This window comes from Mytilus edulis, chromosome 10, assembly GCF_963676685.1.
Source record: "Mytilus edulis chromosome 10, xbMytEdul2.2, whole genome shotgun sequence".
Taxonomy (NCBI): Eukaryota; Metazoa; Mollusca; class Bivalvia; order Mytilida; family Mytilidae; genus Mytilus; species Mytilus edulis.
In genome coordinates this window covers 57872961-58017139 of record NC_092353.1, presented here as the reverse complement: position 1 = coordinate 58017139, position 144179 = coordinate 57872961, and the positions used below count along the sequence as shown (strand labels likewise).

Below are 144179 nucleotides of genomic sequence, written 5' to 3'. Positions count from 1 at the left end.
CTTATTTTTGGAAGCAAGTTGGAAGCCAAATTTGAGTAAACATGTCCATATTTGTCCAGCATAATTGGCAAGTTGTGTGTAAAGACGTTCTCAAAAGTCTCGAAATCAATCAATGCCGAAATATATGTATCGATACATGTTTAGTTTAATATTACTGCAATGTAAGAATGAAATCTATGTCAACTGATAAAGACAAAAATCAAAGACTACAACATGGAAGATTATTTACTATTGCCTGTATCTAAATTTACAGGACCTATAATACAATTTGAATATGATATCCCTTTTGCTACAATACTATCTATTTAAAACTATGAAATTATAAAGTTTTAAGTAGTTTGTGGTAAAAGAGAGGTGACATTACCAGAAGGATAGATAAACTCAGCAATTGAATACAAGAAAAAAATGTCATGGAAAAAACGAAACACAATGAAAAGAAAATCAACAGTACACAAAACACAACAAAGGAAACTAATCACTGAGCAACACAAACCCCACTTTAATCCGGGATCGACCTCCGGTGAATTGAATTGATAAGCAGATCATGTTCCACATGTGTCAACCGCAATGTTCCTCATATACGTACACATACGGTGAAACTTGTTTATTGGTGTAATACGGTAGGTTACATTCGAATATTGTGTTGCAAATTTGGTGCTAACAACATAATGTTTCTTTTTAACAAAGAGGCTGAATATATCAAGTGGTAATTCAAAAACTCGTATGTCGAAGAAAAATTGACAATGTCTTGGCAAACAAAGAAAACAATGACGAACATGCGATAAAACTAAGGATTTAGTGACATGAAACGGAAATATTTAACTTCATCAAAAGGGTAGTTAAGAGATTGATATATTGCACATGTGTAAGCATATGTGTTTAGCTAAAAACTGTGTTTGATAAAAAATGTCGTTGGATTATATAAAAAAAGATGTGGTATGATTGCCAATGAGACAACTATCCACAAAAGACCAAAATGACACAGACATTAACAACTATAGGTCACCGTACGGCCTTCAACAATGAGCAAAGCCCATACCGCATAGTTAGCTATAATAGGTCCCGATAAGGCAATGTAAAGCAATTCAAACGAGAAAACTAACGGCCTTATTTATGTAAAAAATATGAACGAAAAACAAATATGTAACACATAAACAAACGACAACCACTGAATTACAGGCTCCTGACTTGGGACAGGCACAAACATAAATAATGTGGCGGGGTTAAACATGTTAGCGGGATCCCAACCCTCCCCATAACCTTGAACAGTGGTATAACAGTACAACATAAGAACGAACTATAAAAATCAGTTGAAAAAGGCTTATCTCATCAAATGGACAAAATTACAAGTAGACGCAAAAAGACGTAATGAACAGATCTGAGAGTACTCGCAGTTATCTGACAGCTAGTTCAAAGCCACTAACAACTAATAAAAAAATCATGCATCTAAGGCTAAACTATCAATCCGTACACATCCAACATCCAATGGATTTAGTGTAAAGACGTCATAAGCAGCCAGAGAAAAACATGACCTTGTGCAATTAGACTGTTTTTGTGTTAAGTGTCTGTCTTATTTTTGTGTACATCACATGCTTTATTCATCTGAATGTAAGGACCATCCATTTCACATGGTATCATTTTTTATACTACCTACAACGTTAAACATTTGCAATCGCTGATTCCAGTGTATGTTTACTTTCAGTGTATGTTTACTTGTTTTTGTTAAGATGTCTTTTGAATTAAACCATTTCAATTGATATATTATAGCGTTTCTTTCTATGTTGTGATGTTCTACTGTTGGTTTATATTAGGGTGTAGATTGGCATCTGTTAAAACCTTTAAACCCGTTGAATTTTATTTGCACCTTTCTTAAATCAGGAACCTGTTGTTCAGTGGTTGTCGTTTGTTGATGTGATTCATAAGTGTTTCTCGTTTTTCGGTATTTTATATAGATAAGACCGTTGGTACTTTATAGCTTACTGTTCGTTATGAACCAACGTTCCGTGTTGAATGCCGTACTTTTTTTCTATAATGGTTTACTTTTACAAAATGTGACTTTGGCGATGGAGAGTTGTCTCATGGGCATTCATACCACATCTTCTTATATCTATAGTATGGACACTTGATTGCTTTTCCTCATGTTGTTCCATTAAGTAATTTGAAAAATTCATTATAAAAGTGCCTTAATTGTTTATTCACTGTAAAATGTGACCTTTAACATTAAAATGACATTATATAATAATAAGTAACCCTGTCCGACGTTTCAAGTTTATTTACGAACTAATTTGTCTTTGTCCTTTTGATTACAATTATATTTATCATTATTTCTAGATAAACGTTTACATTTCAAATGAATTGGTTTGTTTGTTTAATTAAACAAGGGGCTGGTTTTCGAAAGTATCTTATGACTAAGACATGTCTTATGATGGTCTTATGGCATGTCATAGTCGTAAGATATGTTTTCGAAAGTGTCCCAAGTTACGATTTGTCATAACTTTTGCCGTAAAATTAAGACCCCTCGCGACATGACTTATGATGGTCTTATGATTGTCAACTAAAATTTTAATCACTTTTCATGTATAATTTCATGTTAATTGCAATACAAATATTTGTTGTGTTTCTCAGTATGCTAAATAGTAAAGATTTTATTTTCTCCAACTACTTGAATTAAAATTTGACTCTCCTGCGACATTAAATTTGGAATTCTTTTTTAACTCCTGGTTTTGTATAATGAATATACATATTATTTCGTTCCTAGTATATTTGACAGTTACTGTACTTTATTAACGGTGCACGGGCATTTCGTTAAGCGGGAACTCAATGTACATGTACCTAATCTAAAAATATTCACAGTTAAATAACAATGCATGTATGATAATACACGAAAGCGAAGTTCAAGATTTATTATATATTACAAACTAAATTTAAACAAATTGTCAACTCATATTTCAATTCCTTTTTGTATAAAATTTCATGTTCATTATAATGAAAAAAAAAAATAATTCGTAAATATTTAGAATTGTAATAATTGATATGCTCATCCTTTTCATTTTCATTTTTAATCATTATTTAAAATAATAGAAAATAATATTCCCTTATGACAGTCATAAGAGCATCATAGCTATGACTCTCTTAAGACAGCTTTGATTTACATCCTATGACATATCATATGATAGTCATAAGATCATCATAAAATATGTCCTAAGATATATCTTATGGCATATCTTATGATACTTTCGAAAACCAGGCCCCTGTAGTATACGTCTGTTCAAAAGTCATAAATCGATTGAGAGAAAACAAGTCCGGGTTACAAACTAAAACCTAGGAAACACATCAACTTTAAGTGGAAACAATAAAACAGAAACACTGAAGTGCAACGTAAACAAACGACAATACAACACACATAGATACGTACTATAAGATCAGAACTGCAATATTCCTGACTTGCTACAGGGCATTTTAAGAAAAAATAACTTGATCAGATAAAATATGAAGCAATATTGTTTCAAATGATGTAATTTGTCTTCAATTACCAAACCTATATTTTTCTATTTGTACATAATTTTGCATGATTGTTTTGTATGAATATCTGAATATCTCCGATGTATATTTAAATGGTCACGGGAATGTTGTCTCATATCAATCCTTTCATTTTATCGTTCCGAGAAAAACAAGAAAAACAAATCGCATCTAGTTTTATTAATTCATTTACAGAATGTCTTTTAGTTGATTTTTCTGATCTTCATTACAGCTTTGATGAATTTTGAATCTTTCCATCTCATTTTATATTTTTGTAAGTCATTATTCAGGTAAACATAACTGCAGTAGTTGTGCCACCAGGGTCCATTTTGTTTATAAGAAGCACAATTATAACCACTGGAATCATTGTCTCTGTCCTTGGTGGTGAAGGATCTACCATTGTTGTAGTCCATTCTATCTCCTACAAATTTGTTAAACGACTACTGAGCAACCAATCATATAATAATTTAAAACACACACACACATGTTCGTGAAATAATTGTATGTTTTTTTTGGGAAAATTTGATAATTAGGGCATAGCTTTTTCTCGTGAGTATTGACGACGTTTTCCTAAGATTTATTTTCGTTCAACATAGTGTTTGCTGCTAGTCAAGACTTTTTAACAAAAATGAATTGAATAATGAAATGAAAAATATACATAATTGTTCGACCAATAGCAAAAACGAAACACGCAATAAAAACACATAAACATACTGAAAATGAGCTTAAGTCATGACGAAGAAAAGCTTAAAACCCGTATAAATGTGACAATGTTGATATATATAAGAAACTTAATAAATTCTGCATATATTAAAAACTCCTTTCCTGATTGTGATATTTCGATTAAGTGTGAATTCGAATGGGGGGGGGGGGGGGGGGGGGAGGCATCCAGAACAGGAGTGCATACGATTCCCTCAGTTTTGATTTTGTTACTTTGATTTGTCTATTGTTCATTGATTAACGAGATTTCAACATCGGTAAACTTTATTTAATTTAAACAATTTTCAGATTTTTTTAGACATTGTTCAGGAAAAACTCTTATTGATGTTTAACTTCGTTTCCTTAAATTTGTTCGCTCATGTCAGATCTGAAAACAAGCAATAACAAACAAATCATGACTAAAACAATTTGGAGGAATCTTTACAATCCATTCGTTGCATAGACACAACCAATTTCCTTATCATATTCGGAAAATTTTCCAGTTTGTCCGATAATGTTTTTGATAATTCATAATAAACTATAGGTGGCACGGTAGTATTTCCTGGCCCATAAGGGATAATGATAGCCTTTTATGAATTTTCACCACTTTCTTACACTGCAAAAAATTCTACATTCACAGTTAACTGAAGTACTTTCATTTTACTATTCAGAAATGAATTTGAATGTGTATCATGACCGTTTACTTTTTTTTGCTATTTTTAAAAACCTAAGGCCACTAGTGCTTTTCGGTCTTTTATCATGCAGTGAATACACAATTTAAGGTGGTACCCAACACTTTCATTAACATAAATTTGGCTCGTTTAATTTTCATAAAATTGTGACACAGTATTTACTTTGATCCTTTGACAAAAACATAAAAATTTCAAAAATTTGAACCAACCAATTTATCAGAAAAATGACACTCAGACTGGTTATGTAGTAGTGTAACAAACACTAATTTTGATCATTGAGAAGCTTAATATTCCCTTAACAACGCAACGTAATTAAATCGTTTTGATAATTTTACAGAGTTAGTGTTAGGTACCACATTAAAAAAATTCTCAAATATTCATTTTCATCTGTTTGTAAAATTATTTCATATTTTTCTACACCTGATTCGTCCCTCAGTTTGAGAAAGTGTGTTCAGTTGATACTGTATTTTTTGTCCAATCGCACTATTCAGATACATTGACAAGAGCAACCTAAACATGCTAAATTCTGGAATGCAAATGATACCGTGCCACCTATAGTGTAATGTTATGAATCACAGCTTATGACTAAACTCAGTAAAGACCCGTCGAAAACTCCATTTAATCGATAAATTAAACAACACTTATCGTTATCTTGATAGCATTTTTTCGTTAAGCAATCAAGAATTTTCTCAATATACTGCTGACATTTACCCCAAGGGTCTTACTTTAAATAAATCAAATTAAAACGGTAATACCTGTCCTTTCCTAGATTGAGAAAATTCGGGTTTATAAACGGGAAACTCCACACTAAAATTTACGACAAAAGGGACGATTATCGTTCCCTAATGTTAATTTTTCATTTTTAGATGGTGATTTTCCTTTGGCACCATCTTCGGTGTTTATATTTCACAGCTCGTTCGCTATGACCGTGTTTGTTGTGACGTTTTTGATTCATCGAAAGTAATCTATGTATTACTGGTAAATTATTAAACCAGGGATTTCGTTACCAGAAATTACTTAAAACCTTTACTAAATTTTTCCATAGTTTTGAAGTTTGGTTGTACCTGAAGAAAAACTTATTTTAAACGGGATAGCACATCCTCATTTTTACGGAAATGTTGTTCACCGTGCCCGGAAATTTAGGAATTATCCTGGTAAACTTATCGTTCCTTTAAATAAACATAAAACATAAAGGTTACCAATTCAACTCTGTAATTAGATCATTGAATATTGTTTTTATTGGAATAAATATTGATTTTATTATTAGGTAATTAAAAGAAAACTAAATATTACTAGTATGTTATATACATATACACATTCTTAGTTCTACAATCTGTCGATACCTGTATTTGCATTGCACAATCTCATGTTTTTCTCTGACTGTTTATGACGTCCTCAACTTAGATGCATGATTTTTTTATCAGTTGTTAGTGGCTTTTAACTAGCTGTCAGTCAACTGCGAGTAGTCTCAGATCTGTACCTAGTGTTTTTGGTTCTTGGGATGTACAAGTACCTGGCCACGTCCACTTGTATTTTTGTCCATCTGATGAGTTAAGCCTTTTTTAACTGATTTTTTATAGTTTGTTCTTATGTTGTACTGTTGTATCACTGTCCCGGGTTAAGGGAGGGTTGGAATCCCGCTAACATGTTTAAACCTGCCACATTTGGTATGTATGTGCCTGTCCCAAGTCAGGCGCCTTTATTTAGTGGTTGTCGTTTGTTTATGTTTTTACATATTTGTTTTTCGTTTATTTTTTGTACATAAATAAGGCCGTACGTTTTCTCGTTTGAATTGTTTTACATTGTCATTTCGGGGACTTTTAAAACTGACTATGCGGTATGGGCTTTGCTCATTATTGAAGGCCGTACGTTGGTCTATAGTTGTTTATTTCAATGTCATTTTGGTCACTTGTAGAGAATTATTTTATTGGCAGTCATACCACATCTTATTATATATACGAAACCTTTTTTGACAAAGTTTTCAATTGGATGCTAAGGGATCACAGAAAGATGATAATGAATTGTTTGGATGACAACTGAGCTTTTATTTCACTCTTCTGTGAAACAGTAAAATGGTGCTTTTCAGGTTACAACATCTTTTGACATTTACATATATGTGTCTTTTGCATATCCATGTATATGTACCAATCTCTTATGCGATCTATAAAAACTAAAAATACAGGATTCCTAAGAAAAAAAACGAAAACAGATTTTGTATCATTGACTGAAATTTCAATAAACATTATAAATATGTGTTAAAAAAGAAAATAAACAGATTAAAAAAAAATTGAAAAAATCAATTTTGTCTTGGTTATTATTTTTTTTTTCAAACAAAGGTAAAGATTTCTATTCCCAGGATTAACATTTATTTGAGCACTCATGGCAACATACATAGAAAAAGAGATCGTTCGGAAAGAGTTGGATTAAAAACAGTCTGAATGTTTATCTGAAATGGTTCTTAAGCAGCACAAAGTATGAGATATAAGATGTGGTATGATTGCCAATGAAAACATTCTCAATAAGAGACAAAATGACAAAGAAATCAACAGATAGAGGTCACCGAACTATCGTTAAGAATGAGCAAAACACATACCGCATAATCAACTATAAATAGCCTCGAAATCACAAATGTAAACAAAAATTCAAACGAGAAAACTAACGGCCTAAATAATGTACAAAAATAAATAGACGAAAAAAAACCCAAATATATTACACAACAACATCGACAACTAAATAAATTACGTTAATTTGAACTTGAATAAAATTGAGCGGTCACACTTAGCGCAATTTAGAAATGGATTTTACCATTAAGAGTGGAAAATGGAAGATACTCGAACGAAAGTGTAAAAGAAAGACGATGTATATTTTGTAAAAATCAAGAAACTGAAACTGAGTTCCATTTTATGTTTGATTGCCCATTGTATATTGTCGATTTAACTTTTTTGGTAAACTTTTAATTGAAGAAAACTTCACAGATTTGAATCATGCTGACAAATAGAACTTTTTAATGTCTTTCCACATAAGAAAATTAGCAAAATATATGGTTCGTGCATTTCATATATTACGTCGGTTGCTGTATAACACTTAAATTTTTTGCATATTTAAAGCTTAAATTTTTGTTTACAAATATTTGTATGTCTATATATTTTTGAAATTTACTTACGTCAACAAAAGATTAGAACGTGATATAATTGTTTTATAATTAATTTATTTTATTTGAGGTGACTTATAGGTCCATTGGGCCGGATGTATTAATATTTATCATATATTATATGTTTATAATCTGTACATAATTTACACATGTCACTGTAATAAACAATTTTCCTACTTACTTACTTTACAACCACTAACGTGACATGCTCATGACCTGGGACAGGTATATGCATACATGATTTGACTGGGTTAAGCATGTAGGCGGGATCCCAACGTACCCCTAACCTGTGACAGTTATGTAAATGTACAACATAAGAACGATCTATAAAAATTCAATTGAAAGAGCCTTTACTCATCAGATGGATACACAAATACATATAAAAACATAGAGAGTGGAAGTGGTCGAGTACTTGTACATCATAACAACAACAAGACGAGTAAATTTATGAGAGTACTCACACATTGTCACAGTTACTGACAGTTAAAAGCCAATAACAACTAATACAAAATATGCATCTAAGACTAGATTATCAATCAGTGCACATTCAACATCCGATAGATTTAGTGTAAAGATGCTAACACAGTCAGAGAAAACACATGACCTTGTGCCATGTCAAGATACGGGAATCGAAAGATTATAGATCCATGAACGGGCATATAATTAGCTTTTTCATAAACGTAAAGAGAGAGCCGTGGTGTAGTGGTTATTGCATCGAACTGCTTGCACAAAGGTACCCGGTTCGATTTCTGTTCCGGGATGAAAATTTCAGTGACTGAATTTTCTCCTCTTCCTCTACACCATTTGCGAGGAAATGTTAATAGTCCGTCGGAAGGGGACGAACATGGCTGACCCGTATTAAGAGAGAGAGACATATATCTTGCGTATGAAAGACATTCTTGTAGATTTCGAAAAAGAGCAGGCCAATGCCGCAACAAGGCAGCACTCGCAAAGTGGAAAGGGATTAATATAAGTTGCAATAACTTCTTTCCAAATCCACTATTAATATAATTGTGTAAACTAAACTAACGAGTCTGTATCTACATACCTGCAGTTCCTGTGTAATCACCAATAGTTAACTTGTACTTTGAATTTTCATCACCAACAGCAAACGTCTTATAAACTGCATAAGTCTTTTTGTTATTGGAATCAACCAAGTCAACTCTTAGTTCGTATTTACCGCTGGATGTCAGAATGTTAAGATATTTGTTACCTATTTTGAAAAATTCTTGAAGTTAATATTTTTATATTTACACTTATTTACATGAATCTTGCTAATTGGATTGTTTTAGTCAATGCATCAACTGCTGTCTAAAATGGCGTAAAAGAACTGTACAAAAGTTATGTACAATTAATTGTTTCCAACAAAAAGAACGTAATCTCTTTAAGTTGTACTTAGCTTCCTTTGTTATTGTTTTTCTTTTATAGCTGACTTTATAGTATACAATTTGCTCATTGTTAAAAGCCATTAGATGACCTAAAATTGCCTTCATCACCTTCTTGAACTCAGTTACTGTTGTCCCTATGTCAATCATTCTATATATCTATATTTTCATGATGATTTATATGATGTACTATTATTTTTATTTTGACCTCGAATATGTTTGTGTCTGACTGAGTATGTCGAAGTAAAATTTTATGATTAATTTGATATAGTATTTCAATTGCGATGCCAACGACTACTCGAGTATCGTTATGTAGTACCTATCGAAAACTAACAGGTTACTCAATTATTCGGTTTCCATTCCTTCCCATGATTTTTTTTCCTGGAGAACATCCGAGAATTCATAAAAAAATCACAGAAGAATCATAATCAAAACCTTTAATCTGTTTAAAAAATCATTTAAATTGTTTCCGAAAATACTTTGCAAAGCATGTAGCACCATATCACAGCGAACTTTCGTCTGATAAACGGATTAATGTTAAAATGGACTATCTGGCATCACATCGGTCACTTCTTATCATATTACACTTTTATTAATATATTTGCTTGATGATTATTGTGAGTGGTGAATATTCAATTAGTAAATAGTAAACATTTTAACATCCCTAGTTATAAAGGTTTAATTGATATAATCGTGGTTTTCTGTTAAACTATTTTCCTTTTACAAATTGTATCACGTAAAATAGATTTGACATAGAACAATACTCGATTATTCCAAATGTGATTTAATGGGCATATTGTGTGTATGTCGGATCATTTAGTTTTTTTTTCAATTTATCACGACCAACGGAGATACTTCTAGTTACATTGTAATCGAATGTTAATCTAAATTTTCAAGTTTTGCAATAGATTATTTGGGTATACAAAAAATTATATTTGATTATAAGGTGACAAGAACATGTATTATTTTTTTCAGGTTCGAATAGCGATTTTGACTTTTAATTACAATACGTTCTTCACATATTGTTGGTAAAAAGGAGATTATTGAAAACGTGGTTTATGATAGAAAATATTTACAGCATACGTTAATAAATATTTCATCACATTGGCGTGAAACGCAGTCTTTACTAATCTCTTGAGGGCTGTCAGTATTTTTGGAGATCTGAATAATCGAAACAACGTATGAAGTTTTAAATCAAAACTTGTCAGAGGAATTTAGCCATTGAATGACTTCTGAAATGTCTATTTGATATAAAAATGAACCAACAGGCATGGACTTACCAAACCAGTATTCTTTTCTCACATCACCAAATCCTTCCTTATACTCGTTCCAAGTTCTGGCAAAGTCCGTTGAACCATCGATTCTTCTTTGAATTACCTATTACATGTATAAATATCATTTTCTTTGAAGGAGCTACTCTATTAAATTAAACAATTCTTCTGTTCAATGTCATGGGTAATTATATTTCCAGAAATTTCGCTTTTAATGAAAAGGATTGTAAATGAGACCAATGTTAAAAGAACAATCTTCGTAAACGAATTGTAAACCGATGCAAGCATTTCGAGTTTCTTCAAAGATAACGCAAAACAAATTCAAGAACGCTGAAGTCGAAGCAGATTGATTAACAAAGGTTTTACTATTGTGGCTTATTTAGGGAAATGTATATTTTTAGGTAAGCGTGGTGTGAAAGCAGACACGAAGCCATGATTTTTCAAGGGTGGCAGGTGTTGATATCGACTTGCGACAAACAAAATCTTAACTTTAACATTCACTAATCAAACAGAACTTCGACTTTAATAATGTGTATTAGTATTTGTTTTCAAATGGGTTTAGTACCAACCCCTCGAACCCTCTGGATACGGACCAATAAAATCTTTACAAAATATATTTTGGCAAAAGATCAAAGTAAAGCATCACTTCGTTCTCCGATTTTATGGACTTATCGCTACCTAAACTCAGATCCTGGATTCGCTTAATATATTATTTTATATAAAAAAAGACTGCAATCCGATTATTAATTTCACAGAACAAGTGTATAAAAACACATTTCTAATACAAAAAATCAATGCATCTTAATAATTATAGATTATAGGAACTTACAGTCCAACCTTTGCCATCAGTCATGTCACAGTAAACCTTAATTCCTTTTGATTTCTCTGGATATATTGTATATATTCCACTTTCTTGTCTTTTACTTTTCATTTCACTACAGTCCTTGTACTTCTTAGAAATACATACATCTGTTTAAAAAAATCCCATCATTTTGTAACTACATATATTGATTGTTTAAGAGAATTTGAATTTTTAATGTTTTAATAAATGTTAAAGTCAATGGCATATAAGAAATCATCAACACGTAGTATCAAACGAATTCATGATGAACGCGTTCACTTACCTCTAACACCTTTTTTGATCAGATCAACAATTCTGGAAGTTTCTCTTTGGCCTTTTGATTCTAAAAATAAAGGATTCGAAGACATTCAATATGTACTCACAGTTAGTGTGAATCTTTTAAAACGGACAAAAGCATGACGATTCCTTACAACAGTTGTCTGTTTATTAATTAAGAAATTATAAAGAAACTGATTTTCCAAATCTCCAAGGCAAAGTTAACCTTGGATGAATTTGATTTACTATTTGTAGGTCCTTTTTGAGTAGAGATTTCCTGGTGAAGGCTAGTCTAGAAAAGACGAATGAAATTCATCATGTGTTGTTTTTATGTTTTACATACCTGAGTCGATATCACTGCTGGTAGACTATCAATTGTCCTGTGTATCATTAGCTAAGTAGTCTGTTCTTTTCGTATTGACATGATTTATAACAATCCTATCTTATTTTTGCGTTATAGATTTATAAATTATAGAGAAATATAAGGTTCTAACTCCCCAGTCAAAGTTAACCAAATACGGGGTAGGCTATCACATAGATATAGTATATCCCCCTTTTTGTTATTGCATGAAAATCATTTTACAGCTAAAAGCGTTTTGTGTAAACTGTGTAAATATATATTTGTATTACTTCAGAACCTTTCTATAATAATTGTGTCGTACTAATTTACATTTATTGTCCAAAATACCTTCAATAATCCACTTCAGTTCCTTTCTTATCATCTTGTTCTTCTTCACGACATCTTTATACACATTTATATCTACAAGTTAAAATAAAATTCAAATGCCAATCAAAGTAAAATAAAAGGCAATCATAAAACATTCCAAAAACAATAACATTTGGTTAACATGCATCTATCCTGGGATTCTGCTTCATCAATTTGGCTTACACTAAAGGGTCCCTTGTTCATTAATTACCTCATTAAATAAGAACTAGATATAATTTAAAGAAAAGTAAACTAGTATTCAATTGCTTTCAATAAGCGTTCAGGGATTTTCAGCTCATATTGCACGGTGAATTATGCCTATTTGTGAAATTTTGGCTGTGTTAAAAATTGCTTGCTGGATAATGTACACATAATGAAGAAAAGTTTAAACATTTCACGGCTGAAGTCACACTGCTTTTGAAGTTTATTCAATTCTTTTTTTTGCTTGAATTTTTTCTTATAAATCGATCTAAGAACTTTGAATGAAGAATTTTTTAACTGAAGTTATATTTATATAAAAAACATTACTGAACATTAGTTCATTCGAAATAAAGCAGGAGAGAAAATCTATGAGATATGTACATACTTTTAAGAATGGTGTCGGTATCCTTCAACAGTTGTTCAACAGTCTTATCGGGATTTTCATGTACACATATACCTGAAATTTCAACAAACATTCCTAGCATTAAAGACATCTTAAATTATATGAAATTCATTCATACCCAATAATTGATTCAATTTATGATATCGTATATAACAACGTGCTGTATTGTTTTGGCACTTTTTTAAATTGAAATTCTGCTATGCCGCTGACTTTTACCATCCTTTATATTCAAAGTTTCCCCAAGACTCCACCTCAAAACACTTCTAGTGAATTATGCTTTGAATTTCTTTTATTTCCTACAATGATTTTTTTTAAACAGCTTAACACATACCAGTACAGTTTCCTAATAAAAAGTAATCAAACACACGTCACGTAGTGACAAAAATAAATACATCTGTGAGAAATGATAAGCATTACTTTATTTGCTTTAATTTGTTCCACAAAGGTTTCATCTATTTTAACGACATACTTTTTTTTCGCGCTTTACATGCTTGAAAAGAAGAAAAAGCAAAGTAAAAAATTGAATATATTTCTTAGCTAAATCTAGTAATATCATTTTTCCATGTCTCTCCATCCAGATTGAATCAATAAACTCATTTTACTACGAATAAAATTTAAATGAACTCCGTTTAACTGTACGGTTTAATATTAAGTCGTACGAAACATTTTATGGGATGACAGCAATTTACTGTAATATGCACACTTTTTTTATGTTAACTTTACAATCTTGGAGAGAAAGACATGCACTATATTAGAATACAAATTATTCCAATAAGAATTAAATTAGTAACGATAGAATTTAGTTTTGATTTTTTCAACGATTGTTTATCTACTTTCTCGAATTTCGTCTTTAAAAGACATGACAAGAAAGATAAGAAATCAAATGAAGATTAAACAATTATATTATTTGGATTTAATGTTGTTTATGTCATTTCAAGAGGTCTCTCTAAAATAGACTTTGGAAGTAAAACCTTTTACATAAGCAAGATTTGTCTTTACCGAGAGCTGCTTTAATAAACTGACCTTGCAATGTGCCCATCAATTCATCTATCCTGCTGTCTTCTGCAGACAATTCATCTTTATTCCTTTTTCCTACAATGAATGCAATATTTTGAAAATGTTTTCTGTTTAATTATCTCTTCAAAGAATAACTGTTTAATTATAAAATAGTTATTCAATATATTAATCAGCCTCACATTATGTATCTATGTGTCTGTCCCAAGTCAGGAGCCAAAAATTCAGTGGTTGTTGTTTGTTTATGTGTTACATATTTGTTTTCGTTCATTTTATTTCACATAAATAAGGCCGTTAGTTTTCTCGTTTGAATTGTTATACATTTTCATATCGGGGCCTTTTGTAGTTGACTATGCGGTATGGGCTTTACTTATAGTTGAAGGCCGTACGATTACATATAGTTGTTAATTTCTGTGTCATTCTGGTCTCTTGTTGATAGTGGTGCCTTTGGCAATCATACCACATCTTCTTTTTTTAATATTGGAAATAATTAGGAATAATGAGTCTTGAACAGTCTTAGATATGTTAACCATAAGGTTTACCTTAAAGATAATTTTAACTGAAAATGATAGGAGCGTAAGACATGCATAATATAGATATTATATTATCTAAACATTTAATAAATATCAAATTTACAAAATTAATAAACATCATCATATTTAAATACTGATTTTATTTTCTTCAAAAATATTTTAATTTGAATATCTTTTATGTCCAACTCAAGAATAGTGTAAAATATAAACAATTCATGTCATTGTTTGACTATATCTTTAACTGTTTAATGACTTCAAAATGATATGAGAGAAAGCCATGTATTATATCTAATAGGTATTAAAAAGACGGAATTCGTTAATTTTTTATTTATTACATAGCTTTTATATAGCGCCTATCTAATAAATATAATACTCTAAGCGCTTAACATATAAAATTGAAGGAAAATATATATCACAATGAATACAATAATAGCAATTATATATATATATGTGAACAGAAGAATAAAACAAAAATTAAATAGAATAATGATGTAAATTAAGAGCATTGAGAGGGGAAATATATATCACCATGAATACCATAAAAACATACTAAATATAACAGTCAATCAAAAAATCAAAAAAATAATAATGATGAACATTATAAGTATTTACATTCCCTGCGGTATATACACAAGTAAAATCTATAAAAATTTCCATAAAAGGATTAATTCATTTAGCTAAGAGAAAATATAACGTAGAAATTTAACAGTAAAACACAGAGAAAAAATAAATAAGACTGTCTCTTAAATAAAATCTTTAAAACTAAAAATTTAAATAAAGTAAAAATAAAAAGGCCCTATTACTTAAACTTTTAGAATAATAAATAAATATCACAGTTCTTATCTTCTCATATTGTTTGTTAAATTATACAAACAATCGTAGAACACATTAAAACAATTCCAACCTTACTAATATATTTGAATAGTATTTGTTATAATATAATACATGTCTTTTTCTCTTACTATTTTGAAGTCATTATAAAATAAAAGATACACTCACTTAATGATATGAATTGTTTAAATTTTACACTGTTCTTGAGATTGACATCAAAGATATTAGAGAAAAAGAAATCAATATTTAAATAATATGACAATGTTTATTAATTTTGTATCTCTCTGATGACCAAATTGGAGTTCTTTTGTAAATAGAAGACAATGCATAATTTTACTCTTTAGTTTTTAATTGTCATTCCTATCTAAAAGATATCCATTGAAAGACGAGTTAAAAAGTTTACCGATATATTTGTTGGCAGAAACCTCATTGTCCATTTGTTTTTTATGTGTTTTATCATTTGATTTTGCTATGTGATTAGGGACTTTCTGATTTGATTTTCCTCTGGGTTCAATATTTTTGTGATTTTTTTTATTTTTTTTATAAAAGGTCACAATTTACTATTAACATGTATTAAGGGTCTATGTGACTGTGCAATCTATATTTATAAAAATAACTCAAACGTTGAACTTTTTTGTTTCAAAATGATGGTTTAAAAAAAAAATTATGTTTTACCCCTTTTATTAACAATCAATATTATTATGACCCATGACCATAACCATTGATAATCTGGACCAAGACCACAATTAATGACCCTTCTTTTCGTTGTTCACGAATATAGTTCCCTTTAGTTATAGTGTATTTCTTCTTTATTTTTTTCTTTCCCTTTCTCATTCATTTCTTAGCTTTTCTGGGGTGGAAATGAAAGAAGAGAGCTGAAATAAACTTTTGGATGTTTTATTTTAACTGATTTCAATAAGGAAAGAGTGATTAGGCCAGGTGCAAAAAGGTTATATTTACACTTTTCGGAACATCTCTTGACTTGCCTATAGGGGTAGGGATGTGTATTGGCCAAATTTGTATGATGTAATGATGCAATTTTTCTGAAAATTGCATATATCTTTGGACTTGTACTGTACATTACACACACAAAAAATTAGACAAAAACAACAGTTAAATTTTTTTAAATGCGACAAAACGTTATAAAGAAATGATAGAGAAATTAATTGTGGTCTCGGGCCATCTGGTTAATAGATAATAAAAAATGGGGAGATTTTGTATGATTGCTGTTGAGATATTTATAACTAAACTAAATTAATGACTTAGATGTAAGAAAATTAAAAGTCCAAGGTTCTGAAACTTATTTTGTTTGGTCAGAATATAAATAAACACACACTTAAAGCAGTAACCTTAGTGCGAATTCAAGGATTTGAGAAAATAGGGCGTACATTTAAAATGAAAAAAAAAAAACAAGAATGGAAATTTGTTCTACTCGAGCTTTAACATGTAGTTTCTGACGGACTAATTTCATAAAAAAATAAATCACAAAAATTAGTTCCTTACAAAGAACATGCAACTCTAAAAAAAGTTTATAAAAAGCCAAATGTCTAATTCATAAACAATGCAAGGGAAACGTAAATGATGAATGAAACTGAAAATCAATACATGCGAAATGAGAAAATGCAACGGCAATATTTATATATTAGGGTAATGTAATTCTTTTTAGTAATTGCAAAATAAAAACAGGAGCACATTTAATCTAAAATGACGCATTTTTAAAAGAAATCGTACATAGTACCCTGAAAGTTACTTATAATGGATAATCTGATGGTCACGAATAAACATTTTTGTATTTGCCTTTTTGTTGAATATAAGCTTTTGGAAATTATGCACAATCTTTTTCGAGTTGAAAGCTGTAAAATGATTTTGTTTAAATATGAACTGATATAAGAAATAGTTTTTTTTTATTTGAGCGTCACACATGAGTCTTTTGTAGACGATACGTGGGTCATAACAACTAATATTTTATATATCTCTTAATTTGTAAAATGTTTGACAGTTGTCAATACTTGCTTATAGTTATTTTGTTCTCATTCCATTTTCACTCATATTACCTATAATAACTAAAATAGGGGGTTGACCGTTTGATGTTTGTAAGGTGTGAAAAATTAAATGATCTTACATAACACCCGACGCCAAGAATTGAAATTGAATAAATGATTGAGCGCAACCAAACCCCAACCCCAACCCGAATATCTAATAGTCGCTACCTAATCATGTGTAGCCTTTGACATGGTAAATCACGCATCTTAATTGTGCACGATTGTTCCTTGACTACTCAGAAACTGTGTCATGTGACATGATGAACAAAGTATGTGTTTCATTAAGTTTCTGCTGTCTCGTTACATCAATATGCGTAGCGTCCCGGGCGTGACAGATTCTGATAACTGTTAAACTTTAATTACTTTTCCAACCAATGCAATCTATAGGTTGCACTTTGTAAATACAGCTGTTTCTCAAAACACGCCTCTTTTGGGGAGTAATTGAATATTCATAGAAAATTCACTTTGTTTACATACTGGTTCCCAGTTATGCTTTCTGTGTTCCATATCGCAGAGACAGAACTTGGGAATGTTACCAGTAAATAAACACGTGCATATTGTTTACATTGAAATCTGTGGTAACCTTTCATTCGAGGTAGGGGTAGTTAAGAAAATTAGTGCACGTTTAAACTCTGAGAAGTTCAGGGCATATAAACGTTGAAAATATGCCGCACAGCCCTATATTTTGACCTTTGAAAAAAATTGTGGTGCATATGAACTTTCAATTCTAGGATAAGATTTTTTTCAAAACTTCATAGTAAAAGTGGTACAGTTTTAGCCGTAAAAGGAGTTCCTATGGGAAATTGCATTGTCAATATTTACAGAAATGCAACCTATATAGGGTGAAAAAGGGGAACATTCAGAATTTAACCAAATTTGCTTTATTTCACAGATTTTAAAGAAATTAACTCAAATAAGAAGTTTTATAAATATTTAATGAAGATTGATAGAATCCTGGGCCTTAAATATGATGACTCAGCATAAATTCACAGTTAACAGTATGCATAGTTTACTTAAAGTCCTGGATACAAAATTAAATCATATTATTTGCATATTTGTAAGTTAAATTGTTAAGAAGTCCTTATATTTACTCTTCGCAGTCATTGAAACTCATAGATCCTTCCTGAATATTATTTATGGGGTATTTGTGTCCTTTCGATAACCCAAAAGTAAGCCGCAACACCTAAATCTGCTTTTTTGTCACCACGGCATAATAAATACAAGCTAGAAAAACAAAAAATATCTCAAGAAAACTTACAATAGTGTGTTCTATCCTGAATATGTACTAAATATTCCAAATTGCTAGAAACAGCAGAATTATTTAGGAAATTTGAGGCCCCAGGGGCAAGAAACATAGAAAATTGCCTACCCCCTGGGTCATAATACAAATAATTTAACTTGTAAATGCTATGATTTTATGATTTTAAAGTTCTTGATATAGAAACAATAACTATGCTTGGAAGTTATGCAAAAATCAAATGTTAGCAGTCATCTCTACAACATTTTAAGTGAATTTATATCTCAGACTGGTATCTGCATACATACAACTATTGCAAATATGGCTTTGTTTGAACACCTCTAGTATATATAGTAGCTAAATTGTGTCAGATATATGGTTAAAGATGATACTGTTGTGACAAGAATTCTAAATTGACCATTTGAGGCAGAAAATGTGTTCTTTAATTGACAAATAGGCATACAGTAAGATGTGGACTGGAAATAGAGGCTGGATTGGATACTTTATATAATCTTGAATGTTGTAATGATTGACTGCTAAACATAACATTTATGATATTCTGATATGCTTTCAATATGTTATCAAAACAGTTTTTAACAGGTTCTAGGCATTTTTTATCAGAAAATATGCAAATAGGGTAAGCTGGCAATAATTAAAGTCTTGTTTTCAAATTCTTTAAAAAATTGAAACAGTGGAGGGGGTATAAAATGTATAGTAAAGAAAAACTTAGAGTATACACAGTGATTTCTTTAAGACTTTAATTCTGATAAATGAGTATTAATGTGAGAAAAACTGATTTTAGAGAGTTTTCTATTTGAATAAATGTCTGTATAGGTTGCACTTTGTAAATACAGCTGTTTCTCAAAACACGCCTCTTTTGGGGAGTAATTGAATATTCATAGAAAATTCACTTTGTTTACATACTGGTTCCCAGTTATGCTTTCTGTGTTCCATATCGCAGAGACAGAACTTGGGAATGTTACCAGTAAATAAACACGTGCATATTGTTTACATTGAAATCCGTGGTAACCTTTCATTCGAGGTAGGGGTAGTTAAGAAAATTAGTGCACGTTTAAACTCTGAGAAGTTCAGGGCATATAAACGTTGAAAATATGCCGCACAGCCCTATATTTTGACCTTTGAAAAAAATTGTGGTGCATATGAACTTTCAATTCTAGGATAAGATTTTTTTCAAAACTTCATAGTAAAAGTGGTACAGTTTTAGCCGTAAAAGGAGTTCCTATGGGAAATTGCATTGTCAATATTTACAGAAATGCAACCTTCAATTACCAATTGAAATGGGAAGACATTTTGTTTTCCGTGTGTCATTGGATTAGCCGTCTTGTATTTTACAGTAGTTTATCAACAGAAAAATTAATATGATTAGACCAATAAAAACATTTTTTTTCTTTATGTAAGTATGTTAGTAAGGAAAAGGTGCAAGTACGGCAAAAATTATAGGATGATTGAGATTGAAAGACGACTATAATGAACAAATAATACCACAGAAACAAGGTCTTTTAATTCATATGCAATGTAAAGGTATGAAATTCCTGCTCTGCAAGTTGCATTTGTCAAGTAATTTGAGAATAGGAATATGTGGAATGATTGCAAATGAAACAGCTTACCAACAGAGTTAAAACATAATGTGATAGAAACTCTCTTTTAAACCAGAACACTGTGACCACGACAAATTGTTAATATCTATTTATGCTCAATACTGGATATGTAAGTCGTGATGATGGCGACTACATATCTTCCTTATATATTACAAATGGCTACCAATAACATGCGCGCTATTGGTATGCAGCGGCAGCTATTGAATAAAAATGCCAAAATGTGTTTTGTGCTGTCTTCTCTCTTTTTGTAATTTCGATTAAGGGGGAACCACAAATCTCTCGTAAATTATAATCTATTAAACAAATATCCATGTACACACATAGAGAGGTTCTTTATCTCATAAAGTATGTCAAACAAGACATTCGATTTTTTTAGCACAAATAAAAGCAAGGATGAGTTTAACTCCTGGTATCAGAAGTATGAGTGACGCATTTATCTACTACGGAATAATCTGCCATTAAAATGTCGACCTTGCACCTATTCTACATAAAAATCTTTTTACATTAAAACATTCATAGGATATTTTTTCCATGTAAGAGGACCAAACCCGCTTCTGTAATAAGGATAAACCTTATCAGTTTTTTAAAAAGCACTACTGGTATGTGATCATAGATGACATGTAACACAAATGGGGATACACAATAATGAATAATACTAAAAACAATTCAAAATTGCTTACCTCTTACATTAACCTCGTTGTAACAGCATACAGTTACAGCGGTAATGAATATTACCAACAAAGAATAACAAATCGACATGCTGAATTAACGTGTTGATCCAAATGTTTGTCCGTCGATTCGTACGAAAAAAACACCACAATATTAAAATAATGCTTGCGTGCAACTGAAATGTTGATATCAGCGTTCTGAATATATTGCTACACCTGTCGCAGTTAAATGCAATATGATATTGAAAATAACTTTTCAAATTCTCAAATAAAATCTAATACGCTCGATAGCATACCACTTCTTTTTTTATTAACAAACGACACGCTGTGATTGAGGAAACTGTCTAATATTCGTCGCTAGATTTTTCTTGAACACTTGTTACGGACTTCTTGGTCATTGTCTTTTAAAGTAACTTATAACAAGGGTGTCATCCCATTCTTTTCTTTTTTTATATAAATAAATCGAAATTAACTAATTCAGTTATTTTATACATGTTATGTGGGTTACATGTACATGATGTTTATACAATAATATATGTTTCCTTACTGAGGGAGCATTAAACAAATGTAGAACTGCTTGGCATAGATAAATACCTTCGATATATAAAAAAATAAACAGATGGTAAAGGTTTTATTTTCTTGAAGAATAAAAACAAATCGTCTTATAAAAATCAAATATAATTATCTGCCCTTGATTTCAAAAGGATTTTCTTTTCTGAAGAGTCTAAATATACTTAAAAGACACAAACAAATTATACGTTTATCTAATATTTCACGTTGAAAGAAAACTATGATACATTATGTTTAACCAATGTTAAATATGTCAACATAGTATGGTTAAGAAAAAGGACAACCAATATAGATTAAGCAGAAATTGCAAGCCTCATTAATAAAAAAAATCAAAAGATATTACCTGTATAAATGTATCAAATTTTATACCATCTTCGGATTTCACGGAATTATCATGCAGTATGGATGTTCGACAAATCTAGGATTTGGCAATTGCCACATTTTGAACATTCCAACACCAGCAGCAGGTTTGTCCTAACGCGATCTATTTTCTTGCAATGTTTTATAAGAAGATGATAATGTGAGCTTTTTTCAGTACGGCGATTGCTTAAATTTGATACTTTATTGAATATTGTGTCCTAAAATCAAACATGTTAAATTATGAATGTCTTATTGCAACACTGTGGGAAATCTATAGAAAAATAAAGCGTTGAGGATCATGATGATAGATCATGATAGGCCCTGAGCATATTGTGTAGACACTTATCTATACCTTAAAACTTGGCGTTGTCTTTTTAGAATGATTAGATGCACATATTTTGCTGTTGCTGAGTTGCTGTCAAATTGACATAGATCCAAAATCTCCTTTTAATAATTTCACATTTCTGAGTTATTGGCTCTTTATGTTGTTTTCAACGTATATATTCATTTAAGTACACATCTCTAGTTTATAGTTTTAATATATAATTAAGATTAGAGAAGGGTTGGATATGGTAAAAAGAACAGAGACAATTGGATAAAACTATCAAGAATAGGAAAGAATAGGAAAATAGGAAAACTCATAAAAAGAGCGGCTAAAGAAACCAAAGTGTTTTACCATTTGATAAGGATCTTTCCGTTTTGAATTTTCCTCGGAATTCTTTATTTTTATATTTTACTTTTTACCACCAATCTATAGATTACCAATAGCAAAGCCACGGTACAGGCATAGATTACCTTAGCCGTATTTGGCACAACTTTTTGGAATTTTGGATCCTCAATGCTCTTCAACTTTGTACCTGTTTGGCTTTATAAAAATTTTGATATGAGCGTCACTGATGAGTCTTATGCAAACGAAATGCGCGTCTGGCATACTAAATTATAATCCTGGTACCTTTGATAACTATTACCACTAATGTCAAACTTGGTTTATAGTCCGGATTCGTGTGATTAACGAAATGTTGACATTTGATCGTCTTTGTCATGGTATTGTCTATTTTTCTTCTATTTACGGCTTTGATATAACATCCTTCTCATTTTAATGTGTATCTTGAGATAACTTTGAATAACAAAAAGAAGATCTGGTGTGAATGCAATTGAGACAACTCTTCACAAGAGATTAATGACACAGAAATTAACAAATATAGGTCACCGTACGACCTTCACCAATGCGCAAAACCAATTCTGCATTGTAAGCTATACGAAAATTTGTATTGTCCATGTTTATATAACTAGTTTTACATCATTGATTGTTTTTTTTTAATTCTGCAATGAAAACAGAACCCGCATAAAAGAACAGTATTGATAACAATAAATAGATAACAAGAGGAGGAAGATACCAAAGGAACAAATGAGTCAAAAATAAATGGATTTCATAAGAACAAAGTATAACAACAGAAAACGGAAGTATCAGCAACACGAACACCAGCAAAAAAGGGGTGACCAAAAGTACACCCAGAAAAGTAAGCAGATCTTGTTCAGATTTGGACCCAATCGTGTAAATTCAATAGCATTGTGTTGTTTAATAGGACTTTCACGATGTTTTGCCTCACACGGTTAACATATTACTTCATCATTGGATCCAAAGTGCATAACAGATCTCTTTGTGTTAAGTTTATTTAGCTGCTTGTGCTTAATCCGAGACATTATAATTTTTATAAGGATAATTTGTTCACAGCTCTATTCATTTTCAGAAATAAATATAGGAAGTACACTTCTAATAGAATATTAAGACATTGTTGTTATGTTACAAACTTATTGATGTGGCTTAGTAGTCGTTCACCTACATTGAAATATGTGGGTTAGTACCCTTTTTGTGAAGATTGCGTTCGACTACGATTGATGACGAGGATTGCCATTTTTGTTGCCGAATGTGGATAGATCGTTCGTATAATATTCAAAACTGGTCAGCATGAAATACGCGAATGAATCATAAATGATTCCTTTTGTAAACGTTATAGGACTGTATAAACAGCTTATGTATGTCATCATTTACAATTGGTATTTTAAAAAGTCAATTTGAATGTAGCATACGATGAAAAGATACACGTTTGTGTGTAACTCTCCTTACCCGAAGGTAAACTGTGAGAATGTCATAGAAATAAATAACATTCAAATGTATATAGAAAAATTTGAATTTAATTAAATCAAGTAAATCTAATGAAAGAAAAACATCTTGGTACACAGAAAAGTAATACAATGTTTTATACAATAATGCTGATATTCTTGCAAAATAAAAGTTAGATAACAAAAATACCGAATCAGCAGGAAAATTCAAAACAGAAAGTCCTTTTAAAGAAGACAAATTCAAAATCCTAAACACTTCAACATGTTAAAACGAATCGAAAAAACTTGTAATATTCCTGTCTTTGGTACAGACATTTCCCTGTGCATGAATGGTGGATTAAAACCTGATTATATAGCTAGCTACATTCTCACCTGTATGACACATGTGAGAATCGCATATAATTTCATTATTGTGTAAAAAAGGTCAATCATTAGGATACAGTAGAAAAAGAGTTCTGACTTTAATGACTAAAATACAGCAGATGATGAACTGAACCTCAAACGGGAAAAGAAGATGAGTTTCTTATCATGAATAAATATTTGGTATCCTTATAATTTCATACAGTATTTTTATATAAGAAAGAAAGTGTCAGACTTAAAAAGAAACAAATTTCAAACCAATTTACGCTACCAATATGAACAAAACACAAATATCCATGACAACCAATGATTACTGCTGAATTTAAGAATCCTGATTATAACGACAGTCATTTACAGACATAGTATAACACAAGAACAAACAATCAAAAACAGAATGAAATGTCATTATCAATTTCGGTTCGTGGCTTAGATTTGTTTCAGTTATGTCCAGTGAACAGCGGTATTATAATATTGACTTTATCGTCACTCATCTGAAAGGTGTTTGGCCCGAGGAAAAGAAACCGCAATGACGATTGTTTTTTTTTTTTTTTTTAAAGAAGTCACTAAGACAAGCTATTGTAAAGTCAGTGCAATGTGATATCCAGTTTGTTAGAAACTGTAACACGTGCTATATGTACAACTGAATTCCAAATCAAATCTTTGTATCTTAGACATTATTTTGTAAAGGATTTAAGTAATTTAGAGGAACAAAATCGCCGATCTAATAATTAAGCACTAATTTCACGTATCAGGTATACTTACGGAAGACCTTAGGTCATCCCTGTTTTTTGGTTGTTTTTCGTATAGCTCAATCTTCAATTTTCTGTGTAATGTTTTGTTATAATTGTATTGTTCAGGCGTTTCTATTTGAGCTGTTACCTGTTTTATTTGAGTTATTATTTTGTTTCTTGCCCTTTTGATATTTGTTTTCCGACATTCCGATATACATCACGTAAATTGATATATCAAACTTTACTACAAACACAGAAATGGCAAACGAGTCATTAAGTCTACAGAACGTAAGAAAAGATCATGCACTAAGATTGTGAATGGAAACAGAAAATGTGTCAAATAAACAATAATCCGTTTGAAGAGAAGAAACTGCCATACTCTATATGGAGAGACCAAAGTACTGGATATTCGCATACATCACAATGTAAAACATATTGTAAGAACTTATCAATGATATTGTGACCTGTTCTTAAAGAGTCATCTTAGTTTTAAATGCAAATACCAAAGAAGGTACATACAATAACATACGAGAAAATAATAGCAAGAAAGGGAGCTTTCAATAAGGTAACGATGTAATCTATCACCACTAAACAAATATAAAAAAAATGTATTCATGAATGTAATTGTTTGTTATAACTCAGAGTGCACTTTAAAATATTCATTCATTCATTTATAACTTAGAAAACTAAAGACTAAACAACACAAACCCATCCAAAGCTGGGGGTGATTACAGGTGTCCCGGAAGGGTAAGCAGATCCAGCTCCACATGTGGCATCTGTCGTGTTGTGCCTTTGCTGTTTTGATATTTGATTTAGAATTTTTTTTTTTCTTGTTATGCCACGGTATTCACTTTTTAACACAATTTATGTTGATTGTTCTGATAATTTGTTCACTACTGACGAAATCTGTCTTATCTGTATGTCTGTCTGTTTGTCTGTCCATCCATCAGTCCGGCAAATTAGTTTTCAACACTTTTTTCTTATTACTTTGATATATTGATCTGATATTTAGCGTATTGTTTTATCATGACAAGTTACAGGTCAAGATCGAATTTTGTTCCGGTCTAATGATTTTGTGCAGAGTTATGGTCTTTTGACTTCGAAAATTCATTAGTTTTTCGCACTTGTATTGTCATTCTTGAAGATATTGATTTAATAATTGGTGTATAGTTTTATCATAACAAGTTGCAGTTCAACACTTTTATTTCGATATGCTTGCAGATATTGAATTGTTATTTTTTATTACATAGTTTACACCATTGACAAGCTATAAATTAAGTTAGTTGCCATGTAATATTCATAGAACGTTTGTTATTTTCACATTTTGTAAACATGGCGTTGTCAGTTTGTTTTAGATTTATGAGTTTTACTGTCCCTTTGGTATCTTTCGTCCCTCTTTTAAGAGTGCATGCTTGAAAGGTAGACCTATATAGGTTATATTGTTCAAAAATAGCTGAAACGTTTTGTTCCTTTATAATTTCATCGGTTTTTGTTAGTATCGATGGATTGCTGTCATTTTCACCTTTAACATGTTTAACTGACATCTCTATTTTTCCATAATATATATAAAAGGAGTACAACTGTATTTTGTTTTAAATAAAATGCTTCAAATGGGTTGAAATTCTCTAAAGCCGCGTTCAGAAAAATGCGAATTGACACACTGATATATACCGAAAGCAAAAATTCCATTTTGAAAGGGGAACAAATATAACAGCCCTTTTAAGAATCAAAATAGCAGGATCAGACATAGAATGCCATGTAGAAGAATTCAAGCGAGTAATTCATCTCCAAGGAGTTTCAAAAGGTCAAAATGACGCTGACATCATCGTTGATGACGCTAGCCGACAAATGTGAGACCAAGGTTTTTTTTTTGCTATGTAATAATAAGTCAAGTGTGGACAAACAAGCCAATGACTTAAAATCTGTTTAGTGCTGATTGAGGCTCACAGACAGAGCTGCATAAAGAGATATGACCAATGTCGAAGAACATAACTGAAATTTCTTTCTGATATAACACGAATAAAGGCAACAGTAGTATACAGGTGTTCAAAAGTCATAAATATTTTGAGAGAAAAAACAAATACGGGTCACAAACTGAAACAAAAGGAAAGACTTCAAGCACAAGAGGACAACAAATAGACAACAGGAACACTGAATTACATCTAAAAAAAACAACGAGTTTTCAGTTATTATATAGAATTAAGCATTTTTACCTTTTTTTTTCTAATCGATGATATATATAATTTGTGAATTGAATAGATATAGAATATTATCGAATTAATAAATAACGATTCTTTATAAATTTGTTTGATGAATTAACATTGATGGTCGTAAAGGGGTTCGTAAGAAGATATATTTGATATTATATTGATTTAGCACTATGCATGGCAGAATGCATGCGCACCCTGTTTCGAGAAATGGTTTGGCCTGGCGTAAGAAGATGTCAGTACCTCATCTACACTGTTGTGTAAATTCCATCTGTAACTTGACTTTATGCAATAAATAATAATAATAAAAAAAGAACAAATGAATCATCAAATATATGATGCAATACAAAACTTGAGAACCGGAAGTTGTAGAGACATGGGACTACCATCATTCAAATCAGCACCACTTGACCTTTCAAATGTCAAAAGTTCAAGGTCATAGTACACTTTCAAGGTCAAGGTTAAATTTCACCATGACCTGACATTGACCTCAAATTGAAGGTCTTCAAGTACTGATCACTTTTGTTATATATAGTAGGTTGACATCTGTTACATTTTCAAAAATATACACACAATACTATACTTTTAAGAATTATCTCGTTTTAACTTTTGAACAGACGGTCGGACATTTTTGGGCTTAATGTATAAAATGTAGAGGTCGTCGAGAGGAACAATCTATACACAGTATGTATGCAGCAAACTCTTATCGTTTTCTTAATATGTAAGCTTGAAATTGCAGCGTCAATTTTTGTTGCACTCGGTGACCTTTGACCCTGGTGCAAATTAAAGGTCACATGAACCAAAGCTTATTGATGAAGGTCTTAAGTCTCTACGACTTCCAGTTTTCAAAATACAAATTTTCAAAAATTGTGTATAATTTTTCAAGGGAAATTATTCCTTATCAGGGTTGATAAAAAAATAATTGTTTATGTAATCAACATTGTCATCTGTTCCTGTACATGTTTCAGTTTTCAAATTGATTCTATCTCTAATATTTTTTGAGAAAAATGCAAATAAAAGAAATTGCTTTAAGGGGATATAACTCTAAAAGGGGACAATGAAATCCTATTCAGCCTCGTATGGTAATACATCATGATGAGATCTACCTATGGTTTTAATAAAGTTATAATATCTTTAAAAACAACGAGGGGGCTATGTTGGAAAAAAAATAATAAAAGAGAGATAATTTCTTAAGGGGATGATGAAATTCTTAACAATGTCATCTGGTAATACTTCATGATAAGGTCTATCGATGATCCATATTTGGTCTTCATACTTCAAAAGAAACAAGAGTCGGGCATGTAAAAAAATGTTGGAAGAAAAAAAAAAAAAAAAAAAAAAAAACATTTATTTAGGAAAACAATAAGGTCTTTCCTCGCCTAAAGGAAAGACCTTAAAATCAAGAGGTTATATTTTGTGAAGTGACCTATACATATAATTGAAACATCATACGATAAGAATGCATCATTTTATGTTTTCTTTTTGTTAACAAAATTATTTATGAATTTTATACAACATTTTACGATTTTGGTTAGGGGTATATGGTATATGACAATGCATACCCAACGTACTGAAACGTGACCTTGGTGATTTAAAAGACAAATGTCGTTTTCTATAAGTTGCTTTTATAAAAAAAAAATCCTAGTAACTTTTTAAATGGATCTTCGTCGCTTTTAAGACAATGATATCCTCTGCTCAGTTTTCCTAAATCCTATTCAGGTGAAGTTATTGCCATGTCTCATAATTGTTTAAACGGTATAAAGTAAAGTCTTTGAAATAGGGAGTGCAAATCAATGTCTTGTCAAACAACAACGCCGATGAAAAGCCGTAGATTAAGGGTTCCTGGTTATGCGCATCCATATAACATAATCTGACAGTGGGTGTAAGAGAACAACTTAAGAACAAACTGTAAAAAATCTAACTAAAATGTGTTCATTGATCAGACACGTACTAAACACCGAAACAAGAACTAAAAAGGCAAACGACACAAAGAATAAATCTAAGACACCCTTAATCATTGAAAGCTAGTCCAAACAACATGAAAAAGCCATGAAAAAAAAACTAAACACGGAGAAACATAATAAACAAAATAGAAAACACAACATAGAAAACTTATCACTGATCATCAGGAACCCCATGTAAACTTTGGGTTGACCACATGTGAATTGGATTGGAAAGCAGAGTATTTCCATCAATGTCAACCGTCATGTTGCCTATTTAAAAGTATAAACCCAGTACTATATTTAAAAAGATTAATACGGTAGGTTAATATTCGAATTTTCTATTGATAATATGGTGCTAACAACAAACAGGTACTTTGTAATAAAGAGGCCGAATACACCAAGGCTTTATTAAAAAATCAGTCGAGAAAATTGGCAACGTCATTGCAAAAATGAAAAACAACCAATAGATAAAAACCTAAAGATATACATTTAAAATGTCTTGCGTATGTTGTATTAATCAATCTTTCTATTTAATCTTTCGGAGAAAAAAAATATCAAAACTCGCATTTAGTGTTCATTGATTTTGTTACATAATTTCTCCTAATTGATTTTTCTGATCTTCATTACAGCTTTGATGAACTTTGTATCATTCCATCTCATTTTTGATTTTTTTAAGTCAACATTAAGGTAAACATAACTGCAGCTGCCGTGCCACCAGGGTCCATGGGTATAAGAAGAAGCACAATTTCCACTATTTGAATCATTGTCTCTGTCCTTTGTGGTGAATGATAGACCACTGTTGTAGTTCATGACATCTCCTAAAATTTAATATATGACTATTACATGTACTAATTAACGAATTATTTAATAATTTTAATCACACATGTTCGTGAAATAATGGTATGGTTGTGTTTGCAAATCTGATTATTAGGTCATAGGCTTTGCTCGTGAGTATTGACGATGTTTTCTGAAAGTCATCTGTCAGTTTAATGCTAACTAGTTGTTTAATGTCTATGAGGGTAGTTTATGAAAGATTTATTTTCGTGCAATATGTTTGCTGCTACCAACTAAAGACTTATTAACACAAATATATTGAAAATGAAATGAAACATTTACATAGTTGTGAGACCAATAGCAAAAAACAAAACACGCAATAAATACACATAAACATACAGAAAATGAGCCTTTAAATGGACTTTAAAACCCAAATAAATGGGACAATTTTTATATCGATTTCTTTTCTTGCTTCAAAATTCAGGAAACTTAATAAATTCTGCAAATCTTTAAAACCCTTTTACCGATTGTAATATTTCGACTAAGTGTGAATTCGAATGGCGGGTAATGCACCCATAACAGGAGAATCTAATCAAATCGACACAACCGGTCGTGTTACTTGTTAAGTGCATGTGATTCCCTCAGTTTTTATTTGATACTTTGATATGTCTGTTGTTCATTGATTTCAATATCGGTGAACTTTTATTGCCTTAATTCAGGCAAATATTCTGATTGATGTTTAACTTTGCTCCCTGATTTTTTCTTCTTCTCTCATATCAGATATGAAAACAAGCAACAACAAACAAATCCTGGTAAAATAATTTGGAGGATCCGGCATCTTTAAAATCCATTCGTTGCATAGACACAGCAAATTGACTAATCATATTCGGAAAATTTTCCAGTTTCCCCGACAATAATTTTGATAGCCCATAGTGAACTACAATATATACCAAACTTTTGTTAGCAATGTTTTGTAGTTGGATGCTAAAAGATCACAGAGCAAACCATCAAATGACCTTGTGCAATGTGATATGGGAATCGAAAGATGTTAGATCCATGAACGTGCATAAAATTAGCTTATTCATAAACATAAAGAGAGAGCCGTGGTGTAGTGGGTACTACTAACTAGCGGACTACTAACACAAAGTTCCTGACTCGATTCCCGTTGCGGGATAAAAATGCCAGTGACTGAATTTTCGGCTTTCCCTTGACACCATTTGCGAATTCGAAAAAGAGCAGGCTTATGACCCTACAAGGCAGCACTCGCGAGGTGAAAAGGGAATAATATAAGTTGCAATAACTTCTTTCCCAATCCACTATTAATATAATTGTGTTTACTAAACTAACATGAGTCTGTATCTACATACTTGCAGTTCCTGTGTAATCACCAATAGTTAACTTGAACTTTGAATTTTCATCACCAACAACAAACGTCTTATAAACTGCATACGTCTTTTTGATATTGGTATCTACCAAGTCAACTCTTAGTTCGTATTTACCACTGGATGTCAGGATGTTAAGATATTTGTTACCTATTTCGTAAAATTCTTGAAGTTAAGATTTTGGTATTTACATATATTTACATGATTCTTACTAAAAAAAAAGGAAAACAGCACTTTATATAATTTCATGTGTCCGAAGTGCTTATCGCGATTTACCTTCATCAGGAACGCTCAAAGCTTAAGGGCATACGATACAGTTACAGGGGAGGTAATGACGTTGCTAACGTAAAATGTTATTTTCGCGACGTCAAACTATGACATATCGGGAAAAGATGCATTTTTCGACTGATTTTTATCATTCAAACTGATTTAATTTGAAAACGAGTGCATGGACCCCTATTTTTTAAAACGGCAATTTGTTTCATTTTGCAAGGAGATGATGTGACCCAAATTTTATAAAACTGTAAATAGCGCAATTTTTTTAATTTTGATAAACATGCAGCAAAAAATGACGTTTTTTCCTCTATTCATGAACATTTGATAAATATGAGTTGTTTCTGAATAAAAATCTCATATTTTTTAATGATACTTATAAAATACAGAAATTACCGATTATTTAACAAAAAACAATTTGTGTTTATCTTTTAAAACAAAAAAGTTATGTCTTTCTTTCGAAAAAGAAAATACTGACACAAATCTGAATTTTGAGCAAATATACAAAATTTCTACCTCATTTTACTCAAAAAGTAGCACATGAAGGAATATTTTTTATTACATATTTGATTTAATCAGGTAAAAAATAGCCTATATGCAAATTTTCATCAACATGTAAATACAGGTTCAAAACTGTATTGTATGCCCTTAACATTTGAAATCCTGGAATGAATAAGTACCGAAACTGTTGAAGAGCTATATGACAAAAATACCTAAAATAAATAACCAAATTCATCTTAAATCAACTTTACCTGAGGGAGTTGAAACCTTAGTTTCTTAAAAATTTATAAATTAACGGAATTTACTAACTGGATTGTTTTAGTCCATGCATCAACTGCTTTTTAAAAGGGCATAAAAGAGTTGTGCACAATGTATGTACAATTTATTATTTTCAACAAAAGAACGTAATCTCTTAAAGTAGTACATAGCTTCCTTTTTTATATATTTTTCTTTTGTAGCTGACTTTATAGTATACAATTTTCTCATTGTTGAAAGCCAGATGACATATAGCTGTCTTCATAACCTTCCTGAACTCAGTTTATGTCCAAATGGCAATCATGTCATATATGTTTATGTTCATGTTGATTTATATGATGTAATATAATTTTGTTTTTGGCCTCGAATACGTTTGTGTCTGACTGAGTATGTCGAAGTGAAATTTTGATTAATCTTATACAATATTTCAAATAGAGATGCCAACGAATACTCGAGTTTCGCTCTGTAGTACTGACTGACGAATACAAACCTATTACTCAATTATTCGGCTTCAAGTTAGGACAATGTACTCTCCTTTTCATTAATTGATTTCCCGAAGAACATCAGAGAATTCAAAAGAAATCACTGAACTATCATCATTAAAACCTTTCATATGTTTTCGGAAAAAAAGTTTCCGACAATACTTTACGAAACATGTAGTATCATGTTAGAGCGAAATAGTATCTGATAAACAAAGTAACGTTCAAATGGACTATCTGTTATCATATCGGTCACTTCTTATCATATAACACCTTTGTAAATATATTTGCTTGATGATTATTAAATGTGACTGTTGAATATTCGATGAGTAAATAGTAAACATTTTAACATCCCTAGTTATAAAGGTTTAATTGATATCGTGGTTTTTCTGTTAAACTATTTTCCTTTTACAAATTGTATCACGTAAAATAGATTTGACATAGAACAGTACTCGATTATTCCAAATGTTATTCAATGGGCATATTGTGTGTATGTCAGATCATTTAGTTTACATAGATTTTTTTAACGATTTATTCAGACCCTCGGAGATACCTACAGATACATTTTAATCGAATGTTCATCTAAATTTTCTAGTTTCGCAATAGTTGATTTGGGTATGACATATATATATGTTCACCTTGAACTCACTACAAAGGAAACAAATGCAACTTGCAGTGTTGTGAAACCACATACAAAGAAATTACACGAGTGTAATAAAACCAATACCCAGTCAAATGGAATTCGTACTGATTCGTTTAAACATTATCCCCGTTTACATGGGCAACCGAAAACGAAATCAGCGACTTCGATTGTCAGATTTGCGGAAGCCGAAAATTTCATTTCGGAAGCAACACCACCAAAAGTGAATGCCGACAAAGAAAAGTACATCCGAAAACATTCAATTCACAAGGAAAGCTTCAATTCGCCTTTGGATACACAAGGACAAGAGGAAAGTAGAATAGACAATTCCGACTTAAGTCACCGAGAAAAGGAACATGGCACCGACTGGTCTACTGTATGAAGAAATATTCATTGGTAAATAATAAAATATAAGGTAAGCATAGTTTATACAAATTTGATTTAAGCATAGTTTATACAAATTCGATTTAAGCATAGTTTATACAAATTCGATTTAAGCACAGTTTATACAAATTCGATTGAAGCATAAAAAAGGATTTAAACTAAGGTACGAGATTGCCCTATTTGCACGATTAAAACAAACCAAAATTTATAAAAGGCGTTATTTTTAAAGAAACTAAAAGTCCTGCTTTATATTTCATTTTTAAGAGAAACAAAACAATAGCCAATGACAATTAGTATGGCAATACATCCATAGTCTATTCAATGCAGTACAAGTAATTAAAGTATTTCAGCAATTGACAACCAACTAGAGTTAAGCAGAACTGTTCATATCGAATACATCATCTAAATATATGTTATTTGGTCACGTAAGTCTATCGGGATCTTTTGTGGAAAGACACAAAATGCCAAAAAAAACCACCCGAATTTATATGTATCAAACATTTCTCTATATCAGTAGACAAGATAAAAACAGATAGATTGAAAAAAATTCAAGTTCAAAATAAAATTCTCTGACAAGAATGTCCACTAGAAATTATACTTAAATTCATGAGTGCAATAATTTCACCACTTATAATAATATTAATGTAAATTGTAACTTTATATTGTCATATATGTATATGCACTATGCCCCTTGAGGGTACGTCTTATGAAAATAAAAGATACTCTATTCTATTCTATTCTGAATATGTTTTAGATTAAATGATACGAGTACAAGTATTAAATGTTTATTTGTGAATGGACAATTCAGCGTAACATAATACATCTTGACGCTTTTCAAATAGATGTAGAAATAGACTAATGGATTTCCATAACCTTTATTCGTTAACACATGAGTTTGGTGAACATTTGTGTGAAAAAAGTTTCACCTTCTCTTCTAAATTATTGTGACGATAATTGATATGTTTAATCCGCCATTTTCAGCTGTCAGGAATATGATATTTGTTTTCCATTCGTTTAATTTGTTTGAGCCTTTCAAACTGCCATTTGATAAAGAACTGTCTTGTTGAGTTTTCTTGGAGTTCTGTATTTATGTTAATTTACTTTTTGTCATAAATCAATTTTAAAACATTCATGTTTTGAAAAAAGTAAAATCACAAAATAACTTAACTCCGAGGAAAATTCAAAAAGGAAAGTCCCTTATCAAATGGCAAAATCAAAAGCTCAAACACATCAAACGAATGGAAAACTTTTAATTATCTGTTAGATTCTTTTTACGTGTCTTGAAATAATTCCATTACTACAGTGAAGGCAGTTTCAAAATTATTTGAATTCCATGTATGTTTGTATATGCCGTTTTGTTACTACGTGGGGTTACGTATAAAATAATTTTCTCTTGAAAAGGATTTAGTTCTGTGAATGTTTGTACATTTAGCAATGAAATGTTCAAATGTAAGACAAATATAAGGTCCGAGATAATGGTAATTTCCAGTTTTGTAGTCTAAGCAGAATATTTATCACAATGAACGAATGATATCAAATGTTTCTCGATTCTTTCCGATTAAAAACAAAATAATGAGTTGCTTAATTTCGATGATTTCTTCACATGCAACGTTTATTTTGGCAATAAGTTTTTACAATTGATTTATGAAAAACAGTCCTTCACATCGTACCATTATACAAACAAGATCGGAAATTACAATAAATGACACAAGGCATGGGGTTGTTAACAATATGAAACTGCAAAGAATTTCGAAACATTGACATAGTAGGGAAATGAGCATGATTGAAAATAATTCTCCTTATTTAATAAAACTGGAGTATAATCTTTACAGAAATTTTACTGTAATTTTTTTTATTTGATATCAATTTTAATTAAAAGACGTCATTTGATCTGACAGGTAATATTCACATGACGTCTACATATAGAAAATAAATGTGTATGATATATACCACTGAAACGATTACTTACCAAGCCAGTATTCGTTTTCCACATCACCAAACCCTTCCTTATATTCATTCCAGGTTCTATCAAAGTTTGTAGTCCCATCAATTCTTCTTTGAATTACCTACACACATATAGTATATATATGTTTCATATTTAACTCAGATGTTTAGAATTATGTACTACATAAAACAAGAATCAAATATTGCTTATGATTCCTTATTTGATTCAATTGGATTATATCAGCTTTTGGTCGTTTGTATTAAGTTCAAATATTTTGATACCCCAAGGGTGACTGGGGTATAGAAATATGGTCACTTGGTCTTCTCCCGACCGGCAGTAAAACGCTTCCTGAAGTGGGGCGTCCGTTTGGCTGTGCGGGATGTATCAAGTTCGCAGTCACGTCCGTCAGAAAGGGACGTTAAATCCGATACCTCGTGTAAAGAGAGTGCCACGCTCTTTGCACGTTAAGAACCCTTGCAACAACTCTTTGAGGGGTCCGTAGGTGGCCTGTTGCAAGGCCAAATTTCTGTCCCTATCCAATATACCCTCATTTTCCAGTGGCAGTCTAAATTTCCCCGACCATCATCCCAGATGGCCTCTATTGAATCAACCTACCTATTGTATTTATTGTGAAATTGTTCTCGTCCTGAATATGCATGAAACATTTGCCACTGGACGTTAAGCAACCAACAATCAATCAATCAATCAAATATTTTGACCTGTACCAATCGAAGAAAAATTGTTAGTCAAAATGTGAATTTCTTGCATTAAGATTTTTTCGTTTAATGTTATAAATCATAATATGTTCTGCATGACCACCTTTAGTAACACTAGCCCGATCAGAAAACCAGGGATGCTTGCAGGTGGTCATGCAGAACATATTATGGTAGTTATAACATGGAACAGATTTGGACAGTTAGGTCCCTTTTTGATCAAATAGATGATATTGTTACAATGTCTTTATACAGTTGGCTTTTGAATGTTTAAGTTTTAGCGTTCCTAATAGTGCTTTGGATGCCCGAAATATATATAAGGGTGTTGTTTTTATCTAACCCAGAACTGATCATGAAAGTTGTACGGTAGAACAAATCACAGTTAAACTGTTTTTAACAGTTTGTTGACAGCTCATTCTTATATATCCGAAAAAAGATCAAAACCTAACCAAACTGTTAATATTATCATGGCAAGTGTTAATATTATTTATTATCATCAACTATTAATCAAATTACAATTGAATTTGCAATGGATTAACTTACAAGCATAATATTCACGACTTCTAAATAAATGTTTTGGCTTATCAATAAGATATAGCATATATAAGATCAACAACTACAACAATAACATGCATTCACAATCACACGTTTTAAAATTACAGTGCTATTGGTACCGTTATTGTAATGAATTGTAAATAAATGGGGGAGAAATTCATATAAACTTGCAACAATTACAATTAATAGTGCGATGTTTACATACATGACTTTAAAGATATGACATGGTATAATATATACGCGGTCTCAAGTTAAATTATGTGTTTGTATGGCTTTTGGCTCAATACCATTTTAAAAATAGCCTGAAAGACTTATGAATAATTCAAGATTGTCGGATACAGTTTTTTCATCCAAAGTTACAATGTATGTTACTTGGGTCACTTTCTGCAACCATAAAGTCATAATAGGAACGTCCCAAATACATGTGATATAAGCTAATACTCATACATGACTAGTTCATGTAGTTATCTCTGGAAAAGTCATAATAAGTTTAACACGAGATTAGATCTGATTAATCTGATCTGAAAAAAGTCAATATATAAAAGAAGACGTGGTATGATTGCCAATGATACAACTTTCCACCAAAGTTCAAATGACATAGATTTTAGAAAATATAGGCAACTGCATGATCTTCAACAATGGTACATGTTACAACAAATACCTTATAGTCAGCTATAAAATGACCTCCGAAAAATATGCAAAAATTGGGAAAACTATAATGTCCTAATTTATAACAAAATTACTTCTTAAATTTAAGCTTTTTTCAATGTCTTTGTCGTTATTCTATGCTGTTGAGACATTCTTTTGCAAAAAAAAAGTTTCATAAATTTGCATGTACATAAACTTGACTTCTTCAAATGGGACATTACATATCTGAATTATCTATACAGAAATAACAATAAAACATACGGTCCATCCTCTGCCATCAGTGGTCATATCACAGTAAGTCATGGTTCCCTTGACCTTATCCGGGTATATGGTATAAACTCCACTTCTCGATTTTAATTGATTCTCTCTGACATAGCTACAGTCTTTGTGATGGTGGGGAGTTAATGTATCTGGAAAAAAAAATTAATCAGTGTCTTATTTTAGCATTGGTTGTATATATTGTTGTCTCTGAAATATGGAGAACATAAAAATGTATCATTTACTAATGAATAAGCTTCCTGCTAGATCTGTTTGGGTGGTATATTTGATATACTATCATAACCAAAGTATATAAATATTTAAATAGTTTATACTAACAGGGATTCTATTTACAAACGGAACCTATAAAAAGTATAAGAATTAATTTATTAACCTCAACGAGATTTACGAAATAAAATGTAATTCATCATTTACAAATTTCGAATATAAGTTTTTCATCTAGCATATTTTTTTTAATGTAACTGTATCAAACCAATAACATGAATTAGAGCAATTATATTAAGTAACATGGTTCTCTATCTAGGAAGTCGTTCAATTTACAGTTGACAGATGAATATGGTAGAATATTCACCATTGCAATATGTCCAATATGTGTGATTGCCTTTTGAACTCTTTTGCCTATGGATTTCTATAGACTAAGAAAGAAATTCATCAAATGCACACGGAAGTTACTGTCATGTTCATTCTAGTTAGTCATTAAAATTTCTAACACAGTAGTTGCAATAACATAAAGGTTTTAAATTTTGCTGAAAAAATAAGGTTTGCAAGTCTGGTAAATACGAGCAAATTCTTAACAATTCATAATAGCAAGTGCATACACATGTAGTTGTTTACTTCTATGTCAGTTAGCCGATCTCTGGTTGAGAATTGTCTCATTGAGACATATTTTTATCTTTATATGTATACGCATCAACATCTTATTCATTATTCAAAACTTGAGGCTCTAAAGAGCCTGTGTCGCTCACCTTGGTCTTGTGCATATTAAACAATGGACACGGATAAATTCATGACATAATTGTGTTTTGGTGATAGTGATGTGTTTGTAGATCTTACTTTACTGAACATTCTTGTTGCTACAATTATCTCTATCTCTAATGAACTTGGCCCAGTAATTACAGTGGACAATATTTTCTAAAAATTAACTATAAAGGGCAATAACTCCTTATGGGGTCATTTGTCTATTTTGGTCATGGAAACTTATTTGTAGATCTTATTTTGCTGAACGTTATTGCTGTATACAGTTTATCTCTATCTATAATAATATTCAAAATAATAACAAAAAACGGCAAAATTTCCTTAAAATTACCAATTCAGGACAGTAACCTAACAACGGGTTGTCCGATCCATGTGAAAACATCAGGGCAGATAGATCTTGACCTGATAAACAATTAAACCCTGTCAGATTTTCTCTTAATGCTTCGGTTTTTGAGTTATAAGCCAAAAACTGCATTTTACCCCTATGTTCTATTATTAGCCGTGGCAGCCATTTTGATTGATTGGCCAGGTCACGCCACACATTTTTTAAACAAGTTACCCAAATGATGATTGTGGTCAAGTTTGGTTTAATTTGACCCAGTAGTTTCAGAGAAGAAGATTTTTGTAAAACATTACTAAGATTTACGAAAAAATGGTTAAAAATTGACTATAAAGGGTAATAACTCCTTCAGGGGTCAACTGACCATTTTGGTCATGCCGACTTATTTGTAAATCCTACTTTGCTGAACATTATTGCTGTTTACAGTTTATCGCTATCTATAATAATATTCAAGATAATAACCAAAAACAGCAAAATTTCCTTAAAATTACCAATTCAGGGGCAGCAACCCAACAACAGGTTGTCCGATTCATCTGAAAAGATAGATCTTGACCTGATAAACACTTTTACCGCTGTCAGATTTGCTCTAAATGCTTTGGTTTTTGAGTTATAAGCCAAAAACTGCATTTTACCCCTATGTTCTATTTTTAGCCATGGCGGCCATCTTGGTTGGTTGGCCGGGCCACGCCACACATTTTTTAAACTAGATACCCCAATGATGATTGTGGCCAAGTTTGGTTTAATTTGGCCCAGTAGTTTTAGAGGAGAAGATTTTTGTAAAAGATTACTAAGATTTACGAAAAATGGTTAAAAATTGACTATAAAGGGCAATAACTCCTAAAAGGGTCAACTGACCATTTTGGTCATGTTGACTTATTTGCAAATCTTACTTTGCTGAACATTATTGCTATTTACAGTTTATCTCTATCTATAATAATATTCAAGATAATAACCAAAAACAGCAAAATTTCCTTTAAATTACCAATTCAGGGGCAGCAACCTAACAACGAGTTGTCCGATTCATCTGAAAATTTCAAGGCAGATAGATCTTGACCTGATAAACAATTCTACCCCCATGTCAGATTTGCTCTAAATGCTTTGGTTTTTGAGTTATAAGCCAAAAACTGCATTTTACCCCTATGTTCTATTTTTAGCCATGGCGGCCATCTTGGTTGGTTGGCCGGGTCACGCCACACATTTTTTAAACTAGATACCCCAATGATGATTGTGGCCAAGTTTGGTTTAATTTGGCCCAGTAGTTTCAGAGGAGAAGATTTTTGTAAAAGTTAATGACGACGGACGACGGACGCCGGACGCCAAGTGATGGGAAAAGCTCACTTGGCCCTTCGGGCCAGGTGAGCTAAAAAGGAATTGCCTACATACGAATATCTCTTTTACCAGCAAAATGTTCAAAAGATCTGTCTCTATCGACACGCTTTATATTTTATTGAAAAAACTTTGTCAGCAGACATTTATAGTCTAGTAGGTAGGAGATTTGTGCTTTGATTCGCATCGGCTGTTTCATTGCCAGTAAAGTAATCCAAATGGTTACCGATATGAGGTCGATGCTCCTGTTTGGTAACAACCAGCCTTTCTTTGTTTTCAAAAATTATATTAGAATAATTAGGCTCGCTTTTGCCTGCTCTGTAACTATTACTAATTCATTTGTTCAAATTGTCCCAGCTCTGTCTATGCTTCGAATGTTTGCATTAGACGTTGATCAAACTAAAATCACTGTTCAATGAAAAGATTTTTTTTTAATTTCAGTTCAGATTACTAGTTGACTTATATTACGTATATGCATGCTTTCAAACGTTTACATCGAACTGCGTTTATGATACAGAAAAAGAGTACCGTTTACATTATTATACCTACACTTTCACTTCAAAAGACATTGTCACGTAAAACCTCTGTCAAGTCAGATATACCTGTATTTGCATGTACCAAGTAAGATCTTTTTTGACTGTGAGTCATCCGTTTTCATTTTTTTGTGTTTTTGTTGTTGTATGAGTCGATTAGTGATCGTTTGTATTGTCTAGTGTACTGTAAAATATATTTGCTATTTGCTATTATCCTGTGTATGTTATTTAGATAAATAATATTTCAAATGAACTTACCGTTTAGTGTTTCCATCAAATTGGTTTTCCAAATTTCCAAATCCTTTTTTTGAGTTTGCAATTCATCTTTAATATTTCGTGATAAATCAGCAAATTGAGTTTTCAAATCATTCGCCAGATCAATTATTTGTTGGTTGTTGGTGTCATGTGATACTTGAAGCTTGGCAGAATACTCTGATAACATTTCTAATTTTAAGCTTTCCTGTTTTTGTTTAAATCCGCTCAACAAATCTGTCATTTTCTCATTAAAGTTTGCTTCAGATGCATTTAGATCTTTATAAACTTCAGACATTTTTTCTTGTACCTTTCCTTCTTTGGATTGAAGATTTTGAATAATATCTGATATTTTCATGTCATACCCTTCCTTCGTCTCCTTTATTTTAGACGAGTAATCCTCTAACATTGTAGTCTTTAAATTATTTTGTTCACTTTTTACCATGTTTTCAATATCCTTGGAAAATGTTGATTGAATGTCATCTTTTATGTAAGATTTTAATTGTTTATTCATTGCAGAAATATCCAATTCAGCCACGAGTGGGGCCTTAAGTTCGTTTGACACTAGTGGCATTCGTATTTCCTGGCATTCTGAACTGGAATTCAAACAGGGGTTACCAGCAACATTAGCAATCATGAATACAATAATTTGTAATCCAATTATTTTTTCCATACTCTAAATTTTTTAAGTCCGTTATTTCCGATTATATTACAAAAACAAAATACCTGTAGTTTCGGTTATAATACTGCCCTTCTTCAAAATATGAATAACAACGCAATTTATATGGATTAGCGAGTTATGATTATAAACACTATAGTCTTTTCGTATACACAGAATTTGAACGACCACGTCAATTTTCTTATTCCAACTTAAATATTGCTGTGAACAACCTGGAAAAATGATATAGTGCCAGTCTGCGATCGTCATCAGTCATAATAACATACTGCCAAAATGACTAATAAACTCTGGTAAGTTTTCTTTGATACAGAAAAGTGACAATCATAATTTACGTAATATAAGATATTATTCATTCCATTCTCAATTTATGCATCTGTAGATCTTTCATGTATGTTACGTTTGTTTTTTAGCGTATTATTACTATCAACTGCAGTTGAGACCAGTTCTAACCTCTTTCATTTTTGTCTTTTCAGAACTTTCAGAATATTCTCTCATAGAATTGTTCAAAACAGTTGTAGACAAGTTTTAGATAAACTTATTATAAATATCAGGATTAACATTATGTACACCATACGCGCGTTTCGTCTACAAAAAACTCATCAGTAATGCTTGAATCGGAAAAGTTGAGGTTCTAGGTAAGAACTATCCGAAATAATTTCGAAAAACATGTACATTTTTACTTTGGAATAATTGACCGGATATGTTCCAGGGTAGAATTGCCTAAATCTGTTATAATATATCATAAGATATAACCACCATTATCTATTCTAGGGTATAGCAGTCTGTTAATGACGTAAATGTAAAGCAGTTCTCTGATCGTGATTTATAACATAGGCAGTTAACTAGCCTTTCATCTTGTAAGTCATATTTTAAATACATGTACAAGGATTTAATAGTAAAAACATTTAGTCTTGAGTATATTAGTTCTTGTATATCTCTAAGTTTATAATCATTTGAGGATCGAACATATGTTTATTGGTATACCGTTATGCTAATGTACTGTCTCGGGGTAATGTAAGTCGCATATTTCCGTACTTATTATTCAAATCACAGGTAATACTGTTTCCTTAGAAAAACAACTTTACTGGTCTGTGACGTCTTTATGGAATACTTATTGCAGGTGAAGTATTTGGATAACATTTTATTGGTATTGTTTTTGTATCCAACTTAAATTAACATATTAAATCAAATGGTATGATACCTTATGAGGTGTATAGTAGTATCAGTATTTTTTCATTTGCTAATATTTACAAAAAATATCCGAAAAATTATAATAATAAAAATCTGAATATGAAATGAACTGTTCTAATGTGAAAAATAACAACGAGATCATAGAATAGGATAAAAAGAAAAATTAAATAAGATTAAAAAAAAAATTAAATGAGATACTTAAACAAAGTAGTATTAATGTTTTTATTAATATATGGGATTCAAGCTTCCCTTGTGGTCAGACAAAGGCTTGAACACACCTTCGCAAATATTTATAGGTCAACAATAAAATTTGAAAAAAAGAAGATTGCTTTTGGGCTGCATGGAATCCACTTAAACCAATGGCAATTTTAACAACCTAACTGAAGTGGAAGCAGTTCATGCTCCGGTGGTTGCATCCGTTGTTATCACTCACTCTTTTAAATGAGAGTGGGAAAATAAACATAAAAATAAGAAGCTAAGGTATGAATGCCAGTGAGATAACTCTCCATACAAGTCACAATGTATAAAAAGTAAACAATTCTCGGTTAAAGTACGGCTTTTGAACATTTGACATTTGCTCAAATCGAACAGCATGATATAAAGGGCCGCCAAGTTACTAGTGTAAAACAATTCAAACGGGAAAATGATAATCTATTAAAAAAAAAGAAAAAAAAACGAGTAAAAGAGGGACGAAAGATACCAAAGGGACAATCACACTCATAAATCGAAAATAAACTGACAACGCCATGGCTAAAAATGAAAAAGACAAACAGACAAACAGTAGTACACATGACACAACATAGAAAACTAAAGAATAAACAACACGAACATCACCAAAAACTAGGGGTGATCGCAGGTGCTCCGGAATGGTAAGCAGATCCTGCTCCACATGTGGCACCTGTCATGTTTCTTATGTGATAACAAATCCGGTAAATAGTCTAATTCGGTAGGTAACATTCATGAAAGGGAAGGGGATTGTAGTTACGACGTAAGGAACATGTCCGATATCATTTATGAAACAGTTATTCCATAACGGTCAACCAACTCGTGATGGCGTCCGTAAAATTTACGAAGGGATAATTTCAACTTCACCATGTAACTCTTGGTTTAATAGCTTCCATATGAGCAGCAACCCTCTATCAAGAAAATCATGATGGGAAATGGAAGCACGGGAATATCGTATCAATTGGGAGATATATACCTTGTATGTAGGTGCTGCTGAAATGTTAATGTTTCTAATTTGCTACTTAGAAATGGAAAGTTTACAATTGGAAAACTGAAATCATCTCTTTTGTCGTAAAGTTTTGTTTTCAAACGACCCTCATTGTCAATTTCTAGATGTAAGTCAAGATATGAGGCCGACTTAACTGTTTCTGTAGTATCCTTTATCTCTAGTTCGATGGGATATATGCGTTCCCCATAGTCAACAAATTTTGAATCATTTGGTGAAAGAACATCATCTATATAGCGGAAAGTAGAGTTACAGGATATCGCTAACTTCTTACCTTTCTTCCTACGAAGTTCCTGTATGAAGTCAGCCTCATGGTAACACGTTGCAAAATCAAGAGCTCAATCACATTAAACGAATGGATAACATTGTCATATTCCTGATTTTGTACAGGCATTTTTATATGTAGAAAATGGTTGATAAACCTGGTTTTAGCGCTAGCTGAACCTCTCATGTGTATGACAGTCGCATCAAATTTCATCATATTGACAACTTTGTGTGAACAAAACAAACAGACATAATATGTAAAAATGTCAAAAATATGGGTACAGCAGTCAACATTTTGTTATAATCTTAATCACTATAAAAAAAATGTAACAAATCACAAAATAGCATGTAGACCCTGCATATTAGCAAACACTGAAGACAAGAATACACAAATTAACCAAAGTACAGTGACACTATAACGGGAAGTACAGAGCCAAGTCATATATGTATCAAAGTAACACAAAAATAATATATATACAAAGCACATAAGCAAAATAATGAGACAAGAATAATATATATCAAAGAAACACAAAAATGCATATAAATGAAGCTAATTTAATTTAGTAAAATAAAAGACCACATTAAACCATGACATTAACAAACAACAACTACTGAATTACAGGTTCCAGACTTATATTAGGACAGGTGTAAAACAATATAGCATTTAAACCAAATACGATATTTGACAAAATGTCTCATAACGGTGAAACATTTCTTATTGACTTTAAAAAAAACTTTCCTTTTTTTTAATCATTGGTTCCATAAATAGAATCCTCGTTGTCCCTGTTCTTGCACTTTTGCCTGTTATGTCTGTTTGTTTTGTTTACACATTTCAAATATATTAATAAATTTATTTGACTGACTCATACAAGTGAGGATTTTGAGTAGCTATAGAACCTGGTTCAATCCACAATTATTTACATAAGAAAATGTATGTACCAAGTCAGAAACATGGTAGTTGTTATCCATTCGTTTGATGTGTTTGGGCTTTTGATTTTGCCGTTTGATTAGGGACTTTTCATTTTGCAGTTTGATTAGGGACTTTCTATTTTGAATTTAAGGGGAAATGTTCTCGACTTTAAACGTATTTTACCTGAAAAGTTCATCAAATGTGTTATAGGATATCAATATCTAGTATTAGTGGGAGAAATAAAGGGCCTGTATATTTTTGCCTTGTCGAGTTCAACTTATCAGCGGGTATTTGCTTGCACAAAAAGACAGGTACAAAAATGTAGCTGTACACAGTAACTGTATACTGTCATGGGATATCCGAATTATTTCCCACTGGTTGTCAGGGTTCGTATCTTGGATGAGTTTATTTACTACCACTGGGTCGATGCTGGTGGAGTTTTAATTCCCCGAGGGTATCACCAGCCCAGTAGTCAGCACAGAAGTGCTGACATGAATTATCATCTATATGATAATATCTATAAATTAGAATTGAGAATGAAAATTGGGAATGTGTCAAAGAGACAACAACCCGACCATAGAATAGACAACAGCAGAAGGTCACCAATAGGTCTTTAACCTTTTACAAAATTTTGTAAAACTTTGAAAAACTAAGGCTGTTCTACCTCAGAAATAGATTACCTTATCTGTATTTGGTAAAACTTTTAGGAATTTTGGTCATCAATGCTCTTCAACTTCGTATTTTATTTGGCCTTTTTAACTTTTTGAATTCGAACGTCACTGATGAGTTTTTCGTAGACGAAACGCGCCTCTGGCGTAAATGCAAAAGTATCTTTAATGAGTTTACTTGCTTAGTCTTCTTTTTTGTATTCTGAACAGCGTTTCGTCTGTATAATTTTCCATAATGTTGTCGTTTCGTAAGGCCAGACGATACCTTAAGGTATCCCCCTTCGACACAAAAGGTGACGTCATTCAAAAATATACACTTATAAGTGAAACAGTTTAATATCAACATTAATGAAAGAACAGAGTGCAATGTCCACTGCGTTGCACATATTTATCTGTACAAGGGCAATATTTGTTTTTGTCTTTATTTAAAACTATTAAAAATTATCTTGTTGCATTGAAGTCTTGAGAGCGGTTCACGATAAATTTGATATCAAATATTTCCAAGGGAAAGCAGGCCTATACATCAACACACAGAAAACAAATTCAATAAGGCTAAATACAAACCAGAAAGATGGTCTTAAGATCGACGACTCTACTGTTGAAGATGAACATCAATTCACTTACATTGGAAGTATTGTCAGTTTATCTTACCTCCTATACATTTCTAGGAATATGATTGGTTAAAAGCGTCCTCGTGGAGACCGTGTATATTTGATATTAGGTTAGTAGGGAGGCGGGGCTTATTTTATACACGGTTAGTAGTGGTGTTACGTCCCTTTATATTCCATATTAGGTAAAAGGGAAGCGGGGCTTATTTCATACACGGTTAGTAGTTGTGTTACTTCCCTTTATAAAAACAAAACGGTACCGAGAAAAAAATCTTAAAGGTTTCAACAGACGAAAAAATTGATGATTAAGATGAAAATATATGCATAAGACGCATTTAAAACTAAGATGTTGTTATTGTTGGCATCTGTTTTTGTAGGATCAATGGAAGTAGCTAGTTTCTTAATGCTAACAGTATCGAAGACTTGCTAATTTTGATAGGTCACTAGTCTAAATATGATAAGATAGTCGGTAATATAAATTCGTTACATAGTGTGCTAGTGACGTAATACGGTATATATGGGTCAGTAAATTCCATATTGGGATTCGAGCTTCGCTCTCACCCCATATGGAATTTACTGACCCCATATATACCGTATTAGGTCACTAGCACACTAAGCAACTAATAATATCTGGAGGCACAGACGAAGACATATCGGCGAGAAAAAAGAAAGCACAACATGTATTTCCCTTGCTTAAACCTGTTTGGAGGAGTAATGCTTTAAGAACTAGCACAAAGTTAAGGATATTTACCATCAATGTCAAATCTGTACTCTTATACGGATCAGAAACCTGGAGAGAAACAGCTGCATCCATCAAATCTATCCAAACTTTTGTCAATAAATGTTTGAGATACATCCTCAACATCACATGGCCAAACACAATATATAACAATGAGTTATGAAACCCCAAGGACACATAAAAAACCTAGCGCAGGGGACTAACAACTGAGCTGAGAAAAACTTGGACCTGGAAAGAGACAAAACGAACAGCGTTGGACAGGGAGAAATGGAAAAAAACTGTGGTCGCCCTATGTCCCCATTGGGACGAAGTCGATTAAGCCAAGTAAGTCATTTCCAAGGGACATAACTCATTAAAAAATGTTGACCGGCACTTATATAATTTACGAAATTAGCAGATACATTGCTCATAGACCAATTACACATATATATAAGTTTCATAAAAAAAACCTTGCAATAATAGTACACACGAGAACGCTGACGATGCAGTTTTTCATACAATGAATGTTTCGAGGGGGAACAATTCTTTAAAAAATAGTTTAGTGGCACTGATTTTCGAACTGTGTGTAACATTGCTATAAAAATGTAGCTAGAATTATATATGTAAGAGATATTACAAGACCGGACGGAATGATGGGCGAGCTGTATTTGTATACCCTCACAACGCGTCGAGCTGGGGACGATAAAAACTTACTGTGAGTTAATTAAAAGTACACAGTATTATCGAACTAACTAAGAAGTGAACAATAATGCATGATTCAAAGATCCGTGTATAAAATGAACTTTATTCGCCGAACTTTGACCTATAATAATTTTCTTTTTACAAATTGTGACTTCGGTGGAGTTCTCTCATAGGCACTTATATACAACATCTACTCGTATCCATGAAGAATATGTAGCCAATCACTTAGCTTGATTGATTACAACTAATAATACGGTTAGTTACAAAATAGTTGTTTATATCACATAACTTTCGTAGTTATACATTTATTACAGCAGACGCGGCATACGCACGTACATGCTAAAATAGATTTCATAATAATTGTAGAAGACATATAGATCACATAACTTTCGTAGTTATACATTTATTACAGCAGACGCGGCATACGCACGTACATGCTAAAACAGATTTCATAATAATTGTAGACGACATATAGAAAGCATTACTTTCGTCTTATTTTCAGTGAGATAAGTTATGCAATATCGTGGTATGTTCGAGACATTGCTGGTATAAACCTGAAGTATAAGTTTCAGTAAAGAATCTGGCAAGAATATATAGTACACAATGGAGCGCTAACGATGCATTTTCCCATATAATTCATGTTTCCAAGGGCTATAACTATTTTGAAAATATTCATTTCATCTTATTTTGGTGTGATGAGTTATGATATATATATCGTAGTATGTGATTGCGTCACATATTTTTAGACGTAATTTAAAAAAGACATTTCATATATGCATTTGTTTTTAAAACACTCAGTCTAGTAGTTTTTAGGGGCCCTATAGGTTGCACTTTGTAAATATAGCTGTTTCTCAAAACACGCCTCTTTTGGGGAGATCATGAATATTCATAGAAAATTAATTTTGTTTACATACTGGTTCCCAGTTATGCTCTCTGTGTTTCATCTCACAGAGACATAACTTGGCAATGTTACCAGTAAATATACATGTGCATATTGTTTACATTGAAATCTGTGGTCACCTTTCATTCAAGGTAGGGGTAGTTAAGAAACTTAGTGTTAGTTTAAACTCTGAGAGGTTCAGGGCATATAAACGTTGAAAATATGCCCTATATATTGACCTTTGAAAAATATTGTGGTGCATATGAACTTTCAATTCTAGGATAGGATTTTTTTCAAAACTTCATAGTAAAAGTGATACAGTTTAAGCCGTAAAAGGAGTTCCTATGGGAAATTGCATTGTCAATATTTACAGAAATGCAACCTTTATAGCTTTCTGTTCGGTGTGAGACAAGGCTCCATGTTGAAGACTGTACATTGACCTATAATGGTTTACTTTTATTAATTGTGACTTGGATGGAGAGCTGTCTCATTTGCACTCATACCACATAAGCTTATATTTGATACGGTGCATTACTCAAATTATGCAATTTTGATGGTTATAAATATGAAAACGCTATAGCTCTTAATGTTTTGAATTGGAAACATATTTAAAATTTATTTATATATGCGGAATAAAGTAATTTCAATTTCGAACATATAAATATATAAAACTTCTTCACGATTTTTGTACTTTTCAGCAGAAAATATTCTAAAGCTAACTGGTACTTAGTATACTTTTCAACATACTTTTTAATGTGCGTACTGTTGTGCGTTTGTTTTTTTCTACATTGGCTAGAGGTATAGGGGGAGGGTTGAAATCTTAAAAAAACATATTTAACCCTGCCGCATTTTTGCGCCTGTCCTAAGTCAGGAGCATCTGGCCTTTGTTAGTCTTGTATCATTTTATTTTCTTGTGTATAATTCGGAGTTAAGTATGACGTCCATTATCACTGAACTAGTACACATATTTATTTAGGGGACAGCTGAAGGACGCCTCCTAGTGCGGGAGTTCTCGCTGCATTGAAGACCCATTGATAACCTTTATCTGTTGTCTTCTATATGGTCGGGTTATTGTTTCTTTGACACATTCCCCATTTCCATTCTCAATTTTATTCAAAACCATGACGGAATATCATTAAACTAAATTCAGAGCGAGGGAATTGAAAGAACAATCTGCAAAAAGTTTTAGATTTGAAAAATTAAACATTGTTTATAGAATATAATTTTCACCAGGCTTCAACTTATGAAGTAAATAATATTCCGAATCAGCGACACAGAAAACTAGAAAGATACTAGGCTTATTCTTTTGTAGTTTACGAGTACTAAAATCAGATACGCGTAAATACAATGGAGAGAACCAGCTTATGACTCAACCTTAATAATATGGACATCCTCTGGCTTTTCCCAGAAGCTATATACATATATTATTATATTGTTAATCAATGGGTATTTTCATATTGGCCTTGTTATATACAATGTAGCTCAATGCAATGATTTCATGGTATGTTATAATGGTTGAGGATGTCTGTAATGGCACGAGGCAATGATGGGGGACATTACAGCTTCCGAGACCATTATTACTGACCGAGGACGAAAATCCGTAATAGCTATGTTTATTTGTAATGGCTCTTTGTTTTTCATAATGGCCCTGGTTTTTTGCATAATGGCCAAGTTTATTCATAATGGCTCGGGGTTTTTTTCGTGATTGCCCTTTGATTTCCATAAAGGACCTGTTTTTTTTTATAATGCCCTTGTTTTTAACAATGGTCCTCCTGTATCAATGCCCTATTAGTCAGTAATAAACAGTTTTGCTTTTTATAATCAAGAGGAAACTCCATACATACATGTAATGCACTAAACCAGTTAATAAAAATGGATGATCTGTTTGACCCTTCAACGATTTTCATTCTACCAATGATTTATTTCAAAACTAAGCACATCGACATATATATTAATTTGACCGTTATTTTAATGGTTATTAGATATAGAAAGATGTGGTATGAGTGCCAATGAGACAACTCTCCATCCAAATAACAATTTATAAAAGTAAACCATTACAGATCAAGGTACGGTCTCCAACACGGAGCCTTTGCTCACACCGAACAACAAACTATAAAGGGCCCCAACATTACTAGTGTAAAACCATTCAAACGGGAAAAGAGGTCTAATCTATATAAAAACGAGAAACGAGAAATACGTATAAATTACATTAAACAAACGACAACTACTGTACATCTGAATCTTTACTTAGGACAGGTGCAAAAAGAGGGACGAAAGATACCAAAGGGACAGTCAAACTCATAAATCTAAAACAAACTGACAACGCCATGGCTAAAAATGAAAAAGACAAACAGAAAAACAATAGTACACATGACACAACATAGAAAACTAAAGAATAAACAACACGAACCCCACCAAAAACTAGGGGTGATCTCAGGTGCTCCGGAAGGGTAAGCAGATCCTGCTCCACATGCGGCACCCGTCGTGTTGCTTATGTGATTACAAATCCGGTAAATAGTCTAATTCGGTAGGTCAAATTCATGAAAGGGAAGGGGATTGTAGTTACGACGTGAGGAACATATCCGATATCATTTGTGAAATGGTTATTCCATAACGGTCAACCAACTCGTGATGGCGTCCGTAAAATTTACGAAGGGATGATTTCAACTTCACCATTTGGAACTCTTGATTTAATAGCTTCCTTGTGAGCAGTAACTCTCTATCAAGAAAATCATGATAGGAAATGCAAGCACGGGAATATCGTATCAATTGAGAGATATATACCCCGTATGCAGGTGCTGCTGGAATGTTGCTACTTAGAAATGGAAAGTTCACAATTGGAAAGCTGAAATCATCTCTTTTGTCGTAAAGTTTTGTCTTCAACCGACCCTCATTGTCAATTTCTAGATGTAAGTCAAGATATGAAGCTGACTTAACTGTATCTGTAGTATCCTTTATCTCCAATTCGATGGGATAGATGCGTTCCACATAGTCACCAAATTTTGAATTGTTTAGTGAAAGAACGTCATCTATATAGCGGAAAGTAGAGTTAAAGGATATTGCTAACTTCTTATCTTTCTTCCTAAGAAGTTCCTGCATGAAGTCAGCCTCATAATAATAAAGAAACAAGTCAGCAAGTAGAGGGGCACAGTTTGTTCCCATTGGTATGCCGACAGTCTGTTGAAAAACACGTCCTCCGAACGTAACAAATATGTTGTCAATCAAGAAATCAAGCATCTTGATAATATCGGTTTCAGAGAATTTTTTGTTTGAATCAGAGTGATTCTTTACAAAGTAGGATTTATCCCTCCCTAAGACAAGATACTTGTATCTACGTTGGCCATTCTTTTTTATGAAGCAAAGTAATACCAACTCTTTTAATTTGTCTTTAAGTTTGGAATGTGGAATACTTGTGTAAAGAGTAGAGAAGTCAAATGTTTTAATACTGTTACAAGATGAAAGAGAGTTAGATTGTATGTACTCTAAAAGATCTTTGGAATTTTTAAGTATCCACATCTGATTCACGCCACCTCTAGAATAGGCAGTTTCACAATAACTTTGAAGCCCGTCTTTGATTACTGATAAAATGGATGTTAATAATTTAGAAAGAGGTTTTGTGGAGCACTTGGAAGACCCAGCAATATACCGCTGTTTGTAAGGACACTTATGTAGTTTAGGTATCCAATACAGTGATGGAAGATCCAGTTCTTCATCTTTGGTTGAAATACCAAAGGAACAAAGAACAGACCTATGATTATCCAGGATTTCCTCTTTGGTAAGTGTCGTGAGGGTATATGTTGAGTTTCCAAGTGAATTGTCTATACCTAATTCGTTTATCAAGCAATTAATGTAATGACTTTTACAGACAAAAACGATGTTATTTGGGGCTTTGTCTGCGGGGACAACAACATATTTATCATGGAGGTCGGATAGGTGTTTAGCAACATTTGGGTCTTTAAAAATTGACGTAGCATGGGCATTGATGGACCCATTCAGTTTCTTAATTCTGATTTGTATTAAGGACCTCACTGCCTTTATCCATTCGGATAGAGTGTCTACGTCTTCCTTCTCGCGCTTAGCCCATTGCCTGGCATAATCCTCGACTGAATCCATCAAAATTTTAAAGTTGTATTTCCAATTGATGGATTTAGGCTCACGATATTTCGGACCTTTCGATAACACGTTTCGTAGAGAAGTGTTATTAACAATGTTAAGGTCACCGGTAATAACGTGGCCAGCGGGATTATATGTGAATTGGGAACTAGCACAAGTGCAATCAGGAGGTTTAGACTTGAAGTCGTCAATATCGAGATCCTGCAAAACGCGTTTGTAATTGAAAATTTTAGTTGCAATAGGTTTGGTATAGGTATAAGAAATTATTGGTACAGACTGGTCTTTAAAATAAGGAGGTATTTTCGATTGAACTAATTTATGATGAAGGATATTGCCAAGGTTGACGCCATCGAGACCTTTGTTGGCAAAGGAAAGATTTAGAAAATATCTTTTCTCTTTTTCATCTTTTCCAATGCGAACTGGCTTGAAAAGTCTGTGACTTGCAATATCCGAAATTATAGCTTGAAGTTTGTATTGGTTTGAATGAGGGTTTGTAACAGTGGATTCCAAACATAAATTGAACAGAGAATGAAGTTTTGAAAGGGGTAATGAATAAAGTTTCGTGCGAATGTGATGAATACCTAACGGTTTTTGTATGAATGGCAGCAAGTCATTAATAGAGACATCATGCAGAGAGGGTGATGTATAATGACGATGACCATGACTGCGTCTACGTCGAGGAGTCGAGTTGAAAATATTCATCACATTCACCGAGTTACACGAAGGACTAGATAGAATACCTATACCATCAATTTTGTCATTGCAGCCATACGGTGTTGCAGTTCCCAATTGTCTAATCCAGTAGTCTTCTTTTTGTCTACGGAGAGTCGTTGAAAGATTAGGATTGTTAGAGCTATGGTATATCTTTTCGATAATGCGAACTGTCATAGAAACGATGGAATGATCGGGCTGATTGAAATGCTGGTATAGAATGTCGTTAGCATTGAGGTTAATGTCTGATCTATGACCGCACATCCGTTTGTTTAGCCTTCCTTTCGTTTCACCGACGTATACCAATCCGCAAAGGTTGCACTCTAATCCGTAGACGACATTTATCGATTTACAATTAAGATCATCGTAACTTCTGGTAAAATATGACTTCTTGGTCAAATTGCTAGTGAATTCAGCATCTGTAATTAAAATAGCACAAGTTTTGCAGCCTTTGGTCTCACATTTTGAAATGCGACAGTGTTGTACTGTGTCATCAAAAACCAAAATGTCTTTAAGGAGAACTGAACATGGCTGTATATGTGTAATGTTGCTGTTTTCACTAGGACGATGATCTGAATGAGTCGTGTTTGGGATATTTGTCATGTCTGGTGATGAGGGGACACCTGCCGTATCAGACGACACCGTGTCCATGGTGACGTCTGTTTCGGACCTTTTTATACTGGGCGACGTCCGAGCCAGTTTCCTGTTAGTTCTTCGTAAGTTCATGCAATTGTAGTTTTGCTACTGGGCGGATGATGTCCTCGGGGACAAAATGTCCACCAGCAGAGACATCGACCCAGTGGTAATAAAAGAGGGACGAAAGATACCAAAGGGACAGTCAAACTCATAAATCTAAAACAAACTGACAACGCCATGGCTAAAAATGAAAAAGACAAACAGAAAAACAATAGTACACATGACACAACATAGAAAACTAAAGAATAAACAACACGAACCCCACCAAAAACTAGGGGTGATCTCAGGTGCTCCGGAAGGGTAAGCAGATCCTGCTCCACATGCGGCACCCGTCGTGTTGCTTATGTGATTACAAATCCGGTAAATAGTCTAATTCGGTAGGTCAAATTCATGAAAGGGAAGGGGATTGTAGTTACGACGTGAGGAACATATCCGATATCATTTGTGAAATGGTTATTCCATAACGGTCAACCAACTCGTGATGGCGTCCGTAAAATTTACGAAGGGATGATTTCAACTTCACCATTTGGAACTCTTGATTTAATAGCTTCCTTGTGAGCAGTAACCCTCTATCAAGAAAATCATGATAGGAAATGCAAGCACGGGAATATCGTATCAATTGAGAGATATATACCCCGTATGCAGGTGCTGCTGGAATGTTGCTACTTAGAAATGGAAAGTTCACAATTGGAAAGCTGAAATCATCTCTTTTGTCGTAAAGTTTTGTCTTCAACCGACCCTCATTGTCAATTTCTAGATGTAAGTCAAGATATGAAGCTGACTTAACTGTATCTGTAGTATCCTTTATCTCCAATTCGATGGGATAGATGCGTTCCACATAGTCACCAAATTTTGAATTGTTTAGTGAAAGAACGTCATCTATATAGCGGAAAGTAGAGTTAAAGGATATTGCTAACTTCTTATCTTTCTTCCTAAGAAGTTCCTGCATGAAGTCAGCCTCATAATAATAAAGAAACAAGTCAGCAAGTAGAGGGGCACAGTTTGTTCCCATTGGTATGCCGACAGTCTGTTGAAAAACACGTCCTCCGAACGTAACAAATATGTTGTCAATCAAGAAATCAAGCATCTTGATAATATCGGTTTCAGAGAATTTTTTGTTTGAATCATAGTGATTCTTTACAAAGTAGGATTTATCCCTCCCTAAGACAAGATACTTGTATCTACGTTGGCCATTCTTTTTTATGAAGCAAAGTAATACCAACTCTTTTAATTTGTCTTTAAGTTTGGAATGTGGAATACTTGTGTAAAGAGTAGAGAAGTCAAATGTTTTAATACTGTTACAAGATGAAAGAGAGTTAGATTGTATGTACTCTAAAAGATCTTTGGAATATTTAAGTATCCACATCTGATTCACGCCACCTCTAGAATAGGCAGTTTCACAATAACTTTGAAGCCCGTCTTTGATTACTGATAAAATGGATGTTAATAATTTAGAAAGAGGTTTTGTGGAGCACTTGGAAGACCCAGCAATATACCGCTGTTTGTAAGGACACTTATGTAGTTTAGGTATCCAATACAGTGATGGAAGATCCAGTTCTTCATCTTTGGTTGAAATACCAAAGGAACAAAGAACAGACCTATGATTATCCAGGATTTCCTCTTTGGTAAGTGTCGTGAGGGTATATGTTGAGTTTCCAAGTGAATTGTCTATACCTAATTCGTTTATCAAGCAATTAATGTAATGACTTTTACAGACAAAAACGATGTTATTTGGGGCTTTGTCTGCGGGGACAACAACATATTTATCATGGAGGTCGGATAGGTGTTTAGCAACATTTGGGTCTATAAAAATTGACGTAGCATGGGCATTGATGGACCCATTCAGTTTCTTAATTCTGATCTTCAGCGGGATTAAACGTTTTAATGATACCAAACCTTATCCCTTTTTCTGAGACAATAGTATAACTTTACAACATAGAAAAATAGTATAATAGTATGAAAGTCATCAGTTAGGAAAACGCTGATTGATAGTCAGATAATATCAGGATTGTCTTTTGAATGGTAGCAGTACAGACTATTTTTAAAGTTTTTATGGGTACATACGTACAAGACTTTTTTCGTATTCATTGCGCATAGGGCTATAATATAAAATATAAGACATAATAATAAAAACAAAGGTTGAATGAATAACAATGAGACAAGTTGAACTCTCTACCAGAGACATAGTGACATAGAAAAGTTTACAACAATAGGTCTATGTTGTAACGAATGAAATGAAAATGATGCACTTTGCAATTGTTTTAGAAAAGAATAAACAGCATTTTTATGAAATTATACAATGAGCATTTCATAAAGTCAAATTGAATTATTCGCCAATGAGCAGATCTATATACCAATATATGCTATAATTATAAGTTCTCCTTATTCCGAAAAAAAACTGTGACAAGGTCAAATATTTATGACTGACAGTTATTTAAATTAAATTAAATCTAATCAAAGACAAATTTATAAGTAGATAACGCATATACCAATATAGATATGTTCCTTATAAGTTAAACCTATGTTTAGATAACACAATATATTTAGTACAATAATGACATACTTATTTTTAAGCTTAAATACATATATGTGATGAATTCTAATTATTTTCAGAAATCTTATATACATATGTGATGAATTCTAATCATTCTCAGAAATTACATCAGTCTTTTTTATGTGGTCTTTTCATAATAGACTTTCACTTGAACAGGATTTGATAAGACCTCGAGTGACACATATATATTAATACACGATAATGCCTTTCAAGGTTTTTAAGTAACGTAAGCATTCATCAAATATACAACCAAATTATACGCTTGACATTACATACTAAAAAGGAGGTTACTATAATGATAATAGATCATTTTAGATGTAACTAACATGTGTATTGTGTATTTTGAAAATGATGAGGAAAGCTAAATAAAAATGAAAAGGTAAGGCATTTTAAAATAAATAAACAAAACACTACTTTACACGAGTCGCATTGTACCGAACGAAATGCGAAATTCTAAATATGCTTTTTAATAGGTCGAAACCGTTTATACTATTAATGCTGTTTATTAACAGGCCATAAGCTCATGACAGTACATCGTCAGCATTATAATAATAACAAACAAGTAGACAAATATCTTAGTAAGCAATGAACTTTGATGTATAATCGCAATCATATAACATCTACTTTAATTTGAAATCAGGAAACTGTATTTGATAGGAAATATAATCATTTTAATGAAATGTAACCCCAAAACGGTCAAAACAGTTTGCAAGATTGTGTTCATGTGTCACCTGCAAGGAATACTGCTGGATAACCAACATTAATTCGGTTCAAAGCTCAGCTGATCTTGTTTTGTAAACCGGAATGCAGAGTCTGACTATTAAGCTTATTGTTTTGACGGGTAATGTTGAATCGGACTTGTAAATTTGTATTTAATGATTGATGTAAGGTGATTAAACTATAGCAACATTTTATGCACGCGTATCTAAGTTTAAACACTATTGCCGTACCCCCTTTCTGTTTTTTTTTATTATCCTCAATCGCTGGTCAAACTATAGTTTCGAATAAAGGTTATTCAAATTTTCTTAAATATGTACATTGTATTATCATACAATCATTTATTTGACCTTCAGTTAAACAGTATACTGAGTGAACTCCGTTTCACCTTGTTTGATTTTTCAAATGAATGACGAAACTGACGTATTTTAACAAATCAAATTCCTTTATTATACAGTCAATAGTTTTAAAACAAATTAGTTTGAATTATCTAAATGTCAAAGATTGTATCCCCGCTTTGAATATATATAACTTAGTTCAAAATATTATATAATCTTGCTTAAATTGGGTAATTATAGATTACGTATCTATACATTTGAAGAACCGAATTAATTGGTGGCTGCTTAATGTCCAGCGGGAAATATTACATGCAAATATAATTCTCATGAAATTTGAAAATGCATGTACCTTGTTTTGCACTAAAACGATAAAAGGTTTCAAACTTATATTAGGTAGTAGTTTACATCTCGGACAAATTCTTGCTTTCTGTTGGTTTTTTTTCAAACTGACAAGTCTTAAGCTTACTTTGAAAAGACGGGTGATCAGATCGACCACTGGAAGTCGATGCGAGATCGCTACCACGAGCGAAATTTGTTTGAAATTGACAGAAAAAAGTGCATAGTTTTCAGAATCAAGTGCTAATGCGGGGTTCACACATTGCCGATTATTGCTCCCGTTTGAGATCAGACAGCGATACGACACGAAAAGTGAAAAAGTCGGATTAGTATCCTCAATTATCTGGAATGTCCTATTATTGTCTGAACGCAGTCGTTTTAGTTCGTAACAGATTCCTACTGGTCGGGAAGGGTCCGAATAGTTCGGCAAAGCACCCCGACAGTTAGATGCGTCCCGTAACATTCGGGGAAACTCAGTCGATTTTGTCTAGTCGGATTACAATCGTGCCTATGTCGTGACATATTCTGCTGTATCGGATCGAATTCCTAACAATGTTCTGTGTATTCGGGACGGTGTCCTGTGGAACGGAATGATCTGGAGAAGTCCCGACAATAACAGAATACAATACGACTGAGACCAGACAAAGCCGTTTGCAATGCGATAGAGCGGACCGTGATAGGATTACATTCCGACAGAACCTGATCATCCCGATTATGCCGACAATTTTCGAACGGATAACTTCCGTCAGCGTCGGTTCACTGTCTTGTCACTATCTGATCTCTGTCGGATTACATTCGGTAGAATCGGGACGCAGTCGTGACAGACTCGGTCGAATTTTACCTGGCGAAAGATTCAAATCGAATTTCCATCCACGATTCACAGGATCTTGATCAGACTTTTGACAAATTTTAATCGGGAATGGTCCTGTCAAGGACGGCAGTAAAAATCGTGAATGTGTGACCCCAGCTTAAGCTTTACTCACAATATTATTGGTTAAGACCGGGTCACACATTCACGATTTTTACTGATGTCCTTGACAAGACCATTCCCGATTAAAATTTATTAAAAGTTTGATCAAGATCCTGTGAATCGTGGATGGAAATTAAAACTTTAATTAAAATTTGTAAAAGAAATAATTTAATCACGACAAGAATCAGATATTATTCAGGAATTAAGGGTCAATATTCAACCGTTTCCAAGAGTATTTATCCCGATAATCCCGTTCTAAATCCGCTTCTAATCCGATTTGTATCTTTCGCCAGGTAAAATTCGACCGAGTCTGTCACGACTGCGTCCCGATTCTACCGAATGTAATCCGACAGAGTCAGACAGTGACCAGACAGTGAACCGACGCTGACGGAAGTTATCCGTTCGAAAACTGTCGGCATACTCAGGATGATCAGGTACTGTCGTAACGTAATCCTATCACGGTCCGCTCTATCGCATTGCAAACGGCTTTGTCTGGTCTCAGTCGTATTGTATTCTGTAATTGTCGGCACTCGTGGGTATCATTGACGAATTTTGAATTAATAACGGGATTGTTTCGGAACGATTTCGGCAAAAACGGTTCGCAATCGGCAAGATCTGGATGCAATCTGGACTCAATCGGCTGAAAAACAGCAATAAAAAATTTCTCCAGATCATTCCCGTTCCACAGGACACCGTCCAAAATACACAGAACATTGTTAGAAATTCGATCCGATACAACAGAATCTGTCACGACATAGGCCCGATTGTAATCCGACAAGACAAAATCGGCTGAGTTTCCCCGAATGTTACGGGACGCACCTAACTGTCGGGTGCTTTGCCGAACTATTCGAACCCTTCCTGACCCGAACGAATCTGTTACGAACTAAAACGACTGCGTTCAGACAATAATAGGACATTCCAGATAATTGAGGATACTAATCCGACTTTTTCACTTTTCGTGTCGTATCGCTGTCTGATCTCAAACGGGAGCAATAATCGGCAATGTATGAACCCCGCATTAAAGACGAATATTCAAACAACATAAGAAAGATAGTTCAATTTCTTCTCAATCATAACTGACTAATAGCTGCATGTATTGATTTGATTTTACAAGGATTTTGCCGCAATTTTTTGTCAATCATATATCACTGATAAAGCTGCATGTGTTGTTTTGATTTTAAAATACTAGGATTTTACCGTCGAAGTGAATGACCTCGAAATTTTAAATATTCAACATGATTTAAAAATACAATGTACTTTATCACCGAATTTTCATATGCTAAATTATACAATGATATAACTTAACATACCAAGGGTTGCTTGCCCATGCAAAGCGTAATAAGTTTAAAGTAAAGTATAAACATTTTTGATGAAAATAACGATTGGAAGATTACATGTGATGAAAAGATTTGAAAATGTTAATATCGCACACATTACGCATCACTTATATGATCATAGACATAGATTAGTTTGCTCATTCCGCTAGCTCTCAGTTGTGAATTTAAAAGTCAGGGGTTAAGATTGGGTTACCAGAATAGAAAATAATCTATAAGTAATGCAGAATAAAGGACAACAAGTATAAAGAAAAGAGAAAAAAAGACAAAAACACAGAATAAAGAAAAAAAGGGCGGTATATATTAAGAATATAGAGAGCAATAGGGTTCAACTTGCAAAAAAAAAAGAATGTGAAAAAGGGTGTTGAAATATAAAGAATAAAGAATATCAGGCAAATATTATCAAAAATGAAGAAAATCATGGCTTTAAACATTAAAAATAGAGAAATAAAGGACCCCTATTCAGACCGTAAGTATCTTCCTAGGCAAACAAATCGTATGTATGAATTTGAAGCTATAATTACAATATTCATAACGGAATTGGCAAAATGACTATAATTCGATTTATACTGCACTCGTTCTATTTGAGCAGTCAAAATGCGTTGACTGTATTTCTATGCCATACACGGTCACTGACCTGATATCACTTTTCCTCATGAATATTTAAATAGAAATTGTCGAAATTATATTTAATTATTCATACGACCTTTTCATCCTGTTCTTGTTTCCAATGTAAACAACGATGCGTTTAACGACTCAAACTTGTTTCTTTTGCAATTTTTGGGAAAACATATTTCACTTATTAATATTTTTTTGTTTGCAACCTATAAATCATTATGTTTTATGTTTATTGATGATATTTTTGTCTGCAACGAATGCGCTCATCATTGATTGCGGTAATGATGTACATTTCATCGTGTTTTATATTTCTCCGTCTGTGTGATATGAGGCCTTTTTAAAGGGGGATTTTCCTAATATTTAAATCAAATAAATAACATTAACACAATAAACAACAATTGAAAATGTTTTTCTAGATTGCAGTATAAAGACAATAATATAGTGCGTGCTCAGAGTCAGATTGGTATAAGATGTCAATATACTATAAAACAATACCCAAAAAGAAAAAATACAACTGCATACAGACAAACAACACTACAGCATGAGCACTATATAAAATATTCTTACATAGTACAGACACTGAATTTAGCGGGTTACTACAATTTTCAAGCACACATATCCCTTTTTAGCCTATCTAGACTGTGCGAATTAAAAAAATATATAATAAAGTTTTATTTTTCTTCCTGCAAATCATAAATTTTATAATATAGGGTTATTGCATGAATATTATACAAATATAGCCTTTGTATGAGGTCAATACAAGGATATATTGACCTGAAAGAAGTATATTGACTGAGGACGAAGTCCGAGGTCGATATACTTCTTTGGGTCGATATATCCTGTATTGACCTCATACAAAGGCTATATTTGTTATATTATTAATTTCCGACCATGTTTGTATCAAAATCGTCATTTAGGTTTGTTGGAACTTTATAGATATTACATTGTCTCCTTGACAATAATAACATATTAGTTGTTATTTCATTTACTTTTTTTTGACATCTTATGTATTCGAAGATTTTTTTCGTCAAATAATCGATCACTGAAAACGTTAAACAATATCCTGAAATTCATTACATGACGTCACAAAGTATATCGGTTTTTAGATATTCTAAAAATAACCGTGCAATATGCTTTTTGCAGGTCAATATGCTTTTTGCTATCCGTCGTTTTCTCACTACCTTCGAAAATATAGTTTAACATGTGACTATCCCTAAACGAATCAAATTTGTTAAAATATACGAATTAATAATATTATTATAGGGTTATTGCATGAATATTGGGGAATATTGTCCCGAGTAGAATTTTATATTGCACGAGCTTGCGAGTGCAATATATATTCTACGAGGGACAATATTTCCCAATATTCATGCAATAACCCTTTTATTGTATAGCAATATAATATTTGAGAGTAAAAATTGGTTTAAACTAAGATTTTGTCGTTGATGAATTTTTGACGTCATGAATTTTGAAGATTTATTGCACTAGTGCAATATTAGAATTTATTGCACGCTAACTTTTGGTTACGTTCTGTGGGAAATATTATATTGCTATGCAATAATAGAATTTATTGCACGCTAACTTTTGGTAACTTTCTGTTGGAAATATTATATTGCTATACAATAATAGCACTTATTATCGTATAAGCATTGACTAATTGAATTGCAGTACAATGAATGGTCAAGAAGAACCGACACCGAAAGTTACCGAAGATAAGACATCGAAAGTTACCGAAGATAAGACACCGAGAGTTACCGAAGAAAAGACAAAGAAAGTTACCGAAGATAGTATTTTACCTCAGGTCTACAAAAGGCGTTGGATTATACTTTTTCTGTTCTCATTTGTTTCATTAACTAACAACTTCCAATGGTTGCATTTAAACATAATAGGAGATGTTTTACTTAACTATTACAATGCCAGTTTACCAGAGGACAAATTTCAGCAGGAGACTGCTCTTGACTGGCTTTCTATGGTGTACATGCTAGTGTATATACCACTTATCTTTCCATCGACATGGCTTCTAGACAAAAAAGGACTTAGGGTTGTGATTATTTGCGGCAGTTTCCTGAATGCAGTTGGCGCTTGGATTAAAGTAGCATGTGTTAACCCCGATCGTTTTGCGTTATTGATGTTCGGTCAGTCTGTTTGTTCGGTAGCTCAAATTTTTATACTTGGTATCCCGGCGAGACTTGCAGCAATATGGTTTGGTCCAAACCAAGTATCCACAGCAACATCTTTAGGTGTATTTGGTAACCAGGTATATTATTTAACATTGCTTTAAATTAATAACTGGGTTCAAATAGACTATATGAGAAACAAATCAAAGACGATTTCTTCACTTTTTCTGTCGTGAACTTTCAACATTCATGTAACATCACCCAAGCCAACAAAAAATGATAATATATGTACGAGTATACAATTTGCAGGTGATTGTGTTTCCGTAAAAAAAATCGTTAGTAGAGAGTGTCTGCTTGCAAGAAAGTACTTAACTTAAGATCATTATGTCACCTCTTTTGAATAGCATAATTTTGTAGACACCGTTTAGACATAATTTTTTAAAGCCTAGAATACCTTCAAATTTTTCTGTAAAAAACACGGACTATTTGTCTAAAGACCCGGACGAATTCACAGTTGCTCTCGAAAAAAACCGGACAATAATATCAAACACTGATTTTTTTTTTATTAAATACAAGGAAATTAAGCTTCTTTGTTGATTAAAACATATATTATAATTCAATATAAGATGGGTATTAATGTTAAAAACTGTTATAATTACGAAATTTATCGCATGTTTTATCACTCGAAAAAGCCCGACTACACTCGAAAAAAATGGACCAAATCACTCAAAAAACCGGACACTATACCTACCGTGATTATGATAATTTTAAAAATTTGATTGGGTGTCAAAAGAGCAGAGTGATCACATAAGTGGCGCAAGATACCAAAAGTACAATAAAACTCATGAGACCGCCTTTGTCATGACAAAAACACTACGGATAGAGAATGAATAAAATGCTACGTGGAAAACTAATAAAGAGTATTTACCACAAAAAAAACTACAGAAAAAGGAATAATCTCAGTTGCTCTTGAGAGGGTAAACAATTCTTGCTCTAAATTTGGCATCCGTCGTGTTGCTCACGGTTGTCATAACATTTTGCGCTCTTAATGAGCACCCATCGTGTGGTTAATAGAAATTTTAAATTCGATACCACGTCAAATTAAACAGTATAGATTACAATTGCTATTTTATATTGCCATCTTTTTAGATTGGTGCAGCTGTTGGCTTTTTACTACCTCCGCTCCTGGTAAAATATAGTCCCGACATAGATCTGGTCAGCAGCCAATTATATACCTTGTTTTATATTGGTGCTGGTGTCACAACGGTTCTCTTTTTACTTGTTTTAGTTAGTAAGTAAAGCTATTAAAACAACAACTTTCTGTCCCTGTTCAATGTCTCTGAACACATTTAAAACCAACATGATGTTGTTTATTTCTTCCGTGATTATATTACATTGGCGTGTTGTTACGAGGAGAAGAGGATCGAGTGAGGTGAAGTTTCCGTCCGGAAAAAAAACCAACACCAATTTTAACTTATTTGCGTTTGACATTTGACATATTCCATACGCTAATGTGTATTCTAACAATTTGGTAACAAGTTTAATTAAGAGAATGGTTGCATATGAAAAACAAATTTAAACATATAGAAGAAGAACGGGCAGATCATATCGCATTCAAGTGTATAACTCGTTGTATTCTTTATTTCTAAATGATAAGATAAAAATTAATTCAGGTAATCACATATGTTGTGTTAATAAAAAAATATGCAAAAGTCTTTACTTGTGAAGCGAGTGAATTTTTTCTGCCGACTGTAATGATGATTATTAGCACGAGTTTTAAATAAAATGATAGCGATTTCTATTACATTGACGCTTTTGCAGTAATGCGACTTTTTTTAATCACAAAAATAAAAATGCAACATCCACCATAGAACAATTTAGGTCTCACTTTTTGAAAAGGATAGAAAATAAAAACAAGATAATTAAATTAAAAGATTAATAAATCAGTTTGGGATACATATTGTACAGGAAGTAACAAAGATAATAGACTTCTTTCTACTGTTGCAGTTTTTAAGAAAGAACCACCACAACCACCAAGTAGAGCTCAGTGGTTAGCAGTAAGAAATGCTGCCAGTCAACATTACGGTAAATCCCTGCTGAGACTGCTAAAAAACAGGGGCTTTCTTTTACTGGTATTAACTTATGGTAGGTAAGTTTATTAGAATTGCTGTCGCTGTTCAAACCGCCATCTTAAAAGTTACATGCCGGAGCCTATATATTAATAATAAAAAAAAACAATTGGAAAAAATATTACAGAGTTTAACACAGATTATTTGAAAAAAAAAAACCAAAAAACCAAATTGATCTTATTGCCAATGAGCCAATTTTCCACAGAGATCAAACAGTAGAGCTTCTGCACACAAATAAACTTGAAGAATTCGAATCAGTTTTCAAAAATAAAATGAAAGATGTACGAAAATCCAGAAAGATGAAAAATGAAAATTAACGCTGTTGTCAAAAGCACTCTTCAAATTCCTCAAAATATTTAATTAAAAAAGATATGTATTATATGAATATATCTTTAAACATTCTAGAATGTACTTTTAGGGATAAACACAGGATCCTACTACGCCATAGCAACATTACTGAATCCCGTCGTTTTGCACTATTATCCGGTATGTACTTTTTATCTTTAAAAACCTTCAATGATTGATTTATTTGTTTTACAAATTTATAAAAATATAGTTTTGCTAGAAAGACTCACCCGTTGTGTGTCTGTCCCAATCAAGAAGCTTATAATTCAGTGATGTTCATTCGTTGTTGTTTGCCATGTTTGTTTTTATTTCGTTAATAAGCAGAAATCAGACCTGTAGTCTAGCTTCTCTTTGGAATTGCGTCACATTTTTGTAAATGCCGGGGCTTTCATATGTATATGGTGTGGTGTTTGCTCATTCTTGAAGATTGTATAATCATTTCTAGTCATTAATTAGATCATACTTTGGTTACCAGTGGATAGTGCACATTTGGCCATCACACTGCATGTCTTTATTTCTACCCGAGTCGCCAACTATAAAAGCAGGTCAAACAACCGACCAACTCCATTGATGAGTCATACTGTCATTCCGTTTGTCAGTCTGTCCGTCCGAAATACATTGAGTAGTTTTTTGTCAATGTTTGTCTTCACTTCTATGTCAGCGAATAGTTTGGTATTTGGTTAGGAGCTCGATGATGTTAAGTTTTAGCGTATAAGCAATATTTACATCTACCGCATCATCATGCATCCACTTGCTGTTTCCTTCAATTTTTAAATTTTACAATACTCATTGTTCAAAGACAATTTTCGTCAAAGTTTAAGTGGGTTAAGTGGAAAGGGATGAGTTGCATCTATAATACTAAAATTACGAGGTCCAATTTGTTAGCCGTCATCGGGTAAAAACGACAAATCAAAGAATTCAACTCTATATATAACTAATATAGGACAATGGTGTAGATTAAAAATTACACCACTCCAGACCCTTTTGTTTTCCACATAATTAATATTACCAATAATTAACAAGTTCCGGGTCGAATCCGATACCGATGTCAATAGTATATTCACCTGTTAGCTATTACCTTATCTGTACGTTCCGCATTTGACAGGCGCACCACCAAACAGTGTATTTAGGATTTTGCTATATACACGGGTCATAATCAAAGGGCTGACCCTACTAAATTCAATCATTGTCAAATTGTTCCCTATTGTAGTTTTATTCAGCAATCAGCAAGACTTTCTAAGATAACTAATATACCACAATGCTGTTGATTAAAAATACTCCATTCCTGGATAGCCAGGACCTTTTGTTTTCCAAATAATTAATATTACCCATTATTGATAAGTTCCAAGTCGACGGGTTCAAACAGAAATATTTGAAAGCAGAGAAAACTTTGTATCTTATAATCGACATGACTTTATCAGATGACAATACTAATTACTAAAATAAGACTTAGGCATAGTTATATACTTTAATTCAGTCACGGACCCGCGATATGACGGGTGTGTACTAGATAATGCTGAGTTGTAGAATTTTCATCCTTACTCATTATCGATGTGAGTATTTTTTCAGTAAAATTGAACAGAGTTTGGGAAATCAGCATCAGTTAGACTTTGTACAAATATAACCTCAATCGATGCAACGCAGTGACATGCCATGTATTGTTCTTGTAATGCTTAAAACTTCAAAAACGCTATATATATTTTTTGCAAGAATAAAAACTCGAATATATGTGAATACTGCTGTTCAAAAATTGGTTATCAAAAAAGTCCATGTGTATTCTCCACTGTAATAATTATTTAGGGTCACCAAAAAGAAGCTGGAGAAATAGGATTAACAGTTGTTATAGCTGGAATAGTAGGAGCTATACTAGCTGGAGTATGGCTTGATAAAACTAAAACTTTCAAGTAAGAATATCATCTCAGAGGTTATGAGCAATACATTTTAATCCGAACCCAATATACCAGTGTGTAGGCTTTGCTTTCAAGGACCTGACAGCACCTTTAGTTCTGGTAATGTTTACACCAGCCAATGAAATTTCTGCCTACACATTTTTGAATGTGTGTATAATTTCGACTTAACCAGAGGATCCCGAACGGGCATTTTAAAAGTAGAACGGAACGTTGTCAGGTCATGTAAGAGAAATGTAGACACAGGATCTGTATTTAATCAGATTCAGTAGATGATAATAATTCACTCAATATATATAAAAAAAATAACATATTTACAATCAGACATGCAAGGCCACAGTTATATATATAGACAAGTCGTTTTTTTTTACACACTGTGACACAGTGGAAAATTTGTTTTGTTGGCTTGCTGACTCATTTACAATTATGTACGTATGGAATTACATCTCTTTTCATTTTTTGAACATATAAAACAGTGATAAAATGTAGTTCTAATTCTTTATCTGTTTATCGCAGGGGGACAACTGTTGGTATATATTTGCTGTCGTTAGCTGGTATGGTGGCATTTACTTTCACACTGAATGTAAACTTACTATGGGTAGTATATCTATGTGCTGGAATATTAGGGTATGTATTTTCAGCTTGCTATTAGTTCCGCTTCAAGTTAATCGGCAGGATACCATCAGCTATGAAATAAATGTTGAGATCTTTTCCATTTCACAAGAGCACTGTAAAGGGTGACTTGCTTTGTGAACTGATTACTTTTTTTGTAGAGAAAAAAATCGTTGAATGAAAGTAAAATAAATTCTATAGCCTCGCTATATAATGGCATTTAGTTTTCAAAAAGTAGTTTAATCTGTCACTATTTTTATAAAGCTTTGCATGAAATGCAGTTTTTGTATAACAAAAAAACGTTCCTTTCTTTATCTTTTTTCGTTGACGTAGATTTTTCATGACTGGTTACTTGCCTGTAGGGTTTGAAATTGCTGCAGAAATTACCTATCCAGAATCGGAGGGTACATCATCCGGGCTTTTAAACGCTTCAGCACAGGTAATATGTTCAGAAGTATTTTCTAAATGATTGATATGTTGTTGGTTTTTTTTTTAAAATAGAAACGTGTGTGGCGTAATGTTTGTGCAGGAGATTCTTACAATGCCAATGCAATTGGTCTCAATGGTTGTGAAAGTAGTGCGACTCGAGCATTTTCACTCTCTTATTTGTTTTGAACGAACTAAAAAACAAGAAAAACAAGTTCATATATTTAAATACGCACATTTTACATTTGGTCTTGTTTATCTGGTTCCACCGCATGAAAGAACATGACTTTATTATCTTTTTCGAATGCCATGAAGTCAATTTAAAAAAAAATGTAATATATATATATATATATATAGCCATTACTGATTTACTATCCGAAATCATTTCTTCTTCAGCTTTTCGGAATCATTTTCACTATAAGCATGCGTGCAATGATGAATGAAGTCAGTATTTTTGGTGCTAATATTACACTCAGTTCATTTCTTCTTCTTGGAACTATTCTAACGGGTAAGTATTGTGATTTTTAATAATAATAAAAATGTTAAAATAACAGTCACGTTATGAAGTGTTCTTTTCGGGTTTTTTTTCTAATTTTTGTCGATACAACTGTTTGTGAACTAAAGTTTTCGTTTTTCGGTAAGTCTAGGTCGTTCCAGAAAAATTAAATTCCAAAAACGTTCTTCAGACATACTAGTTTATAGCGTGTATTTTCATTTTCAAGCATTTAATCGGTACTGGTTGACTGCTAAAATATACATATTCACAACCAGCTCAGAAGTTAGAACTCCTAGCTATTATATAATAGCCTTTACTTTTTTTAGCTCATCTTTCTTAAACCTCAGTTCAAAATAAAAAAATATATAAAGATTAGGTTCCAACTTCATCAAGGAAAGGTGACCTAAAGTTGATTTGGTTATTTTATATAACTAATAGGTCTGTTTAGGTCAAATATCTCCTCTAGTACTCATTTGATCGTTTTCGATTTCCCTATGAGTTAGTTTGTTTGGTTGGGTTTTTTTGGGGGGCGAGGGGGGGGGGGGGTATTTTAATGTTTTTAATCACACGCCATGGGTTTGATTTGTTTGGCTTCGCTTATTTTATACACTTCTTTATAAATTTAAACAAACACTTCATTTTTCTCATTATATAGCGTTTATTGGTGCTAATTACAGACGACAGACTGCTGAAAGAGAGGTACGGTATATATCATATATCCGAGGTAACATTTTGCACGCCTTTTATTTTGATTACAACACCATAGGAAATGGTCTATTTCTTGGTTTTTAATGATCTTATCGGAACTCTTCAATTGTACATTATATTTTTTTTCTATTCTTTAAATTCTGAAATGTTTTGTTAATTGATTTATTTTTAATTATATATATATATATGAAACCGAATCTCAATAAACGCAATACATTTTAATTTGCTAGTTTAATTAATTCAATACTAGAACTTAAAAAAATAGTGGTTAAATTCAACTTAATATACACAAAAAAAAAACTACAGATGCCACACTCTCAAAATAACGGAACAGGCAAGACATGGTCTAAAGTGTCTAATAGAAGTTGAAATATATTGATAACTTTTTGTTTTTTTATGCTTCATTTCAGAGAATTTCAAAAATAGATTTCCTAGATATCAACATCATTAAAACAAAAAACGATAAATACTCTGCATAAAAGGACAACATGTGTCATTAGATGTTTGCTGTTTGCGATGCACGATGCGATAACGATTTCGGAACAGTCTTCCATTATTGACCAAAAATATTACAAATATATATAATATATATATGAATATATACACTGTCATGCTGTTCTATGTCCCAATAAAAGTTTTTAATAAACAAGAAGATTTTCATTTAGTTTTTATAGTTTCACTTTCCCTTATTTCAGTAGTATTATGTCATCTCTTTTGATATAAAAATCCATAGTTGTCTCATCTCATTTTTATTATAATAAAGGAGTAGGTTCAGTAAGACCCCTTTTTGGCCCCAAAATATAGCAGTTTTACAAAATTGTTAAAATGTAAACCTTTAGTTATTTATTGGACAGTAGAATGCTTCTGCTACATAAATATGGGCTGTTTTAGACAATACAATGCACATATATCCGGTACTAGCACCATTAAGTCATGCTAAATTACTGAAATCCTCATAATTCTAGCATTTTAGTATAAATTTTAGACGGTTTTCGTGTAAAACGAAAGTAGCCGCATTCGTGTTCATCCTTAATATTGAAATGTAAGTTGTATTTTATGATAATACATAACATATATAAAGGTTGAGAATGAACACGGATGCGGCCACTTTCATTTTTACCAAAAACCATCTGAAAAATGACATTTTTCGGCATATTAGGTGATTTTTCATATTTGAGCTTGAATCGGATCGTTTTAAATGACTAAATCTGTTAAAATCTTTCACATAAACTAATTAATTCAAATAAAATAGACACTTAAGTGTTTAAAAAGTGGTCAAAATCTTTCGTCAGATGAACCTGAAATTTGAGGCCAAAATCGGTCCTTACCGGACCTACTCCTTTAATGTTTTCCTCGTTGATGTTTGACAAAGGAGACGAAAGATACCTCGGGGACTTTCAAAAATCCCTAAGTGGAAAAAAAACTGACAGCGCAATGGTAAAAATACGAATGTAACCTCAGTAGCTTCCACTGATCGCATATACATAACAAAATATTTGAAACATATCGATAGACCAAAAGAAAAATTTCTCTTAAGTGCGGGACTATCAGTATAGGAAATCTGAACAAAAAAGAAACATTTAAAGCGTCGTTTTAATTTATTTCAGTTCAAAAATTTCAGATTGGTTCATCTGCAAATTAATAAGTACATTACACAATGGATATTACAGGCACTTCTGTTTATATTTACCTTAGTAAATCCACCTATACATTTTAAGAATATGATTGGTTAAGAGCAACCTCGTGGAGACCGTGTATAAATATTTCATATTATAGGTTAGTAAGTTTTCATATTAGGACAGGTTAGTAGTGGAGTTGTGTCCCTTTATACGAACAAGACGGCGGTGAGAAAAAAATCTTCAAGGTTTTAACAGACGATTAAATGGATAAATATACAGCAAAAAAATGACGTTTCTTTTCTCAATTCATGACCAATTGATAAATATGTATCATTTCTGAATAAAGAATGCATAAATTTTGAAGATACTTTTTTCATCAACTTGTAAATACAGGTTCAAAACTGTATCGTATGCCCTTAAATAGACATATGGAAGTGAGTTCATAATACTAATAATATTGATCACTTTTATATGCCACTTATCCATATATCACATGTTTTAAGATAGTCGGTAAGATAAATTCGTTACATAGTGTGCTAGTGACCAAATACAATATATATGGGGTCAGTAAATTCCATGTGGGAAGAGAGCGAAGCTTACGAAAATGTAACCAGTGTTGTTTTGTGTTTTGGTTCCGAGTCTGTACTAAATAAATCTGTTGTTTTGTACAATGATGCATGCAACGAAAGTAAGGAACTATAGTCGTAAATATCAAAGTTTCAAACAAACCACACCAACAACATACAACTAACTCCTCTGGAACAAACATATATACATAAAGGCAACAACAACAAGAAAAACATATGTTCTACAGAGTCTATCTTAAAAATAATTCTTTTAAAAGAATTCCGCTCAAACCGGTGCTATAGTAAACTTCTTCTAAATGTGGACAAATTAAAGAATTTTCCTCAGAAAAATGTATAATTTTATGTACATAAGTTGTATAATGAAAACTATCCATTTAGTTATAAACAACATAATAATGCATATTTTTCTTTTTAATTTGAGGTTTCTTATGACTTTAAAAATTATATAAATCGAGATACTAAGAAAGTCCCCACATATTATAAAGCTGGTTGTAGAAAAGGCCAAATACTTCACGCCAGACTCCGGTTGAACTGCAGTGACTTAAATGAACACCTTTTCCAGAAAAAAATATTGTTCTTTCCAGCCTCTGTATATGTGGGCAAGTTGAGAGCAGCAAACACTATTTGCTAGAATGTCATAATCGACTCATCAGAACACAAACCATTTCTACACTACCAATATCTAATATACAAACATTATTATCAGGTAGTGAACTAATCAGCGATGAGGAAAACGAAAATATTTTTAAAGTTGTACAACGATTTATTTCAGAAACGGAGATTTGGTCCGTAACAATTATTTTTATGTCGATGTCGATTAAGATGTTAAAACATTATTTGATGTAACCTTATTTTCGAAGCATTAACATATTTCTCAGCTACATGCACTATAATTATGAAAATACGAGTTGATCACATTTTTCGATCAAACTGACTTCTGAGTAACGGACAAACTACAGAATAAACATGTTAGATAAGAATTGAAAATTAAATTATACGAGTTTCTTATACTATGTTCCTAATTTTGTCATTTTTTTTTAAAGGCAGACGGATTTATTTAAGTTTTTTTGTTTCCGAATCCCTGTATTTCATATTGTATAATTATATTTTGTGCACTTTTTGAAATAAAATATTGTTTAAACTAAAATATTATTTCTCCACGATTGTATATCAGATATGGACGCTAACGCAAACTTTAATCAGTCACTTATATGTGAAATGTAGGTCAAGATAACCTTATTTTTATCAGGACCCCTTGGTTGATCAAGACGCATCTCTATGAACAAAATCTCATGAACTATGACTTATACTTCCACAGATAGACGGAGAGCCGTGGTGTAGTGGTTAGTGCATCGGACTTCTAACACAAAGGTTCCTGGTTCGATCCCCCTTCAGGGGAGAACATTTCAGGGACTGAATTTTCGGCTCTCTTTTGACACCATTTGCGAGTGTGGTCGTGAGAATTTAATTAAGAAATGTAATTCATTCTCTATCTAATTTTCCCACATTTACAACACATTCTATTTTCTCTTGATTAGTTTTTATATCTTCCTGTTTCTATAAATAATTTGTCTGATGATATTATTATTTGTTGTTGTGGGGGATGTATAAGTATCTGTTCACGTGCACTCTGTGTTTCGTTAGATGTATTTCTATTTGTATCCATCTGATGAGATGAGCCTATTGCAACTTATTTTTATAGTTTTTTCTTATGTTGTACTGTTACACCTCTGTCCCAGGTTAGTGGAGAGTTGAGCGCTCATGTTTAACCCCGCCATATTCTGTATGTGCCTGTCCCAAGTCAGGAGCCTGTGTCATATTTGGTTTTCGTAAATTGTTTTGTTATAAATTAGGCCGTTAGTTTTCTCAATTGAATTGTTTCATATTTTTTCATGTCGGGGCCTTTTATAACCGACCATATGGTATGGGTTTTCTCATTGTTGAAGGCCGCACGGTAGCCTATAATTGCTTACATCCACTTCATTTGAACTTTGGTGGATAGTTGTCTCATTGGCAATCAAACCATATCTCCTTTTTTTATATTAAAACATCAGATCGATACAAAGCAGAAAAAAAAAATCCAACAAAAACACAAACCCGGACATTGCAGGGTAATTAATTATAATACATCCCTAACAACAAAAAAGACACAAAGTACAGATCTGAGAGTACTCGCAGTTACTGACAGCTTGTTCAAAGCCAACAACAAATTATAAAAGACACATATCGAACTCGCATATCGAACACCGATGCCAAAGGAAAATCACCGTTCAAAAAAAGAAAATTAACAATAGGGAAAGAAAAATGGTCCCTTGTTTTCATTGGACCGTGTGGAGCATCTCCCTCTGTCATTTTTGTTTTTATTCAATGTTTGAAAATACTTTTTTAATATAAAGATAAGGAGATATGGTATGATTGCCAATGAGACAACTATCTGCCAAAGTTCAAATGAGGTGGGAGGTGGATGTAAGCAATTATTGGCAAACTCTCTCTTAAATGAAACTTAAGATAGGTTTTCATGATACTGGCCCATGAGTGATAAATAATTACAGGGCTGGTTCTTGAATGATAACAGAACAGACTCTTTATTAAAGTTTTAATTGTCCTTAGGTCTATAACCATCTTTTCACTAACGAAATAAAACATGGCGCACTTTGTAATCGTTTTAGAAAAGTGAAAATATCATTTTTATTCAATAATATATAAGGGCATTTTTAAAATGTCAACTTACTCGACGATGAGCTTCAACAGACATACCAATATATGTTCAATTATCTGTCATTTAAATATGTGACTGTAAATTTATATACAATAATTGAATTTATTTAAATCTTATCAAAGAAAAATGTCAAAGTAGATAAAACATTTACCGACACAGATATGTAATGGTCAAACAACACAATGTTTAGGACAATAATGACATGCTTATAAGCTGGCATATGTGATGAATTCTTATTATTTTCGGAAAATAAATTCCGACTTCAATGGTTAATTAAGATAATTAGAAATTTTAACATATACTGTATCAAGTTAATTTCTTTTAAATTGTGGCCTTTTCATATAAACGTTCGTTTGTACAGGCATTGATACGTCGTCAAATGACACACATAACATAACCTTCAAGGATGTTAAAGTATGTATTCATCAAATATACAACCAAATTATACCCTTGACATTCTATACTTAAAGTAGGTGAATAATGCCAGTAGATGTACCTGACATTTGTATTTGTGGATTTTGACAATGATAAGGACGGTTAGATAAAAATGAAAAGGTAAGGCATATAATATATTTTATTTATTCATGAAATGCACATTTATACCCCTGTGGGTTGAAGGCATATACAAACAATACAATACAATATACACAATGGAAAAATGAACATATTAAACATCATATAAGTAAAAAAGCGCCAACGTACACAAAGTAGTAAAAGCGCTGATAAATGTGATGTCATGAATCGAGACCGTTATTATTTAAAAATGCTGTTTATTTACAGGCCGCAAGCTCACGGCAAGTACACCGTCAGCTGACTACAAACCCGGACGCTAGTCAGTAGACAAATATTTTAGTAAACAATGCAGAATTCCTAACTATCCAATTGTGTAATGATGCAACCGAATAACAGTCCAGTGGGAAATATTGCATGCAAATGATATTTTTACTTCAGAATATCCGAGTCCTGGTTTGAAATTGACCTAAAAATTCTTAGTTTTCAGAATCAAGTGATTAACGATTTTACCGTCGAAGTGTATGAAAATTAAGCGGAATAAAATAATTTAAGACAGCAGAGAAGATAATTCTGTTTAAATTTGTTATTATTCCAGGCGCGGATCCAGAGGGGGGGGGGGGGGGGGGTTCCGGGGGATGAAACCCCCCTTTTTTTTGGACGATCAATGCATTTGAATGGGAACATGTAATTGGAACCCCCCCCCCCCCTTAATTTTGTCCTGGGTTAGGAACCCCCCCTTTTTAAAATGGCTGGATCCGCACCTGCGACTTAAATAAAAGAGTGAGCTATTAATACTGTAAATGTATGATGTCTCTAGTCTGGTCAAAGGGTCAGAGTGTCCTACTTAATTAAACGATAAATTGTTGAAATTCGATAACATGTTTTCACGTGCAGAGAAATTTCACTTATGACCAATGCATGATTGGATATCATCTTTCTTATTGGTCAATGATCTTGCGGGTCAGTACGAGTTCACGTGTAAGTGCATTGTGGTCACTTCCTTTTATCATCAGCATTTGATGTGTTAACTTGTGATTCTTATCAAACAATTTGTTCAAAATTATATGTGATTTTGTTTTTTGTTTTATGGATAATTTTGGACTGGAGTGATTTCATTCTAGCTATTTCAGGTAAAATCGAACTATACTTTTATTTTTAAGCTATTCTATGCTTACATTTTGAACAAACGTACAGTTATTTTTTTTTTAACCATTCTGCCATTCGGATAGAACTCACGATTTAGATTTATGCCAAACATGAGCAGTTGGTCAAATTCATTTCTTTGTCAAAGAGATAGTGGGTCAAATTGATTTTCATGTGGATGGCGACATTGTGCGTTTGCGATCAAAATGTAATTATTTATCATTTACTCTGATGATTAACCTGATGCTGTAATTTTACAAGTTACTGCATCCTTTACAGCATCATTATGTTTGCCTTGTGTATTTGTAAGATACATGATTCGTTTAAATTTAACTACAATTAAAAATTGAATTATTGCATAACGATAATAATACCATACATGATAGAATGCAAAGTTATACCCGGTATAACACATAATTTATATGATGTTATTAACGGTTCCATACATTTTAAGTACTCTTATATGAAAGAGCAAGACAGTTTAAGGTTTAATGCTAAGCTATTGTGTTACAAACCCATTTGCCTTATATATACTTGTTTGGGTAAGGTTGACGATATTTCAATTGGTGCAGTGAGCTTGACTGCTTGTACTTGTGACCTCTGTGTATGTGCTTTTTCAATTACGTTTTATGCAGAGTTAATTGTTTTATGCTATGTCACGAAACTCATGCTACTTTCGTAAATATCGTCACGGCAGTTTGGTTTGAGCTTATTATAATTTTGCAAGTTAGCCTAATCGCTATAATTGTTAGTATTTTAATTTATGCAAGTGTACCTTGTTTGCTTTATGTAATCGGTATAAAAAGTATATGTCTCTTACCTATATCGCAACCCAATGCTTATTTATTACGAACCAATTTACCTGTCTTTGCCTGTTTGGGTAATGTGGACGATATTTAAATTTTCGCAGAGGGCGTGGTTGCTTGTACTTATGTCCTCTGTGTATTATTTTCTCAGAGGTTATGGTAGCTTGGTCTATGACCTCTGTGCATTTACTTTTGCAAATATTGTAGTATGTAGTGGGTATTGTTTTATGCTTCGTCATGAAACTCATGCTGCTTTAGTTTTGCAGAGGTCGTAGTAGCTTGGTCTATGATCTCTGTATTGTTTTATGCTTCGTCATGAAACTCATGCTACTCTTTCAGAGGTCGTAGTAGCTTGGTCTATGACCTCTGTGTATTTGCTTTTGTAAAGTTAATATGTAGTGGGTTTTGTTTTATGCTTCATCATGAAACGCATGTTATATTTTTGCAGAGGTCGTAGTAGCTTGGTCTATGACCTCTGTGCATTTACTTTTGCAAATATCGTAGTATGTAGTGGGTATTGTTTTATGCTTCGTCATGAAACTCATGCTGCTTTAGTTTTGCAGAGGTCGTAGTAGCTTGGTCTATGATCTCTGTATTGTTTTCTCTGTGTATTTTCTTTTATAAAGTTAATATGTAGTGGGTTTAGTTTTATGCTTCGTCATGAAACTCATGATAAACTACTTTTAATTATTATTTCGTCATGGTGATTGGTTTGGAATAAATTAATTTTGTAATCAATTCTTTAGCTACATACAAAATTGCCAGTATTTTGAGACATGTAGCCAGATTTACATGTTTGTCAGTTTATAATACATGTTTTTAATGTATTATTTTATTTATCTTTACTAGTATAATTCATGTACATGATATAGTTTGGGTTGCGATGAACGTAATTGATAATTTTTATGCCGATACTTGTGGACTGTAAGGTCGTTTGCTTTTTTGTATATACTAGATTTATTAATAAAAATAACATTGGACAAGATATATATATATATTTATCATATACTTAGACTAAATAACATATAAATTTTACCGTATGATAATAGCATTAAATTGACGTAAATTCCATATTTTTCGAATTGGTGCTTAGAGGGCTGATATGAAAAGTTTATCACATGCTTCGATTGTTATCACATGCCTTTCCGTAACGTTATCACATGGCATTCCGGTAATACTCGGCTAATTCCGGAAAATACACCCCAATGCTACGTTTTCAGTGAAAAACATTACAAAGTAGTGTACAAAACAATTATTTGGATACTGGAAAGTATATTGTTTAAAATAATAAAAAAATAAACAAAAAACAAAAAACAAACAATTATTTAATAAACGCATTATTTAAGTTTTTCTGAAACATAATTTAGAAAGTTTCTTTAAAAAGTTGACTTTTCCAAACAATGATCATTATGCATATTGTTGAATTATTTTTTTGTCGATTCGTCCATATTAAAATGTTTTTTTTCTCTCTCTCTGTTGAGGCATATAATAGAAAGATTTTCATATTGAATGTATCAAATTTTTGGCCCGACGGCCGTGAACTTTTTTACTCTTTAAATTTCGGGAACCACGTAAAAGGATCAATATACGAATCTGTCATTTTTCTCTACTGTTGAAGCATATGATAAAAAGATCATAACATGTCATTTTTCATATCGCATGTATTATCAGCCCTCGGTCAATATCAGCCCTCGAGCCATGCGGCTCTTGGGCTGATATTGAACCTAGGGCTGATAATACATGCGATATGAAAGATGCCATGTAATAATCTGATAATATATACTGATGATATTTTAAAGTTCGTACTCTTCATTTAATACATGATGATAAAAACATCTTTTCTGTTTAATGGTTGATTATTAAAGAAGAGAAACTATGATAATTTAATTATCGCATATTATTCCTTAACATTCGTTATGTTTGTCGTTTATTTAAATCATGTTCAATTATGAAAAGTTTGAGGTCATACACTTCGACGGTAAAATCCTTGTAAAATTAAATCAACAATAATAGTTTCTCGTTTTCATAATTGAACATGATTTAAATAATACATTATGACTTAATTTTTAGATGCTAAATTATGCAATGCATATGATATAACTTAACATAAAATGGGTTGTTTGCCCATGCAAAGCGTAATAAGTTGAAAGTAATGTATATATAGGCGTTTAAACATTTTTGATGAAAAAAAACGATTGGTAGCTTAACAAAAGATTACATGTGATGAATTTGAAAAAACGTAAAGATTGCACACGTTAAGCACAAAAGTCATTAGTACGGAAGCGTATTAGGGACATAGAAAAATAAAAGTAGTAGTGAACTTTTTTTCAAAGTCGAAATTTTGACATTTCAAATCTTAAAATTTCGACTTTAACTCGAAATTTTAACTTTTCTTATCTTGAAATTTTGACTTTCTAAAATCTTGAAATTTCGACTCTTCAAAGAGTCGAAATTTTGACTTTTTTAGAACTCGAAATTTTGCCTTTATAAAACTCAAAATTTCGACTTTTTTAAAACTGGAAATTTCGGTTTTTTCTAAAATCGAAATTTCGACTCTTTTTAACTCAAAATTTTGACTTGTTTTAAACTCAAAATTTCGACTTGTTTTAAAGTCAAATTTCGAATTTTCCTAAGTATTTATACGTTTGCGATTACCACATTCACAGTCATTTATATCAGCAAGCGGAGAGCAATATACATCATAAACTTAATAAGCACATTTTAATAAACTAAACCATTTTAAAGAGGTTATTTTAGACAGAAAATCTTGTTCTTGCCGAAGAATAAATAAAATATGTTTCACGTTCAAATACATATTTCAAGTCTGGACTTCAGATATGTGTATCAAGACAACCCCGTTATTCCGATACACCCATGTTACGACATACTTTTATTCAACAGTCTGATATATAAAGACAAGGGTTAATAATTGTGTCATAATAATGTCAACTTGTAGAGTTTAATCAATATTCCAGAAAAAAGAACCATTTATTTATTTCAAAATTCCAAAACTAGAAAACCGAGCAGCTCATTTGTCGTCCTGAATATGCATGGCATTTTTGGCTACTTGATTTACCATTGTTTAAACAAGGCAAATTCAGTGACTTGCTATTGGGAAACCAAACAAGCCTTTGAAACTGCGATACTAAATGTTCTCAGATATGACGATTCTATGACAGTGACGTTGGAACTAAAACATGGAACAAAACCTATTTCAAAATATAAATTGCCAAAATGTGTTGATGACGCGTTAATAATTTGCGTCCATGTCGACTCCTTCTAAAGTTGTAATAACTGTGTTTGAATACTAACATCAAAGTTTTAAAAGAGATCAAAGTCGAAATTTCGATTGTAAAAAAAGTTCGAAATTTTGAGTTTATTAAAAGTCGAAATTTTGAGTTCACAAAAAGTGGAAAATTTGAGTTTAAAATAAGTTGAAATTTCGAGTTTAAAATAAGTCAAAATTTCGAGTTTTAAAAAAGTCGAAATTTTGAGTTTAAAAAAGTCGAAATTTCGAGTTTAAAGTGAAAATTTCGACTTTTTGTAAGTCGAAATTTCGAGTTTCAAAAAAGTCAATATTTCGACTTTTCAAAAAGTCGAAATTTCAAGTTTTTGAAAGTCAAATTTTCAAGATTATGTCAAAATTTCGGGATTTGAAAAGTCAAAATTTCAAGTTAAAGTCAAAATTTCGAGATTTGAAAAGTCAAAATTTCGACTTTGAAAAAAAAATTCACTGCCAATTTTATTTTTTCTATGTCCCTAATACGCTTCCGTACATTAGTGCTTTTTCCGCTAGCTCGTAATTGTTAATGAAAATGTATGAGGATCTGGAAGGGTCACCAGATTATAGAGAATAATCGATAAAAGTGCAGAATAAAAGGCAACCAGTATGGAGAATAGAAAAAAAGTAAAAACAAAAGTACAAAAGAGAGATATAATAGGATGCTGAAATATAAAGAATATTGAATAACAGGAAAAATTATAAAGAATAGAGAAAAAAATGGCCTAATTTTTTTTTTAAAGAATACAAAAATGAAGGACCCCCCCCCCCCCCCCCCCATCAAGACCCTTATGTATGTCTCTTCCAAGGCAAACAACTCGTACGAATGAATTCGAAGCTATAATTACAGGATTGATAACGGAATTGGTAAACAGACTATTCTTGGATGGAGAGTTGTCTCATTGGCACTCATACCTCATCTTCTTATATCTATTCGATACATTTGGTTTCCTAAACTCTCGGTCTCGAGCGTACAGTTATTAAAAACAGTTGTATTACGTGCTGAAATGGTATCAGACGCCTATATACTATATATAAAATACATGAAAAGAAAAGAAAAAGGAATCACCACAAAATATCGGACAGTACAAGCCATACAAACCAACAACACCCAACTCCTCATAAGTACATATAGACAATCAAGAACAAACAACTCACCATCATGATACTGATTGTACAGATAGCCTTACTTAGTATAGACACACAATATGGTGGGTTACACCAGTTTTCATTCACACACCCCTTGTTTGCCTATCTAGACTGTATGTTGTAAAAGTTTATTATGTTTTATTTTTCACCCTACAAATGATGAACAACAAAAAAAAATCGTTTATTGTCATATGATAAATTACTGACTAATTTAATTACAGTACAATGGATGACCAAGAGGAACTGACAACGAAAGTTACCGAAGATAATACACCGAAATTTACCGAAGATAAGACATCGAAAGTTACCAAAGATAAGACATCGAAAGTTACCGAAGATACGACAACGAAAGTTACCGAAGATAATATTCTACCACAAGTCTACAAAAGGCGTTGGATTATACTTTTTTTGTTTTCATTTGTTTCGTTGACCAACAGCTTCCAATGGTTACATCTGAACATAATAGGAGATGTGTTACTCAACTATTACAATGCCAGTTTGCCAGAGGACAAATTTCAACAAGAGACTGCTCTAGATTGGCTATCAATGGTCTACATGCTGGCGTATATACCGCTAATCTTTCCAGTAACATGGCTTCTAGACAAAAAAGGACTTAGGGTTGTGATTATTTGCGGAAGTTTCCTGAATGCAGTTGGCGCTTGGATTAAAGTAGCATGTGTTAGCCCCGATCGTTTTGCGTTATTGATGTTCGGCCAGTCTGTTTGTTCGGTAGCTCAGGTTTTTATACTTGGTATCCCTGCGAGACTTGCAGCAATATGGTTTGGTCCAAACCAAGTATCAACAGCAACGTCTTTAGGTGTATTTGGCAACCAGGTATATTATTTAACATTGTTTTAAATTAAGGACTTGGTTTAAATGGCCTACATGAGAAACAAATCAGCAAAGACGATTTCTTCACTTTTCCTATCTTGAACTTTCAATATTCACGTAACATCACCCAAGTCAACAGACAAGGGATAATATATCTATAAGAGTATACAATTTGCAGGTGCTTGTGTATCTTTACAGAACATCTTTGGTAGAGAGTATCTGCTTGCAAGAACAGAACTAAACTAAAGTTTATTATGTCACCTCTTTTAAAGTTTTGTGTAACCTTAATGATATCAAATGTTCGGGAAGGGTAAGCTGATCCTTCTCCTCTTGTGATACCTGTCTTGTTGCTCATGGTTAGTAAAAATTCGGTTAATGGTGTTATCATTAAAATACGACTTATTCTGCAAGTGCTAATGCTGAAGAATAAACCGCTGCCTTCTCTGTCATCTAAATCCGAATCGAGTTCTTTGTAGGGTTTATCTTTAGAGAATGTATATGTTTTTCTTAAAAAGGCAGTGTCATCATTTTGTAATACTGTGTATTCGTCACGCATTATCGCTTTTTCTTGCTCATCAAATCTTACTCATTTTTTAAACTTGCCCTGGCTTCATCTGGCAGTAAACACAATTTTATTTAAAGAGTTGTTGTGCAGGATTTTCAATTACGCAGTCACGTCCGCGGTCGGAATTTGGAGGTTAAATATATAATATCTTGTGTAGGAATATCGCCATACTTTCTGCATGTTCAAGTATATTTGTCTATTCGAAATAACATAAAAAATGTGGTACATATTTTTTTATGAGGCGCTACGCGGGTTATTCAGTGTGCACCAATTTTTTTATGTTACTTCTTCAAAGACAGAAAAAATATTACTACAGTCATTCCTTAAAAAGTATAAGTACACGAACCTTTTAATATGCAAATTTCTCATGTTTGACTGTGAAGGCTTGCCATTATACGTGTATAACACTGCACTGTTTGATTTGACAATTATGTTATTAACAATTTTGTATTTAGAATACTGATTTAACAATTTTACCATTGGAGATTGAAGTTCGTATTAAATTTGTACCTGTATTATCCAACAAAGAAATGAAATTCATAAACTGAAAATGCGTATTCCACAGAAAATTAATTCCAGAAATATAAAGCAAGGAGATGTGTTATGATTGTCAATGAAAAAACTCTGCAAAAGACCACGTGACAAGGATGAACCTGATGAAAATACCTACGGCATTGAGTAATACCAATGCCGTTAAGTAAACTATAACAGGTCCTGGCATGAAAAAGTGTATATTGCTTCAATATACATTAAGATAAATATGGATGGATGTTAAAAGAATAATAACAAAAGTGGTCAAAGATACCGAAGAGACAATACATCTCACGAGACCGACTTTGAAATGACAAAAAAAAAAACCCCGAAAAACAACGGAAAGAAAATGAATAAAACGCTACATAGAAAACTAAAGATTATTCACCACCACGAACCCCTACAAAAAGACGGGAATGATCTCAGTTGATCTTGAAAGGGTAAACAATTCTTGCTCTAATTGAGGCACCCGTCGTGTTGCTCATGAAAATTTAAAATTCGCTGACACGTCAAACAGCAGGTTATTGTTTTTTTCATTGCCATATTTGTAGATTGGTGCAGCTGTAGGATTTTTACTTCCTCCGCTACTGGTGAAATATAGTCCCGACATAGATCTGGTCAGCAGCCGTTTATATACTTTGTTTTATATTGGCGCTGGCGTCACAACGCTTCTCTTTTTAATGGTTTTAGTTAGTAAGTATATCTAAACATTATTTTCCGTCACTGTTACACAGTCTCTGAACACATCGTCTCGGAAAATACACTCCATTGTTGTTTAATTGTGTTTTTGTGTGTTGATGTGCCATTGTCGTACTTTTACAAGGTTTGTATTAATAATTAGGCTTTGGATTTTCAAATATTTTGGTATCGAGCATCAGTGAAAGAGACATTAATTGTCGAAATGCGCATCTGATGCAGAAACATTGGTATCGTTTATATTATTACTACCACTGTGTCGATACCTCTGCTGGTATACTGTTAGTTCCCGAGGGTATCACCAGCCCAGTAGCCAGTACTTCGTCGGTACTGACATGAAAACACGGATATTGTTTTGCTTGAAATGTACTGTTATAAAATGTTGGAATCAATTTGAATTAAGAATATGTCTCCCTCATGCAAAGCTCTGATTCCTTGTCCGGTTTTGGATATATATCAGGTCCTTTTGGTTGATCAGCTCTTCAATGTTTGTATAAGTTTTGGATTTTCAAATATTTTGGTCTCGAGCATCACTGAACATTAATTGTCGAAACGCGCATCTGGTACAGTAAAATTGTTACCATTTATATTATAACGAGAACAGATGAAATGAGGTCATGTGTCCGCCTGAAAAAATATCAAATTTGAATTAAATACAATCGAAGTTTTATAATTGCGCTTTTTATTTTACGTCTATTACATACACAAATGTACGGAGCCCTGTTGGTCTCACACAGATTATAAAGTGTCTTTTAAAGTCCTGCGCTGAAGATGTGTAAAGTCTAGCGCTGGAGATGTAAAGTCTAGCGCTAGAGATGTAAAGTCTATCGCTGGAGATGTGAAGTCCAGCGCTAAAGATGTAAAGTCTAGCGCTGGAGATCTAAATTCTAGCTCTGAAGATGTAAAGTCAAGCGCTGGAGATGTAAAGTCAAGCGCTGGAGATGTAAAATCAAGCGCTGGAGATGTAAAGTCAAGCGCTGGAGATATAAAGTCTAGCGCTGGAGAAGTAAAGTCAGGCGCTGGAGATGTAAAGTCAAACCACATATTACGGACCTATCATATCTAGTTACTAAGAGTCTAACCTTACCACGAAAACTTGACTCTGGTCACCGACAATGAAGTCAAACTGACCTAGTCGACACATGTTAAACAGACATATACACTTTATGACAAATTCATACAGCAAATATTGACCTACCATACCTAGTTACTGCCGATGGAACTGACATAATCACAAAAACTTGATTGTGAGGTCAAGGTCAGTTGACATATGTCAGACTGACATGCACACCTAACAATGAATTTCACACTCTCAATATTAATAGCCTACCATACCTTGTTACTGAGAAACTGACCTAATCATAATAACTTGAATCTGGTCACTGGACCATGACAATGAGGTCAAGATCAACCGATATGTGACCGACTGACAAGTTTATGCTTCAAGTTACATTGGCACTAAATTTGGTGGTCCCAGGTCAAAAATTTCGTGAGATATAAGCATTAAACCAGAGGCTCTAGAGAGCCTGGTTTAAAGAAGTAGTTAGTATGTTTTTCTTATAGGGTTCAATGTTAAACTATATTTGGCCATGGAATCCATGTTGGATTTGCAGTTGCCATAAAAATCATAAAATTGTCAAATTCAGGACCATCATTTGATCATTCCTGCATTAAGTAGATTCATTGTACCATACGGATGCTCAAAGAGAGCAGTTCATATGTTTTCCCTTATAGTTCTTTGTTAAACTGTATCGGCCTGTGGCGACCATCTTGGTTCTCCAATCAGCACCGAATTCATTAAAATTATTAAGGACTATCATCTGATCATTTATCCATAAACTGGAATCGATATGTCAAAGTTTCTTTGTAAAAGTTGTTGTACATTTTTTTCCCTATATGGTTCTATGTTAAATTGTTTTGACCATGGAAGCCCTCTTGGATATACAGTCGACACCAAAATCATAAAATTTATCAAGAATCTTCATTTGATCATTCATGCATATATTGGATTCATTTTGTAATATGGTTTCTAAACCAGAATGTAATAGTTCACTTGGTTTAAAAGAAAAAGGTTTCTCAGTAGAAATAGTTTTCATTTTCCCCTATAGGGTTCAATGTTAAACTATGTTCGACAGTGGTGGCCATCTTGGACTGCCGATCGGCACTTAAATCATAAAATTTATGAAGGACCATTATCTGATCATTCATTCATAAACTGGAATCGAAATGCCACACATCTCCAGCGCTAGACTTTGCATATCTCCAGCGCTAGATTTTACACATCTCCAGCGCTAGACTTTACATCCCCAGCGCTAGACTTTACATCTTCAGCGCTTGACTTTACATCTCCAGCGCTAGAATTTAGATCTCCAGCGCTGGACTTTACATCTCCAGCGCTAGACTTTACATCTTCAGCGCTGGTCTTTACATCTCCAGCGCTAGACTTTACATCTCTAGCGCAAGACTTTACATCTCCAGCGCTAGACTTTACACATCTTCAGCGCAGGACTTTAAAAGACACTTTATAATCTGTGTGAGACCAACAGGGCTCCGTACAAATGTGTATTCCAAATAGTTTTAAGTGAATGATTGCATTTATAAAACAAGAATATATAATACGGTAGGACGGGCAGATAATAACGCATCCAAATGTAACCTGTGTTCTTGACTTGACTGAAAATAAACTGACGTCAACAAATTAACTGCGTAATTTTTTTTTTAAGTTGTGAAGAAGAACGGCGACTTTCTTTATTAAAGCGTGTGGAATCTTCTGGAGGGCATCCGATGTCAATGACGGATTATCTTTTTTTATCTGATTCATCAATCAGAAGTTCCAGTAAATGCTCGTGATTTCTATAACATTGACTCTGTTGCGACGCTATTATCAACAAAGAGGGAAATGCAATATCCTACGGTAACCCACGAAAAATAATTTTAGAGAAAATAGAATAGAGAGATATCATAGGCTGGTCCTCTCCCTTGCAACATACGGGTATCACAGAGCCAAACAGATAAAGGAAAGAGAACCAGTCTAAGAGATATCATAATTATATTTTGTGTAATAAAATGCCTATAAGCAGTAACAAAAGTTATAAATTATACATCCCAAATTGAATCAGCTGACATATACTATACATATACTTCTTTTGTACATGTAGTTTTTAAGAAAGAGCCCCCACAACCACCAAGTAGAGCTCAGTTGTTAGCAGTAAGAAATGCTGCCAGTCAACACTACGGGAAATCCCTGCTGAGATTATTAAAAAACAGAGGATTTCTTCTACTGGTATTAACTTATGGTATGTAAGAATTTGGTTTCTCTTTCATTCATCGAACAGCAAATAGGGTGGTAAAAGGGGGGGGGGGGGGTGCTTGCACGGAAAAAAACGTGAAAGACATAATTTCACGTTGAACGTGAAATAATTTCTGTCATTAACGTTGCACGTTGGGCTATGTTTTTTTTGGAAAAAAAGTTTGTTTCCATTTTTTAGAGAAAAAAATAATTTGTTTTTGATTCTGAGAAAAAAATTTGTTTGTTTCACCCTCAGCTGCCACTATATGTAATGCTAAAATTGAAAGAAAAAAATTGTTTTCGACTTGTCGCGAAAAAAATAGATTGTCCAGAAAAAAAAACCCATAGCCCCCCCCACCCCCCCCCCCCCCCCCCCCCCCCCCCCCCCCCGAAAATCAAATTGATTACTGCCTAAGGTGTAAATAAAAGAGAAAACTTTCTATCAGAGATCAATTGACGTAAAAGTAAGCAACTATAGGTCATCGTATGACCTTCACCAATGAGCAAAATCCTTACCGCATAAGCTATAAAAGGCCTTAACAAAACAACGAAAAACAATTCAATTTTGTCAAAAGCAAGAATGGATTTTGTGTCGTAAACAAATGCATTTAATTTATATTTTTTTTTTATTAAATAAAGCTTCTGCACACAAACACACTTTACGAATCTATTTCAAAACTAAATGAAAGCTGTATCAAAGGCGAGAAAGAATATACAACCAAGATGAAAATGAACACCGTTATCAAAAGCATTCTTCGCGTTTTTTCAAAATATTCAATTCAAAACGACTAGTGAATGTATTTTTAAACATTCTAGAAATATACTTTTAGGGATAAACACAGGAGCATACTACGCCATAGCAACATTAGTGAATCCCGTCGTTTTGAATTATTTCCCGGTATGTACTATTTACCTTTACATTTTTTTTTTAATTATAAACTTGATGAGATAAGGATTTACGAATGAAAAAAAAAATGGTTTTACTAGAAAGAACCATTCGCTGTATGCCTGTCCCAAACCAGGAGCCTAAAATCCAGTGATTTGTATTTGTTGTTGTTTGCCATAGTTTTTTTTTATTTGATTGGGTTTAGCATAAATCAGACCGTTAGTCTTCTCTTTTGAATGGTGTCATATTTTTGTAAATGCCTGGGCCTTTATATGTAACTATATGGTATGGGTTTTGCTCATTCTTGAAGGTCGTATGATCATCTGTGATTGTTAGTTAGATCTTCCTTTGGTTACAGGTGGATAGTGCATCTTTGGCCATCACACTATACATGTCTTTATTTCTACCTGCTTCGCCAACGATGAAAGCAGGTCCAATAACCGATCGACTCTGTCAGTCATTCCGTCATTCCGTCCTTCCGTCTGTCCGTCCGTCTCTCCGTCCAAAAGACCTTGGGTAGAACACTTTCGTCAATGTTTTCTTGGCTTCTATGAAAGGGAATATGGTTATTAATTTTGTCTGCAGCTTAACAATTTTCGTGTTGTTCTTGTTATGCTTGAAACTTGAAAACGTTATATTTTCTGCAATTGTGTACGAACTCAAATATATATGTGAATAATGGCGTTCAAATATTGGTTATCAACAAGTCAATGTGTATAAATATCCACTGTTATAAATATTTAGGATCACCAAAAAGAAGCTGGAGAAATAGGATTGACAGTGGTTATAGCAGGAATAGTAGGAGCTATACTGGCCGGAGTATGGCTTGATAAAACTAAAACATTCAAGTAAGAATTTCATCTCGGAGAATATGGTCAAATTGATTAAAATACAGATCCAGTGTCAAATCATCGCTTACAAGGATATGACAACACTCCGTTCTACTTTCTGTTCTGGTAGTTATTTCATCATCCAATGAATTTGCTGCCTTAGCAGCTGCCTACACATTTTTGAAGGTGTGGATCATTACGACAAAGAGGATCCCGAAAGTTCTTAAAAAGTTAACGGAACCTTTTCAGATCCATGTAAGCGAAGCGTAGACACGGGATCTGTATTATAATCAGATTTGGTATTTTGGGATAATTCACATCATTAAAAAAATATAGAAAACAAGAATGTGCCCATAGTACACGGATGCCCCACCCGCACTATAATTTTCTATGTTCAGACAGTGGACCGTGAAATTTGGGTCGAAACTCTAATTTGGCATTAAAATTAGAAAGATCATATCATAGGGAACATGTGTACTAAGTTTCAAGTTGATTGGACTTCAACTTCATCAAAAACTACCTTGACCAAAAACTTTAACCTGACACGGGACAGACGGACGGACGAACGAACGGACGAACATACCAGAAAACATAATGCCCCTCCTACTATCGTAGGTGGGGCATACAAATAACATTTTTGCAATCAGACTAGGAAACAGTAGATTAGTATTTTAAACACTGTGTGTAGCAAACTTGTTTTGTTGGCTTGATGACTCATTGACCTATCGCCGTACATCTCTTATTTACCATATTCATATGTATGAAACATGCAACAAGACAGACTTAAGACAACTGATAACATGTTGTTTTACTTATTTTTCTGCTTTTTAGAGGAACAACTGTTGGTATATATTTGCTGTCGTTAGCTGGTATGGTTGCATTTACTTTTACATTGAATGTAAACTTACTTTGGGTAGTATATCTATGTGCCGGAATATTAGGGTACGTATTTTCAACTTGTTACTTATTCCAATTTAAAAAAAGAGTCACGATACCACCCGAAAAACTAAATATTGAGATGTTACATTGCTTGATGAATTTAAAAACGAAACTGTAAATTGGTATAAAAGCGTATTTGCTTACACGAAGCAAACTGCATGTTTAAAAGCATAATCGAATGTGTGTGATGATATATCGCAATTTTTATTTACTATATTTCACTGGGAAATGACACATCAACTCGTTTTTAAATGAGTTGTAATATTATTTTATGGTTGATTTTTTTTTATCATATATCATCAAGTTATTGATCTTTGATATCGAGGCAAAGACTGAGACAGTGATAATTACCTAAAAGAACTTTTAGCATTTACCTGTTTATGTTTATGTATAGATATACATTGTAAGTTGCCTTATGTTTTGCTTTCTAAGCGCTTTTCAAACATTAGTTAACAAAACTGCAATATTTGCAATAAGATTTTGAGTTTTTAAACATTTTACTTATTACTAGAAATGCCACTGCAAATTGGTATAAAATCATATTTGCTTACACGTAGCAAACTGCATGTTAAAAAGCATAATCGAATGTTTGTGATGATATTTCGCATTAATTATATTGCACAGCTGGAAGACGACAGAAACTATCGTGAGACGTTGCTGTTGTAGTTTTGAATTAAATGTAGCGACCTAAATAAAAAAAAATAGATGACTTTTCAAATACAAGCTTAAGATCACTCAGAGAACTTATTACCAAATACACACCTATTGAAAAAAAAATCATAAAAGTTACAATTTTCTTTTTACCTCTATGGTCATTTATCGCACCGCGGGTAAATTATCACGTTTTGATTGGTTTAACGCCGTCACGTAGTGACCCCCTATGATACGTATCATACGGGGTAAGTAAATTTCATAGGGGGTTCATGACACGTTAATGGTGACGTCATCTATTAATGTTGTTGTGTTTCATTGTTTATTATTCAACAAAACTCAGCAGAAAAAGTCCAGCGTGCGATAAATTCGTTATACGGTTAACTACGGACTCCCTACGAATCCTAAGAGGGTGAATAATATCCATAGCGGATTCGGCCTCCGGCCTCACCCCCTATGGATTTTACTAACCCTTTATGGATCCGTAGGGGGTCAGTAGCGAACCTTATAACTTATAGTATTCAGTTTATATTTAGTACACACTATCATTAAGTTGATAATTTTTAGCATATTATGCAGTTGTATGTATTATGACTCGAAAACTTCCTTTCTATATACTTTTTCCATCTACGTAGATTTTTCATGACTGGTTACTTGCCTGTAGGGTTTGAAATTGGTGCAGAAATTACCTATCCAGAATCAGAGGGTACTTCATCCGGTCTCTTGAACGCATCAGCACAGGTAATATGTTCAGAAGTATTTCCCTGAATGACTGATAACGTTTTTTGAATAGTAAGAGGGCAACAAACCAGTAATATTATACAATTACTGTCTTTTGATGAGGTTAATATGCGGTTGTATTGACTTTTGAAAAAACTGATATTCACTGAGGCCGACGGCCGAAGGGAATATCAGTTTTCAAAAGTCAATTAAACGACATATTTACCGAAACAAAAGACAGTACTTGTTGTATTCCATATTTCGAGAGAAAACAATGTATTTAATGACAAGTATTTACCAAACCCAATTGTACATCAACCATTTTACCATAACGTTACATGTAAAAGCGCGTGACGTTTAGCGCGGTGAATATCACTTTTCTCCAGGTGAATATGCTGTTTTATTCAAAATACAATCATATATATAGAGAAACCTACTAAAATAATACCAGGAATATACTGATTTTCAAAACTCGTAAATTAATTTTTAATACAAAATTCAAGAATCTAAAGTATGAAAGAATAAACGTTTCTCCATGATAACATCAGTGAAACAATTTTTTTTATAGATTGATGAATGAATGAATGAATAAATTAATCTATAACTAACAACGTTTTGTTCTCTTAAACAGTATTTGATTCCCTCAGTTTATAAAATATTTTCGGTATTGCCACGACAATCATTGTTGTACTCGGTACTGGTTACTGCTTACACCTCATGAAATCACATCACTTGCATTTCCCTTTTCACATGCAATGAAGTTAATATAAAAAAGAAATGTGATTAGATTGCCAATAAGACAGCTTGTCATCAAAACGAAAGTACAAGGATGCAAACAGATGGTCATATGACCTTCAATAATGAATAAAACTCAAGTCAATATAACCATGAAGTAATGTCCAAATTAATCTTCTTGTTTCAGCTCTTCGGAATCATTTTCACTATAAGCATGCGTGCAATGATGAATGAAGTCAGTATTTTTGGTGCTAATATAACACTCAGTTCATTCCTTCTTCTTGGAACTATCTTAACAGGTAAGTAAGGCCTTTTGTATCGTGATAATCATGTTGAAATAACCGTCAAGTTATGAAGAGTTATTTTCATTTTTCTAGCACTTTGACGATACATCTGATGGTGGACTAGATGGTACTCCCCGATAGTAGCAGCAACTCAATAGTCATTACGTCATTATTTGTTACATTTTTTCTTAACTTCGTTGTTGAAAATTTTGGGAAACTCTTTTAGGCAAAATTGACTTTGGATGACATTTGCTTTTCTTGTTATATCCGTTTTGGTCATACAGTTTCTTAAAGTCATATGAAACGAGTGAGTGGTGAAAAATAATGTTTATACAATTCTTGAACCAATGCATGTATATATCATAAACTTAGACCTCTGTTCACGATTTTATCATTATTTTCGCAAATATATCATATAATCATCTTTTTTTTCTCTCTCTGTTTGTCATGATTTAATAAGTATGGCTGCTCATTAAATGCCGTGTTTTGAAGCCGAGTTTTACCGATTGTCACCTTATAGTAAACAAATCACAAAAAGCATGGGTATTGAGCACGTTTTTAACATGTATAATCAGATATTTGTTTATTTCAATGACAGATCCATGCGTATTGCGATCACCGGATTTTTACGAGGAGGGTTACGCTCGGGTCACTATGCATACGGAAAATATGTCGGCGAATTGCTTGCTGGAAGCAAGCAATTAAAAATAAGTAAACTTCTTCTAAATGTGGAAAATTAAAGAATTTTCCTCAGAAAAAAGTATATGAACATAAGTTGTATAATGAAAACTATCCATTTAGTTATAAAAAACAGATGCATATTTTTTTTTAATTTGAGGTTTCTTATGACTTTAAGTATTGATTGAGTTTTACTGTGCGTATTGCTGTGTGTTTGTTTTTTTCTACATTGGCTAGAGGTATAGGGGCAGGGTTGAGATCTCACAAAATATGTTTAACCCGCCGCATTTGTTCGCCTGTCTCAAGTCAGGAGCCTCTGGTCTTTGCTAGTCTTATATGTTTTTATTTTTTTTTATTTTAGTTCATTTATATGTGTTGGAGTTTAGGATGACGTCAATTTTCACTGAACTAGTACACATTTTGTTTAGGGGCCAGCTGAAGACCGCCTCCGGTTGTGGGATTTTCTCGCTGTATTGAAGACCCATTGGTGGCCGTCGGCTGTTTGGTCGGGTTGTTGTCTCTTTGACACTTTCCCCATTTCCATTCTCAATTTCATGTATTGTATAGCAATCTGTTCTGGCTTTATGGTGTTGTTGAATTGCTGTGCCATATACATTCAAATTCCGACAATTTTGAAAGCACTTAAAACCGTGCATGCGTCTCGTACAGTGAAAAAAAAACTGTTACATGACATATAAGAGTATATGTTATTTGAGAGAAATCACATATATCTCTTATATCGGTACATATGTACCACAGATAACAAAAACACTATATAGTGCGGAACACAATTTCTCTTACTACCATGAACATAGTAATATGTCTTTTGATTAAGTTAAGCCAATTGATATTTTAAAGTGTGTCTTTCTTTGTTGTGATGTTACACTATTGTTTCAGGTTGGGTGAAGGTTGGCGCCTTTATAAACGTTTAAACCCGATGCGTTTGTCCTAAGTCAGGAACCAGATGTTCAGTGGTTATCGATTGTTGATGTGGTTCATAAGTGTTTCTCGTTTCTCGTTTTTATATAGATTAGACCGTAGGTTTTCCTGTTTGAATGGTTTTACACTAGTAATTTTTTTAAATAAATTAAAGACCTGCTAGTGGAATCGCTTATGTTATATATACTACTTTATACATTTATCCAGCAACTAGTTGTGTTTATTTCCTAAATAAAGTAACACAGCTATATTTTGTGCAATGTCAATTTCATCATGGAACACCTTTTCCACAATCAAGGGTTCATTAAGGGATGAAAATAAGTGTGAAATTTGTGTTACATTTTAAATAGTTTGAAATTTGTGTTACATTTTAAATAGTTTGAAATTTGTGTTACATTTTAAATAGTTTGAAATTTGTGTTACATTTTAAATAGCTTTCAATGTATTAATTTAAGGTGCTGTATAAAAACAATATTAGGTCAATGTCATAAAAATATAAACCTTTTTGTATTCGGCACAAAACTGGGGAAGGGCGAGGCAAAACCGAACCCTTCCCCCAGTTTCACAGCCTCATACAAAAAAGTTTATATTTTTCTGACATTGTCCTCATATTGTATATGTATAGAAACACTTCATTTTTCTCTTTATAGCGTTTATAGGTGCTAATTACAGACGACAATCTGCTGAAAAAGAGGTACGATATGTATATCATATATCCGAGGTATAATTTTGCAATATTGCTTATATTATTTATGCTTTACAACACCATAAGACATTTACAACACCATAAGACATGGCTTATTATTCTATTTTAAGATTTTAAATGTTATTATGATCGTATCTTTTTTGTTATTGCAGCACATTAATATTGCCTTTTTTCTAGTCTTTCGATTTTTAAATTATTTTTTTTTTAAATCATAATGAAAATCAGAGCAATACCTTCGAACATTGACAACTGAAAAATCGGCATACAACGGAATTTCGCGATCGGCTGCCATTTTTCTAAATTGCAAGTTAAGAACCTTTTGTAATATTAAGGTATATAGGAAATATTTTTGTCGAGACAAGTGCCTGTGGTGTGTTCATAATATACAGAAACTGAACGCCAAAATAATTGAAATTAATAGAAAACAAAAAAAATAACGGATTTTGAAAAAAATGGGAGGGCTAAAAATTGTCCTGTCCCCAAGTACCTATGACTTTTGATACCTTTCCTGAAATTCTCCAGTCATAAAATCTTTTACAAAATGCCCGCGATTTTGCGGGTGTGTTCTAGTAGAAATTGAAAATGAAAATAGATAGTTGAAAATTAATACGAGACTCTACCAGTTCACTAAAATATAAAATCGGGTTTTACATCTGATTGCGTGTGGCAATTCCTTAAAAGGTAAGCACGTGTATGCTTAAGGATGTTCGTGAGAGGCCATTAAGAAGTTTACTATTCGAAAACTGACGATATGAGTCAGGGTTCGTTTATTTTGTAGCTTAAAAAAAATACTAAATTAAATACATGTTTTACCCCGCCGTATTTTTGCGCCTGCCCTAAGTCATGAGCCTCTGGCCTTTGTTAGTCTTGTATGTTTTTTTAATTTTAGTTCATTTCTATGTTTTGGAGTTTAGTGTGACGTCAATTTTCACTGAATTAGTACACATTTTGTTGAGGGGCCAGCTCAAGCCCGCCTCTGGGTGCGTAATTTGCTTGCTGTGTTGAAAACTCATTGTTAGCCTTCGGCTGTTTTCTGCCCTTTGGTCGGGTTGTTGTGTCTTTGAAACATTCCCCATTTCCATTCTCAATTTTATCAATAACATATAACAACAGAAAATTTATGCAACATTAGTTTACCTAATTTCAAATCTGAGAATTCGGTTAAAAACATACAAATGAAGGTAAAAATAAACAAATTGAGAGAATTGTATGAACTCCAAAAATTGCAAGACCGGGTGCTTCAACATGGTATGCGTCTCCTGCTATGTGTGGATCCCCGCCATGCGAATCCACATCCAGTCCAATTGTTACAACCGAGAATAGGACACAATCGATAAAATTACTGATTAAACGGCTATAAGGAGTGATCTAAAGATATAATACCGCGAGAAAATGACGTAGTGAGTTGACAAACACATGTACATCGTGTCGTTCAACCTTATCGTGATGGTGACCGTAAATGTGTAGTGTCAATGCAGTCGTGCTTCCTCATAAGGGAACGACTATTTAACTTCGTGGGGGGGGGGGAGTATGTTTTTTTTCCTAAAAAAGAATCTGATCCCTAATTTAATGGGAAAAAATAGTGTGGTCAAGCAGATAAAAAAAATTATTCTGAATCCCTGAATCCAGAAATGGTTGCTCCCTAACTCTGTTAGTAGAAACCCTGGTATGAAGCACAACCATCTTGATAAGTTCTTAAATATATTCAATGTAGTAACGTATTGATTAATATATGTTAATCCAATACAATGGGGGTTGGGGGTATGTTACTTCTGATAAGTTGGAAGTTTTTGACATTCGTTTGTGATAACAGATAATCTTAGTACATAACCGTATATATATTATACATATATACATGCATATATGCTTTCTGTGATAAAGCACCTATTCCTTAGTTTAAATTGTCAGGCATACTTCTGCGTACTATGCTAAAATATATATCACACTTTATTTTCTTTTTTTTCAGAGAATTTCGAAAATAGATTTTTTAGACATCAATATCATTTCAACAAAAAACGAAAAACAACTTGCACAAAAGGACAATGAATGCCATTAGATGTGTGCTGTGCTATGCATGATGCATGCAAGGTTGATTTCGAAACAGTCTTCCATCATTTACAGAAGATGTTACAAATATAGATATATACTAAATGGAACATCACACCGTTACCCAATACTAACAGAATCAACTTTCGATCTCTCATATCGGTGCTATATATGTGTCAATTGTACATGTGTTATGCTACATGTGTTTTTTTTTTTTGTGCTTCGCGCCAATCTGTTGAGTTATTTAAGCCATTCACCACTGATTTTCACATTTTCTTCTTATGTTGTGTTGTTACACCACTGTCCCATGCTAGTGGAGGGTTGAGCGCTTAAAAACATGTTTCATCCTGCCACTATCTACATGTCCCATGTCAGGAGCCTATTATTCAGTGATTGTCGTTGGTTCATTTTTGACATACATGATTTTTTTTTGTAAACTGTATTGTTGTTAACATGATGAATTAAGCTTTCGTTTTATTTTTTGTAGTTGTTAATTTCACGTTTTTCATGTGTTTGGGTTTTTCTCATTGTTTAAGGCCGTACGTGGACATGTAATTGTTTATATCTTCGTTATTTGAAATCTGGTGTCTCATTGGCAATCATACCACATCTCCTTATTTTTATTTTTATGTACATGCAGTTCATTTAATTTCCCAGTTTATACTGTTTCGTTACATGTTGTTTATAAACGTACAACTGCAGAAAAGGGACGAAAGATACCAGAGGGACATTCAAACTCGTATGTCGAAAATAAACAGACAACGCCATGGTTAAAAAAAAGAAAAAGACAATTAGACAAACAATAGTACACAAATCACAACATAGAAAACTAAAGACTGATCAACACGAACCCCACCAAAACTGGGGGTGATCTATGGTGCTTCGGAAGGGTAAGCAGATCCTGCTCCACAGCATACGCAAGGCTGCTTTTGATATGCATTTCGTTTCTAATCAAACTTTTAAACTTAAAAATTCGTGTATCCTTCTTGTTATGTTTTCATATATGTATTAATATGTATTGAATATTTGAACACAAAAATAAATAAATTCCAATATATATGCATGAAATGTCATTTTATATATTTTGCTGTTTCACTTGCAATGATTAGTAGTTTCTATTGAAGAGACACGTTTTGCCTTGAAAACAAAGCGGAAAATACCATGGGGACATTCAAAACTATGTCGGAAGAGAAACCAACAACGCCATCATGACAATAAAACTAATGTAACATCTGATAATGAGCCACCATATACATAACAAAATAGTTTGAACATATATTGATTGACTGCAAGCCAAATGTATGTCCAGTGCTAAATTACCAGTACAGTAAGCTTAATAATTTACTGAAATATATGATTGGATTGATCAATTTCTCAGTTAAATATTATTTCACGAATACGTAACCTGTGTTGTATTGTATTTTGGTTCTGAGTCCATGCTAAATAAATCTGTTGTTTTGGACAATGGTGCATTAACGAAAAACAGGAATTGCCACAAATATTGAATCAACCAACAACGTGCAACTGACTCCTCTGGAACAAAAATATATACATAAAATCAACAACAACAAACAATACATATGGTCAACAAAGTCTACCTAATTTGCTTTGGAAAGAATTCCACTCAAACCAGTGCTAGGGGCCGTCTTAAACTGCAATGAAGTGAGAGTTTTTTGCACCGTATTGGAGGTCTCAATGTGACTTTGAGATGAAGACCTTAGTGGTGCAATTTGATAGCAGTTGCATTGACAGTAATATTAAATGTACGTGTTCTGAGATAAAGATCTTTTAAGATATCAGGCTTATAATGCTGTAAGCCAGACGACAATTCGTCTATAAAAGACTCGTCATTGGCGAGCTACTCAAAAGGTTAAAAGGGAAAGAGAAGTCGTTTTTAGCTCACCTGGCCCGAAGGGCCAAGTGAGCTTTTCCCATCACTTTGCGTCCGTCGTCGTCCGTCGTCGTCGTTAACTTTTACAAAAATATTCTCCTCTGAAACTACTGGGCCAAATTTTACCAAACTTGGCCACAATCATCATTGGGGTATCTAGTTTAAAAATGTGTCCGGTGATCCGGCCAACCAACCAAGATGGCCGCCATGGCTAAACATAGAACATAGGGGTAAAATGTAGATTTTGGCTTATAACTCTAAAACCAAAGCATTTAGAGCAAATCTGACCGGAGTAAAATAATCTATTAGGTCAAGATCTGGGTTAAATTGTTTATCAGGTCAAGATCTATCTGCCCTGAAATTTTCAGATGAATCTGACAACCCATTGTTGGGGTGCTGCCCCTAAATTAGTAATTTTAAGGAAACTTTACTGTTTTTGGTTATTATCTTGAATATTATTATAGATAAAGATAAACTGTAAACAGCAATAATGTTGAGCAAAGTTAGATTTACAAATAAGTCAACATGACCGAAATGGTCAGTTGACCCCTTTAGGAGTTATTGCCCTTTATAGTAAATTTTTAATCATTTTTCGTAATTCTTAATAATCTTTTACAAAAATCTTCTCCTCTGACACTACTGGGCCAAATTAATCCAATCTTGGCTACAATCACTATTGGGGTATGTAGTTTAAAAAATGTGTGGCGTGACCCTGCCAACCAACCAAGATGGCCGCCATGGCTAAAAATAGAACATAGGGGTAAAATGTAGATTTTGGCTTATAACTCTAAAACCAAAGCATTTAGAGCAAATCTGACCGAGTAAAATAATCTATTAGGTCCAGATCTATCTGCCCTGAAATTTTCAGACAAATTGGACAACCCGTTGTTGGGTTGCTGCCCCTGAATTAGTAATTTTAAGGAATTTTTGCAGTTTTTGCTTATTATCTTGAATATTTATATAGATAGAGATAAACTGTAAACAGCAATAATGTTAAGCAAAGTAAGATCTACAAATAAGTTAACATGACCAAAATTGTCAGTTAACCCATTAAGGAGTTATTGCCCTTTATAGTCAATTTTTAACCATTTTTCTAAAATTTTAGTAATCTTTTAAAAATCTTCTCCTCTGAAACTACTGGGCCAAATTTAACCAAACGTGGCCACAATTATCATTTGGGTATCTAGTTTTAAAAATGTGTGGCGTGACCCTGTTAACCAATCAAGATGGTCACCATGGCTAAAAATAGTACATAGGGGTGAAATGTAGATTTTGGCTTATATCTCTGAAACCAAAGCATTTCGAGCAAATCTGACAGGGGATAAATTGTTTATCAGGTCAAGATCTATCTGCCCTGAAATTTTCAGACAAAACAGACAACATGTTGTTGGGTTACTGCCCGATAATTAGTAATTTTAAGGAAATTTTGCAGTTTTTGGTTATTATCTTGAATATTATAATAGATAGAGATAAACTGTAAACAGTAATAATGTTCAGCAAAGTAAGATCGACAAATAAGTAACATGACCAAAATTGTCAGTTTACCCCTTAAGGAGTTATTGCCCTTTATAGTCATTTTTTAAAAGTTTTCATAAATTTTTGTAAATTTTTGTAAATTTTTAGAATATATTTTCCACTGTAATTACTGGGCCAAGTTCATTATAATAGATAGAGATAATTGTAGCAAGAAGAATGTCCAGTAAAGTAAGATCTACAAACACATCATGATCACAAAAACACAATTTTGTCATGAATTTATCTTTGTCCATTGTTTAATATGCGCATAGACCAAGGTGAGCGACACAGGCTCTTAAGAGCCTCTAGTTTATATATACTGTTGACGATAAATCAGATATCGTCTGCATATGTCATAATTCTTTACAGTTTAACGCTAATTGCCCCCCCCCCCCCCCCCCCCCCCCGAGTATTCCTTAAAATTAAATTATTGAAACAGAGAAATATGTCTCGCTTGTTTTAAATTATGGTGTGATTGGTAATGGGACATCTATCCACAAAGTTCAAATAAAGTGGATATAAGTGGATAAACACAAGTACATGTAACACATTAGAATTGATGCTGATATATAACGACTGTAAAATATTATAATATGGAACGCCATGACTGCCTTATGTTAATGATCAGCATTATATGCAGTGCTCACAACATTATATGCAGTGCTCACAACATTATATGCAGTGCTCACAACATTATATGCAGTGTTCACAACATTATATGAAGTGCTCACTATATTATACGCAGTGGTCCAAACATTATATGCAGTGGTCACAACATTCATGAAGTGCTCACAACATTATACGTTTTTTGTTGATGGAGGTGATGATCGGTGATGGTGATGATGATGTTTGATGTATGATGAGATTGATGAATGATGAGATGGTAGTGGTTCCCCTCCAAAAATTATGATTTGGTGCAATACACTATGCTGTTGCATATTGACCCCAACCCGAAAAAGAAAAGAAAAATGTATCCCCCACTTTTTTTGCAAAAAGAAATATATGAAGAAATTTTCTTTTTAATTTCTGAAACCCGATATGAGAAAAAATTTTCTTTACACATAATTTTAAAGCAGTGGAAGGGAGGTAATCAAACATGTTTGGATTACCTTCCTTACATTGGTTTCAAATTGTCTTATTGGCCATTAAACCAAGAAACCCTACTTTCCCCCTCTTTTTTGCCTCTAATTCCTAAACGTTTTGAGCCATAGCACCTCCCCCTCCACCCACCTTTCCAAGCAAATCATAACCATCCCTTTGTGGTATGGAAACTTGTGGTATAATTTCAGAGAGATTTATACAAACTACAAAAATGTTTATCTGGACCCCCTTTTTTGGCCCCTAATTCCTAAACAGTTGAGACCATAACCCCTAAATCAATCCCAAACTTTCTTTAGTGGTTATAAACCTTGTGTTAAAAGTTTAATTGATTTCTATTTACTTATACAAAAGTAATTATCCGGAAACCATCTGTCTTCGGCGACGCCGACGACGACGTGATAGCAATATACGACATTTTTTTTAAATTTTTTTTGCAGTCGTTTTAAAACATATAGATTTATACACTTATATAATTGTGCATTTATGATCATTTAACTCTAAATAAATATCTTCAGTTTACTCGGGACTGCGATTAAGATATGTTATGACCCAGTATTTTTTCAAGGAGAACCAAATATCATGGCTCTCAGAAGTATACTGTTCGTTGCATTTTAAAATTATTTTTTTTTATTAATGTTGGTCAGCGATGTTATTCGAAATAGAATTTTACTTAAACATTTACGATTTTCAATCTTATTTTAAAAAGGCATGGCACATCAATGTTAAGTGCAAAATAACTAGTTTGTGAATTTAAATCCTTTTAAGTATATAATTCGGACTATGCAATACATAAAAGTCAAATTAGTTTCGACAATTTTCCAATTTTTACCCCGTGAGTGATCCATATACAGGAGAAAGAAGCCCCACAGAAACAATCAAGATCCATCGTCAAAAGTAACTTTCCAGATAACGAAAAATATTCAGATATGAAATTTTCAACCTCTTACATTGATCCTAACATGGGATATGGAAAAAAAATGTTAGCAAAAATAACAGAAATCCCCAGACTATAGACAAGCTTGTATGTGAAAAGAATTAGAACGCCAATAACAACTGTTACAACGAGAAGAATTCACAGTAAAACAATACTATTAGTTCTCTATTAATATAATTATATTAATACAATTATATATTGACATAATACATGTAATAACGAGTATCGTTTTTTTTTTGTGCTTCTGTAACAAAAAAAATTGTGTGGACCTTCATTAAAATCAAAGAAGTGCTCAGTAACAAATAGCATTCCTCTTTTATGTGTTGTTGCTATCATCTGGACCTTAACACAAATTTGAATCTTTTTTCAACGCCAGTAAGCAGAGAAAACTATAACACATGTGATCGTTAGAAAAGCACATTTAATGATCGTAAGGCGGTAAACAATAAAGAAATAACCCATCAATCATACATGTATATGACACACGGAGTAAGGGAGATAATACAATCAATACAATACATTGGCGCAAGGTCCATTGTTATCAAAGAAGTGCGATCTAAAAGATATCATTCTTCTATGACTTGTAGTTGATTAGAATTTTGTATCTTAATGTATCTTAACCAGAATTAATTTAGGTAAATGACTCTTTTTTCATGGAAATCGTTACTATCCAATAATAGTAAATCATTCTGTTTTACTCCCAGTTTGTTTCAATCTTTACCTAAATGCAAAACTTATATGCATGATTTTTTTATTAGTTGTTAGTGGCTTTGAACTAGCTGTCAGTAACTGCGAGTACTCTCAGATCAGGACTTAGTGTATTTTTTTCTGTTGGGATATACAAGTACCCGGCCACGTCCACTCTTTTTTTTGTTAGATGTATTTATATTTGTATCCATCTGATGAGTTAAGCCTTTTTCAACTGATTTTCATAGTTCGTTCTTATGTTGTTCTGTTACACCACTGTCCAAGGTTAGAGGGAGGGTTGGGATCCCGCTAACATGTTAAAACCCGCCACATTCTGTATATATGTGTCTGTCCCAAGTCAGGAGGAGCCTGTATTTCAGTGGTTGTCGTTTGTTAATGTGTTACATGTTCGTTTTTTCGTTCGTTTGTTTGAACATAAATTAGGCCGTTAGTTTTCTCGTTTGGAATGTTTTACGTTTATCATTTCGGGGCCTTTTATAGCTGTCTATGCGGTAAGGGCTTTGCTCATTGTTGAAGGCCGTACTGTGGCCTATAGTTGTTAATTTCTGTGTCATTTGGTCTATTGTGGAAAGTTGTTTCATTGGCAAGCATACCACTTTTTTCATATATTAACCGTGAAGACTGACGAACAAACGTAGTAAACGTTTTATTCACCCCCCACAAACTCAGTTTTCATAAGAGATGATAACTATAAATAAAAAAATGTTAAACTGGGTCTTGAAAGGGTATTTTTTTCTTATGAAAGTTTATATCTCTATATAAGACTGCTAGTTATATTTAGAAGACAAACTGCTTGGCGTGCTAAAAAAAATTGGAATAATTGATGTAAAGTTATGTTAAACACCTACAATGAAATGCTTTAAACTGCATTTTCCATATCTGTTAGATACTTATTCATGTAAAAATGCCAAATTCTGAAATTGATGCCAATAATGACTCTATGATGACATATATAAGCTAGCGTAATATGGCACTTAGTTGTTATAGAAAGCTGACTATTTTATTTAAAAGGTAATTAAGCTAATTAAAACTGAGTACTGACTATAAATTGGCCGGGGCACCTTGCTAAAGTTCTTCAGTAGAAAATGAACTCGAGGCATATATCATACAAATTTTCCTTTGATATTTCATTAACTAAAAATTTCAATATTTAACTTGCATTATGCCATGCGTATTTCTTACGACGAACATAACTAGTTCATTCATTCATTTTTTATGGAAACATTCTTTATAAAGCACAAAGGTGTCAGTATTCACCTCAGAAACTTACAAAACCTTTGAATAGACTTATTAAGAAGGGATATCATTACGATATTGTTGTCAAGTCATTAAAGATTGCATACTTTGGCGTTAATATTGAGTCACTGATAAGGTCTTTGCATCGGAACTAAACACATTTATTCTAAAAACAGTTCTTGGCATGACACGGGTTATGTTCTTCTCATATATGTTATGATGGTATGATACTAAACCCCTAACGGGAAGGATTGTGCCTGATGTTCATATGATGAAATCATAATCTTTCAGTCAGTTTAATTGAAGTCTGGAGCTGGCATGTCAGTTAACTGCTAGTAGTCTGTTGTTATTTATGTATTATTGTCATTTTGTTTATTTTCTTTGGTTACATCTTCTGACATCAGACTCGGACTTCTCTTGAACTGAATTTTAATGTGCGTATTGTTATGCGTTTACTTTTCTACATTGGTTAGAGGTATAGGGGGAGGGTTGAGATCTCACAAACATGTTTAACCCCGCCGCAGTTTTGCGCCTGTCCCAAGTCAGGAGCCTCTGGCCTTTTTTAGTCTTGTATTATTTTAATTTTAGTTTCTTGTGTACAATTTGAAAATTAGTATGGCGTTCATTATCACTGGACTAGTATATATTTGTTTAGGGGCCAGCTGAAGGACGCCTCCGGGTGCGGGAATTTCTCGCTACATTGAAGACATGTTGGTGACCCTCTGCTGTTGTTTTTTATTTGGTCGGGTTGTTGTCTCTTTGACACATTCCCCATTTCCCTTCTCAATTTTACCTCTTAGTTTCATCTTTTCCTCAGAATGAACTTCCAATAAATTAATAAAATTATATCTGTCCAATTGCAGACAATAGCAGGCGTTATTTTTTTTTCTGATATAGTTTTCAATCGAATTGCCTTGATAATATGACTTCAACAACTGTTTCAATTTGTTTGCAGGGCACTATCAATTATGGCTGTATTCCGTTGATTTCCGATGATAAAATACCCAAAGTTAATCGAATCTGAACCACTACCATCTTATCATACACAATCTCATCATACATCAATCTCATCATACATCAAACATCATCATCACCATCACCGATCATCACCTTCATCAACAAAAAACGTTATATAATGTTGTGAGCACTTCATATAATGTTGTGAGCACTTCATATAATGTCGTGGGTACTTCATATAATGTTGTGACCACTGCATAAAATGTTTGGACCACTGCGTATAATGTTGTGAGCACTTCATATAATGTTGTGAGCACTGCATATAATGTTGTGAGCACTGCATATAATGCTGATCATTAACATAAGGCAGTCATGGCGTTCCATATTATAAGCCTGGTACCTTTGATAACTATTTACACCACTGGGTCGATGCCACTGCTGGTAGACGTTTCGTCCCCGAGGTATCATCAACCCAGTAGTCAGCACTTCGGTGTTGACAAGAATATCAATTATGTGGTCATTTTTATAAATATCCTGTTTACAAAAGTATGACTTTTTCGAAATACTAAGGATTTTCTTATCCCAGGCATAAATTACCTTATCTGTATTTGGCACAACTTTTTGAAACTTTTGGTCCTCAATGCTCTTCAACTTTGTACTTGTTTGGCTTTCTAACTGTTTTAATCTGAGCGTCACTAATGAGTCTTATGTAGACGAAACGCGAGTCTGGCGTATTAAATTATAAGCCTGGTACCTTTGATAACTAATAAAACCATTCAGGAGTCCGTAGTATTATTTTGTATATAACTTGCAAAAGTAACATGTGTCCCAAAACAAGGGTCTTTTAAGTCAGCTTTATAAGACAGTCATATTCTGGAAAACGGCGCAGGTTGAAAAATGCGGCCGGGGTAACATTTGTGCGTGGCATTGCAGATGGTTATACGATTTTCATAAAAACTGACTTGAAATTGGTCCTTTTTGTTAGAAGTATTGGACTTTGGCCATATATGGTCTATTGTAGCGTTTCTGTGAACGTTTTTTTTTTCTTAGAAGTTTGCTGGGATTTATTTAGGTAAAGGCAATATATATACAAATACATAATACAACCTTACAATATAGCAACGATTGTGACATAGGTACCTCTAATGCTTAACCCAAGGATGACCCATGAAAGCAAACAAGCTTATTTTCAATGGGGTCCTTAAAGTCTTGATAATAAAATAAATAATTTATAATTCAACATCAGCCGAAGTTGTTTCACTCTGTTACAAACATTCAATAATCCCTTTTTTTCAAATTCATTCACAGTGATTTGTCCTCTCTGAGAAAGATATAATATAATTATTGGACTTGTGACAAAATGACAAATTGTCAGTGCTGCTCATTCATCGCTATTATTGGCCTGATATGACTACCATACTCGGTAGAATTGCCTTCAATCACTCATGAATAGTATACTATTGCTCCATTTTAACTGTGGTTTTTGGGGACAATTATAGATGGGACTTTAATTATCCCTATATAAGCATTATCGAATGCTACAAATTTCTGTATGTTGACATGTTGATACCATTTGGTTTTGTTTGTGTTATTGGGTCAAAGAGTTTCTGTGAATAGATATCCCGTAAAACCTTTAATTCATACATACTTATTGTAATTTTGTTTATGAGCGGCGGTGGACATTTTGCTAGAACATTAGCAATTTTGAAAACTGTAATGCAGAGAAAAAAGATAAACAGGAAAAAACATAGTCTGCAATGTTTCAAAGTTCCCTATGGCTCATGTGAGCAATTCGGGATCCTTGTAGCCTCTAAATCTCCATTGTCACGTTATATCATAAAAATGCAGGGGGAATGTTCATATTGACAACCTCTAGATGTCCTTTTTGTGTTTTATGGTATGCATATATACGTAATTATGCACACTATGAATTCTTGGTTTCTATGTACAATTTTAGGTGCACATCACTTCATATGTATGTTTTGTTTGCTGTGCTTTCATTTTGTTGTAAAAGCTCTTCAGGCCAGGCTTATGTTTGTAATTGTATTACATATGCCGACTTAAAATAAAGCTATATATCTTATATGTTTTATATCTATTGAATATTTGTCAAGAGATTTTGACAATTTGAAGTTATTTTCAGGGCCTCCCTACTCTCAAAAATAGTCATTTTGAGATCAGAGAGGCCCTAACAATGACTTGAAATTGCTTATTTTGAAACAATATTTTGACTGAGCAAGCCATGTTTAAAGTCAGTGTCAAGTTGCATGACAGCTTGAAGAGTGTTTTTCTTGAATTATTACTTGTATTATAGTTTTAAATAGAATTCATTAATAGCATTAATTTATGCTTTATTATTTCAATAAATCGTTGTCAAATCCTATATTAGCACCTGAAATCCATAGATCACAAGGTGTTGCGAACATCTATTCAGACCAACTGACCATGGCCATGCATGGTGACACATAATCTGAAAATAAGTGCAAATTTTATAAGGTGCTCGACACCTCGTGATCTGTTTGACTAGTACTTTTCTATACTCTTTCTTTACTGTCCATGTTTGTCAGTTTAACAAACTTTGTCAGTTTAACAAACATGGTATAGAATATATTTTCATGATTTGCAACATGTAAAAAATTACCAAAAGTTGCTGATGTTACTGGTCTTTCAAGTTGTTATGCCTACGAAAAGCGAAAAGAGTTTTGTTATCAAATAAAAGTTTTGCCTCTTCGCCATCTTTTAATGTATCCCAGTGTTTTAGAGTATCGTTCTTTAAGTGTGTTTTCTGTCTTGAAAACACTGTGTGGAGAATACTAAGTGAGGCGACTGTAATACAGATTAGGGTTTAACCATTAATGTGTTATTTCTATGTTTTGCAGTCACCTCCTGCATATCAGTTTTAATGTCATTTTCTTTATATCCCCTTTTAATAAGGGATTCAGAAAAATAACGCATATTGTGATTTCAAATCTACTGGGTCTTCCTACATCTCTTAAAGCGAAGCATTTCTCCTTTAATTATGCCTCTGAAAGTAGAGGATTGTTGGCATGAAGACCTCTTTTTATACTGATAATTTTCAGGTTTTTTTTCGAAAAAATAGTATACAGTGATAAATTATGTAAAAAGAGGGAACACTTTAAGTGTCACATTACCAGATATCAGGAATCCTATTTTAATATAAAACAGTTAACAACATTGCCAATTTTAACAGAACAGATAACAGACAGTGGGTTGAAACGGTTAACAGGTGATCTGTTTCAGATAACAGTTAACAATGTAACACCTTGAAATAGTCCAAAACAGGTTAACAGAAAAAGGTATTGCCCCCCTCTTCAGAAACTCACCAATTCATGGAATTGTTGAAAACAACCCTGAAGAGATGTTCCCAGGTACATGTAATTCACATTTACTTGGTGATTCCGAGTATGGCCTAACTACATGGTTAATAACACCGTTTAAGGATTATGGCAACCTAAACAAAAATCAAAAACTTTAAAACTTTGTGCACAGCAGCACTAGGATGATGATTGAACTTGCATTTGGAGCTCTTAAAGGAAGATTCTGCCGTCTCAAATTTATTGATATGCTAGACCTGAATAAAGCATTTAAAGTAGCTTTGAGCTGTTGCGTGCTACACGAGTTATGCCTCTTACAAAACATGAATGCGTACATTAAAGAGGGGATTAGGGAGATGGTATAAATAAATAACTTTTTTGATGTACATAATCCTTCTGACACTGCAGAGTTGAAGACGTGTATTTTTGCTTAAAATTTAGACATAAAAATTAAACTTAACCTGCAGTCTCTGAATTTATTATTGGTAAGATACTGACATACGCACTAAGTCACATTATAATAATCTCTGTTAAAATGAGATGTGCACCCTGCATACCAATATCAATGAATTATCAATGGTGGTTTTCCATCAACATACCTAATCACAAATTCTAACATGTTACAGTCTGTCAAATGTTCCAGTGTTCATAGACCAATTGGAGAATGGAGTCAATTTTTTAATTTCACAATGAGCAGATGAGTTGTGCTTATCTTAATGCAACATGTGTATATACAAAATATCACTGACCTAAAAATAAAGAGCTACCACAAATGTTTTAACAATTCTAACAATTTCATTAGCTATTGTTCTCATAGGCTATTTCAATTTACTTCACAGTTTTGAATTATAGTAAGTATTACAATTTTTTTGTTTTATCGGATTATCTCATAAACATGTATTCGTCATCTCAGTATTTTCCAATTCACAACAAATAAAAATTAACAATTTAAAACGTTTTTTAATTGACAAATTATACCCCAAAAAAATAGCCATAACAGTAACAAATGAATGAACAAAACAAATAGTGTTCAGAGTTAACATTAATAATCTATATATAACGATGTGTAGCTAAAACACACCAAACACAAAAAGGTTATACATGTACATTAGTATTGAAAATCCATTTATTTCATATCGGTTAAGAATTAGCTTCTCTTATTGGATAACAAGGGCCACATGACATTCTTTATTGTTCAGTAATAAATTCCATCGGTCTTTAACAGAACAAAACGGACCAGAAAACCGGTCGTTAACAGACTTTCACATGTAACTGACCGATGGGGCGTGACCGGTTTCTCTGTAAATGATCGGTGGTGCGTGGTTTTTCTGTTTAGAGAGATGTCCCTTTAATAAAACATTTTCCTGTTTTCAATTTTATTATTAAGTTGTTGAATTGTTGACCATATGTTTTCATAAAAATAAAATAATAGAAAACTTTATTTCGTATTCATTTACTAAAAAAATGCACTTAAATGAATGGCAGTGACTTAATTATAGTAACATGTATTACTACGACTGGTCTTCACTATTTCCTATAGAAATCGTACAATAACTCGAACTAGCCTTTAAACATTTTGAATTTATGAGAATTTGTAAAAACGTGGTTCCTCAATGAAATAAACATAATAGTTATTATGATACAGTGATAATGACCACGCCTACGGCTCAGTCATTAACACAGTCTTAGCCAATATCACTGTCCTGTGGGCAGTCCATATATTACGATATTATATGACCAGTTTTTCAATCACTATTACAAATATGTAATTAAAATCAATTTGACCATAGACTGATCTGCACAATTTTTTTCGCGACCACTACACTGCATCAACATTGCCGCCATTTTAAATCCTAAACCAAAACCACAAACCACCCATGAACGTGGTTTGAATAGTTTCTGGAACCAGTTTCGGTTTGAGAATAACAAACGGCAAACCAGTTTAGGTTCGAAACTAGTTTCAAATACGCCTTTTAGATTGAACTATACAAATCATTGCTGAAATATTGGAACATTATATCTAACGTAAATATGTTCCTGATGAAATATTGGTTTTTCTGATCAGATGTGATTAGAATAGATGAATAGTTCTTAAAGGTTTTAAATTATTTAGGATAAAGGTAATGCATCTTTCTTACTATGATGTATATTTCTCCCATAAATTTATATAAATTAATCCAAGAACTTCTTATCACTGAAGAAGGAAAATCACTTTTTGATTTTTTTTTTGTTATTTGTACCGAGCCCGGAGCTGCAATACTTGTTTTTGTTAGCTCCGATAAAGAGTTACGCCCCTTTCAACCAAAACATTAGCGGCGAATTCGAAGAATCTAATTCAACTGTTTTTCATTATTTAGATAACCCAAAACTTGTCAGTGAAACTGCATAGCATTTTTCAGAACAAGAGAAATAATCTAATGAATGGAAAAAGACATGAGGGGAATTTTAATTTTTGCACTTGTGGATGTAAATACACTATTTTACTGGTGGAGGATAATTCGACTATATTATTTGAACGTAGGACAGAAAGTCACAGGACAAAAAGTCACAGACAAAAAGTCACGGACAAAAAGTCACAGGACAAAAAGTCACAATTCATTTTTTTCGGCCTCAATCCTCAATCTTAAGGCCAGTTGGCACGAATTGTCCCAATGTGCGGTTTTTCTCTCTGGTGCGTTTTCCTCGACGTATTTTCTTCTCTGTGCTTTAAATTGGTATGCTGGTTAATATTGGGATTGTGGAACAGCAGTATTAAATCTGCCCGTTCTGTCAATGTAATGTGCCACTGTTTGTAGTTTGGCTTTTGTCTCTTCTGTGTTCTCGCCGTCCAGTCTCGTTAGCATAGTAGCTAAATTCAAGTTTCTGACGCCGACCTCTTTGGATATTTGGTGTAACATATCTTCTCGTTCGTTTTCATAGCAGGGACACTCCAGAAGGAAATGTTGAGGCGTTTCAGGTGCTCCACAGATGCATGACTCTATGGCGTTGGTTTGGCCTACTCGGTTCTTGTAGTAATTGAGTTCTGTATAGCCAGTTCTTAGTTGGGCGAATATACTGAAATGTCTTTTAGTTGGGAAATCATACATAATTGAGTGTTTTGTAGTTGGTATTTTTTCATAAAGGTCCCTGCCTCTCTCAGATATTTCCCATCTTCTCTGCCATTTATTTCCTGTACTTTTATATGCTGCTTGTTTGACGTCCTGCAGTGTCACGGTCGCGAAACACGTGACTTGCTTGTGATCAGTTTCACGGAAAAATGGCGCCTGTCTGAATAAACAAGTTCGCTTGGAGGCAAATTTTGAACGTAAGAATTTACATATCATCGTATTCATACTATAGGACCCCCCTCATCATATGCAGCGTTTTGTTCCGAATATTTTGATGCCCATTAAGTTATATTTCACTGTTGGTTTCATAGAGAACATTCACAGAATATTTCAGATCTGCCGAAGATTGATCAGGATTGTGTACACGATATGTCCGTAAAATCACTATAAATCCATTTATGTATCTTATTTTCGCCTATCGTGTACAGAAACTTGCCCACATTTACTTATTCATTCATACAAACTAGCGTCAGTGTATATATATGATCAGTTCCACGGTATGAATCTGAATCGATATAATAATTGTATATGAGATCCCATAAACGGTTTTTATGGACAGGAAATACATGCAGAAAATAATTTATAATTTTATGCAAAAGTAGTACTGCCTGACGCATAAATAATATACTTTCTATCAGACTTTTACAATATATTTTCGACCCTATTTGGAAACTACATTTTTTTTTCGACACAGTTAAATTCTAATTCAGTTATTTTTATCTTATTATAGGTCCCGTCATGCGGAAAAAACCAGGCTTCCCTGCAACTGCCAAAATATCGGAAAAACTCTACTGTCAGGCAGCAAAAGAGTTCGTCAAATAAGGCAATCCCAACCTTACAGACAGGAATAAAGAGGGTATTTTCAAAATCGCCATACACAGTAAAATATTTTTCTCAGAAGTCACTCAGAATGATCGGATTGGCCATGGTACTGTGTCGTGCCAAGAGTTTGGACAATTTATTGGAAATACCATTGAACAAGTTCAGATCCGACTGGATCCCGAAAGGTATTATACGGGTTTGCAGTAAATATATACTATATATATAACATTAACTTCGTAGTTTGATAATATTTTATACGTACACTATTCTTGTTTCAGGCAGTTTTCGTACAGCACTAAAAGGAAAACCATGTACAATCTGGTTGAAGAGACATTTACAGATATTGATACTCACCATGTGAACTGCAGGGTTTGCCTAGGTTTGGTAAATGAACTGCCTTTGGATATAGCATTCAGGTAGATTTAGTTAATTTGCACTTGTATAATGAACGTTTCGGTACTGATATGTCACAATGGTAGTTTCCACATGTAACGCAAGATACATTTTGTGCTAAGATTTTCGTCTATGAAAAATATTTTCATCCTCACTGCAATTTCTAATATGCATATGGCCCTACGGCTAACCATGAATCGAATTACGGTCTCCAGGTTTTCCCCAGTGTAGAAGAAATTTGTACATTTTGTATTTTCCTTTATTTTCAGAAATCATACATTCGACTCTGCAGGGAGGAAACGGTTGAATGGACGAAAGCGAGAGGCAACAATTTCAACTGACAGAAATGCTCTATGTAAAGGGGAACTTGGAATTCGTTGGGAAAAAGCTAGATGCAACCAGGCCAAACTTCTACCAACTGTTAAAATGGGCATTGAATAAATATTTTTCATAGAAATAAATCTTTATTTGTCAAAACCAGTATGTATCCCATCTTTGAGATCAAAGTACAAAACGTAAAATAAATAATAAAGTCAAGATGAATCCTGATTGTCAATGATTACATTTTCTCTTTATATGTCTGTAAAGGTTTGTCTGGTGGATGTATGCCTTTCCACATGTGCACATATGCTGTTTGTCACCCCTGTGACTAGCCTCGTGATCACCACAATCATGTGCTTTCTTAAACTCTAAACCACATACTGTACATTTAAATTTTACAGGGTGTTCCTCGTGAATCTTGAGGTGACGGGTGAGATCAGCCATAATTGAAAATCTTTTATCAAACTGTTCACATGCAAATGTTTTTTCTTCACCATGCACTGCACACCTGAATGTTTAAAGATCAAGAATTAACATATGGTTAATAGTGTCCAGTAAGGTAATTTCCTAGACAAGGCTCGTAGGCAGGCAATGATTACTGGTACCTATTTTGCCCATGTTGTGGTGGGTTCCATCGCAGTTATGTATTTTAAAGTGTTAGTGTTAATTGATTGTACAAATTTGTCTTGGTTTTCGGGTTTTGCAATTCCCTAGATTTTTAAATGCTGATTTTTTTATACATAATGTTCCTTGAATAAAAGTACATATTCACAGAGGACAGAGACATTTTTACAGAAATGATATATTCCTAGTTCGTATTTTCATTTGACTGATTTTGTTTATAGACAACTTCTCTATTTCCGTGGCTTATGTTATTTTCAAAAATTTAGTGACAGTAATATGATAAGAATTCCATGAAATGAAAATTTACCTGTGTCTTTTGATATTGGCTTTACTGAAAAAAACTTTCCTACAACACTTGTATGGCCCCTTCTTGGCATGCCTCCTTTCGCGATCATACACTGCTGAAATACTCCGGAATGACTTTCCACAAATTTTACACAGCTTTTCTGCCTTCTCAGCATCCATTTAAAACCTAAATATAAAGTTATGGGAAATGATCTATAACTTTCACATTCATACCGTGGAACTGATCATATAATGTTCATACCGTGGATACAGATCATTTTTTGAAAAAAAAATATTATTGCGTTCAGCTGACAAAAATGTCAAAAATATACACTGACGCTAGTTTGTATGAATGAATAAGTAAATGTGGGCAAGTTTCTGTACACGATAGGCGAAAATAAGATACATAAATGGATTTATAGTGATTTTACGGACATATCGTGTACACAATCCTGATCAATCTTCGGCAGATCTGAAATATTCTGTGAATGTTCTCTATGAAACCAACAGTGAAATATAACTTAATGGGCATCAAAATATTCGGAACAAAACGCTGCATATGATGAGGGGGGTCCTATAGCATGAATACGATGATATGTAAATACTTACGTTCAAAATTTGCCTCCAAGCGAACTTGTTTATTCAGACAGGCGCCATTTTTTCCGTGAAACTGATCACAAGCAAGTCACGTGTTTCGCGACCGTGAGTGTTATGACGTTATTTTCCGGTGGTAGTTCTTTTGCTTCCTCTGCCGCTGTTTTTGTAAGGATGCCAGCCTCATCATTGCCAGCTATGTTGGCATGTCCTGGTGCCCATGATATAATTACATTTAGTCCTTTTTGCCTAAGATGTTCAATGTTTTCTTTTATTTCTCTTATTACGGAGATGTAGCTGTTTGGGGCCCAGTTCAGTGTAAGTAATCCCATGGCGCTTTGACTGTCAGAGAAAATTTTGATTTTTTGTATTGCATTTAGTTTAGTTTAAACATATTTATTTATAGTGGATTGGGAAACAAGTTTTGCAACTTATATTAATCCCTTTCCACTTTGGGGTATTGCATTGTAAATATTTTCTGTAATACAGTATTCTAGGACCATGAGAATTGCTATCAGTTCCGGTAGAAGGATGGATCCTCTCTGTGTCACAGGTCTATGTAATCTTGCAGCAGGTTTAATGTGTTCAGCATAGATAATTGCCCCTGCTCCACAGGGTCCTGGGTTCCCTAAGCACGATCCATCTGTAAACGATATTGCTTGTTCTTGTGTGCAGTCTCCCATGGGTTGGTTAATGGTTTCCTGGCAAAGTTCTTGTTGCTCCTTTGTCCTCGATTTTGAGTTGCCTAGTCGACTCCAATATAGAGGTTTTGATTGAGTCATTTGAGTTTCTCCCAGTCTGTAGGTAAACGGATTATTTTCTTTGAATAAAAAACGCTTATTTCTACAAAATTACTTTTGTATTTTTCTTTAACTATTGTATATAAACTAACTTTGTAAACAAAATTTATCAACAAAATATCAAAGATGATCAAATAATTGTTAAAAAAAACAAAATGTCAAAGTGGCTTGGCACTTAAATGGCTTCATGGTGCCTAGAAATCTTTCTTTTGCATGATTAAAATTAAATAAATCTTCATTTTGTAAGTATAATGACACATTTCCTTAACTTTAATATGAATATTTGTAATGAAAAGTAAATATTTCAAGATATTTCTCTTATATATTCAAACAATTGTCAACAGATTATTTGTGACTTTTTGTCCTGTGACTTTTTGTCCTATCAAATTTGTGACTTTTATGTCCTGTGACTTTTTGTCCTGTGACTTTCTGTCCGTTAACCTATTATTTTAGTGATTTTAACAATATATATATATATTGGATTTATTTCCAAGTGCTCCAATATTGGAGGGATTTACGAAAGAAGAAGAAGAAGCTGATAAAAACTCAGAGTCTAGCATGGATTCCGATTCAAATGAATCCGACGTTGAAAATTACAAGACTTTATCGACAACAACAAGTGAATGGGACCTATTATGCCTCCAATTTATTGACATTCATTACAATAATCATTTTCATACTTTGCCGTCTGACATTTTAGATATTGTTCATGCGAAAACGGGAATGTTTGGGCCGTTGACAGAAAAACAAGGAAGAATTTACGAAAAATTTACACAACTCTATCAGTTTCAGTTGCTCAATCACTGAATTGCTTGGGATTGGTTCAGACCTGAATGTTGAAACTTTTATTCCAGAAATGGAAAAGGATATTGAGAAAAACCAATGTTCATCAAGGTACACATTTAAAATGCTGGTCATGTATTACAGTTTGTTGCCTTGATTTCCTTTATAAAACAAGTTTATTAATTTGGATATTGGTGAAATCAAATATAAATATGGACCAACTCAAGTACACCTTTTAGGGTGCGCTCGACTTTCATGACTCAGCACGAGGTATTTTGTAATTTAAAGGTTATTTAGAAAGTTTTGCCAACAATAAATGCTAGCATATCATAGGAAAACAAGTAAGTCATCAATGTTCTGAATTTTATACCAAAGTTCTCTATATTAAAGTCTGTACAGTCAGGGGACTTATTTAAGGTTTGTAATGGCCGGACCAGTGAGTGTTACCAAGATGACTGGGTTTAAGTAAGGATAAAACAATCAGGAGCTGACTTTTATTTTACTACCAATCCAAATGGTAAAAAACTGAAAATACAAATATAAATACAATTTTAATATGTGTTCCATGATAATTAAAGTCCATTAAAAATACAGATAAACAGTTCGTATATATATATAAAGCTGTTAATGTTCTTTATAATAATAAAAAGATGAATATTCTTGCACACGCCGGGTTCTGTCTTGAATTAAATTGTTTTATTGCAGATACGAACAGTTTGAACGGTAAAATGTTCATAGTTCTTTATAACATAGGGAAATATATTAAACAGTTCATCGCTAATGTAAAGACATTATTTGTAATGTTTTAAATGTAAATCACGCTGTGGTTAGCTACGAATTGTTCCTTTGGACAACGTGTCCGATGAATGTTCCTTGTAGTTGTGCACACGACTCGTTGAGCAGTTTACGTCACTCAGAAGAGAGGGGAAAGTGACACAGATTCCTACACTGTCCTGTATAAAACTCCTAAAACTGGCGCACATAAAGCGATGTACGCAATGAAACGTTAACAATATAAAATGATGATCACATGAAGAATAAATGATGAATGAGTTCCAGAACAAGGTTCATGTGGACCCTTTGGCTAAAATGGCCGTATTTTCACCTCAAAATTTACTCTGAGTACAGAAAAACCTGCGCATCTGTAAAAAATTTCAGACATAGCATTCCCTAGATAAATAAATTTCAAATATGTTTGATGTGTAAGAAAAATAAAAACTTACTAGGATTTTGCAGTGTACTTTTTTTCATTCCTCCAGAAGGTACCAAAATAAACTAAGTTGGGAAACAGGTTTGAGAACTTCCCTACAGGTAATAATTGAAGTGAGCTTTTTTAATTGCCATGGACATTAGATGGACAATAGATACCTGACAATAATTGGTGATTTAAACTGTGTACCTGAGTGGACCATATCAAAGGAAACTCAACTGTTTGTTTATTTTTTATCATCTTCTGCAGGGTCGAAAAAAAGTGCACGGATAAATCCAGTTAAGTTATGAGTTTTCTGAATCATACAATGTATTTGAATTCTATTTATCTAGGGCATGCTATGCCTTAAAACTTTTCCAGATACTCAGGTTTGTCTGTACACTGAGTAAATTTTGAGGTGAAAATACGGCCATTTTAGCCATAGGGTCCACATGAACCTCATCACTTATTTAAGAAGCAGATTCGAAGTTTTGTCACAAATTGTGATTTTGTAGTTTTTAAACACATAGGTTTAAATAATATCTTTTCATTAGTAAAATTGAAAAAAATGACCTTTTTCCTTCTGTTAGGTAGCAAGGTTTATGCCTTTAATGCTATCATTTAGCTGCAAATTATATTTTTTAGTTGAAAAAATGCTATAATAATGGCTTTACATAATGAACTGATACTTTTTTAACAGATTTTTTTAAGCAGTGGGAGTATTTTTCCTGTGAAGTTCAAGGTGTCATCTTTCAGATTATGTAATACAATTCTACTGTTCGCGATAAAAAATTCACTGTTCGGGGTGTTGAAATTAGTGGTGGTTATTAAAATAATGATACTTAAAGAAGTCATTTTTGGGAAGGAAATTGCGGCATGATACTTAAACAAGTGATTTTTATGTCATTATCCTACATTTTTAGATCCAGAACAAGGTCATCACCTGAAATGACCTTGTCATCCTATCAACACAGATGTTGGTTCTGATAATTTTAGAAACATAATTAGTCCCTGGATCATTAGTATTCTATATTTAAAGCTACATTGTACACTTGTTCTAGTGATTAATTTGTACTACTTAAATAGGTGATTATTAAAGAAAGACAACTCTTACTTCCAACATTTGTGAAAATAATGTTACTTTAATCAGTGATTTAGAAAATCATTTAAGTAAGTCCCCTGACTGTCTGTAGTTTTTCTACAAACAATTGGTTTTATCTGCCACAAAATCCCCTTTTTTCTATTAAACGCAATGAAACTATGAATAATAATGCTTTGCACTAAGTTTCACCTTAGTATATGTACACAATGGCCAATCATTACTATTCATTTTCTTCGCTGTTTTGATACTATTGCAGTTTTATAATTTCGTAATTAATTGGCTACAGACGGGGTTATAATCCTTAAACTGGTACCGTAAGATGGCGTCAAACCCTCCAACTAACCTGGGACAGATAAGTCTCATGAAAAGAAGAAAATATGGGAACTACATGTTGTAAGGGTGATAATTTTTCCATCAATTATTGATTCATTTGAAAATTTTAAAGGACATATGACTGCCAATGAGACAATTATCCACCAGAGTTCAAATTAAATAAAGTAATTGGGCTACTATATGGCCATCAACAATGAGAAAAAAACAAATTGTATCTAGTCAGCTATAGATATAATGCCCTGACAAAAACATGATGAAAAATGTGAAACAAAATAATTCATTTGAAATAAAAAAAAAAAACAAAAAAACCCAGTCTATTACAACAATTTAGGAAAAAAATATGACATACATGAGCTAAGTACAAAAGAAGTATATATGCATAAGTTATGTACGTATTACCCCTGACTATATACGATTGGTTCATAATTAGTGTGATGAGTTGTTTAAAGATGTGCTTGAATTAAACATGTTAAAGATTTACTGTTTCATTGAAATCTTTAAAAAGATATTTGGCGAAGAGGCAAAACTTTTATTTGATAACAAAACTCTTTTCGCTTTTCGTAGGCATAACAACTTGAAAGACCAGTAACATCTGCAACTCTTGGTAATTTTTTACATGTTGCAAATCATGAAAATATATTCTATACCATGTTTGTTAAACTGACAAAGTTTGTTAAACTGACAAACATGGACAGTAAAGAAAGAGTATAGAAAAGTACTAGTCAAACAGATCACGAGGTGTCGAGCACCTTATAAAATTAACACTTATTTTCAGATTATGTGTCACCATGCATGGCCATGGTCAGTTAGTCTGAATAGATGTTCGCAACACCTTGTGATCTATGGATTTCAGGTGCTAATATAGGATTTGACAACGATTTATTGAAATAATAAAGCATAAATTAATGCTATTAATGAATTCTATTTAAAACTATAATACAAGTAATAATTCAAGAAAAACACTCTTCAAGCTGTCTTGCAACTTGACACTGACTTTAAACATGGCTTGCTCAGTCAAAATATTGTTTCAAAATAAGCAATTTCAAGTCATTGTTAGGGCCTCTCTGATCTCAAAATGACTATTTTTGAGAGTAGGGAGGCCCTGAAAATAACTTCAAATTGTCAAAATCTCTTGTTGGCCGGAAGGCTTCGCCCCGGACCTCCTACCAGGCCAAATACCTACTTTGGGCCTTAAGTCGCCCCCAGACCCCTCGCTGTACGGGCCAGTTTTACTCTGAATTGTTAACTTAACTTGGTATTGCATGCCCCAAAATAATTTTTTTTTTGGCAAAAAGATTACCCATCATATATACCAAATGCGACAAATATTCAATAGATATAAAACATATAAGATATATAGCTTTATTTTAAGTCGGCATATGTAATACAATTACAAACATAAGCCTGGCCTGAAGAGCTTTTACAACAAAATGAAAGCACAGCAAACAAAACATACATATGAAGTGATTTGTACCTAAATTGTACATAGAAACCAAGAATTCATAGTGTGCATAATTACGTATATATGCATACCATACAAAAGTTCTATTAAGCAACGCAAGTACATACACTGAAGCATGAACATATTGGATAAAAACACAAATTAAGCAAATGTTTGCAACATAAAAAAAGCACATAGAGATTAGTTAAACAAACTGAAAACAAGGCATTAAACTAAAAATAAATAAACATAATTATCTGGTGTTGCAGACGAAACATTGGTTTGAGCTGCCAGAACAAGAACTTACCAAGTTCTTTAAATGATCTAAAGATGATTTAAATACATTTCAATGAATATTACTGACTCATTTAGAATGTGCTTTGGTTAACGCTTTTACAACCAAATAATAATGAAAAATAAAAGATGTATTCACTTCCTATACATATTTTAAAGGTGCAATGCGAACTGCACAACCAAACAAGTATTGAGACAGCAACCCAAAAACACAAAAAAAGACATAATATAGGTTGTCAACACAGAGTTGCGTATTCTAGAGTACAAAAGGGAATATGAACATTCCCCCTGCATTTTTATGATGTAACGTGACAATGGAGATTTAGAGGCTACAAGGATCCCGAATAGCTCACATGGGCCATAGGGAACTTTGAAACATTGCAGACTATGTTTTTTCCTGTTTATTTTTTTTGTCTGCATTACAGTTTTCAAAATTGCTAATGTTCTAGCAAAATGTCCACCGCCGCTCATAAACAAAATTACAATAAGTATGTATGAATTAAAGGTTTTACGGGATATCTATTCACAGAAACTCTTTGACCCAATAACACAAACAAAACCAAATGGTATCAACATGTCAACATACAGAAATTTGTAGTATTCGATAATGCTTATATAGGGATAATTAAATTCTCATCTATAATTGTCCCCAAAAACCACAGTCAAAATGGAGCAATAGTATGGTCAATTAACTATTCATGACTGATTGAAAACAATTCTGCCGAGTATGGCAGTCATATCAGGCCAATAATGGCGATGAATGAGCAGCACTGACAATTTGTCATTCTGTGACAAGTAGAAAACTGATCTCCAATAAACTGAAGTCCAATAATTATACTATATCTTCCTCAGAGAAGACAAATCACTGTGAATGAATTTGAAAATATAGGGATTATTGAATGTTTGTAACAGAGTGAAACAACTTCGGCTGATATTGAATTATAAATTATTTATTTTATTATCAAGGCTATAAGGACCCCATTGGAAATAAGCTTGTTTGCTTTCATGGTTCATCCTTGGGTTAAGCATTAGAGGTACCTATGTCACAATCGTTGCTATATTGTAAGGTTGTATTATGTATTTGTGTATATATTGCCTTTATCTAAATAAATCCCAGCAAAATTCTAAGAAAAAAAAAACGTTCACAGAAACGCTACAATAGACCATATATGGCCAAAGTCCAATACTTCTAACAAAAAGGACCAATTTCAAGTCAGTTTTTATAAAAATCGTATAACCATCTGCAATGCCACGCACAATTATTACCCCGGCCGCATTTTTCAACCTACGCCGTTTTCCAGAATATGACTGTCTTATAAAGCTGACTTAAAAGACCCTTGTTTTGGGACACATGTTACTTTTGCAAGTTATATTATGATTAGAACTTTATAAAGTCAGAATACAAATACATAGACCCGATCAAACATAGTTGACCTTACAAAGCAGTGATATCAAATTATGAAGAAATGATTCATAAAATACTGAAATGGAGAAAACCGATTATCCATTTAGTATCTTCACTCGATCACAGCCCGCGGAAAAAGTTCAACACTATCTTACAATCTATAAGAGATAATAAAAGATCTGCAAGAAGTACAAATAATGCATATAAAAACGTTATCTTTCTTTTTCGGAAAATGAAGACGTCTGATTTAATGTTCCTCGTTGTCTTTTGCTCACTGAGTTGCACTTGCGCGTCATTTCAAAGGGACAGCTATTGAAATTTACAGACCTAAATGCAGTTTTAGAGTTTGCGATCAAGCAACTCATCGAAACTTTTTCTTATTTAAGAACAGCGTTTGCTCACAACAATTTGAAATCTGCAGGAGACATTGGCCTAGTGTTGGTTGAGAGTGTACCAATACTTGGTGACATTGTTCAATTTTTAAATGAAAACCCAGATCAGATAATTAATGTTAAAAATGGATTGAAAACAATTAACATGATTAATGAGAACATAAAAGTTTTAGATGAAACAATCAAAAACATAGGAACAAGAGTTGATATGCTATATATAAATGGATTGATTTTGGGAGTTTTGGTCTCAACAGTTTAGGAATAAGGGGCCCAAAGGGTCAAAAATTAAACTTTGTTTGATTTCATAAAAAATTGAGTAATTGGGGTTCTTTGATATGCCGAATCTAACTGTGTATGTAGATTCTTAATTTTTGGTCCCGTTTTCAAATTGGTCTACATTAAGGTCCAAAGGGTCCAAAATAAAACTTAGTTTGATTTTAACAAAAATTGAATCCTTGGGGTTCTTTGATATGCTGAATCTAAAAATGTACTTACATTTTTGATTATTGGTCCAGTTTTCAAGTGGGTCCAAATCGGGGTCCAAAATTAAACTTTGTTTGATTTCATAAAAAATTGAATAATTGGGGTTCTTTGATATGCCGAATCTAACTGTGTATGTAGATTCTTAATTTTTGGTCCCGTTTTCAAATTGGTCTACATTAAGGACCAAAGGGTCCAAAATTAAACTTAGTTTGATTTTAACAAAAAAATTGAATCCTTGGGGTTCTTTGATATGCTGAATCTGAAAATGTACTTAGATTTTTGATTAATGACCCAGTTTTCAAGTTGGTCCAAATCAGGATCAAAATTATTATATTAAGTATTGTGCAATAGCAAGAAATTTCAATTGCACAGTATTCAGCAATAGCAAAAAATCTTCAATTGCACAGTATTGTGCAATAGCAAGAAATTTTCAATTGCACAGTATTGCGCAATAGCAAGAAATCTTCAATTGCACAGTATTGTGCAATGGCAAGTATTTTCAATTGCACAGTATTGCGCAATAGCAAGAAATATATAATTGCACAATATTGCGCAATAGCAAGAAATTTTCAATTGGAGTTATCTTTCTTTGTCCAGAATAGTAGTTGAATCAATTAAATTATTGTTTGATACAATATACAATGTATATTCACTTTTACTACCAACTGATAAATTAAAACAATCTTTACCATTCAGTGATAACAAGCACGTTTTTTTACATTTTAATATTTTATGACGTATTTAAATGAGTAGTTATTGCTAGGGCCATTAGAAATTTGAATTGAGATCAGTTTTGGAAGAAGGGAATGTGAAAAAAAAGTTGGAAGAGGGGGGGGGGTAAATTTTTCTCATTTCAGATTTCATAAATAAAAAGAAAATTTCTTCAATTTTTTTGAGAGGATTAATATTCAACAGCATAGTGAATTGCTCAAAAGCAAAACAAAAATTTTAAGTTCATTAGACCACATTCATTCTGTGTCAGAAACCTATGATGTGTCAACTATTTAATCACAATCCAAATTTAGAGCTGAATCCAGCTTGAATGTTGTGTCCATACTTGCCCCAACCATTTAGGGTTCAACATCTGTGGTCGTATAAAGCTGCGCCCTGCGGAGCATCTGGTTAATAGGTGTGTTTATCTTGACAATTTAAGGGTTTCTTCACAATTATTGCATTGCATGGAACGAGAAAAAAAAGTTAGAATACAAAATATTAAGGATACGACATAGATTTTCAGAATATTGATGTAAAAGTTATTATTAAAAAATTAACAACTTTTCATATTTTTTTTTCTAAAATTGATATTGGTTTTTACAACCCATAATGACATGTGTGTATGATACACGAACAAAGTAAAATAACAAAAATACCGTGCTCTGATGAAAATTATAACGAAAGGTCCCTAAGTAAATGGCGAAATCAAAAGCTCAAACACGTCTAACTAAAGTTAGTAATAAATGCACGTTATCAAAACTTGACAGTTCGATCTATACAGTATGTATTTAAGCATGGAATTAGTGTTGCAGTGTCTTTCAAATCATATAATTATAGAACATTGCAAAATATTATTTGTGTTTCTTGTGCCGTTGGTGAAGAAATTTCTATATACATCTTTATTAATTAACTACACTGTTATTGGACTTAATATGATGAAAACTGCCTATGCAATATAATGTGTAAACTAGGCCAATACAGAATAACTCGGCCAATACAGATTTTTTTCTGTATTGGCCGAGTTATTCTATATTGGCCGAGTTGACACAAGTGCTGGAATTCGGAACGTCTCTAGATTTTACATCGAAAGTCACGATAAACACAAACTGAAAGTAAACAGTTGTTTTGAAGACGCAGTTGTCATTTAGTGATCTTAAACATGCTGAAAATGTCAGAATGGCATACATTTCAGGCTTAAGACGGTTACATTCATTTAAAAGGTATTTTGAAAGCAGACGATAGAACTATTTCAGGTTTGGGGAACGAGTAGATTATCACAAAAGTTCATTTCTTGACGACCTCATAATTTCACGATTGTATACATCGATTTTAAATTAGTTTCTGCATAACACATGCAATGGCAGTACCTTTCCAATTACTATTTATGTGTTGCGTCTAAATTTAAGTTGTACCACTTTATAGTGACTGAAAAGGGTAGAAAAATTCATCAGATGAGAAAATGCTGAAGACACCTGGAAACAGCACCAGATCATTATGTATTGCATCTAATACAAAGAAACAAACTGAGATTTGGATAGTTCCACTTCAAGGTAAAAATATTTAGCTCTTGAAATGATATTAAAAAAATATTGTAACACTGTAGTTAATTAATAAAGATATTATTACGTGTATTTCTGTATTGGCCTTGTTATTGGTCCTCGGCCAGCTGTATTGGCCATCGGCTTCGCCTCAGGCCAATACAGCAAGCCTCGGACCAATAACAAGGCCAATACAGAAATACTTACGTAATAATATCATAGAAATGACACAGGTAAGTTGCGATTAAAATATAAAAAAGTGTCCAGCTACTTTACAATCATTGACTTTGTCATAAATATCTGTCTTTTACATTTTGCAACTTATCTATAATCAAAGGTACATTTCAATTGTTAAAACTACAAATTCTAGAATGTCTCAAGAAAATAATGCAAATGAAAAAATAAATACCTCAATTATACATAATGATCATTCTAAATAAAAACAATAAACGCAATGACTTTTATAAAAGTGGTGGATTTTACATAGATGAATAAAATCGTATAATAAAAGCAAAATGAGGATGATAAATTTGATGATTGCCTTTTTGTGCTTCTTCGTTACATTTGTTGTTATTATAGTGATTAAGATGATTACACAATGTTGACTGCTGTACCCCTATTTTTGACTTATTTACCTATTGTGTATAAAAGTGGTGGATTTTACATAGATAAATAAAATCGTATAATAAAAGCAAAATGAGGATGTTAAATTTGATGATTGCCTTTTTGTGCTTCTTCGTTACATTTGTTGTTTTTATAGTGATTAAGATGATAACACAATGTTGACTGCTGTACCCTTATTTTTGACTTTTTTACCTATTGTGGATAAAAGTGGTGGATTTTACATAGATAAATAAAATCGTATAATAAAAGCAAAATGAGGATGTTAAATTTGATGATTGCCTTTTTGTGCTTCTTCGTTACATTTGTTGTTATTATAGTGATTAAGATGATAACACAATGTTGACTGCTGTACCCCTATTTTTGACTTTTTTACCTATTGTGTATAAAAGTGGTGGATTTTACATAGATAAATAAAATCGTATAATAAAAGCAAAATGAGGATGTTAAATTTGATGATTGCCTTTTTGTGCTTCTTCGTTACATTTGTTGCTTTTATAGTGATTAAGATGATAACACAATGTTTACTGCTGTACCCCTATTTTTGACTTTTTTACCGTTTGTGCCTGTTTGTTTTGTTCACGCATCGTCGACAATATAATGGAATTTGATGCGACTGTCATACAAGTGAGAGGTTTAGCTAGCTATAAAACGAGGTTCAATCCACCATTTTCTACATAAGAAAATGCATGTACCAAGTCAGGAATATGACAGTTTTTATCCATTCGTTTGATGTGTTTGAACTTTTGATTTTGCCATTTGATTGGAAACTTTCCTTTTTGAATTTTCCTTGGAGTTCAGTGTTTTTGTGATTTTACTTTTTAAACCAAAACTTACAATTGTCTCATCTTTATCAATTCCTGATATAATAAGGAAGAGCAAATGTGTTTTTAACAGTAAAAAAAAATGAACTCCAAACACCAGTCAATACATCAACCTAAAGCAAATTTCTGAAAAAAACTACAATATACAAAAAGTGATTAAAGTTTGATACAATGATATGTTAATGTTAGTTTAGATTTATACGAAAATTTGTTTGAAATTTACATTGAACGTAGGGGCCAATCTATTATGTAAACCTACAAATGTTCAGCAATGAATAAATTTTCACGACTTCACGAAATATTATGCAAACAAAGCTCAAAAATCGGACTTATAAACTGTTAAGAATGTCAGATAGAACGAATTAAACACGACAAGAATCATCCTCGGCACATGCACGCACATATGCACAATCCAATTAACACAAGGATTGCAAGACCACCGATAATTATTGCTATAGCATATCCTGGTAAAGAAACCGTTATGTCCTGATTGTTTGTTAAGAAATCCTCAATGTCATTACTATCGTTTTCAATGTCGTCGGAGTCAATATTGACATTATGATTGCAAACTACATTTGGTTTACTAAGATTTTCATGGTAACCATCTAGAACGATCCGCTCATTTGTCGTGTTTTGTATTAAATTCATTCCGTTATAAATCGACTCCACTTCATTCTCGTTGAATTCTATTCCATATTGGTCAGGTCCAGACTTGAGTGTATTGTTATACGCTGACCATATTAGCACACGATATACAAACCCTCGACTTGTAAGTGTCAAATAATTGAACGATTCTATATTATAAAGCGCAACTCCTAAACTTGACGTTTTATTCAACACAACAAGAACTGTTGAGTACCAAGGAAAAGTTGCTTGTAGGCGAGATGTAATGTTTGCTGCGTCGTCTTTTTTCAGTATGTTTATCATAGCTTTCTGGTAATTTAGACACGGCTCAATCTTGCATTTGTCAAACATTTTCGTGAGTGTAAAACTGGTTGCCAGTAAAGTAGATTGACATTCGTCCTTATATGTAGTCGAGTCGTTCCCATATTTCAGAACCTCAGAAGCAGTGAGTGCTGTACAACCTTTAATGTATTCTCCAAGGAGAAAACGGAAAACATCATTGAGTTCTTCCCAATCACAATAACCAGTAATTTTTATTATCTGATCAAACAAAGAATTTTGCTGAATTGTTAATACCTGGTTCAGGAGAAGACTTCCAATTTGTCTCACATAAGCAAATTTTGAGTAACAGCTTTCAACTCGATCTTGGTTGGCCTGAGACGATGGGATTTTAACGAAAATTAAGAAATTCTGAAAACAATTAACAATTTCACGCTTGGCATTAGCGAATTGATTTTTGATAACGGATAATTCTATAACGTTCACAATTTCGTCCACTTGTGTTTCAATATTTTTTATATATTCACTCAATGTTTTTAAGTTATTGTTGACTGTTGTCAACGCACCAATAATGTCAAATGAATTTTGTGAGTTTTGGAAAAGATGGGAAATATCACCAATAACTGGCAAACTGTCAACTAAAGCAAGGGCGACATCTTTTATGGAACGCAAATCTTTGTTACCATATGCTGTTTTAAGATTTGAGCTAGTTGCTACAAGTTGCCCTACTGCAAGTTGTGCTGGTAATATGATACTTCGTTTATTAATTTGCTGTTTTTCGACAGCTTGTCCAACGCAAATCATCAATATACCCACGTTCACATGACTCATCATCTGAAATAAAATGTCAGCTAATGATATCCCTGCCATGTTTAAATACTTAAACAAAACGTATTCTTCTTTAACATATAATCGCACAGGTGTATCGATTTACCATTGATATGACACTAACAATATAAATTGTAAACCATACAATGTGTTTTGATACGGTTTTTCCTCATTATATTCATGTTTCTGCAGTAATGTGCGTGTTAAACAAAATGTTAAGATGCATACCCTAAAACAATCGTTGAAGATCTTTTAAATAAATTGAAAATTAAAATAAAAGATGGAAATATAATTAGATTTTTTTTACAGTAAGATTTAATACCACATGATAGTAATTAACTTTTGTAGTGCAACAATAAAGCTCGTTGTACATTTTGTTAATATAAAGGGTATACTTACATTAAAGGGGCACTAGCTGTCAAATTCATGGTCACCGATTTGACTCATATTCTCATTTTTGATTTATAACAATGTAAAACATTTATCCTAACCATCAAAAGTCTAAAATAAACAGTTTACAGAGCATGGGGTAGAAAATATATAGGTTCGTTTCGTGTGTATTCAGGGGAAATCATAGAGAGGGGAGCCTAACTCGCTTCAGATGATATTCAGACAATGGCGGCTTTAATTCGGAAATATCTAGATTTTACATAACAAATAAGAATACAGTCCGAACATACCGATAAATTATCCTGCTAGTTCGATTGGCTTAAAGTTTTTTTGTGTTTTTATTTTGATAAGTGTATGAACCCTTGACCGGTTATTTGGGGTCTTCTTTTACACTCCCAAAATATGATAACAAACACGCCTTAGCACACGAATGTACTCAATCAAAGTGTTTTCTACGTGTATTTTAAAAACTATAGAAAAAGGGGGGGGGGAAATACTTTAAAAATTAATTTAAATTTGTTTTATTCGTTTAAATTAGTCTACCGATATACAAATTTCATTAATCGAGTTAAAGTAATTAAAAATGAATTTATATTTCAGTTAGAAATTTACATAAAATGTTTTTTTTTAAACCAGTTTGTGTACCTTTTGAAATCCAGTACGCATTTTTTCACCGGAGGAAAAACTATCGGTGCTTTCACTTGCATAATTTTGATTTTTGATATCATGTATAACACTTGAGGTATCCTCGTGTAAGCATTGATTTGCTTAAACTGAGTTACAATTTTTAAAGATTTGTAAATAACAAAAATATCAATGACTTGCTTTAACTATTATAGATATCAAATTGATTATAATACTGCATTGGAAAGCCTCAGTTGAACTTGCCGAAAAGGATCCCCCGCATCCACAAATAAAAACTGACCAAAGAATGTGATTTGGTGTAAGTCATCCAAATATGTTGGATACTAAAACTTGAAGGGACTCCGTGAAGTGGTATTAAAATATAATTATATATATAAGGCTCTGCATGACAGTGTAATCAAATTATAGCCTCAGATAACAGGGCGGATCCAGGATTTCAGATTACGGGGGGGGGGGCGCAATGTTTATATTCGCTGAGCGGAGCGAGGCAAAAATTTTTGAGGTTATTTTTTTTTAAAATATTCTTCTAAAGGGGTGCAATGTAGGTATTTCGAACTATTGTGAGGTACAGTCAGCAAGAAATTAAAGTTTCAAGTAGAAACCACCTAAACCCAACCCGCTGACAACAATCTACAATCACTACTATCATGGACGGACAGATGTAAAACAATATGTTCCTGTTCCGCGAAAAACCTCTCAGTTATGATGGCAAGGTCTCTTACAAACTTGAAAAATATTCAACAAACTCCTAACACCAATAACTTACGCACTACATGTAAGAGATTCATTCTGTATATCTATGATAGAGTTTATAAAGCTGCAACCCAAAACAGAAGCTGAAGATCATGCGAACATTTTATTTTGATTCTGTGTTCCTATGCAAACTGAGTGTGCAGACCAATCTACACTGAAGACACCAGCACTTCTAAAATGATCAATATATCAATATCAGGTCATAAATATCCTTGAAAGACTTGTGATAAACAGAAACATCACAAAAATACGAAGCCCTTGTTTGCAGATCGTCAATGTGTCTTAGCCATTCAACATGGTTTAAATTATGTGAAATGAAACCGGTTCACTTAAGAATTACTTTAACACTCCATAACCACCATCATCGACAAACTTGGTTAGGACGATGGAAATGTATACAGTTGACAGATAGACGGGTGGATCGACGGAAGCAAAGTGAGACAAGACAGATCACATCAGCTCACATGACCAATACTAGATACTAGTATTAGATTTCGCAAACGAAAATTTCCACTTTTCGCCGTGATTTCCAATTGTCCTTTCATTATATGTTTTAACTTTTTGGATTTTCGGAGGTCGTGCCAGACTTTATATATACATAAACTGTGTTCGCCACAAACCACTAAAATCAGAATGAGATACATTTACGAAGTCATTTTTATTTTGTGGGGATACGGCCATGCATGTATTTACGGTATACATAATTCGGCACTTTGATTATCAAAGAAATTGATTATAAAAACGGCAAATACAATGTAACAATTGTTTGTACTTTAACTGCTAAAACATTTTTTTTCATTTTTCAGTCAGACACCTTCCTTTGAAGTATATAATATTTATAGAACTTGAATAAATTGTAGGTCAGTTGATAAGAAAACACGTTGATTCTGTTACTTAGTTACTTAGTATAGAAAGTCCCTGGTTAAATTGACTGTTTTATATACTTTGAATGTTAAGAAGGAATGGTCTCTTCTGATACTGAAACAAGTTGAAGACAACCCATAGTTTGCAAATTTTAGGGGGGGGGGGGCACGCCCGCCACGCCCCCGCCTAAATCCGCCCCTGGATAATAGCTAGCTGTATCTGCAATATTATTAAATCGAAACTTCTATTTTATTCTTACATTATTCACCTCTTTCCATATTTCTGTTCTTTTCAAATCTATATTATGTTAATAAAATAAAATCTAAACGATTCCAGAATTTATATAAGTAATGCGAGTATACAGAAGTTGGATATAATAGAAATCAGTGGCGGATCCAGAAATATATATACATGTATAGTTTTTATGCAAGTTGGCTTCTTTATCTGCAGTATTGTTCACTGAATCAGGATAGGCGGATCTAACCCAATTTATAGTGACAAATTTGGTTGATATATATTGTCTCCTTAATTCTATAATTTGCATATTTATAAATCTGGATTGCAGATCTTTGATGATTTTTTTAAACTATGACGATTTGAAGCTGTGACAAAAGAAACAGCTAGGTATGAACCGTAAGCTGCAGTCAGCAATGTAACCATAAATCGTATGTCCATAATATTTGGAATGCAGTTGTTAGAAGCTGGATAAAACTTGGTAGTTAGGGTGCTCGCACCCTCTCATTAAGCTTCATTTAGGGTCAGTCAAGATTTTTGCAGGTTTCACTCATAAATTCGTCTAGCTTTGGGAGCAGCTTCATTTAGGGTCAGTCAAGATTTTTGCAGGTTTCACTCATAAATTCGTCTAGCTTTGGGACCCCTCCACAAACCACTTTTACAAATTCTAGGAATGCATCGGGTTATATTAACTGAAGCACATCTTATACTAAAAGTCATGGAGTTTTTTTTAGACCAGCCCATGTTCAGGGTTTATTGACGAGACCTTTTGCATGCAGGGACACAATTTACGAGTCATTTTTCAGTAGATGCATTTGGTCTCTGGTTGAGAGTTGCTTTTTCAATCATTAGCAATCTTACCACATATTTTCATTTTTATAAGGGTGACATTTCTGTGTGTCAACTGTTTGTTCTTAAGTGTTAAGCTGTTACACCGTCACAAGTTACAGGAGAATTTGCATGTACAGTATGTGGAAGCCCACCACATTCTCATTCTATATGAACTTGTTCTAAGTAAGTAGTTTGAAACTCTGTTTGCTTTTGGTCATATTTGTTTGACACTTGCATTTTTATGCCCCACCTACGATAGTAGAGGGGCATTATGTTTTCTGGTCTGTGCGTCCGTTCGTCTGTCCCGCTTCAGGTTAAAGTTTTTGGTCAAGGTAGTTTTTGATGAAGTTGAAGTCCAATCAACTTCAAAATTAGTACACATGTTCCCTATGATATGATCTTTCTAATTTTAATGCCAAATTAGAGTTTTTATCCCAATGTCATGGTCCACTGAACATAGAAAATGATAGAACGAGTGGGGCATTCGTGTACTGAGGACACATTCTTGTTAGATGTGTTGGGATCCTGATTATACACCAACAAACAACACTACATTTAAAGACACCATAATAATCAATGTGACAGGGATATCTACATCAATACGGTATTATTTGCATATCCTATAGCAAAGAGTCTAGGACCATGTATCTTAAAAGTCAAACAAAAAAAACAACAAGAACTGTCAGCACTAGATACATAGACCAGTATCTCAGAACCACCTAATTGAATAAGATTACCAAAGATTTCAAATAATTTGGAAACAGGGTTAAATAAATATAGGTCTAATTGGAGCTTGGTAATATAGCTGTATATAGCTGCTAAAAAAATTGAATAGGAAAAGAAAATTAAGTGTCTAGTACTCTTTATTTACACTTTTATCTCTCAGTCAAACAATGAATATTTTTGTTGTTGTGGTAATAGTGGAACATCTTTCTAAAACACAGTGTTTTTTTTTATTTCACTCTTAAGAACAAATTCTGCTTCAAATTAATCAATATGTAGATCACAATTATAACCTTCATCTTCGCCAGTTCTGCATTCTAACCTGAAATTATAATGTTATACATGAAGCAAAAAGCAAATCTATTTTAAAGAAAAAAATAACAATATGCAATTTAAAAGTACAATTTAAATGTGAACTATATATAAATGTCTAAAGACAATAAAACTTCTCATTTTATTGCAGATAAAAAAAAGTTTAAAACAAAACCCTTACATTTTTCTAAGCTTTATCAAATTATCATAAATATATAAATTTTACAAAATCATTTCAATCTAAAAAAAATAATTGAAATAATCGATGATGTTCTTAAAAAGTGGCAGGGTGTCCTGTGGCCTTTGACCCAAAAAATGAAGAACTATTTGAGTATAACTTTAATATCTTACCTTCTTTCTTTCATTTTGTAAATGTAGTTTATGAAAAGTAATTTGTTACATCACAACAACATGTTCAAGTTATCAAAGAATCAAAGAACTACAGCAGTGTTTTCATAGTCTGTAGGACAAATTGGAAAACCAGCTAGGATGTTGTGTCTAGTATTTCCACTGACTGAAATAATACGAAGACAAAATATGAATATGGACATGACTATAAAGTACTGGATCAATCAAAGAATAAATAAATATCATAGTGTAGGGTAGGTAAAGGACCCATACTTGAGTGAAATAACTTCACCAATCTGACATGGATATATATTGTTTTGCAACATGATGAATACAGATATAGGTGAAAATGTAACCTTTTCCTATATTGTCTGGGTTTCCTGTCAATTTTAATGCTCTGCAATAAAAAAGTGGAATACCAATGTGTAAAAAGAGATTGAAAAAACAGCTTGTAACACCAAGAAGGATGAGAGACGAAGAAATTATTGTAACTTAAATGATGTAATCATATATTTCTGATAGTTTTCCAGACCTATCCACATATATTTTTAAAGCTTGAAAAGATGACCTTCGTGTATTCCAGCAGCATATTTCACCTTCTGTATAGGTAGTGCCCCCCCCCCCCTTTTTGAGAGTAATTTTCTAAATTGTGTCCTCCCTAGTCCAATGAAATGAAACTGAACAAAATGAAATGAAACTGAACAAAATGAAATGAAACTTAACAAAATCTGATACTTGTTGGAATTCAAATTATTATACATATAATATAAATGTGTGTGTATTAAAAATATATACAGATAAATAAGAAGAAAAGGATGGCATATGATTGATTGTCAATGAGACAACTCTCTGTCAAAGTACATGTAACAATTAATTAATGTATTGAATTAAGCAATTAAAGTTTAAATTACAGATATATTGAAATATTCATACCATACAATGCCTACACGTTTTCAATGATACATCATGTGTGTTAAAGTACACAAACAACCGGTTATAGTCGCTCATTTGCATAACAATGAAGCGGCATAACATGTGCGTCAAAATGCATAATTTGCATCCGATTTGCAATGTTGTTGCGATATAAACATTCAAAAACATATTAAACTTTTATCGGACCTTTAATTCAAAGAAATTTCTTATCCAAAAACGAACAATTGTCAAAAATTCATAAAACCAAGACTTGGTTTTATCAGACATGTGTTTTCGCAACATTCTTGGCAATCCTGAACTTTTTCTCAATAACCATAATAATTTTGTTTATAAAAATATGATAACTTCAAAATTTTTAACTCAGAGTACAATATGCACTAATCCAATACAAAATTGGTTTGCTCGATTTTCTTAATTCAACATTTCAAATTGACGACCTACCTCTCTGAGTATGTCCAGTTTTTTCCAATATGGCGCCTATCCGGAAGTTAGGAAGGCCTGGTGTATTTCAGTCAAGACGCCATCTAATTAACTATCGATTTGACCTCAGATGACCATATAAGACATGTAAACATAAATAAAGATATGAATAGATTAAACCAGCAAGTGCAATTGGATTTTTATAGGTCTGTTTGATTTTATTTTATAGATTCAAAATAGATGTTTCTCATTGTTTTTAACCGTATAAGAATGGTTTTATGTGTATCGAATTAGTAATCAAATGATTTACCGTAGTTTCACTTTCATTGTTGACATTCTTTTTCTTAAAATAACCACTACACGTACAATGCATGCGTTGTCAATTTCTAGCTAGGAGTTAAATTGAAGTTCACATGAATACGGATTTAAAGAGGTCGACTTATTCACTTGCAAGTGAGTAACTAATTATCAATGTTTCTTAGCGTAATGTGACAAAATGGAACCTTTTGGGCTGCAAAAAGCGAATTGTTATTTTACTATTTCACTTTCATTATTTATTGAACAGAAAAAAATCAATCTTTAGATTTTTTATATATCTCGTAGCTAGTACCCCTTTAAAGGTATAGCAATACTTAGGTATCGATTCATATATATCAGCCTAGGGCTTGTTACACATTTATTCATATACATTTTGGCTGCATTCATATAAACATATCTTAAAACATGATGTGTACAAGTGTTATTTAAAGTTGTAAGGGCTTGTTTAAATTGGAAGATGTGATGATTTTTCTGTCACCTTTTCTGGAAATAGTTTTATCCTTTCCTTTTTACATGTATGTGTGTTTGTTATATTACTGTATAAGTCACTCTTTTATCAAAACATATGTATCAATATTTCTTCATCTCTGTAAAAACAGCGGGTTCGAGTTAAAATTTTGAAAACGAAATACATTTAGTAAATATCTTGTAAATCATGATTAAAGTATGGAAAAAAACTATTTTTTAGTTAGTAAGAAACAGGTAAGATATCCTCAAATAAATATTAAGGTAGTGTTTATATAACATGTATAATGCATTGCGTAGTCGGTGAAATTACTAAATATTCTTTTAAATAAACCAAATTCTTTTAAATTGTTATATACCCCCTAATGTAAAAAGCCCATATTTTTGAATAACAACCAATGCATCTTTACCATGCTTTTATTGAAACAAGGACAAAAGGAAAGAACCATGCATTCATCTCTTGTTTGGCATCAAGAACATGATAGTTTACAAATCTTTCATCGTTGTAGTCCTCTCTAAAGCGATTTACGTTTTACAAAATTTTAGATTTGTTTAAAAAAATAAATGCATGCATTTTCAATAATAACATTTATAGCTATATATATATATAGGACAGACTATTTATTCCATTGATACAATTGAAACAGTTAAGACTGCTTCGTATATTGCTAAGTATTCTGATAGCAATACTGAGGTTCGGTGTGAAAAAAAACTTCCAAGTATCAATGTTTTGGACTGCATGAAGCAGGTAAGAAACTGTTGGCCTGGCTTTCACTGACTATTTTTCTAAAAAACGATAAGAAGATATTTTCGGCTAACTGAAACAATCATTCTATAGCAAATTGTGCCTTGAAAAATACTGAATGAAACAATTAGGTAATCAAATAACAGCTGCCCTCAAACGATGATTTGTTGATGATCTGACTGATTATGATACTTAATTCATCTGAGATCGTGCATCAAAAATTCAAATTACATTATAGAGTCATACTTACCTTTATTCCAGTTTCTTTAACCAAGCTATTATTTTCAAGTTGGGGATACTCGGACGTTCTGTAGACCTAAAGCCGTAATCAATTACTAAAGGATAAAATGGCACCAGGTAATGGCAAATAGTCACTTGTTTAAACTTTATTTAACAACTAGTCACTGTAAAGAAAAAAATATATATGAAAACAATCATGTACTTAAATGTACTCGACTTTGATCTCGCCTTTACTTAATAAATCTGATTCAATACTAGTACTTGATAATCTTAGTATAGTCTGAAATGGTCTCGACAAACGCTTGCCCATTCTAGACTCAGTCTTGACCTATTTCGACCAGTCTCGACCAGTCTCGACTCAGTCTTGTTCAGTCTCAACCTGTCTCGAAATGTCTTGATCTATCAATTTAGTCTAGACTGGTCAGAATAAGCCCATCTAACTCAATTATACAAAATTTCAGGTTATTTATTAGTTTTGAACATTGCAGTCATTTAAAGGATTTAATGAATACTGTTGTTAAAAAAAGCTAGTATTTTCAGTTTTGATTAAATTCAGACAGCTACCTTTGATAATTTCTATAACGTTTTCAAATAAACTTGGATTTTTATAAAACTACAGCTATCTCAACTATACATTGAGCTAATAGAATGCCAGGTTGTTTGGTAGTTTGATTTATTGTTGTCAATTTAAGCATTGAATCAATAGGTAAAATAAAATAGAATTTTCAGTTCGGACTATATTTAAAATAGTCAATACAAAAAAGATGTGGTATTATTGCAAATGAGACAACTCTCCACAAGAGACCTAAATGACACAGAAATTAACAACTAAAGGTCACCGTACGGCCTTTAACAATGAGCAAAGCCCATACCGCATAGTCCGCTATAAAAGGCCCCGAAATGACAATGTAAAACAATTTAAACGAGAAAATAAACGGACTTATTTATGTACAAAAAGTGAACGAAAAATAAATATGTAACGCATAAACAAACGACAACCACTGACTTGGGACAGGCACATACATACATAATGTGGCGGGGTTAAACATGTTAGCGGGATCCCAACCCTCCCCTAACCTGGGACAGTGGTATAACAGTACAACATAAGAACGAATTGTAAAATTAGTTGAAAAAGGACTCATCAGATGGACAAAAAAACCAAGTGGACGTGGCCGGGTACTTGTACTTGTACTTGTACATCCCAACAACAAGAAGACACTAGGTACAGATCTGAGAGTACTCGCAGTTAACTGACAGCTAGTTCAAAGCCACTGCTACTAAAAACTTATACAGGTATCGACAGATGTAGATCCATGAATGTGTATATGTATATGACATACTAGTAATATTTAGTTTCCTTTTAATTTACTGATAACAAAATCAATATTTGTACCAATAAAAACAATATTCAATGATATTATAACAGTGCTGAATAAGTAACCTTTTAGATTAAGTTTATTTAAAGAAGCGATAAGTTTACCAGGATCATTTTTAAATTTCCGAGCACGGTTAACAACATTTCCGTTAAAATCAGGATGTGCTATCCCGTTTGAAATAAGTTTTCTACAGGTACAACCAAACTTCAAAACCAAATATTTATATCTATGGAAAAATTTAGTAAAGGTTTTAAGTAATTTAATGTTACAAAATCCCTGGATTACATACATAGATTACGTTCGTTAAAATCAAAAACGCCACAATAGACACGGGCGTAGCGAACGAGCTGTGAAATATAAACACCGTAAGATGGTGTCAAAGGAACATCACCATCTAAAAATTGAAAACTAACAATAGGGAACAAAAAATCGTCCCTTTTCACGTAAATTTCAGTGTGGAGTTTCCCGTGTAAAACCGAAATATTTAAATCTAGGAAAGGACAGTTATTACCGTTTAAATTTTATTTATTTTAAGTAAGTTCCTTGGGGTAAATTTCAGCAGTATATTGAGAACATTTTTGATTATTTAACGACAAAATATCATCAAGATAACTGTAAGTGTTTTAATTATTTAATATTAATTTATCAATTAAATGCAATTTCGACGGTCACCTTATTTCTTTTTTTTATAACTTTTTCAAATTAACTTGGATTTTCAATAAACCATACAATTATATTCGTTATATATTGTCCTTTTAGTATGTCAGGTTGTTTTGTAGTTAGGTGTATTACTGACAAATGATAGGATTTAATTGATTGGTTGAATAAGCTATAACTTTTAGTATGGACTTAATTCTTATTGTCACTTTTACATTTTTATTAACTTCAAAATCAACTTAGAATTTTCTAAAACTATAGAGCTATCTCATGTAAATATTGAACTTACAGAATTCCAGATTGTTTTGTAGTTTGGTGTATTTTTGTCAAGTTTCAGCAATACATAATTGATCAGTTAAAAGGGCTGATTCAGATGAGTCTTGACTAAATTCAAAGGTCAAGACTGGTGGATACAGGCTAAAACAGAGTCGAGACTGGTCGAGAGCATTTCAGACTTTACAAAAATGATTAAGAAATTAATCAGAAAAGGTGAGTGACGTAAGACCTATTTTTTTTCACACTCTATGAATAAAAAGAAGTTGTATTCTCAATACATAAAACTATAAGCACAAAAAGTTGTCTTTTTGCCAAATGTTAAGCCTTTCGTGTCGAGCATGGTTTGATTTTCGATAGATAAAATTCCCATTTTTACGCAGTTACCTAAGATTAGATACAATTGAAATTTAAATGTCATTACACATGTTCATTAATAGATCCATTATGATATAAAATGATATTGCTAGGTTTTATTTTAAGACACAATCATGTTTTGTTTTCCTTCGTTTTATATTACCAGATTCATCTGAATTTTAAATTCAATAACACATGTTTATTATTAAATCCTATAGGATATAGTTATTATTTGCTAGGCTTTATTTTAAGACACAATCCTGTTTGTTTACCTATGTTTTGTATCTCCTGTTAAATCATTTGAGCATTACCAATTAAAAATATTTAAGATATCTCAAATAGCAAAGTGAACATTCCTTGGTCTATATGCATTGTCATGTCATATATTAATACTATAGTATTAATGAATGGGTGTTTTTATAATGGCCCTGTTATATGTCCAAGGTCTGTAATAATGGTCGAGGAAGTCTGTAATGGCCAGAGGCAACGCCGAGGGCTATTACAGACATCCGAGGCCATTATTATTGACCGAGGACATATAACAGGGCCATCATAAAAACACCCATTCATTAATACATTTATTAACCAACTGAACAAAAGTGTATGTGTTGTTGCTAGCTTGATGTACTGTCTTACTCTTTTAATGACAGTTTAGTTTTAACAAAATAATTTGTACTTCACTATTATAAAGCTTTAAATATACCAAATATCCAAGATATTAAGTTGAAAGAGATATGTGTTAAAAACAGGATGAACAGTGATCCCTTTAATATATGGTTCTATAATGTTGGCCATTACAGAAAAACAGGGCTATTACAGAAAAAACAGGGCCATTACAGAAAAACAGGGCCATTACAGAAAAAAACAGGGCCATTACAGAAAAACAGGGCCATTACAGAAAATATGTAATTTTTAATAAACAGTCACTTTTGGCAATAATGCACTTAGTTGGTTAATAATGTTTTATAAAGACACTTTATTGTTGGTCCACTCAATAATTTACATCTACGGTTTCTTATCTGAGCTTCAACAAATAGGGTAACATATTTCAATATGTTTGTTTGTCTTTCGTGCATATTTGGCACGAAAAGTTAAGTCTACTTGTCATTTTCACGAGGACTAGAATTGCTTATACACACATGACATTATTTTATCCAAAAAAAAAAGAAAATATGGTATGATTGCCAATGAGACAACTATTCACCAACTTTCAAATGAAGTGGATATAAGCCTTTACAGCAACTATACCATGTATACGGCCTGAGAAAATGACAATGAGAATATCCCATACTATTTAATTAGTTCTAAGAGGCTCCGACATAAAAAAAATCATGCAAAAATCAAACAGAAAAATTACGGCCTTATTTATATCAAATCAATATACGAATTACAATAAGACAGAACTGAACTGAACTACAATGTCTCAACTAGGGACATCACATCGGGAATTGGTAAGGATTAAACATGTTTGATAGCGCCCACCAAAGGATCATCCACGAATCTGGAACTTCACATCATAGAATATGAACAATCTGCAGCAATTAGTTACAATTGGATTCACTCAAAATATCGGTACGCGGCATATAACAATACACATAAAAAAAATTGACACAAAGCACAAAATAAGTTTACTCTTATTTACGAAAACCTAGTTCAACGCTAATTATAATTACAAGACTAAATTACCAATTAGTAAACATCCAACGAATTTAGTGTACAAATGTGATAAATAGTATGACAAATGCATGACCTTGTTCACTACCACAATATCTATAATTAGAAGTTCTTAAAACTACATATTAACTGAAAATGCTTTCATGAGAATTTAACAGGTACAGCTACACTTTTTACAAAAATTGGAAAAGTTTTAATTAATTTATGATAACGAAATTTATAACTTGATGATTTACCAGTTACAGAGGACTACAGACACGGGTAAAGCAAACAAACTGTAAGATATGCACAACGTCAGAACAAACATCACCGCCAACAAAGGGGAAATTAACAATCGTGAAAAAAAAGTTTCTTCTGTCAAACATTTTTGTGCAGTTAATTTTGATTAACTGAAATATCAAAATTCTAATAAAGACAATTATATCTTACTGAAGTATATTTGTTGATGAACGAAAACCGAAAAAGAGCTTTGGAAGTTGCTATTTAATAAATAAAATTCAATTTACAATCAAAATAAGTTTATACTCGGTTTAAGGATAATAGTTTAAGTACCAATCAATAAACATTTTGCTATTTGATTGCAATGTCGATGAAAATTGAAAATTAAGTTCGATACTTTTGGATGATATGTGACATTAAAGATTTGCGTCCCATATTAAACATACACATTTTTTATAATTATCTATGGTTATTTGTTTTTTATAATAATAATATGTTAAATAGGAAATGGAGCATACGTTGGCCTATATTCTTATTCACATGGTATGTTAATAATATGTCATAAATACAGTTTATTGTTGATCCTTGCGATAATCTCCATCTAAGGTTCTTATTAGAGCTGCAACTAATATGATCAGAAAACATTTTAATATGGCTGTCTTACTGATAACTTTAATATATTGCACGATAAGTTAAGTCTACGTTTCATTTTCGCGCAAACTTGTATTGTTCATATACACACGACAATCTACCAACGTTCATTTGAAGTAGATATGATGGAATGTGGCAGGATTAAACAGGTTTAAGAGCGATCAAAGCATTACCAGGGACAGTGGTGTTACAGCACAGAATATAAAAAAATTGAAATAATCAGCTGGTGAAATATATTTCCATTCGAAAGATTTTCCATATATTGTTAATAACAGACCGCTACTACACTCTTAACCTGAACAAACATAACACGATTGAAAGGTACTTTAATTTAATTGTTTTTTATCCAATACATGCATAGCTTGCTGATTTAATGTTATAATATGTTTAGGTGATCGTTAATGGTTGAACTATTAAAACCGAAATCCGTTGATCGACATACAGTTGAAAAAATAATGGAATCTATTAAAGGTCGATTCTTCTCAAATATAAATCGTCATTAATTGGGATTTTTTTTTAGGTCATAACATATTAATAACATGCACGTACATTTGCAACGAAAAAAAAATCATTTAAAAAATAATGTGATATTTACTCAGATACTACACAAGGCAAATGATAAATAAATATAAAATTCAATATTCAATACATATCCTTTACAATTTTTATGGGGAAAACAGATTTTACATTAGTATTAATTTGTTTTAGGTAAAATTTCAGTAAATTGAACAAAATAACATGAATGATGATGAGTATTCCTACCTTGACATCTGAGTACATGCTGTTCAATATGGTATTGATAAATAATAACTATCATTGTTCGAAAACTTCATTTAATACCTCACTTCCATCCCGTCCATTCACATGATAATGTTTAAATGTAAATTACTAAATGAATGTATTCCAAAAATAGATAATTCATATTAGTATTGACAAAACCAATTTCCAAAAAAGCTAGACATATCGACATAAAAGTGAAGTAAAAAAATGACAAAATTTCCCACATTTATTTTTAGCAATAAGATCAACTAATCGGAAACAGGGATATCTACTTTCAGTATTCACTAGGATCAAATTTTTCCATTCGGTTATTAAAATTCAAAGTAATTCAAGGTTGACCTGCTAATAAAAACCTGCTGGTACGAATGATTCCGGAAAAGGGTAGGCGTATCATACACCATTTTGCAGTTCATACAATGTAGATTTACGACATACCAAGATTTGGTAGTGATGAAACAAATCGAAATCGATTGTCGATTTAAAAAAAAAATGCAAATTGCATTAGTACCTCGTATTTTATCAAGGTATATCAACTTTTAGGGGAAATATATATATTCAGAGACAAGTGCCTGAAGTCTATATAGCTGACATGGTTAGCACGAATATCACAAACTTAAAACCAATTTTTCTTTTGTACAAAGTTAACATTTCATTACCGTATGTCGTACTTATATACAATATACAGGATGACCAGCAAGTAGTAAATTAGAACTTGGCTTTCATTTCAAACATATTTCATTT

The 144179-nt window shown here is 32.8% G+C and overlaps 5 protein-coding genes and 3 long non-coding RNA genes across 10 annotated transcripts; 3 read left to right on the top strand and 5 right to left on the bottom strand.

Annotated features, from left to right (window-relative positions):
- Positions 1 to 3697: 3697 nt before the first annotated feature.
- Positions 3698 to 21265, bottom strand: LOC139491536 (fibrinogen-like protein A). Its single transcript, XM_071279280.1, has 9 exons — positions 21101 to 21265; positions 14168 to 14236; positions 13127 to 13198; positions 12523 to 12594; positions 11842 to 11901; positions 11547 to 11686; positions 10727 to 10823; positions 9110 to 9274; positions 3698 to 3940 (listed from the first exon to the last, which is right to left on the bottom strand). The coding sequence occupies exons 1-9, from the start codon at positions 21177 to 21179 to the stop codon at positions 3723 to 3725; spliced, it is 972 nt and encodes a 323-aa protein (XP_071135381.1). The 5' UTR covers positions 21180 to 21265; the 3' UTR covers positions 3698 to 3722.
- Positions 21266 to 29949: 8684 nt separating this feature from the next.
- On the bottom strand, positions 29950 to 42586 carry LOC139491533 (fibrinogen-like protein 1). The gene is made up of 5 exons (XM_071279275.1): positions 41644 to 42586; positions 38194 to 38342; positions 36041 to 36137; positions 31525 to 31689; positions 29950 to 30201 (listed from the first exon to the last, which is right to left on the bottom strand). Exons 1-5 carry the CDS (start codon positions 42308 to 42310, stop codon positions 29984 to 29986), a joined length of 1296 nt encoding a protein of 431 aa, XP_071135376.1. The 5' UTR covers positions 42311 to 42586; the 3' UTR covers positions 29950 to 29983.
- A 15188-nt stretch (positions 42587 to 57774) lies between these two features.
- LOC139491535 (choline/ethanolamine transporter flvcr2a-like) lies at positions 57775 to 71267 on the top strand. Its single transcript, XM_071279279.1, has 11 exons — positions 57775 to 57941; positions 63544 to 64132; positions 65142 to 65283; positions 66000 to 66137; positions 66540 to 66607; positions 68267 to 68370; positions 68890 to 69000; positions 69319 to 69424; positions 69808 to 69919; positions 70563 to 70606; positions 71026 to 71267. The coding sequence occupies exons 1-11, from the start codon at positions 57934 to 57936 to the stop codon at positions 71092 to 71094; spliced, it is 1491 nt and encodes a 496-aa protein (XP_071135380.1). The 5' UTR covers positions 57775 to 57933; the 3' UTR covers positions 71095 to 71267.
- A 4679-nt stretch (positions 71268 to 75946) lies between these two features.
- On the top strand, positions 75947 to 98814 carry LOC139491534 (choline/ethanolamine transporter flvcr2a-like). 2 transcript variants are annotated; one of them, XM_071279276.1, is made up of 11 exons: positions 75947 to 76095; positions 82653 to 83265; positions 84910 to 85051; positions 88213 to 88350; positions 89174 to 89241; positions 89974 to 90077; positions 90891 to 91001; positions 92285 to 92390; positions 93292 to 93403; positions 95656 to 95699; positions 97678 to 98814. In XM_071279276.1, exons 1-11 carry the CDS (start codon positions 76088 to 76090, stop codon positions 97765 to 97767), a joined length of 1536 nt encoding a protein of 511 aa, XP_071135377.1. In that variant the 5' UTR covers positions 75947 to 76087; the 3' UTR covers positions 97768 to 98814. The 2 variants fall into 2 exon arrangements, with proteins under 2 accessions (XP_071135377.1, XP_071135379.1); XM_071279278.1 differs by lacking the exon at positions 75947 to 76095 and adding an exon at positions 76867 to 77183.
- A 13834-nt stretch (positions 98815 to 112648) lies between these two features.
- LOC139492504 (uncharacterized) lies at positions 112649 to 114233 on the top strand. Its single transcript, XR_011656867.1, has 3 exons — positions 112649 to 112738; positions 113642 to 113779; positions 114026 to 114233. It is a non-coding gene; the product is annotated as an uncharacterized lncRNA (long non-coding RNA).
- A 127-nt stretch (positions 114234 to 114360) lies between these two features.
- On the bottom strand, positions 114361 to 115647 carry LOC139492503 (uncharacterized). Its single transcript, XR_011656866.1, has 3 exons — positions 115596 to 115647; positions 115009 to 115173; positions 114361 to 114585 (listed from the first exon to the last, which is right to left on the bottom strand). It is a non-coding gene; the product is annotated as an uncharacterized lncRNA (long non-coding RNA).
- Positions 115648 to 126515: 10868 nt separating this feature from the next.
- Positions 126516 to 143550, bottom strand: LOC139492502 (uncharacterized). The gene is made up of 3 exons (XM_071280675.1): positions 143421 to 143550; positions 137462 to 137615; positions 126516 to 129236 (listed from the first exon to the last, which is right to left on the bottom strand). The coding sequence occupies exon 3, from the start codon at positions 129234 to 129236 to the stop codon at positions 127878 to 127880; it is 1359 nt and encodes a 452-aa protein (XP_071136776.1). The 5' UTR covers positions 137462 to 137615; positions 143421 to 143550; the 3' UTR covers positions 126516 to 127877.
- LOC139492501 (uncharacterized) lies at positions 133793 to 135773 on the bottom strand. Of its 2 annotated transcripts, none has more exons than XR_011656864.1 (3): positions 135705 to 135773; positions 134334 to 134496; positions 133793 to 133992 (listed from the first exon to the last, which is right to left on the bottom strand). It is a non-coding gene; the product is annotated as an uncharacterized lncRNA (long non-coding RNA). The 2 variants fall into 2 exon arrangements; XR_011656865.1 differs by lacking the exon at positions 135705 to 135773 and adding an exon at positions 135264 to 135357.
- Positions 143551 to 144179: the final 629 nt, after the last annotated feature.

What these genes read in the sequence shown, in the direction of transcription:
- LOC139491536 (XM_071279280.1), bottom strand. Translation starts at nt 21,179, where the DNA reads ATGTCGATTTGTTATTCTTTGTTGGTAATATTCATTACCGCTGTAACT. An exon ending in TACCGACACCATTCTTAAAA is followed by an intron (nt 12,595 to 13,126) that starts GTATGTACATAT and finishes TTTAACTTGTAG; the next exon opens with ATATAAATGTGTATAAAGAT. An exon ending in GAGAAAAGAATACTGGTTTG is followed by an intron (nt 9,275 to 10,726) that starts GTAAGTCCATGC and finishes TTTTCAAAATAG; the next exon opens with GTAACAAATATCTTAACATT.
- LOC139491533 (XM_071279275.1), bottom strand. Translation starts at nt 42,310, where the DNA reads ATGGAAAAAATAATTGGATTACAAATTATTGTATTCATGATTGCTAAT. An exon ending in GGAAAACGAATACTGGCTTG is followed by an intron (nt 31,690 to 36,040) that starts GTAAGTAATCGT and finishes TTTACGAAATAG; the next exon opens with GTAACAAATATCTTAACATC. An exon ending in TGATTACACAGGAACTGCAA is followed by an intron (nt 30,202 to 31,524) that starts GTATGTAGATAC and finishes ATTAAATTTTAG; the next exon opens with GAGATGTCATGAACTACAAC.
- LOC139491535 (XM_071279279.1), top strand. An exon ending in TTTACTGGTATTAACTTATG is followed by an intron (nt 66,138 to 66,539) that starts GTAGGTAAGTTT and finishes ATGTACTTTTAG; the next exon opens with GGATAAACACAGGATCCTAC. An exon ending in TTTTAAACGCTTCAGCACAG is followed by an intron (nt 69,425 to 69,807) that starts GTAATATGTTCA and finishes TTTCTTCTTCAG; the next exon opens with CTTTTCGGAATCATTTTCAC.
- LOC139491534 (XM_071279276.1), top strand. An exon ending in CTTTTTAATGGTTTTAGTTA is followed by an intron (nt 85,052 to 88,212) that starts GTAAGTATATCT and finishes TTGTACATGTAG; the next exon opens with TTTTTAAGAAAGAGCCCCCA. An exon ending in TCGTTTTGAATTATTTCCCG is followed by an intron (nt 89,242 to 89,973) that starts GTATGTACTATT and finishes ATAAATATTTAG; the next exon opens with GATCACCAAAAAGAAGCTGG.
- LOC139492502 (XM_071280675.1), bottom strand. Translation starts at nt 129,236, where the DNA reads ATGATGAGTCATGTGAACGTGGGTATATTGATGATTTGCGTTGGACAA.